The sequence below is a fragment of the Erythrolamprus reginae genome, chromosome 1 (genome assembly GCF_031021105.1).
Source record: "Erythrolamprus reginae isolate rEryReg1 chromosome 1, rEryReg1.hap1, whole genome shotgun sequence".
Lineage (NCBI taxonomy): Eukaryota > Metazoa > Chordata > Lepidosauria > Squamata > Dipsadidae > Erythrolamprus > Erythrolamprus reginae.
This window is the reverse complement of record NC_091950.1, coordinates 250,859,856-251,004,034: the sequence shown is the minus strand read 5'-3', so window position 1 is coordinate 251,004,034 and position 144,179 is coordinate 250,859,856. Positions and strand designations below refer to the sequence as shown.

General features: G+C 40.7%; 2 protein-coding genes across 4 annotated transcripts; one reads left to right on the top strand and one right to left on the bottom strand.

Moving 5' to 3' along the window:
• The first annotated feature begins 15,598 nt into the window (after positions 1-15,598).
• Positions 15,599-17,049, top strand: GDF7 (growth differentiation factor 7). The gene has a single exon (XM_070732803.1). It carries the CDS (start codon positions 15,889-15,891, stop codon positions 16,966-16,968), a length of 1,080 nt encoding a protein of 359 aa, XP_070588904.1. The 5' UTR covers positions 15,599-15,888; the 3' UTR covers positions 16,969-17,049.
• A 13,325-nt stretch (positions 17,050-30,374) lies between these two features.
• Positions 30,375-142,054, bottom strand: LDAH (lipid droplet associated hydrolase). 3 transcript variants are annotated; one of them, XR_011557375.1, is made up of 8 exons: positions 141,893-142,054; positions 139,134-139,289; positions 134,250-134,384; positions 106,951-107,120; positions 70,523-70,763; positions 46,009-46,091; positions 34,803-35,267; positions 30,375-30,544 (listed from the first exon to the last, which is right to left on the bottom strand). XR_011557375.1 is itself a non-coding variant. In XM_070732805.1 (7 exons), the coding sequence occupies exons 1-7, from the start codon at positions 141,927-141,929 to the stop codon at positions 30,515-30,517; spliced, it is 852 nt and encodes a 283-aa protein (XP_070588906.1). In that variant the 5' UTR covers positions 141,930-142,054; the 3' UTR covers positions 30,375-30,514. The 3 variants fall into 3 exon arrangements, 2 of the variants coding, with proteins under 2 accessions (XP_070588906.1, XP_070588905.1); XM_070732805.1 differs by lacking the exon at positions 34,803-35,267; XM_070732804.1 differs by lacking the exon at positions 30,375-30,544 and having other exon boundaries at positions 34,615-35,267.
• Positions 142,055-144,179: the final 2,125 nt, after the last annotated feature.

Sequence of the window (144,179 nt, the reverse complement as noted above, 5' to 3'; positions counted from 1 at the left end):
CCTGGCAGGATGGACAAAGGAAACGGAAGAGGGATTTGACAAAGCTGCAATGTAGAACAGATGGAAGAGACTCTGTGTTTGGAGGTTTTGTGGTAGACACCATGGGATAAAAGTGGCCAAAAGTTCAATTATAATGTGCATCCTTTCAAACTAAAAGGCTGAAGATTGAAGGGCCTGGCTGTCAACATAATATTCTAATGGAACCCATGGGATATGATTTTTTTTAAAGTCATATACGGTGTAGAAACAAAATACTTCCCCAGAACAGTAATTAGCTGGTGGACATTCATGGCTCAAGCCTTAGATAGCAATGCTTTCTATGCAGAAAGCACAAAGTCAATTCTTTATCCCCTCCACTGAAAAAGATGCTCAGCGAGAGCAGAATAAAATTTCTGCCAGATTGCTGCTACTGATGAATGCAGACAATCCTAGGAATAGCAAAACAATGACCTAACACAGAATATCATTTCATAGAGTTATCTAACAGAAATATAATGCACTCTTTGGGCTTGATTTCAAAGGTGCAGCTGATGCTAAACACATCAGCCAGGTTTCTCAATAGTGACTAGAAGCCATGCGCATTACACATTTGACATTACACAGTGATTAGTAGCCATGCACATTTATTGATTGATTGATTGGGTTTGTATGCCACCCCTCTCCGAGGACTTGGGGTGGCTCACAAACATGTCAAAAACAATATACCATATACATATCTAAAAATACAATTGATATAACTAAAAAACTATTAAAAACTCATAAGATTTAAAATCATTCACTACCATTCACACAAGAAAACATACTACACTCATCGGCCAGGGGGCTAAGGTCTAATGGCCCCAGCCTGGCAGCATAAGTAGGTCTTTAAGATTTTACGGAAAGCAAGGAGGGTGGGGTCAGTGGGAATCTCCGGGGGGAGCTGATTCCAGAGGGCTGGGGCCCCCACAGAGAAGGCTCTTCCCCTAGGTCCCACCAAATGATATTTTCTAGTTGACGGGGACTGGAGAAGGCTGACTCTGTGGGACCTAACTGGTCGTTAGGACTCATGCTGCAGAAGGAGGTAATCTGGTCCAATGCCATGTAGGGCTTTATAGGTCATAACCAACACTTTGAATTGTGCCCGGAAACTAATTGGCATTACACATTACACTGCCAATTAACTATTTAATAAAGTTCAAAGTTTTGGTTATCACAGAAGACTTTGCCAACTTGTAAAGAAGATACCCACTGACTTTCAAAGTTATAGATTTGGTTGATCTTCAGGAAAGATCCCACTATATATAACAAGAAATATTGAAGGCTCATCCATTGTTTGTTGTAGGCTTTGTTCTACTAGCTCTTTCTCCTGAAATTTGGAAGGGGAGGCGGTGTTTTCTATAACACCTGCAAAATGCCTGTTGCAAACTGATCTCTTCATCCAAGCCTTCTCAACATAAATCTTTCTTGGAGGAGCGAAATCATTCCCAACATTTTAATATATGCTTTATATGTGCATAATAAATAAATAAATAAATAAATAAATAAATAAGTAAGTAAGTAAGTAAATAAATGAGTAAATAATAAATAATAGGTAGGTAGATAGGTAGATAGGTAGGTAGATAGATAGGTAGATAGATAGATAGATAGATAGATAGATAGATAGATAGATAGATAGATAGATAGATAGATAGATAGAACCTCAATGCAATGTATTCACATAGCATGCTTAGCACGAACTTGGTTTATAATCCACAGCAGGGAAGGACTGATTGATGCAATGCATTTAAGGTACAACCCATTTGGGCTCAATGACTGTTTAATTTGAAGAATTGCCAAACTGGGTATTAAATCTTAGACACTGAAATATCATGGTTTAACTTTTTTTTTCTCTCCCTCCCTCCCTCCTCACATAGCTCAGTAATCTGTAACAAGAGTATTTTTAAAAATCTAATAACTTGTATTATAGACAAATTATTATTTATTTTCATTTGTATGGCTAAAGTCTAATGCTGCAATGCTTCACCTATTTGTGGTGAATGGGGAAATAATCCATCTAAACTTCATGGGAGTTATTTCTGAGTAGATCCACAAAGAGCTGCACTGCAAACTCTTCTTGAATCCTTCCTTGGATGTCAATGTAATTTTGAATGAATTAGAATGCCACACCAGATTAGAGAAGCTCAGCAGGTAAACCTGCACTTGACTTTTTGATGAAAAATCTGGAAGTTCTAGAAACTCTGGGAGTTATCTCTGACTCTTTCTCCACTACTGATTTAAAAGCACGATTCACCTGTTCTTGTCTTGGCCAAAGCAATCCCATCATAACCTTGACTAAAATAAAATCATCTCTCTTGTCCCTCTCTTGGTTCTCCATTGCTGGATTTGATGGGATTCCCCATTGATGGGAATAATGCCTCATTGAAGAGCCAGGGTGGCGCAGTGGTTAGAGTGCAGCACTGCAGGCTACTTCAGCTAACTGCTAGCTGTAGCTCAACAGTTCAAATCTCACCACCGGCTCAAGGTTGACTCAGCCTTCCATCCTTCCGAGGTGGGTAAAATGAGGACCCAGATTGCTGGGAGCAATAGGCTGATTCGGTAAAGTGCTTAGAGAGGGCTGTAAAAGCACCGTGAAGCGGTACATAAATCTAAGTGTTATTGCTATTGCTAATTTAGCTGAGCAATTCCGAAAGTTGGGAGGTGTATTAAGGGAACACACACACACATAAAAGTGAATACAGACCTCGAATCACCTAAGACTCCCTACTCCCAACAGAGAAACAAAATTCACCTTTACCATAAAATAAATGGTAAACGATCAGAATGGAACTCACTTCAAACACCTCCCAAATTACTCCACCTCTTCCGTAACTTCTCTGCCGATCTTCGCTCTGGAATACACCCTATTCAAAGGCTTGTCCAGACCGCCAGGCAATAAACCTTCGCCAATCTAGAATGCTTGCTTTGTAATTCGATTCTTTCTGCAGAAAAGACGGCTGCCCTATTCGGCATTGCAAGAACCGAATTAACTAGCCTTGAAGTGTGAGTTTGTTATTTAAATCGGGATATAGAGAAACGTCTGAATGAAGAACCAAGAAACTTCTCAAGAAAAGGGAAAGGGTTAATAAAGTACTGGTAACCAGAAAGAAGTTTCAGGGAGGAATGGGGCGGAAAAGAAACTGGGGTTGTGTCCTTTTAATGCTTCTGAGCAACCGATTTTCCTTGTTAAAATGTCAAAGACATCATTCAGCAAAGTCCATTAAAATGAATGCATTTTACAGTTCTCCGATTAACCTCCAGGCCGTCGAAGATTGCATGCCTCCATTCTATTGTGAGAGAAACTCCTAATTATACGTAGCACTCGACAGCGCCTTAAAATGCGAATCCTGCGGTCTTCACGTTAGAGGTCATCACTTAACGGAGTCAGCTGACTAGATTTGCTGGGAAATCCATATTCAAGTATAACCAATGCGCATATAGTATTAGGCAGTACATCTGTGCCATATGACTTATACTACTTACCTGATTATTATTACTATCTCATTCCCATTCCTCATTCTATTATATTGCATTGCATTGCATTCTATTCGATTCATTCTCTGTGGTCCGTGATAACCGATCATTAGTAGGAAAAGGTGGACAGTAACTTTAACATCACAAATGGCCGTATAATCCAGCAGTAGAGTAGAGTAGGATAGGGTACGATAGAATAGAATAGAATAGAAGTACTTTATTGGCCATTTGTGATTGGACACAAGGATTTGATCTTTGGTGCATATGCTCTCAGTGTACATAAAAGATGCATTTGTCAAGAATCATGGGGTACAACACCTAATGATTACCATAGGGTTCAAATAAGCAGCAACAGTGGAAGTAACAGAGGTGCCATTTTGAAGACGAGTTCGGTGTTGTAACCCGGTTCCCGGTTTGGTCGCTCAAAATGAAACTCCACTTAGGTAATTTAAATTGGACTCGCTGAACTTAGACTACGTGCCGAAAGCTGGTCGAAATGGCGGAGTAAATCTACTAAACTCAGTCACTTCGATCACCAACATCGCTACCGCTCCATCTGTTGCAGGGCTACTACTGGAGTAGTATACTGTATATAATCCAGATGTTTATTTTTATTTTCTCTTCGCTTCTTAAACTCTCGCTTTTGTAGAGGGAGCGACGGGAGCTGACATCCGAAAGAGCAGGAAAAGATAGATAGATGGATGGATGGATGGATGGATGGATGGATGGATGGATGGATAGATAGATAGATAGATAGATAGATAGATAGATAGATAGATAGATGATAGGTAGGTAGATGATAGATAAATAGATGATAGATTGATAGATTATAGGTAATGATAGATAGATAGATGATAGATAGATAATGATAGATAATAGATAGACAAACAGATAATAGATAATGATAAATAACGTTAGATGATAGATAGATAGATAGATAGATAGATAGATAGATAGATAGATAGATAGATAGATAGATAGATAGATGATGATAAATAATAGATGGACAGATAACAGATAACGATACTGATAGATGATTGATTGATGATAGATTGATAGATGATAGATTGTAGATAGATGATAGATAGATATATGATAGATACATAGATACATACCGTAGATCGAGCAAGCAAGCAAGTGCAACTTCTATCCCTTATTTCGAAGAGGTTTGATCAAATTCCCGCCAAACGAATCCAATCGCTTTCCCTCTCTTGCGCTCTCCACGAGGCCAGCCTCGCCTCTTCCTACTCCCAACCCCGGAGGGGGGGGCTGTTCCTTACAGCGTCCAGCCGAAAAGAGACGCAGGGATGCTGGCATCCAACAACTCCTCCTCTGTCCCTTTGGCCAAGGGGCCCGCGCGGCGGGAAGCCCCGGCCAACTCCACTCCGGCTGGTGTTATTTCTGACGGCTTCGGTTCAAACACACGCACACACACACACACACACACACACACCGGGAGAGGAAAGAAACAGGAAAAGGGGAAGAGACGGCGGGGTGGAAGGAAGGCAAGAAGAAGAGTTTGTCAAAACAAATACGTGACTCAGCGAGGCTGTTTATATTGGGGAGGGGCTGTATTCCTTCCCCCCTCACGCTTCTTCTTTTTTTCATTCTTGCGTGACTCCGCTTCGCCCGCCTTCCCGCCTTTTCCAAAGCGAGCGCCCTTCTCGCCTCAGGCAGGCGACTCGGCCCGCAGGGGGCGCTGCGCGAAGGTTCCCAAGCCGGCCGCCGCCGCCGCTTGTAAGTTGTCCTGGTTGGTTCGGCGTGGAGTGAAACACAATGTTCAAAAGCGGCCGGGCAATCCGAGGAGCCCTCAAAGCCCCCGCGCCAGCCGCTCAGAGCCCGCCGAACCGGGGCTGCCACGGAGATTCGCGAGAGCAATGCGGCTGAGGGCGGCCGCGGCGCTTTGCCTCTGCTGCCTCTGGAGCGCCTGCCGCCTCCGCTACGGCCGGCTGGACGCCGCAGTTGTTCGGCCTCCGGTGGCGGCGGCGGCGGCAGGAGAAAGCGAGGCCGCCCTCGGCTTCTGGAAGTCCAAGCCCGGCGAGCGACCCAACGGGGATGGAGGAGGAGGAGGAGGAAGCGTCTCGGGTAACGGCACGATGGCACCGCCGCACGACTACATGGTCGCGCTGTACCTCCGCCTGGCCGGCGGTCGGGATCCACCCCGGCCAGAGGGGGGAGAGATCGAGGACGCCCCGGGCGGCCGGCCCAACACCGTCACGGGCTTCGCGGACCAGGCGCTGCTGGCGCGGCCGGGAGGTGAGCGAGAGAGCGAACCTGTGTGTGAGGAGATGCGCTGCATCCAGGCGCCTTGCGAAGCTCTTTGCTCTTCCTCTTCTTTTTTTTTAATTCTCCTTCTCCGGGATGGCGAGTTGGATTGGCCTCGGTCGGAAGACCTTAACGGAGAAGAGAAGGGTCCCCTCCTCTTTCCCCCAATTTTAAAAAAAAGCTCTTTCTGTCTACACTGGGTGGTAGATATTGATACAATTGAACGGGTCCAAAGACGGGCTACAAGAAAGAGGAGTAGATGCTTGGAACAAACTTCCAGCAGACGTGGTTGGTAAATCCACAGGAACTGAATTTAAACATGCCTGGGATAAACATATATCCGTCCTAAGATAAAATACAGGAAATGGTACAAGGGCAGACTAGATGGACCATGAGGTCTTTTTCTCCCGTCAATCTTCTATGTTTCTAGGTTTGGTGTTGGCGGGTGGGGTAAGGTCCGTAGGATCGCGCGCCATTTGGGTTTAGAGCTCGGCTTCGGGGGTTTTGTTGTAAATTTGATCAATGCCCCCCCCCTCCCATCCCCGAGCAGGCCTGGGGCCGTTGATTAAATGATGCACTGTCTAGATCCGACCGCAAAAGATACACGTGGTTTTAATGATGGGTTTTCAATTGTCTTTTTTTTAAAAAATTGCTCCTTTTAGATGTAGTTCTCTTTGCTGTGAGTCGTCCAAAGTCCTTAGGGAGTTGGGCGGCATATAAATTAAACTGATAGATGGATGGATGGATGGATGGATGGATGGATGGATGGATGGATGGATAAGATTAGACAGACAGACAGAATGATAGATAGATAGATAGATAGATAGATAGATAGATAGATAGATAGATAGATAGATAGATAGATAGATAGATAGATGTGGGCGATGGATTTGGGGAGTTGGGGGAGAAAGGAAAACCACGTCGTCCTGTTGGGAAATTATTAGCCTTATCCGTTCCCCCATCGCCGTCTTCTCACCCATTCTTTGCGGGGTGTGGAAGTGTTTGGTTTTGCCTTAAAAGAAAAAAGAATGAAGCATACCAATTTACAAGGAATCGACCCCGCGATACTTCAACCCCGGACAGAAGCTATCTGAAAAGTAACTTTCTCTATTCGTCAAATTACTGCCCAATTAATCGGGTCTAATCCAGAAAATGGATAGGATCCTTCCTAATATAAGCCAAATTAACCTGTTCTACCCCTTTAGACTAAAGATTTAACGATTATTTTGCAGGATGGCGATTTTTGTGCCGTAGACATCACCAGAAAATGATTTCGCAGTTTTCCGTTTCCGTATCATAAACGATATTGTCTGTCTGTCTGTCTGTCTGTCTGTCTGTCTGTCTGTCTGTCTGTCTGTCTGTCTGTCTGTCTGTCTGTCTGTCTGTCTGTCTGTCTGTCTAGCTGACTGGCTAGCTATCTGGCTATCTGTCTAGCTATCTAGCTATCTATCTAGCTATCTATCATAGTAGCATTTATATGCCGCCAATTTCAAATGGACTCTGAACGGCTAACACTCTTGAAGCAAAGTTCATTTAAACATGAATAACTCAAGGAGAAAAATTACTGCAGACGGACCGAGCCTGGGCCCAAACGGCTGCATTTGTTGTAATTCGAAGAAAGGGGATATGAAAGGCGGTAGCGGCCGCGAATGATAAATAAAACAAAATCATTGATGTCGTTACCTAGTTTGGTAATGAAAGGTCTGCAAGAAACGCGAGCTTCCAAGAGCAGCGGAAGACTCGACCTTTACTATTGTTTGTTCTCAGCTTCTAAATCGCCAAACAACGTAAATTGTTTCCCTACAAGGAGTTTCGGTGCCGGACCAAAGTCGATTCTCAGCTGCAGATCCCTTTTGAGGAATCTGAGGTGTGTGTGGGGGGTTTGTGTGTGTGTGTGGGATCAGTGAGGTGCCCGAATGAGGTAATAGCATCTCCTCGGAAACAAAGGTGCCCGAATTCCTGTTTTCACGACTGGGAAATGGTTTCCTCTTTAGGGAGGAAAATTGTCCGGAGAAGATCAGGAAGACCTGGGGAAAAGGAAAAACAAAGCTGAAGGGGCTCAAAAAGATATTGGGATTTAATTACAGTGAAAATGCTGTTTCCATTGTAACCTTTCTGGGGGCTGGGGGCATTTGTGGGGCAAATGAGAAGGACTCCCATTCCCAGCCTCCCTTCCCTTCTTGCCCGATGGGCGGGCGGCTGCACTGAAACAACCTGATTCCTGGAGTAGAAATGGCGAGAGGTTGACCTGCTGGAGCGACGGATGGGGCCCCAAGTGGGTATGAACAGATGGAAAAGGCCACGGCGGGCGGGAAGACGTGAAAGCCTGAGCGGCCAGGTTTAGGAAACTCCTTTCAAATCCAACGACCAGCCCACGCCTGTGGCTTATTCGATCGCCGCTCGGGCAGGACTTGCGAAGCCTGCTGCTCCGTCCCCGCCTCTAACGGTCCAGCAGGCTTTTCCCCGCCAGGGGTACCCCCAGACAGCCTCTACGCGGCTTTTCCTTCCTCCCGGGTCTGGCTTGGCTTGCCTCGACAGCAAAGGGGACACTCCCCCTGGCCAAGTCAAGACCACGGAGCCCTTCCTCAAACTTGCTTCCCAGGCCCTGCTGAGGCCCTTTCGCGAGTCGCTGTGTGTTTGAGGAGGGGGGGGAGAAAGAGAGGGAGAGGGAGGAAGAGAGATAGGTGAAAGGGAGCTGGAGGGAGGGAAGGAGAAGGGAAGGAGAGAGGAAGGGAGAGAGGTGGTGATGAAGGGAGGGAGAGGGAGAGAGGAAAATGGAGGGAGAGGGAGAGGGGGAAGGAGGGAGAGAGGGAGAGAGGGAAGAGAAGAGGGAGATGGAGAGAGAGAGAGGAAGAGAGGGAGGGAGGGAGGGGAGGGAGAGATGGAGAGGGAGACAGAGAGAGGGAGAGAGATTTTGCGAGGCGTTTGCAACTGAGTTCCTTTGGATCGCTTAAACTCCATCGAAGCCCTTCGTGGGAAGAGGGAGGCGGGCAAGGGACGGTTAAAGAAAGGGCGGCGCGGCTACCTCGCTGTTTGATCTGCCTCCTTTGCCCGCGGTGGCGGGACCCTCACTCAGCCACCGCCGCCAACCGGAGGTGGGGGCAGGCGGGGGGCTTGTCACCTTGACTGGAAACGGCGAGCCAATAGCAAGAGCGCCTCGGAGGGGCCAATCCGTGATTGGCCCGTCTCTATAATTAGCCGGAATTGCAGAACCCAACCGCAGAACAGCTTTGGACCCCCCAAATGAAGGGAGCTCAGAGGGAGGGGGACTAGTTAAAGGTTGCCCGCTCTGAATTTTCCTCTCCTAAAGGGCTGCGCAGTGCGCACTTTTCCTTTTCTTCTTCTTCTTCTTCTTCTTCTTCTTCTTCTTCTTCTTCTTCTTCTTCTTCTTCTTCTTCTTCTTCTTCCTCCTCCTCCTCCTCCTCCTCCTCCTCCTCTCCTTTTAATTCTGGACGCCTTTACGAACTTGGGTGATTTATTGCTTCGCCGCTTCGTGGGGAGGTTTCTTTAATAATACATTTATAATATAAATGTAATGTATAATATAAATTATATAAATGTATAATATAATGGATTATATAAAGTATAATGGATTTCCCCCCCAGGGTTGGACTTGGTGACTGAAAATCGCTCTGTATCAAAATGCAGAGGAGGAGAAGAAAATGAAAAAGAGAATGAGGGAACGAGAGATTAAAACTACAGGAGTAGATAGAACTCTCCAACCAGTCTGAATACTTTCCCCAAGCGTCTGCCTTTCTTTTCTTTGGCCTGAAAAGACACCCAGGCCGTAAAAATCCCGCTTCCCTCGCCCGAAAGTCTTCTCGTTCCATCTTCCCTGTTCTTCTAATTTCAGCATTCGGTAGGAATGTCTTCCAAGTGACCTGTGTTGGATGAAACGCCGTGTGAAAACAATAGGAAAGGAAAAGGAAGGGAGGGACGGCCAACCCATTTAGGATACCGATGAAACTTAGTCGCCCGCAATTGTAAACAAGCAAAGTCAAAGGAGTAACGGGGTCGAGAGCACACTGCCTTGTAAAAATGTACCGCTGGGAGGGAGTAAGGCGCTTGTAAAGCTACAAGCGAGCCCAAAGAAAGGTTTAGAGTAGACGGAGCGACTTGTCTCTTAGCTTCTTTCGGCTTGTGTTAGGGGAGCTCCCACATTAGAGGTGAAATGAAAAACCTCAAGTAAGGAGAGCGGAATTGTAAGAACTCCTTGGGGACGCACGGGGGACACGGAGCGGGCTTCTTCAAATGCCAGCCTTCCAACAAGGCCAGATTGCTGGGGGCAACAGGCTTACTCTCTGGAAAGCACCACGAAGCGGTACATGTGACTAAATGCTAATGCCCTCTGCATCAGGCGGGATCTGCGCCCACAAATTTCCTAATATTTTCCCCCCTTCCCTTCAAATCACGCTCGATTCTCCAAAAAAACCTGCCTGGGATATGTCCTTTGCAGTTTTCTTGGCAAGGGTTTTTCCCAGAAGCGGGTTGGCATTGCCCCCTTCCTGGGACTGAGAGAGAGAGAGGTGACTCGAGGTTACTCGGCTGGCTTCGTGCCTAAAATGGGACTGGAAGACCTCCTAATTTTCCTGTTCTAGATCAGCGCCTTAACTAATGGCGGTACATCAAGCAGGCTGTTTCCTAATGAATAGGGTTGGAAGACTGAGGTGGTGCAACCTTTGCTCCTCGCAATTGGATCAGGTCCCCGATCTGTATCTTCCAAATCCTTGTAAAGACGCAGATCGGGGATCTGCATTAAGTGTATCACCCTCGAGAAATATATCGTGTGTACACACACCAAAAGAATTAGATTAGAATAGATTAGATTAGATTAGAATGGAATGGAATTCTTTATTGGCCAAGTGTGATTGGACACACAAGGAATTTGTCTTCGGTGCATATGCTCTCAGTGTACATAAAAGAAAAGATACATTTGTCAAGAATTATGAGGTTAATGATTGGCCTTGGAGGCCAAATAAGCTATCAGGAAACAATCAATATTAATAAAAGTCTTAAGGACACAAGCAACAAGTTACAGTCATACAGTCATAAGGGGGAGGAGATGGGTGATAGGAATGATGAGAAAAAACTAGTAGTGATAGTAGTGCAGACTTAGTAAATAGTTTGACAGTGTTGAGTGGAATTATTTGTTTAGCAGAGTGATGGCAACTGTTCTTGTGTCTTGTTGTTTTGGTGTGCGGTGTTCTATAGCAACCTTTTGAGGGTAGAAGTTGAAACAGTTTATATCCAGGATGAGAGCGGTCAGTAAATTTCAGCTTTGTTTATACTGTATTTGTATTCACAAAACGCGGGTCCTATGAATGACCCACGGGTATCTACTGATGAAGTTCACGTTTCCGTATGTCAGCGAGGCAAGACTCAAAAGTCGCCGAGGATAAATTGATGGATTTAGGAGGACATGTGACTTATAGAAAGTCTTAGGGAGATTTGTGGAGTTTGAACTGGTTGAATTACTCTTTCGACCTGCTATGATCTTTTGATAATTTTTAATCTGTCAATTGCACAGAATCATTAAAGAATTGAGTGGTCACACCCCCTCGAAATTACGACATCATTGTTGTTTCAATTAGAGGAGGCTCCCTAAATCAAGGAAATTAAACTGAGTTGCGCTATCCTTCTAACAGAAACGGCGGCTGCAGTGCGAGGGATAATAATAATAATAATAATAATAATAATAATAATAATAATAATAATAATAATAATAATATATTAGATTTGTATGCCGCCCCACTCCGAAGAATATTAGCCAATTTATGCTTTGTCTGTCCTATTATTTTTTTTTTCAAAAAAAAATTCTAACCACGCGAATATTTTTCTGTTCGCTGATTTTGGGAGAAGTCTCGTGACTCGGACTTTACTCCTTTTATCCCTCCGAGAAAACAATAGAAACGGGAATGTTATGTTTAGACTTCGCGGGCTGGTGTACCCTGCTGGCAGGCCTCTTCTGAAGGGGAAAAAAAATCCAAAACCAAAAAAGCAACACTTTCTAAAATATCAGAATGCGCCTTTAAGGTTAAGGACAGCACCTGCAACTACCTGCAGATACCAAAACTCCTGCATCTAGTCGATCTTTTAAACGGAGAACATATTACGATAATCCAAAAGTCTCCTGAAGCTGTTTGTTTAGTTAGCTGCTTAAATATTATTCGGGAGCAGTTGGAGGACGCAAACTCCCTTTGAACTCCACCAGAATGGACAATGAGATTTTTGTGCTCCTGCAATACCTGGCCACACACTTCTGTACGCTAAGTAAGTAATTTATTTACTCTCCAAGCATTAAAGTGCCGCAGACGACTGTGAGTTTGGATGAACTGTGAGACAACCCAAAAGGAAAGCTGGGATGTTTTAGAAAGTGGATCGAGCTGCAAGGGAAGAATTCCAGGGCAGGTTTGATTGTACATTGAGAGCATATGCACCAAAGACAAATTCTTTGTGTGTCCAATCACGCTTGGCCAATAAAAATTCTGTTCCTTCTGTTCCATTCCATCCCACTCTATTCTTTTCTTCTCTTTTCTCTATTGCTATTCTATTCTACTCTACTGTTTTACTCCATTCTATTCTACTCTTTCCTTCTATTTTCTTCTCTTTTCTCTATTTCTATTCTACTCCATTCTATTCTACTCTTTTCTTCTTTTCTCTTTTCTCTATTCCTATTCTATTCTACTGTTTTACTCCATTCTATTCTACTCTTTCCTTCTATTTTCTTCTCTTTTCTCTATTTCTATTCTACTCTTTTCTTTTTTCTTATCTTTATTCCTATTCTATTCTACTCTACTCTATTTTACTCCATTCTATTCTACTCTTTCCTTCTCTCTTCTCTATTTCTATTCTACTCCATTCTATTCTACTCTTTTCTTCTTTTTTCTTATCTTTTCTCTATTCCTACTCTACTCTACTCTTTTCTATTCTTCTCTTTTCTTTTCTTGATTCTACCCTACCCTACCCTATCCTATCCTAGTTTTGGTCCCGATGCTGCAGATGCAGGAGTCGAGGTTTCTGGAGTTCCTGGTGGCTTTGAGATGCCTCCGAGTCCTCCTAAGGCCGTGGTTATGGAAGGCACGGCCTAGAATCCTTGCTTAGCGGAGAGCTTAGGATCTGAACCAAAGGTGCTTTCTCAAGAGGCAACGGGGCTTTCAAGAAAATCCCGTTGCCTCCTGGGGTGTGTGTGTGTGTGGCGCGGTAAAAGCACCGTTAGGACAACCACGTCGTGGTTGAGAATCTCCATAGACGTTCAGCATCTGAACCGCCGCGTGATGCCGCTTTTGAACAGGAACGAAGGAGGCTTTACACCGCCTGGGCGACCGAAGTTGAGATAGCCGTCTGCTGGCTTCTCCGGTTTTGCGCGCCGAGCTCGGGCCGCAGGTGCAGAAAAAGGCAGGGGACGCTACTCTTGGGAGCGCTGGGCGAGCGGAATAATAGCCTGCAAAGCTCCGAAAGGCCTTCGTTCCTTGCTGCCCCTACCGCCGCCCTCTCCCTTTTCTCTCTGTACGGCCGCTGCTTTGCAATGAGAAGAGACTCTCCAAAAAGCCAAACGGGAAAGCCCCTTTCGCAATGCGTGGAGTTCAACGGAAGACGCGAGGACAAAAAACGCGGGGTAACCCTGTTTCAAATCGGTTCAAGAGCCGCTGTCCCCAAGTTGGCTATCCCATGAACCATGGGAACCACCGTTCCCAGAATTCCCAGCCGGCAGGCCCAAGTCATCCGTCCCCAATACTCCGGAAGGCTCATAGATTGAGGAAGGAAGATTACGGATTCCGATCCTGCGCTCAGAGGTGCAAGGCTTTCTATGGCTATTTGCTCCAGCGGTTTCTATGCTGGGCTCCCTATTCAGGGTGGCAGAAACGGATTTGATTGGGAAGGGAAGAAATGATAAGGGGCTCCCCAGAAGCACCCAATTGGCCATCATGGTCATTTTAATCAATCTATTAAGGATTACAGATTATTAGAGTTGGAAGGGATCTTGTAGGTCATCTAGTCCAACCCCCCTCCCAATCAGTAGTAGGCCATTTTGGACAAGTGGCAATCCAGTCACCCATGAAATTCTCAAATGTTGGAGCTCTCGCAGTTTCTCCTTATTTCCAGGTTGAAATTGGCCACCTTCCATCCATTATTCCTTGTCTGGCCTTCTGGTGCCTTTGAAAACAGCCTGATCTCTTCCTCTCTGTGGCAGCCCCTCAAATATTGGAAGACTGCTATAATGTCAGCTCTGGTCATTCTCTTTGCCAGACTGACCATGCCCAGTTTCTGCAAACACTCTTCATGTGATACAGTCCCCTAATAATCCTGGTTGTTCTCCTCTGCACTTTCTCTAGAGTCTCAATCTCTTTTTTGTGGTATGGTGACCAAAATTGGATGCAATACTTAAGGTGGGGTCTAACTAAGGCTTTGTACAGTGGCATTAGTATCTCCCTAGTCCTGGATTGTATTAATTAATGCAATTTAATGCACTGGCTTTTTAAGCTGCCACTGCACATTGCTGGCTCATATTTACTTGGTTGTCCACCAAGACTCCAAGATCCCTCTCGCAGTCACTGCTATTGAGTGTGGTTTCACCCAATTTATATGCATAACTGGTTTTTCTTACCTACCTGTAGGATTTTAGTTTCCTCTGCATTGAATTTTATTTTGCTAGATTGGGCCCAGTCTGTCAAGATCCATCTGGATCCTGAGCCTGTCCCCTGAGGTATTAGCTACTCTCTTGCCAGCTTGGTATATCATCTGCAAATTTAGTTAGTTCCCCTTCCATTTCTTCAGGAGCCCAACAATTAATGGGCACTGTGGAGCCCATCCTCCAGCTGTGAAAGATCCAGTCTCTTTGAAATCCAGCGGCTTCATGGGCCTATGTAACTATGGCTATGTTGAAGGAATTTGCCATTACCTCCTCTCAGAGTCAGCCCTCTCTCCCCCTCCCCAATTTCCTGATGGTCTCTCCCACAAATACTAACTAAATCTGACCCTAAGGTAAGCTGAGGTCAAGTTATATCTCCAGGTACTGCTGAACTACAATTCCCAGCAGCTCTAATTAGGATATTTCAAGTGAGCCCTCTGAGAACTACAGATCTGCAACATTTGGAAGGCCAGACATTCCTTGCTTCACTGTTCACCTTACTTAGTCTTGGGTGATTCATTTTATCCAGCATTAGGGGAGGAGGATGAGGGAAACACATCCTACAGTACTGTTGAGAAAGCCCTTATGACAATCTCTTTTTTTCATTCATTTATTTTGCCTCTTTCTTCCATTTATTTATTTTAATGTTAGGGCGTATATTTATTGTCACATCTGGTTACTTTAATTAATCCCAGGAAAAAGTTCATGTCTGGTTTCCTAACATAAACGAGCTGAGATAGGAAGGGGATTCAGATGGGTCACCCCATAAGGGATTAACTCACTCAACACTATTCTCTTCCTCCACCTTCTCTGCTGGAGGATTTAAATAAAGAAAATGTGCAAGTAGGCACACATTTGAACAAATAAAACAATCCTTGACCGACCAAGGAAATGTTTAACTTGGCTCATAGCAATGAAGAGAGTGGGTAGTGTGGGAAGAAAAACATGGGGCCATTTTTCTCTCTCCCCCACCCCAGCCCATTCCCGGCTTGGGCTGGGAAATAAATGCAGATGCTTGCTATACAGTTCCTTTAAATATCTCTTGATCTGTCAAGGGTGGAAGGTTTTAGGTGGGTCGATTTTATGGACAGATCCTCTTCAACCGAAGTTTTAAAAATTAAGAGAGATTTCAGCTCCCAAATTTTCCTCCTTTTTCAAAGGCCATTTTTGAACTCCTTTTCCTCATGTTGTATTGAGACATTAGGTACATGCCGAAAAGCACAATTTTAATGCAATTTCATGATGCTACATGGAAGAACAGTGGGTTCAACTTATTTTACAACAGGCATTGGGTGTGTGGTTTGAATATCTTTGTAGATAAGCAACAGGTCCAGCTTTTGCGGTGTTGGGGGCATTCTTATGAGGGTGAACCAGAATTTGGGCCCCAAAAAGGTTATACAAATAGCAACTATGTTCAATTGGTCCGGAAGGACTGGTGGGGATAAAGCAGGGAGCAAGGAAAGTGGATAGCCCAACTGGCACTGCAAACCTTGGTAGACCGGGCAATGCAAGCAGGGAATCCCTTTTGGGCCAGGGCCAGGGTGGGACAGATCCTCCCTGCTCTTCGGGCTCAACATGGCAGCTTCCACCCATCCATTTCTCTTTCTCTTCCAGACGACTCTTCTTGGCAGGCCGGGCAGCATTACCTCTTCGACATTTCCACCCTGGCCGAGGCGGACGAAATCGTCGGGGCCGAACTGAGGATCTTGCGGAAAGCTGCCGCCAACAGGAGCCTCGCCTCTTCCCCGGAAGGGATGCTCCACCGCCTGCTGATCTCTCTTTGCCCCGATCCAACCGAAGAAGAGCGGGAGCCGGGCCTTTTGGATTCCCGAGCGGGCGATCTCCTGGGCTCCGGCGACGCTGAGCCCCAGTGGGAAGTCTTCGACGTCTGGGAGGCCTTGAGGCCCTGGGCCGAACCAGGCGCCCGTCCCCGGCGCCCGCCCGCGCTCTGCTTTTGGTTAAGGATCGTCTCGGCCCAGACTGGGAAGCTCTTGTCCCCCCGGCAGCTGGGGTTCGGCCGGGAGCACCCGTCGCAGCCCCACGAGAGGGCCCTGCTGGTGGTATTTTCTCGCACCAAGCGGAAAGACAATCTCTTCAAGGAGATCCGCCAGAAGATCCGCACCCTGGGCGCCGGTGCCTCCGACCTCCCGTTGGCCTCGCACGAATTCAACCGAGGCGTTCTGGCCAAACAGAAGCAGCGGAGGCGGAGGACGGCGCTGTCGGGCCGAGCGGCCGGCGGTGGCGGCCGAAATCCGAACAGAAAAATCCGGAGCCGCTGCAGCCGCAAAGCGCTTCACGTCAACTTCAAGGAGCTGGGCTGGGACGACTGGATCATCGCGCCCCTGGATTACGAAGCCTACCACTGCGACGGCGTGTGCGACTTCCCGCTCCGCTCCCACTTGGAGCCCACCAACCACGCCATCATCCAGACGCTCATGAACTCCATGGCGCCCGAGGCCACCCCGCCCAGCTGCTGCGTGCCTTCCAAGCTCAGCCCCATCAGCATCCTCTACACCGACTCCGGCAACAACGTGGTTTACAAGCAGTACGAGGACATGGTGGTGGAGAGCTGCGGCTGCAGGTAACGGCGGCGGCGGCGGCCTACGTGGGAGCCTCGCCTTTCCTCTCTCGCGCGCTTGCGTCTCTGCTCCGGCCTCGCTTACTCTGGCGGGCGCAGTTTCCCGTCGAGCGGAGTAGGCCGCACCAACGCCCTCGCAACTTTCGGAAACCCAGCGGCCTCCGGGGATTTTGGGCCCTGCAGGGCCCCGCGCCCTCTTATCAGATTTCCTTGCACGGAGAGGCGAGGGTTGGCTCGACGGAGGCGCCACCGCCTCAGAGCTGAGCGGGGTTTTGCTACCTCTCGCACTCCCGACGGCTTCCGAGGTTTGGGATTTAAAAAGGCCACCGAACCGGCACTTTATAAAGAAACGGGGAGAGGTTCTCTTTGGAATTGCGTCTCTGGGAAGGCTCGTCTTTTTCGCCTGCCTGGACGTTAGCTGACTTTGGCAAGACTCTTTCTTGGTCTTCTTCCATCTTTTTCTGATTTTTGGCGAAGCAGTCAACGACATATATGTGTCTGGGTGATACATGTACACAGTATTTACACATACCCACATATCCTATGTTTTCTTTGTGGCTCTGAAGTATATTCCAAAGGCCCGCCATCCCCAGAGGCCAGGCCAGTGAAGGGCTACCAAAATTTTTGCTACCACACTGGCCGTGGCTTATGCATTTTCTTTCAACATTTTCCAGTGCAAATTGGGTGCTCTGGGGTGCAGCTCCATTTTCGCTATCCCACTGCATAACCCACCCACCCCCGCCTGTCCTGCAGTAGCCCACCCCTGGGTCAGGTTGATGAGATTTGTGTTCACTGATCTTGGGCAAAGCAGTTGCAACATGTGTTTGTATGATGTGCACACAAACACAGTTTCTATAGACATCCATACACACACATATCCTATGTTTTCTTTCTGGTTCTGAAGTACACTGCTCACAAAAAATAAAGGGAACACTCAACGCATCCTAGATCTGAATGATTGAAATACTGTATTCTCATTGAATACTGTACAAAGTTCAGTGTGCACAACAGCATGTGAAATGGATTGTCAATCAGTGTTGCTTCCTAAGTGGACAGTTTGATTTCACAGAAGTTTGATATACTTGGAGTTATATTGTGTTGTTGAAGTGTTCCCTTTATTTTTTTTGAGCAGTATATATTCAGAAGGCCCACTATCCGCAGAGGTCAAGCTGATGAGATTTGGGTTCACTGATCTTTGCCAAAGCAGTTGCAACATGTGTTTGTTTGATGCACACACATAAACACAGTTTCTATACACATCCATAGGTATCCTATGTTTTCTTTGTGGTTCTGAAGTATATTCAACCATTCGCAGAGGTCAGGCTGAGGAGATTTAGGTTCCCTGAGGACATTGTCAGCTACTGGGGACCCTCCCCAAAATTCACAAGCAGCTGCCTTTTGATGACTGGGTAATTCGGGACCAGCTGGGTTCCCACAGGAATACAGTTCAGGGGATTAGATCCCACAGAAATAGTTTTGCAAACCACTTTCTGACCCTTTCATTTCCAAAGGCTTCCATTGTTTCCTCTTAATGGTTCCACTTTGTTTTAAATCTGATATATTTCTTTCAGAGGATCAATTTTTAGAACCACCCAGCAATTTCCTTTCCTTTCCAAGAAGGTGCGCGGGAAGCATGAAAGGAGAGCCTCCCTGCAGCTCTTGAAAGCATTGGTAGTCATTTCCTTGAATGGGGTTGCCCCCCTCCCCCCCCATACATCTTTTAGGAATTGAACCAGAACTGCTTACAATCCCACAAAGTCTTCCTTTAGTACATGGCTCTCCAAATTTGGTAATTTTGTGGACTTCCAACTGCCAGAATTCCCCAGACACTTTATTCTTTTATGGCATGGCTGGTTGGAAAATTCTGGGAGTTAAAGTCCAGAAGTCTTAAAAGTTGCCAACTTTGGAGACCCATGCTTCAGTGCAGGGTTGTCAAACTCCAGGCCTGCAGGCCTGTAACGTCACGCGCTGGCTACGCCCACACCCAATTCAGCAAAGGGCGAAAAAGCCCGATGTCACGTGACGCTGCTGTGACGACATCAGTTTGACACCCCTGCTTTAGTGTCATGTTAAAAAGTACAATTCAATTGCCCCACAAAAAATCCTCAACATTTTTTTTATTAAGGAAGCAAAACTGGCCCTATTCTCTGAAGTAGGTTGGAGTGGGACATTTTGTGAAAAAATCCACAATAGGTTAATTAACTTAGCAAATACTTTTTCCTGTGCCTGGAATTAATATTTTATTTCAAGTCTTAAACTCTACGGAGAATAATCTATTTCAAATTGGAAATCAATTTGACTATCAAATTGGCTATCAGTTCTATAGAACCCACCTCTGAAGCACACACATGTGCATACCATATCTTGGTGAAAGGTCCACAAGTTGTCATTCCTGGTTTTGCTGCATACACCCATTTCCCCTGCAGATGAATAATGAATAAGCATTGGTCAGGTGTTTAATCATTATCACTGTGGACTGGAGGTCAAAAGACATTTTCCCCTCTCCTGCAAAATTGTGCTGACAAAATGAGATTGTGATTGATAAAAAATATTACATGGAAGTGGAGCAAAAAACCCAAGAACACCCCACCTTGTTGCTAGAACAATTTAGATTGAGGGCTCTGGTCTTCAGATATATTGAATATTTACTTCCATTGATTCCAGACAGAATGTCCAATGGTGAGGATTGTTGAAGTTTCCATCCAAAACTTCTGCAGAATATCAAATTGTCTAAAGTAGTCCCAATGTTCTGCCTCCAATTTTCCCCTTTTGCCCACGATGTCCTTTCAGCGTTGTTTTTAATCTTCTTTAATTACGGGCGGTTGGGACACACCGGCAGAACAGAGGCTCTCCAGGGTTAGAGGGTAAATAGGTCACCATGAATTCATTTCAGAGAAAGTTAGTGAATGCACTCTGAGAAATATTGTATTAAGAGACAGATGATGCTCAAAGTTTGCTAGAGATCTCAAGGATTGGTATCAAGCTTGTCCTCAGTTTGTCCAGCTTAAATCTAGTGCTTTGTTTCTTGGCCTTGGAGGATACAATGGAATGTATTAGCCGATAGCCTTGCAATATAGATTTATTCATAAATCTGAAGTGCCAAGATGGCTAAATGCAACATGAGATGGTAACAAAATAGCACTGCTATAACATCTCACCCATTATTGATGGTGAGTGCTTCTGAGTCAATCACCTGTTCTGTGCAAAGAGTTGAGGGGAGATGAGCTTTGTATTGGGGTGGCCTACTTGGATCATCCATGTGATCAGAAAGCCCAAGGAGATTAACAAAGTGAAATCAGTCAGTTCCCACCTTGCAATAAGAATTTCCCCAATTCCTAATTTGAGCTCCTTTGCGTTGTTAGCAATAATGGAAAACTCAGTTAATACCAAGAAAGAAATGCTTCCGATTGGAGTAAAGAGATGGCAAATAAGCTTGCAGAACTTTTTAAATAGAGCTCTGAAGATCCAGGTACAAAAAGCAGCTCAGAATATAAATATGAAGAATTAGGAATTGAGATAATCTCCTAAATTGAGTCCCATAAATTGAGATACCACACCTCTTAGATTTTGTTTAAGGCAAGGGAACATTTTTGATCGTTATTGTTACTGGAAGGGGGAAAAAAAGCCCTCTCTACCACAAATTACCCATGAGCTAGCAGTAAATGCATATTCTAAGTGCAAAAATCTCACTTGAATAAGCTAAGTATAATTATGGGGTGGCATTCCTGTTTGGGGGAGTATATCCTTGTACTGAGATGGATTTCACAGTCCGCCTTTGACCATATTGGCAATATAGTTCATGGGAGCTGACACAATGAGCTTTAAATTGGGAAATATTGCCATATAAGTGAACACGTGCTTTAAAAAAAAAAAAAATTAAGACGATAGGAAAACTCTTGCCTAAATACCTTATGGGAGAAAACAAACAAAGCCATTTGTTGATAGAAATTTGAATAAAAGACAGAAAGTTGTCTCAGAGCTATGGCTTTTGCTTCATTTAGCTCAATGTTTTCAAACTTGGCAACTTTAAGATATGTGGACTTCAGTTCCCAGAATTCCCCAGCCAGCATACTATTTACATCTTAAAGCTGCCAAGTTTGAAAAACATTGATTTAGCTATTTTTCATGAATTGCTAGGACCCTCCTGAGATTTTTCCCAGCTCTTCCTGCTACTCATTTACTTCCTTGATTGATGAATCTTTCTGTCTCTGATATTGGAAATGATCTATAGCTACCATTATGGCTACTGCTGGCTGAATTGTCCATGAACCTGACCACTTTCCAAATTAGTGGCCATCATTAATCTTTTTCTTTTAGCAAAAGATTGTAGTTTCAAAATGTAGGGTCTGAGGAAGTATGCAATTATATTCCTGAATCTTTCATGTTTAGTTAGGACCACCAGTTTTAAGACTGTGAGAGATGGACATATCTACATTTCCCACACCATAGATAATTGTAGATATCCTTATGATATTCTCACTCGATTTCAGTCAGACTAAAAATTTCTAAATGTAGATTTTCCCCATAAAAGTACATGTTACAATTCCCTGATTGATTGCTTTAGTTATTTTTAAAAGGTTATCTTTTGATGAAATGGCTGTTGAAATTTCATGTTTCTAAAAATTCAGTATTTTAATCCAACTTTTTTTAAAAAATCAAAATATCCTAGAGTTTGCAAAATACACCTGCAATAATTACAGAATATCCTTGATTCAATCCTAGGAAATTTCAGCAATGTAAGACACTATCTAAAGTATTGGGGGGGGGGGGGGGGGAGGGGATGCCACTGGTCAATGTTGAACAGGAGAGGGATTGAAGCTTGTTTTACCTGGATTGTTGTGAATTACTACTTCCAGCATGGCCAGGGGCTACTGGGAGCTATAAATCTCCTCCAGCATCTGTTCCCCATTGCTGGTGTAGGCAAAACTGAATTAGAAAGTCATGTCCAATATTGTATAGTTGTCACGTACTTTCCCATCGCGGTTAGTGCTTAACAAGCATCTCCTATAGCACAAAAAGTCATGGCATTGTTTTTTCCTTTCACAATGCAGCATGATTGGTATGCTTAGACGCCAATCTTAAGTAAAACAGCTGTTATTATTATTCACCATTTATTAAAGAGGCAGAAAACAAACACTGAACTTGTTAGATTGGAATTCGCAGGCTTTTAGCAGGAAAGTCCACTTAGACGGGAGAAGCCTAAGAGGTGCCATCTCAATTGAAGCCTCTCTTTCCATTGGCAGGAGTCTTCGGAAGCACAGAGGGAGGTCAGATTGCTTGTTTGCTCAACTTCTGCTTCCGATTATGATCTTTTCCTGCCAATTCCATGTCTTGGTGATTGAAGGCTAGTTAATAACACTGCCAGAGAAGGTTAAAAGAGGAGACAAATGTGTTGCAAGTCCTACATCCTAGATTGTTCCTCTCTTTGGCGTTTCAGGATTGAAGCAAAAAAAAACCCATATCCTAATTGTATCTGAAGATCATAGTATTCCATAGATTGAAAAGTTTATCTCATTTGGAATATGAGTCTGCGGAGAGGGGCGGCATACAAATCCAATAAATAAATGAATGAATGAATGAATGAATGAATGAATAAATAAATAAAATATAAAAGATGCGTATGTTTCACGTTCATGCTGAATCTATGGAATTCAGCATGAATGTGAAACATACGCATCATTTATATTTTCGTTTAATATTCCGAATGAGATAAACTTTTCATTCTCTCCATCTTTGCATCTCTTTTTTCATCTGGAAAGGAATATCCCCTTATGGCTCAGCATGTGTATTTTAGAGACAACAGACAACATCTTTCAAAGTTACATGGTCAGAATTGAACAGAAATGCAGCTTAAATGGAAACTAGACTGAGAAAGTATTTAACTAGACCTTGGCAGGTCCAGGTGATGCTTGTAGGTAGATATATAAGTGTACACAGTCCTTGGAGCTGCCTTCATGAACAGTTGGAGTTGACTGTGAATATGCTGTACCTGAATTGTAGCCAAGTAAGGCTGAATCTGGGCTGACATCAGCGATAGGTTGCTCCTGGTTTGGCCCAATTCTGTGAACTGGTAGCGGTGGTAGCTGGAGGCTCCGCCCACTCCCAAAATACTTCTGTGCATGCATAGGAACACGCACGCGAACTGGTAGCAACAGGATTTAGAACCCACTACTAGCTGACATGTAGATATTTGTCCCATTCCAGCTCTGTGTATCAGGATGGTCTAAACTGTTATGGTTAAACATATTGCACCAAGTTAAATGCTGCTCCTATATTGCATTTTAAAGGCTTTTAAATTCCTATTATTGATAGGAATGCATTGTAAGTAAGAAACCTGAAAAGAGAGTGAGTAGATGGTCTTTGGACTTTTGATAGTGTGTTAGTTTTTTCCATTAAATTTTAGAGTAAAATACAGAATGCTTCCTTTTTACTTCCTGTTAAATCCTTTACATGGTTATTTGCTCTGATTTAATCTTTCCTAGCCTCTAACTGAACTATAATTTGGGACACATTTCATAATAAACATACTTCTAATTTGGACGTGTTAGGAATTTGAGATTGGATGCTTTATATTATTACCTTTCCTCTCTTTCCATTGTTTATCGTCTCATATGGAATAGCATATGAAATGCCTCAGTATTAAGCTCCTATTGTAGCAAAACACAATATTATAAATTATGTAAAATTATAAAATCATTAGAAATATATGGAAGGGATCTGATACCAATCTGAAAATAAATCTCACCAGGCTTCATGATTCAGTACTTGTCTGAAATAATTCAGTTTGATTGGGTAGTGTGTACTTTTTTCAAAAAGGGTGCATTGTACCCATCCCCACCCCTAAGACTTTTTATTTTCTAAGTATAAAATGGAACCCTTAATTGGCACACATATTAAACCAATACCATTGGAACAAAACTCCTCTAAGATATAAAGCTACCTGTGGTGTACATACTGTATAAAAACATGTCAGGAGAGGGCCTGGAATCAATATTGGCGAGACGGTACAGGGGAGAATAAGATATATCTAGCTGAGATAAAATACTTCCTCAAGATCAGATTGGAGGCTTTGGAGAACCGCAATGGAACAGCAACAGTTCTGATCTTGCCATAAACAATAAAGCTTTTGCAGCATGCTTTTGACAAGTAGTGGAACCTGCAATGACCTCTTAAAAAGAATTTGTTGAATTTGCATCAGTGTATTTCACCCATAAAACTTTACTCCCTCTTCAGAAAATGTCTACACAAGCTGCTTGATATGTACATGTATAATATAACTTGCATATTTATGATTTCATTCACTTACAGGTATGTAATTTTATGCTACAGTCTTTATGTGGTTTGAAAGCAGGCTCAACTATGCCTAACTTCTGTAAATTGCAACAAATTACATGGCGGAGATGGAAAGTGTGTGTGCTTTGGGCTTCTTAAATGCAGTTCAGAAGGATATCTATTCAGCTAATATTTGATTCCATTCTCCCTTCACAAGCATGACCCACTAATCAGGCATTATAAGCTCTACAGGCTAATAACATCTTCATGTCAAGGAATTCCTTGCTCCAATTGCAGGGTGACAATGCCTTATGAATTCTTCAGCCAATCAGTTCAGGTTACCATCCTGAACCATAAACTAACTCTACCACATTTTGATCTGGCACATTATGCAGATTCAGCCCTGTAGTTAGTTTATGATTCCGCACAGCAATTTGAGCTTTCAACATTTGGTTACTCCCATAAACTATGGTTAACCATAGTTGGTTAGTCCAATTATCTGTGGAGGGCATAAATTATAAATCACAACAGAAAGTTATCTCTTTGGGATCTGCAAGAACCCAAAAAGTGACAGGACTGTAGCATGCCTGTGATATAACTTTGATTCTGCTCTGCTAAATGCAACCATTTCAAAAAATCTGAGAAATTAGAGACTCATGGATGTACAAAGTCTGATATTTGTACCTTCCCCTTCTCTCCTCTCTCCCAAAATCCACATTGGTTGGAATCATAATTTTATTGACCTTGGTGGAGATACGCCTGATTTACTGTGGGTTTGGACTTGGGTCCCATGAATGTAACTTATCTCAAAATATGGCCAGAGGGAAGAGAGTGAAAATGCCTAGATTAAAAAAAAATAGTGTTGCACATTTTGACATTTTTTACATTGTTGGGCTGCAAATAGTTGAATTAACTTTGGCCAGACCTCAAGAATGCTCCCACAATTCACGGTTCTTGGTCGTCACCTACTTTTCTCATCAGTATTTTCTCTCATATCAGCTTGAATGTTGATGAGTCCTTCCGCAATTTGTGCAGCTTCACTTTCCTTTAATAACTTCAGAAAGAGCTAAATGTGACAATGAAGCCATTGGTAATTAGTCTTTAAAATACAGTGTTAAGAAGACCCAAGGTGTTACAGTCCCGATCTAAAAAACTCCGGATGTACCTAAAGTGTTTTCCATATGTAATCCCTTTCTTCATTGACAAGAATCTGGATTCCTTTTTTAAACACACACACACACACACACACACACACACACACACACACACACCGGAAACTAGTTGCATTTTCTTTACTTCATATTTTGAATGATTCAGAGAAAAAGATTGTTGGAGCATACTTAATTTCTCTGGCTAAGTAAGTGCAATTCTTTCTGTGTATACTAAAAACAATATTTGTAATCTCACCCCAAAACCAAGGCTTCTAATTTTGCATCCTAATTTATACATTTAGTTCTCTTGTGTTAAAATTCCCACATCATTTTCTTTTTCTTGGTCTTTTTTTCCTTTGTAGAACTTTTATTTACGGTGTTTCATATATCAGTGTATATAAAAATAGATGCCTATTTTGGGGAGGGTTTTTAAAATGTTATGTGTATGAAATGTTCTATGGAAGATAGCTCTGTAAGGAAGGGTGTAAATGCATTGTACGTATTCTAAAATTTAAATAGATTGTACATAATGGATTGTAAATCAGTTGTAAACAAGCAATATATATTTTCTTGAATATATTATATAGTGGTTTATATTTGTTAAATAAGCAATTATGTATACTCGTAACTAACCAGTTAAATATTTTGTACAGATAAGTTTATTAAATATTTTATTGATAAGTTGCTTCTCTGTATTTTTCTTCAGAAAACTTTTTTTAGTATTGAAAGTTGGGATTTTAAACTAGAAACGATATTTCTACTGTTAATTGGGGTTTTTGCAAGAAACTGTATATCCATTTATTCAGTGTTTTTACCTACAAGTGCTTTATTGTCATTGCTGCATTTTTTTCTCCTTCAAACCAAATGTATTGGATACTGCTTTTCTCACTTGGCATCTAAGGGACAGAAACAACAAAAGTGTCATCCAGGTGAAATAGTGATTAATAGTTTTGTTTCATTCTTTCAGAATTGAAAGGCTGGGAATTCAACCTTTAAATTAACCAGTTATGCAGGAAAGATCGATGTACAGGGATTGTCAGAAAATTTATATATCCCACCCACCCTTCTTCATTTTGGATACTAAAGCTGACAGGACTGACTATTCAGCCTTATTTCTGTATCAGAATTGCACAACATAATGTTAGCAGCACCAGCAATCATGGTAGGTTAGTGAGGTTGGAACACTTGATAAATGCTGGATTGAGCACCTGAGGGGGGGACTGCTTTTCTGCCTGTACCACTATGGCAGTAGTTCTCAACCTGTGGTCCATGGCCTATCAGGAGTCACAAGGTGTCCACGAAGGGATGTTATGATTTAAATCTTAAATCTTGGGAATATGTGGCCATGGCCTGTGACCACAAAAGGTTATTTAAAGGGGGTCCATGGTGAAGAAAAGGTTGAGAACTTTTTATATGTTTTTTTCTATCCTGGCACTTATCTGTGTCAAAATGAGCCAATGCTTGAATTAACCATTTCTTAAGATGATGTCCATTCAATATTTGGTAAGTTAGGTCTATAGCATCTGGGCCCCCCTCTGGTTAAATGGGAATATGGATTTCTGCCTCCAGGTTCTGCCTAGTTTCCAATGTGTAAGGACCACCTTTCACCACAGCACCTCTATGTTAACGGAAGAGACTAAATTTAGATGTGTGTAGGTGGGTGGGGTAGTTTCCACCATCTAACAAGATCACCTGTAGAAAGTAAGGAAGAGGTCTTTGTTGGAGATGTACAAACACCACTCTCAGGAGGACAAGGGGTAAGACATATTTTAAGGTCACAATCGAGGGATAACATTTGAAAGAGAGAGATGATAGATACACTACTTCCTTAATTCACTTACCAGTAAGTATAAAAGGGGGAGGAGAGACAGCACAATCAAACTTGCAAGATTCTGTTATAGCCAATCTCAATAACAACAGTTTAGCCTTCCTGTAGAGTTCATTTCTTGGTCAGGTCCGCTTAGTGGGGCTGCTGTCACCATGCTCTGTCCAATTATAAGACCCATCTAGAAGCCCCTGCTTCTGCACCAGGCAATTTAAACCAAACCATGTGCCCCTATTCATTCAAATTGCCTATGTCCCACATTAGCAATAGCACTTAGACTTATATACCGCTTCATAGTGCTTTACAGCTCCCTCTAAGCAATTTAGTCAGTATATTGGACCCAACCATCTAGGTCAGTGATGGTGAACCTATGGCATGGGTGCCACAAGTGGAACGCAGAGCCATATCTGCTGGCATGCGAGCCGTTGCCCTAGCTCAACTCCAACATGCACGTGTGTGCCAGCCAGGTGATTTTTGGCTCACACAGAGACTTTGGGAGGGCATTTTTGGCTTCCAGAGAGCCTATGGGGGGGGATGGGGAGGGTGTCCTTACCCTCTCCCAGCTCCAGGGAAGCTTTGGAGCCTGGGGAGGGTGAAACACGAGTCTACTGGGCCCACCAGAAGTTGGGAAACAGGCTGTTTCCGTCCTCTAGAAGGCTTCCAGGGGTGGGTGGAGGAAAACTGTTTTTGCCCTCTCCAGGCATTGAATAATGAGTCTGGACACTCACATGTGTGATAACGCACACCCACACTCTTTCGGCACCTGAAGAAAAAAAGGGTTGCCATCACTGATCGAGGTCTTCATTTTACTGACCTCGGAAGGATGGAAGCCTGAGTCAAACTTGAGCCGGTCAGAATCAAACTGCTGACAGGTGGCAAAATTAGCCTGAAATTCTAAATTTTAACCAGTGCACCATCACAGCTCTTTAATTAGATTTCCATTTCAAACTTCTGTAAGTTTGAAATTCCTGTTATGGCAGTTGTTTCTATTCTCTTTCCTGTTAATTGTCTTGCTTGAAACCAGACTCTGGTTCATTCATAAAAATGAAATCAAGGAAGATAACTAAATGAAAAAAGGACACCACCATGGATCTTCTATCAGTATGTGGGCAGCATTTTAATTTTTATTTAAGCTTCAGTGGGCTACGAATTAGCAGCTCCAGAATCCTACCAGTGTTCTTTATAACATGGGAAGATCCTCCATGTCCCTCTCCTTCATGGTCAGAATAAAATATCTCTAGCTGAAGAAGAAAATGCAAATGGGTGGTAAAATGATAGTAAAAACAGAATATACAAGCAACAAGTGTACAAAAATGTTTACCAGAATCATCCTGTTTATCATGTGATGTTAAGGAGTTCATGTCAATGACTAACACTTCTTGGCTATGTCTTTTACACAAGGACAATGGTGTTCTCCCTCTGTAGTTTCATTTTATACACAAGTTGTCCTGCTCCATAAATTCTGCATGATCACTGCTTAAAGCAGCAGCCACTTTTGGCAGTCACTCTATATTCCCACTCTATAGCTTTCTCTTTCAATGTTATGTACTGCTTTAATTACTCTTGGTCACTAGGAGACTCTCAGTGGGTTCTTATATTGCCTAAATTTCAATAAAGAGGCTTTGGGGGCACACAATAATCCCAAGTCTTAACTTGACCCTGTGACCTGAAAATAAAATGACAGCCTCCAGGGTACAAGTGGGTTTTTATCATTCCACACAGTGTTAAAGTAGCTTTACTAACAGCCACATTCTTCTGCTATTCAAACAAAGGGTTTTGCAGTGGACCAATTAGAATAAGAATAAGATCAGAATGGAATAGTAAATGGAAAGAGTGTGCTAATTTATCTAATGGTCATAATATTTATAAGGTATATGTTTATGTAGATAGATATAAACATTTAGAAATCTTAGCCACTCATTGGGTATAGACATGTGGAGAATGTTGTTTCTCCAATATAGCCTTTCTACAAATGCAACAATTATATTCAATTTTTAGTTCTGAAAGAATTAGCCTTTCTACAAATGCAACAATTATATTCAATTTTTAAAAGCAAGATCCTCACTCAAGCTATTATAATGAGAAATTGTGTAAAGGAAAGTTTATTAATTTGATTTACATTCTGCTTTTTCTTCACAAGCTCAAGGCAGATTATCCAACACTTCCTTCTTTTATTTTCTCTCACATGAACAACAACCCTGTCAGGTGGAATGGGCAGAGAGAGAGATGATTGGCTTAAAGGCACATTGTGACTAATGATACTTGGGTCTCCTTGCTCTTATACCACCATGTTTTCTCCGAAGTCACAAACAGGTTAGGAAGTCAATTCTCCAACCCCATTATTTTCCCCCAGCAGTTCATGATTGATTCTTTGAGTATTGGAATTCAGAAATGTCAAACATTTCATGAATATTCAATTTTATAATTATCTGTACAGGACTGTGCAAATCCCTAGAACATACAGAAAGGGTAAAATAGTACTAGTTTTGATTCATCAAAGCCACTGTATCTTTTGCAAGATTTACTCATGCCTCCCATGCACATATGTACACATGCAACACATTCGTTTTGTAAGCAGGTGGGAGTAGCTTCTGGAATAGTTTTTCAATTCATGAAAAAGACCTGACCATTTAAGTGATTCAAAAAACAAGAGATGCCCAGCCCTCATTTGTATTAGAGGTTTTAATTGACCAGTTGCTCTGTTTCATTCCAACCACATTTAAAGAGTCTCAGGTTTTGGCTTCTTCAATGACATTTCTTATTCTACCTGCAAAATATGGAGCATGAGAGCAATTCTTTCAGAACTAGAAATTTGCAAATGAATCACAAGGGAAACCATCTAGGGGAAACATAGGTGTGTTAAAGATGACCCCCCTCCCCCACTTACCATTTTCATAATTTTAGCCATGAAAGCCAACTGGGTAATCTTGGGCGCTAGTCCCTCTCTCTCAGCTGAACCTACCTTACAGAGCTGTTTTTGTGGGAAAAATAGGGGGAGGAAAATGTGTTGGATATGTTCACAACAAATAATAAAGGTGGGGTATAAACCAAACAAACAAGGTGTTTTTTTTGCTGGCCACTCCCAATGCAAATCCTTTTTATTTTCTGCAAATCAAATCCTTTCCTCCATACAAATATAGTTTGAAACTTACAAAGCAACGAATAGCAATTAATAGTGTTTACTTCTGAACAAACAAAAGTAGGAACTGATTGTACAAATAACACTAGTACTTGCTCTGGCTCAGTTTAATCCATTTAATTCAAAATTAAAACGAGAAAGAATGTTTATTCATCACTTATCAATTTCAGTTTTCTGCCATTGGGATAACAGCATTCTGAAACAAAGATCAAAGGAATCTTTCAAACACAGAAAGCAAGGAGGAGGTAGCTGTATTATTAATGAACAACAATTCTTAAAATAAACTAGTATTTTGACTTAAGCAATTATAGTTTGCAAAATTAGTTTAAATTATCACAATCCTATATGCCCATGTGTAAATGACTAGTGAGCATGACCATTTTAAGTTTCAAGTAAAAGCAGGCAATGGATCCCTATGATTAAAATTGTCTTGAGAAATTCCAAGTTAGGATTATTGAGATGACCAGATAATGAAAAGAGTAGCAAAACTGTTGTGAGCTGCCCCGAGTCTACGGAGAGGGGCAGCATACAAATCTAATAAATAATAATAATTAAAAAACTATTAAGCATTATATTCTGAAACTAGACTGTCACTATTACAGATGGATCAAACTTCACTGCATGAAAGTGCCCTATGGTCAGTGCTAGGTGTTTTCAATTAAACATTGAATGTTTAAAAAACTGAGTTTTCCTTTTGGCAGGCAACACTGTTACTATCAGATTATAAATATTCCTCTGTGTGACCACATCTTACACACACAAATATTGTAGGAATATGTTTCTTTAAGATCTACAAAACACCAGGATTTAATGAGACCACGGAATAAAAGAGTGTACAAACAACCGAGTTATGTAAATACAATACCCATACAGAATAGTTTTTTACACTTCCAAAACCTTCCTTAAATGTTAGATAAGATGCTAGCCACGCTTATGCCATTTGGATTCCCAGTAATATTAAGATCTGGGGGTGGGGATAATATATATATATATGCATACATAGGCCGGAACATTTAATATACCTATTGAAGTTTTATAACAGTTCAACACAATATCCTGTCGAAGTCCTGGGGCAAATACCTTGTGGCTCTATTTATACACATGGACTAGATGGGGTAGGGGGAGATTTACACTGATATGCTAACCTTAGGCAATAGTGGGGCTAGATAAGGTTAGTTGTCCTATGAATTGTCCTTAGGGTTGGTTTGGATTAAACTAACTTCCACCATTAGAAAAACCTGTAAGGAATAATCCTGAAATTTTCTTATTCTTTCTTCTGCTGGCCCTGAGGCTAAATTAAGATGTTTTAGATAGGCCATTCTCCCCCCCAAAAAGAAATCCTTTTTCTTTTGACTCTCTGCAGCTCCTTGAGGGTGGGGATGGAGCCTTCTGAGAAAGGGATGGAGCAGGTTAAACCTTGTGCCCATCTTGCCTGCAATGGCTTCAATCAACAGAGGAATCCTTTGCCCTATGATTAAAACCACCACACCAGCTCACTACTATCACATAGCAGACGGGGAGAGCCTTCCAGGTACCTCAGCAATGCCTGGGCTTCCTGCCAAGATGGCCGCTCTCTTTGTTGTCTGCTACCAGCTTGGAGTTTTCTTGGGGCGGGAATCGCATAGCACAGAACCAGCCAAGCCGATCATCCAAACACAACGCCAAAGTTTGCAAAAATGTGAACCAAGTGACAAACAGCTTCTCCACCCCTCCCTTCATTCCTTTCCCATCTTAGTCAGTAGCAGATAGTGGTGCTGTTTGGAAATGGGGCTTTTTCCAAGAACGAAGTCCAGTAGTGCCCTAGGCTTTTTTCCAGGGTGGGCCAGAAGGCAAAAAAAAATAATAATAAAAGTCAGATGCACGGCCTGTCTATGTGAACAGTTTTTCATTAGTCTCCCCTCACAATCACAGGGCTACCCTTGCTTAGGTAGTGGTCAAGATTAGGGAGACAATGACATGCATACAACATGGTATTTAACACAGGATTAATATAGTTGTCAAAAATCACAAAAAAATAAAAAAAGGGGCGGTGGTGGTGAAATTATTTCATAATTCAGTTGTGACTATTTCTTGAGAAAAAAAATTAATAAAAGGAGTATGTCATCCAAGTTCTGTCTGTTCTAAAAGTAGATCTAAAATAACATATACAGCAGTCCTTGACTTGTGACCTGCCCAACACTGTTTTATGTATTTTGTGTGGCAGTTTATTTATTGGATTTATATCCTGCCCTTCTCCGAGGACTTGTTGTTAATCAAATATGGTAGTTGCAAAAATACAGTGATTGTTAATCAAACCCGTTGTTTTCTATAGCGGAGAACACACACTTCCTTAACCTCCAGGTTAAGTCATAAATTGTGGTCACATGACATAAATGTGCCCATGCTGCAAGTGCCTGAGGTGCAATCACATGACCACAAGAGGGGCAACCATTGGAACCACAGAAGTAGGTTGTAACTCTGTATTTTCAGGTAGGCAGTAATTTTGAATCATAGATAAGCACCAAGGAAGTGGCTGTAAGTCAAGGGCTACCTGTAACTCAGCAATTACTCTGTCTGAGGCAAAAGGTAGTTCACATAGAAAAAAGACAATTCCACACGCCCAGTGTTATGGTTGGCTCTGGGCCAGCTCCTGCCCCAGAGAATGTGGAGGTGGATGCAGGGGAAACTTCAACATGTCATAGACCTGTTTTATTGCCGACAGAGTCAGGTAATTCAGTTTCCTCGGACGAAGAAGAATGTGGGAGTGACTTGGAAGAGGGGGGCTTGGCACACAGCCCAGGAAGTCTATCTCCATTATCTTCGGTCGATTCGGATGCGGAAGTCTTGGACCCACGCAGACGCAGAGTTATGGGTAGAAGAGACCAATTGAGGACATATTACAGGAGATAAGAGAGGCCACCAGTGTTTGGGTGGGGCTCCAGTAATTAGTGCTGCTGATATAAATAGCGTGTGGATTTGGCCGTTGTGGAAGATTATCTGATCGTTGTTCTTCAGGACTGCCTTGCTGTTTCCGGACTTTGTTTGTTGATTTTTCATGACTTTGAAACCAAAGCAGAGCAAAGTGTGTGTGTGTGTTTCACTTCGTGGAAGAAAAAGGGCTGTGAGGTTTCTTCACAGCTGCAAGCTAAGTACTTAAGGACTGATTAAGGGAACTGTACAGACTACCACGTTGTTTTGGGACGAGTGCTCTTTGCAATACAAAAAGAGTGCTTAGTTTATTTTGAATTTTGTGATAAAGAACATTGTTTTGAATTTTGAAACGTGTGTGTGTCTGAAATTTGTACCCTTGAATTTTCGGGAGGCTCATACCAGAGAGCCTGGCAGAACAACCGGTATTGAGGTATCAAAGGCCCCTAATGAAGTAGAGTATACAAAATGCAACTCCAGCTTTAACACTTGCATACCTCTAACCAATGTACTTAGAACTTTCTCAATACAGATAGTATTATACAGATACCAACATTTCATTTAACAATAGCTGAAAGTTATGCAAGCCGTGGAAAAAAGGATTTATGACCTGTCCTCACACAACCATCATACTACTTCCATATCATGTGATTGCAATTTGGGAAGGTGGCAACTGTCTCATGTGCTGGTGCATTGCCGCCAGTCAATATAGATCAATTTGTGATCTTCCCAGCAGTTTTCTGAAAAGCAACTTCAATTGGAGAAGCAGGATTTGCTTCACAACCATGTTAAATGGCCATGTTGCAAGTGCCTGAAATGCTTAACAACTGGTAAAACTGGTCATAAAATCATGTGATGACTGGCATAACAATCACTCTGCTTAACAAGTGAAATTCTGGTCTCAATTATCATAGGTCGAGGGTTGCTTATAGGAAGTACTATATCTTACTAATTGGTTCTGCTTGTGAGCTACATAATTCTTTTTCTGCACACCAAATATATATATTTTCCTTCCCAATGGATGTTGAAATTAATTTAAGCAATAACAATAATTAATTTTGTAGCGATCTGCTATTCTGATATCATCACCCTAAAATAGATGCTATTTCCCCCCAACGATGAATGACAGTCGATTCTCACCTTAACCACTTCAACAATTGTGTGGGACCCAATTATGGGTGCAATGTTACTACAATGTTGTAGCAGAATGAATGGTGTTGATGAATTATATGTCAGAAGATCTAAGCCAGTGTTTCCCAACCTTGGCAACTTGAAGATATTTGGACTTCAACTCCCAGAATTCCCCAGCCAGCAAATGCTGGCTGGGGAATTCTGGGAGTTGAAGTCCAGATATCTTCAAGTTGCCATGGTTGGGAAACACTGATCTAAGCAATACTGTAATTCATTCAATCCTTCTAGAGGAGCTGTGCTAGCTGGACACACAATTAATGGGCCGTTAATTCATAAATTTGGAAAATCAAGATGGCACATGGAGGGAAGAGGATCTCTCTCTCTCTCTCTTTCGTTACAACAATCCTGTGAGTTACCTGAACAGATAGTCACTGTTTGTAGAGGGAGGCTGAACTGGCCTGAAGGAATCCAGGGCTCTTGTCTGATAGTCATCTCCATGTGTTTACAACCTTACTTTGGGTATTTGTTAGAAACCTGTCAACAGGAATGTAATATGAGCCATCAGGATAACACCAGAGTTTCCAGAAAAAAACAAACCATAATGCACAGACAGATCAAGGCATAACCTATCATGGAAGATTACACAGACGCAATATAGCTAATTCCTCCTGCTATCTACTCTGTCTTCATCATAGCTTGGTGAGATCATCCTGTATCCAGTCTGATATCATTTCAGCCATTTCTTTGCTGGACTCAAAGACAAAAGAATGGCGGATTCCTTTCTCACAGACTCGAATATCTCCATCTGGGAACTCCATCTTCATCTCTTCGTAGTACTGCAGAGGACACCACCCATCAGTTGCTCCGTAGTAAAAAGTCAGCTAAAATAAAAGGAGAGAACTGTCTTAAATTAAAGATGGTGGCAGGAAAAGAAAGAGACCAGAGCTAAATCCAATTGCCAGGTAAAAAACGAACACATGAATAATATCCATGCTCCAAAGAGAAATTCAAGAGTTCATGGCATACCATGAACTCTTAGGACATACCATGAACATTTAGGTAATAAATGTCAATGGTTAGAATTTCTTCAATGGAGATTACTGAAGTTGTAAGACACTTTTCAACTAATCAAGAGAGACCTACTGAGAATATTGTGACAGTAAGGATAATAGCCCTTGATTGGAAGGATATTTATCCACAACTAACAGGGGGAGACTAGTGATTTTTTTTTTTACATCTGCTTATCTAGCCAATCTACAGGCAGAAACTGTTTTCTTCCACCAGGAAAATCCAGGAAGTTTAATCCTCCTGCTTCTTCAAGTTGGACGCAAAACAAAAATCTTAGATGTAGAAATTGGAACCTGAGGATCAATAGGATTTGTTTCCAAGCAAGCAACTTAGTATGGGCTGTTTATTTATTTACTTATTCCATTTGTATAGCCTCCTATCTCAAACCATTAACTCTGGGTGGCAAACGATGGTCAAAACAAACAAACTTAGTACGGCTGGCAGTTGTGCTTTCCAGTTGCTTTTTGTTTTTACTTTCAGGGCCAAATCAGACATCCTACTAAATGCGTCATTTTGTTAGTTTTTTTCTTTAAAAAAACCCTTTTAAATAAATAGCAGCTGTAGATAGGGAAGGATTTTTCACTGGGACCTCAGCATGCAGGGAAGGAAGGTGAACCCTTTCCTCCAAAACATGAACTGGGTGTCGCAGCCCAGAAGAAAAGTGAACAAAGAAAATAAGAGTACTGTAGATCTAGACTGCCACAAGGAAAACATCCTGACATCTTGTGCTTTGCTTGCAGGTTATCTCTGTCTGTGAAATTAAAAACCTGTGGATTCCATGACCTTGAAAACATTTCATCACCAACAGGAGCTATTCTGTACAAGTTTCTTCTTCTTCTTTCTGGGTTGCAGAGATGCTGTAATGAACACAATCTCTGCATTTCCCCTTGCTTATGCTTCAGTTCTTCCCCACCCATTGTAACACTAGCCCATGAGGTACAGTTATAAAGCTCTGGGACAATTCTTTTGAGATGATCAGCCATAGTTCCCTCTAAGCTGAGCAGTGAGCAATCGCTCACTTAAAAATCATCATCAACTCAGAGTTTTCCAAACCTGCCCAGAAGCCGAGAGGGAAAGAGTGAGAGGGAAGGAGAGAGAGAGGAAGAGAGAGAAACAGATAGAAAAAAGAGAGGAAGAAAAAGAGAAAGAAAAAGAATGGGAGTAAGGAAGAGAGAAAATCAAAATCTAGTTTGAAACTAGCTCAACTATTTAAGTGGCATTTTGATATTGATAGAGTTGCCCTATTATGAGCTCACTGTTATAGACACACAGTACAGTATTTTATTTTGAAATTCTCTGAGGCCAAACAGGGTGGGTTTTTTATTTGTTTGTTTGTTTGTTTGTTTATTTATTATTTCTGTGCCGCTCAGTCCCGAAGGGACTGCCGCTCAGACACTATACTTTTCCGCCCACCCCCCCAAAAAAAATTAGAGGGAACACTGCGATCAGCTTCTATGTTGTGTTGTTGGTTGGTTCTCCTGTGCTGACACATCAAATCCATGCTTCAGGTTTAGGTGAGTGCTTCCTTTGGCACTGTCTGACCTCTTTCCTCCACCACCATAGTTCTAACAACAACTGCTTTCCCACTTGATTTATATCCTGCTCGTTGTACAGGTGCTCAAGGTGGCATACAATGAATCCATCCTCTTATTCTTTCCCATAATGCACCTGCGAGGGGACGAGCGGCTGAGAATGATTGGGCCAGAGTCATTTACTGAACTTTCAAAGGTAGAAAAAAAATATGAGAATCACCATATTTTTTGGAGTATAAGATGCACCTTTCCCCCTCCTTCCTAAAAGAGGGTGGAAATGTTGGTGCATCTTATATACCAAATGCAGCCATTTTTGGTCTCCTGAAGCCTTGCATCAGCACCCCATTTTTCCAAAAAATGGGCCTGTTTTGGAGGTTCACAGAGGGTTCAGGAGGCCTGCAGAGTGTTTCTAGAGGCTGGGGGTGGGGGGGCAAAAATGCCCCAGCCTCCAGTATTTTGCGAAAAATAATGTTTTGCCTTCCCCAGCCCTCAGGAACATTCTGTAGGTCTTCCAAACCCTCTGGGCCCCCCAGTTTTTGCAAAAATGGATGAAAAACAGGCCCATTTATGGAAAAAAAAAACTGGGATAAAACCAGGCCTTTTTTGTGTGTGCAAAAAGGAGTGTTTTTGCCTCCCCCCAGCCCCCAGAAGCACTCTGCAGGCCTCCCAAACCCTCTGTGTACCCGTTTTGCACAAAAATGGGTTTACAAACAGGTACACGGAGTGTTTGGAAGGCTTGCAGTGTGCTCCCAGGACCAGGGAGGACAAAAACTTTTTTTCTTTCTTATCTCTTCAAAATCTTGGAGCGTCTTATAAACCGATGTGTCTTATAGTCTGAAAAATACGGTAAGGTTCTAGTTTACCACCTTGATCATCATGTTACACTGGCTATTTGGCTCAAATTTGGACCAAAACGATTTTTATACTTTAATGTTTATTTTCTCTGAGCACCAACGAAACATCCTATTCTTTCCATGCTTCTGCTTTCTCCTCCTCCTCCTCCATGATTTGTTTGGGCACTAATGATAGAGATAGATAGTCATTGACTTCCAAACATTCATTTATTGACTGTTCTAAATTACAATGGCACTGATAAAAAGGACATGATTATTTTTCACCTACAACTGTTGGAGCATCCCTACAATCAGATGGTCAAAATTTAAATGCTTGGCCACTGGCATAGGATTTATGATGGTTGCAATATCCTGAGGTTATGTGATCACCTTTTATGATCTTCTGACAAGGAAAGTCAATGGGGAAACTATTAACAGTCTGTTTGTTAACTTTAACAACTGCAGCGATTCACTTAAGTAGTGTAGCAACAAAGGTCATAAAATGGGGCAAAATTAACGGGCTCAATTGTGATCATAAGTCGAGTATATCAGTAGTATGGTTAGGATTTAATTTTTGTGTTTGTACTTTGCTTAGATATGAAGTTTATGTTTTGTTTTGTTTTTTCATAATAAGGTAATATAAAATTACTTCTTTTCACTTAAAGCAATAGGTTGACTTAACATATTAATAATGTATTCTTTTTTCTGTAATGCAATTTGACTTCTTGAACAAGCGGGGTATCTGCAACCCCAATTTTATGTTAAATGTGTGTTTGTATGTTTGTCAAATTTTAAGAAAATCAATAAAGTTTATTAATTTTTTTTTTAAAAAAGTCGAGTATTATCTGTAATGGCTGCAACTGATGGTAGTTCAAATCTAGCATCATTTTGAAGGGGTCTAAATTCCCTATCTTTGTTCTTAAGAGCACAAAATAATTAGGACTGGAATATGATTGAAGTGGGAATTTTACGCTTATAATCTGCTGAAAACCCTGTCGCAAACTCCTCTCTAATGCAGACTGTTTTCATAATAATAAAAACACAGTCCAACATGATCTACTACGAATATTAATTAGCATTATCACCAGCATCCCCACTATCTAGTTTTAGCCCTAGTAAACTTTCTTGATATTATATCATTAGTATGTTTTAAAAATGAAACAGCAAACTCTGTATTATCTCACAGACTTTTGTAAAGTGAACATGTATTTAATTTTTCACAAATATGCCCAATATGATGGCAGTTAGTTGAGATTGTTAGCAACAGGATGTTTCAACATTTCTAGGAAAGCACCTATTTCCTACAGTGATCCTATGCCATTAAAAAGGCCTCTCAAAGAATGTGTCAGTCCTAACAAAAATGCGTTAATGATATCCCTAAAAAAATATTTCTGCCTATTGTGTGGTTGCCAAAGGTCCAATAAAGAATTAAAAACCTCTAAATTAAAAATCTGCAGCAGTAGAATCATGCTCAATGCATCAGACTTTGTGACCAAATATATTTTCAAAACAGTCAATGTTCAAATAAGCCTATGTGAGATTCAGACAAAAGTAAGGCTCAGCCTATGGCAACGTTTTTCATTTAAAAAGCCTGGGAGAGCCAAATATTGCCCCATTGCCTTATCATTCAATTTTTAAAAAATGAACCAGTCCAAGTTTTCCATCCGTAGGCTTATTTATTAAATCAAAGATTGGTGTGATGTCTAATGAGAGTGTCAATCATCCCTACCATAGTTGTTCCAAAGGTGCTTTTTCAAGAGGTAATTGGATTTTCTTGGTTTTTCTTTGAAGATAGTTCATCCAAGAAGCTTCTTCAGCTCTGACTGGATGTTGGGGAATGGAAGGATTTAGCTGGTCATTTGCATCCTATTAGAATGTCTTTGAGACCACTAGGAAGTTTATCTGGGTTTATGGTGGAAGGTCTTAAGCATAAAACATATCAGGAAAGACTTAATGAACTTAAGTCTTTAAGTTTATGAACTCAATCTATATAGTCTGGAGGACAGAAGGAAAAGGGGGGACATGATCGAAACATTTAAATATGTTAAAGGGTTAAATAAGGTTCAGGAGGGAAGTGTTTTTAATAGGAAAGTGAACATAAGAACAAGGGGACACAATCTGAAGTTAGTTGGGGGAAAGATCAAAAGCAACATGAGAAAATATTATTTTACTGAAAGAGTAGTAGATCCTTGGAACAAACTTCCAGCAGACGTGGTTCACAGTAACTGAATTTAAACATGCCTGCGATAAACATATATCCATTGTAAGATAAAATACAGGAAATAATATAAGGGCAGACTAGATGGACCATGAGGTCTTTTTCTGCCGTCAGTCTTCTATGTTTCTATGTCTTCAAGGTCACCTGAGTAGTACAAATGTGTATGGAGCCTTCCTGGAACTACTGAAAGGACCGTGTTGTAGACTGGAGATAGATGATACCATATCCCTCTCCCTTTGTTGAGAGAGGGCTGTTCAGTTTTGACATAGAGGGCCTCTTCAACCCTCTTTCAAACCAGTGGTCCTCTCTGTCCAAAATGTAGACTTTGCTGTCTTCAAAAGAGTGACCTTTGTCTTTTAAATGCAGATGGACTGCTGAATCTTATCCTGATGGGTCTGTTCTCCTATGTTAGTTACTTCTTGAAAAAGCGCCTTTGGGACATTTGTGGTGATGTTTGCAGTCGGTGAGTATGTTCATTTGCTATCTCTTCTCATTCAGTTTCTCACAAACCCCTGCCTCTCTTTCTCTCCTTTCGTTCTGTATCTTCATCATTAATCCAAAGATAGTATTGCTAGTCTAACACTTCATAAAACAGGCAAAATGGGTGAAATCTGATGTTTGAGTCATTAACTTATACATTTCTTTCATTTCATTGTAGGTTTCTTTTCCTTCACTTTTTGACTCCCTTCCTCTCCCCACTCCAAAAAAAGTAATGGTTATAAACAGATCTAATGCTCCTATTTTGTGTTTTGAATTTAATGCATGATCACTGGATGCAAGCTTAAGTGTTGCTATTCCTCTCCAAATGCTTCACATTCGAATGCCCTCCTGCTATTAATTTAGGTAGGATAGGACTTGCAGTCCAATGTACAGTATTTCGTGCTACATCAGGATGGCAGAGGCTAATGTAAAATATCCATGTAACTTCTGCTTCTTTTCATTGACTTGGCTTGGTTTTCATATGTTTCAGAGTGTCTATTATAGTCTTATATTGATCTTGGATATTTTAAAGGTATTCCTGTAAAAAAGTAAATTCTATGGGATTGCAACGGCAGTGATGGAAGGTAGGGACAGATAAAATGATGGGAGAAAAGGAGTCTTCATTGATCACTGTCCCTCACCACCACCAAATGGAGAGATGTATAGTAATGTCATCTTATTATACCACAGATTTAGAGCACAACTAAATTACTATTACAAATTTCATACCTTGGCCTCAAATGCTGAAATATCTCGAATGGTAATTTAATAAGGAAATTTCCTTTGAAAGAAACGCTTTTTTGTTCATCAAAGCTCTATTATGAGCTGAGTCAATTTTACTTTGCGCTTAATAATATATGCCGCAACATGACTAGAATATTCATTATTTAACAGTAATGTACACTATGCATATTTAATTGAGTGCAAGTTGATACAGAAACCTTTCCTAACCTGGTGGCCTATGAGACACTATGTCCAAATTGCTATGAATTACGGAAACTGAAGTCCAACATCTCTGGAGGCCACTGGGTTAGGGAAGGCTGATCTACAGGACTTTGCAAACTTGGAATATGAATGCGAGACCTTCTGCGGAAGTGAGTTATTAAAACATGACTAAGTGGTCAAATGTAGCCTAAGAAACCACACTTATTGTAACACTGTTTTACTTTCTGCTCTTCAGGAGCTCAATGTCTCCCTCTTTTTCAATTCTATTATTGAGGTTTGGTCACAAAAGGGTTAAATTGGCGCTGCTATTGTGGGCTAAAGCATGTTTAAGTGCTACATATAGCAAAATCCTCCTGGGCTGCTTTTCTAACTTTGGACCTCAGCAATACACCATTCAAAAAACATCTGAAATCTGCCCAAACGAAAGGTCTTCCTGGCTGCAGAAGATGTTTTACACTTATTCATGCAGTGCATTTGAAGGATTTTCCAAACTGGAGGGAAATAATTTACTCTGGCTGGGGAAAGAAAGTCTGCTCTTGTAGGGTCTTCCATACTGCTCCTTTCCATATTATGAATCTTTCAAGGGGAATAACTATTAGACAGCTCTGGACAGCTCTGGACATTGGATTAAAAAAAAACCCCCAAATCCTGGGTAATAGTAGACAAGCTGTTTCAATAAAAGCAACTCAAAATTCGTTTTGGCTGCTTCACTGGGCAATTTCTCTTTATGCTCATATAATGAAATAAGCCTGTGATGGGGGAAAAAAAGAACAAGGTTAAATTAGAGGGAAGAGGAGGAGGATGAAGCAGAGGAGGAGGAGTTTCTTCCAAACATTTTGACTTAAAATGTTGCATAGCAAAACATTTCATCTTTATGAATGACCTTGGACCAAGGCCCAATAAATTTCCTCCCACACGATTAGCTGTTGCACATGCAGGACTTTGGCATTTGCAGATAGTCTCACATCTTTTCTTTTATTGGCCGCTTATTATAGGAACATGGGAAGTTATATCACACTGAGTCAAATCATTCATTCATGAAGCTCAGTACAGGGGTCAACAGCATGGCTTAGGGCCCAATGATTTGAGGGGCTGCCTTTCTCCTGGGTGTCTGGCTGACCGATTTCAGCTGATAGAATTGGGATGCTCTGGGTTCTTTGGATTAAATAACGTCCTTTATCTTTATCTAGGAAATGCACCTTCTCTGCTGCAGCACCTGCCATCAAGAATGAGGCTCCCTGAGATGTCTGTGGCTCCCAATCTGAAGGATTACCAGGGGTCAGCAACCCATGGCTCTGGAGCCGCATGCGGCTCTTTCATCCCTCTGCTGTGGCTCCCTGTCGCCAGTCGGCTCCACAATTGAGACAACTTTTGGTTGGGTAGAGGAAAAGTTATGCTGCGCTAGGAGGAGACTCTGTGGTGGGGGAACCGGATATCTGGTCGGCTCCAGAATTGAAGGGAGGGGGGCTTCTAGTTAGGATCTTTGTGGTTCTTTGAATGTCTAAAGTTGCCGACCCCTGCCAGAATAGCTGGTGCCCCAGCGTTTGCTGGGTTGGTGGGGCCTATGGGAATCTGCTGAGGTTACCAGCTTATTCTTTTTTCTTTTGTTCCAGTTGATATTGTCATTTCTTGTTTCCATTATATTGTTTTTAGAGTCAGGTTGCATCAAAACAAATAAACAATTTTTTTTCAGGCACCGAGTATCATTTTGTGATTTTGCACAAAAAGATGGCACAGAATACTAAGTAATCAATTATACAAATGCCAATGTTTCATGGGATGTTTGTATTTATATCTGAGATTTGTTATTCAGGTGACATTTGTTGTTGTTTTTTAAAAAAGCAACAAGAATTCTGCCTTGTTTTCCCTTCTAGCCCAAAGGATTAGTCATTAGAAGAACTGCTGTCTTCCTTCCTCCACTTCTCAGAAAGCATGCCCACAGAAGGAGAATGTCATTGGTTCTTGCTCTCCTGGCTTAGGTAGAGGGGGTAGAGGATTGAATTCACTAATTGGGGCCATAACAATTGTGATTTAGGAGAACATCTGAGCTTAGCTGTGGCCAGCTAAGAAAGAAAGCAGTTCTTAATTTCATTTGATTTACTCATGAAGATAAGGGACTAAAAATTATATTTTAAAAAGTCTCCAGGACATTACCAATTTACTGCAGGGTTCCTTAAAAAAAAAAAAACTATATCCAACTTGATTTGCAGCTTCTAGGTCCAATTCAAAAGGCTGGCTTGCATTAAATATTTATTCTTGGCTTTACAAAACTTTCTCAACTTGATGGGTGGAAAGCATGTAACAGTGCAAAAGTTCTTCAACAAGAACAATCAGCATTTTCTACCATTGGCCTTATTGGGTGGGACTACAGGGAGATACATTTAGCAACATTTATGTCAAGAGTCCCTTATTCCTGATGTATGGACACTTCTCTTTATGAATCCTGGAAAAATAACACCAGCGCTCCCTTTTTTGAGATAGTAAGAATAGAATAGCGACTGAAGTGGTCTAAAAACTTTGGCTCCCTGTTAATATCCATTAAAGTTTATATCTTGCTGACACTTGGAAGATTGGTATAAATACAAATTGAATAAATAAATACAATATAATATAATTACAACTTGAATGAATGAAGCCTTCTAGAGAAAGCTGGATCATCTTTCTTCAGCCTAATTAATAGATAATATGCAATAGTATAGCAGATGATACTTGTGAGCTAAGCATGGAGTAAACAAATGGTTAGCAAATTAGGACTGCAGAGCAAAATAATTCACAAGCAGCAAAAAACCAGTCAGATGTCATACTAGGGTCCATACAAAGAGGTCAAATAAAGTTGAGGCATCAAACAGAGTCTATTATCCAAAAGACAAGAACCAAAGCCTGAGTGGAGGTCAAGTGTCAGGGGTTGAAAGAATTAAGTAAGTCAGAAACAAGGTATAGTAACATTATTTCCAGCTTTGTTTATTACAAACCAAAAGCTTATAAAGCTAGAACTCATAAAACTCCATCCAGGCTGCCATTATTAGCCATTAGGCTATTCAAAAGGAGTAAGTCAAACTCTACGACTGAGGAAGCTTAATTGACAAGTACAGTAGACCAATTCATTCATTGGTCACATTTGCACCTCTGAGTCTAAATTCTCAATCTCCTCTTTTCCCTAGAATCTGGTCTTTTCTGCAAATTTAGGTGAGGACATTTGGTTGAAGTCACTATGACTTCATGATATATGCCATGGTGCCTTCACATAAATAATGCGAATTATGTAATTGGCATCAATAGCATTATGATATAAATGACATCCACCGTGGCACATGATGTCACTGCTTGTCAGATGTCTACAATAAAAGGTCTATCATGAGATTCTAAGATGGGACTCATGCCGCCCCTTGTCCTGGTCTTTGGTTCAAAGAATGCACATGGTATGGCTAGAAGTGCAAATTCACCTTCAGAGAATTCACAAATTCTCCTGAGCAGATATGCCTCCAAATAAAACACAGAATTTCCTTTCTTGTTTGTTTTGACTTGATGATCCTTAAACTATTTTGATTGTTTCAGGTATGTGATTTATGTTTTATATTATATTTTTGATTATAGAGAGTCCATGGGACTTTTAAAAATTAATAAGCAGTGTTCTGGTTTCTGGTAGAAGTTTAGTAATTACAAATAACTCTCATTAATTGCATCATTTCATGAATAAAGCAACTCCGTTTATTTCTCTGCTCTCTTGTACTTCAACACATTCCAGACATCACTCGGTCCGTTATCTCTCTCTTAGCCGCATTTCTCACATTCCTTTTCCTGCTTCACTTAGACAAGATTTATTTCCTAACTACATAGCTTTAAAAAAGACAGCAGCACTGACTAAATACAATACAAAATACTTTGGCTTACTTTAGCGTGGCGAAAACACATCCATATTTCTTTTCAGCAACGTTGAAACTCCACCCTTCTTCTCCACTAGCCCCCTGATGTGCTAAATACCTCACTACAATATTTAACCCATTCCTCTCCTTAATATCTTCTTCCAGACCTTTGCTCTCTACGTTTCTGAATCCTTCTGAATTTAGGATTAACCCAGTGAGCGTCTGATTCTCCCTCACTAGATCCTGAACTCATAGCCCCATCCTGTGGCTGGCCTCCCACCTGTTCTATTACCTGTAACCCCCCCCCCCCACTACTTCATAAATGCTATCTGAATCCGAGTCCTCAATATCTTCATCATCCTCCAACTGATCAGGAGTATGTACAACAAGCAGTATACAAATGGCATACATTTTAATACATAAAGTAAAGTAATAACATATAATGTTTTAATATCTGTCCTGTATTAAATAAGACATCTCCTGATAATAAGATGGGCTTTCGAGTGCATGGCAATAAAGCCAAGCACTTACTGTATTTTAGGGTTCAAAAAATATAAGATAGTGTCTTATTTTGGGGAAAATACGGTACTGGATGGTTTAAAAACTGGTAAGGTTTTGGAGTGGAATCTGAAGTGTTGAACAGTCTTAGTTTCCAATGGAAAGTGTAAAGAATAAAAGTCTACCTTTTTTAAATGCTGCTTTATTGTAGAATTGTCTCTCTCTAGAACACTTCTCATTTCTTGGCTTCCCAGGTACATAACGTTTGCTGTAGAAATAAAACGCGCAGGCATGCACATCAGAAAACAGAACTTATATAGGAAGCTATCCTCAGCTACAGTCTTCAAATTTTGAGTTTTGGGGATTATTCTCCATATTTCACAAAAACATGTCCTAGTTGGGGGTCAGTCCATTGCCATCTGCCTGCCTGCCTGTCTCTCTATAAAAATACAGCATATATCTATATCTATATCAATCGTGGTGCAGTCATTAGAATGCAATATTTGCAAGCTAGTTCTATCGACTATTAGGAGTTTGAGCCTCACCAACTCAAGGTTGACTCAGCCATCCATTTTTGCAAGGTCAGTAAAATGAAGACCCAGATTGTTGGGAACAAATATGCTGATTCTGTAAATTGCTTAGAGAAGGCTATAAAACACTGTGAAGGGTATATAAGTCTAAGTGCTATTGCTGTCTAAGTGCTATCTATCTATCTATCTATCTATCTATCTATCTATCTATCTATCTATCTATCTATCTATCTATCATCCAATTTATACCCGTCTATCAGAAGGAACTTTGGATGGTAAACAAAATAAGAACACAGGGCAATAAAATGACCATTTAAAACTACAAACAGAAGGTATGAGACATGAAAGGATCCAATAATTAGGCTGACTAGTTTCAATTTTACTCCTAAGTTTGCATTTAAAAGATTTTAACGTTTTAAAAACATTTTAATGTTGTCTTTTTATTTTTTTAAAAATGAACAGTTTTGAAAGACAACAAACATGTAATTCTTAGTTAAAACATTTATGAGAAGAGTTAATTACACAAAAGCACATGAATTTACATAAAAGAGTTCTAATGGACCCTTTTCCTTGAGCAGCTTTTTTCTTGAAAGAAATAATGAGTGGAAGATTGTAAAAGAGGCATGGATTTTTCTTCAGAGTCAGAGAAAAAGGAAATAACAATTGGACTGCTCCTTACCAGTGACTTCAAAACATTAAATAGGGTAAATTCCTGTAGAACTTTAAGGAAGCAGAAGCAAATGACATTGAGGTAGAACAGAGGGCAGAGTTGGATTTCAAAATACTTGATAACTTTCCATCAGACTTCAATTGCCAGCTCAATTGAACATTCTAGATTCAAGGTTTAAAGCCAAATTGTTGACAATTCACCATACCAACCAATGTATTTGGAATAATCCAAGCCATTCTCCAAAGCACCTGCGGGCAGGAAAAGAAGCAATGGTGGAAACTAATCAAGGAGAGAAGCAACCAAGATCTAAGGAGAAATTTCCTGACAGTTATAACAATTAATCATTAGAACAGCTTGCCTCCAGAAGTTGTAAATGCTCCAATACTGGAAATTTTAAAGAAGAGATTAGACAATCATTTTTAAAAGTTTTAAAGTTTTAAACTTTAAAAGTTTAGAACTAAGACGCCTTAAACAAGATCTAAGTATTGCCCACAAGATCATATGCTGCAACGTCCTGCCTGTTGGCAACTACTTCACCTTCAACCACAACAACACAAGAGCACACAACAGATTTAAACTTAATATTAACCGCTCCAAACTTGACTGTAAAAAATATGACTTCAGTAACCGAGTTGTCGAAGCGTGGAACTCATTACCAGACTCCATATTATCATCCCCAAACCCCCAACACTTTACCCTTAGATTATCTACGGTTGACCTATCCAGATTCCTAAGAGGTCAGTAAGGGGCGAGTACAAGTGCACTAGAGTGCCTTCCGTCCCCTGTCCTATTGCTCTCCTATATCTCCTATACCTTTCTTCTATTCCTATATCTCTTCTTCTATTCTTTCATTGATATGTTCTATTACTATATCTTCTTTTCTATTATTTCTTAGATATATTTTACTATGAGTATCTCCTCTATAACCTTCATCATGTATTTTACTATGTATATATAGATATACACCCACTAAAACCCTCATTGTGTATTGGACAAAATAAATAAATAAATAAATAAATAAATAAACAGGTCAGCTCTAATGCACTTAGGTGTAGAAAAAGGTGTAGTTCTATAATCCTATGAATGAACCCTCTTTTTGATGTGGAGGGTGAGATGGTGCTTCCCTCCCCTTTCTCCTTTTCCGCATCAGGGATGATTAAGCATTGGTGTCCTTTTAGTCATGTCCCTTTGCTAAACAGAGGCTGCTAACTGTGCCCAAAACACTGCTTGACATATTTATGATGGTGCGGCCTTGAAGGAACTCAGAATCAAGGACCAAGAAAAGAAAAGAGGGCTTTATATCATGGGTAGCTCTTTAACCTAACTTGTCAGGACCAGTGCTTAACATTTTCACCAGCTGAATTAATAGCACCCCCTTTACAGAGCTTAATGATCAAAATCAATCAAGCTTCTTTCAGCCTTTAGAACTGTTTGACATTGATTCAATCAGCCACCAATTGCCAGACAGAAATACCTGCGCATAGCAGCGCTGAAGTTCAAAACCATTGTTATAGTCATCTTATGGTGAGGAAACAAAACGAGGCAGGACTAAACAAAGGATGAACTATGCTTTGAAACAATAATCTGCAACAGTCTTTAGTGCCATTGGATTTTGCTTAATTAACTCCTTCCATCTCAAGCAACATTTGGCAAAGATCAAGGAGCAGTAAAATGCTTCGTATAATAAGGGATGGAATCTCTGACTATTAAGATGTCACTGAACTACAGATTACTTCATTGCTCACTATTGGAAGTCCTGGTGGGAGTTGTAGTTTAACAAGATACAGTATGTCGGACATATGTTCCCCAGCCCCACTTAGAAGCAAATGCATTAATGGAATGGTTTTTCTGTCTTTCTTCAACTCACATTATTGTTCAAAAGGCAAACAAAACATCTATTATATGTCAATTCATTTCCTCAAGGATTGCAACCTACGAATGAAAAGTTAACGTTTGCCAACAGATATTTTTCTGTATGCATACATTGGTGCAAACATTTCCTTTCCTCTGGGAAAATGGTAAACCTCATTCCATCTGCAGCAAGATTCATCCATCAATTTAATCTATAATCCGAACCAGCTTGCACAGCCCACTGTTATCTTGGATACAGTAAGTGCAAGTTATCCCTGGAAGCTCTTAAGTTTTTGTTTTATTACTGCAAACTCCAAATGCCAACTGGTTGATGGCTTGAAGAGAAAAATTCTAGCATATAAATTTCACTTAAAAACTTGCATTAGAAGTTGAACAGTCACAATGTGCTTGCAGCCATGTACAACGAAAGTTAGACATCTCTATAGTTAACTGAAAAACAACAAATGTTGTCAAATTAATTTAGGAATATAGAAAAGCACAGAGAAACAGCCATAACCAGTTTAATATAAAGATATTAGGGAATTAAAAATATGTTTAATACCACTTTCCATATTAACTTTTGCTCCACACAAAGCACCATAAGGTTGAAAGCAGAACTATAAATGAAGAAAAACAACAATTCATAACCAGACAACCCATAACCAGATGTTAAATAAGCAACTGGAACCTCTTGTGACAATGATCTATTTTTTTAGATCATTTAATATGATCTCATAGCAACGTGAAGAACATAAATGATTAAAAACCAAACAATAATAGAGCAATCAGATAATAATAATCCATACAACCAAGGTCCAGGATCAAGAAAAACAACCCAGTTTGCCAAAATTCTAACAATAAAGGAGAGATTATAACAGAGATACAATCTGAAGCCATAGGAATAGAATAATTAGTAACCTAGAGTATGTATGCATGCATGTATTTGTATGTATGTATGCATGCACACACATACATATAGAATATGATGTTGTATGTTAATTTCTGTAAAAAAAATTACATACAACTTGTTGTGGTTGGCTCTGGCCCAGCTCCTGCCCCAAGGAATGTGGAGGTGGGGGAAACATCCATATGCCACAGGCCTGTTTTGCTCCTGATAGAATCTCCCGACGAAGTCTCCTCTGACGAAGGAAGCGTGAGTGGCAGGGAAGAGGGGAGTTTGGCAGACAGCCCAGGAGATCAATCATCCTTATCATCCCTGGATTCTAAACAAGAACCTATGACAGACCCACGCATGCATAGAGTGATGCATAGGAGAGAACAACTGAAGGATTATTACAGGAGATAAGTGAGGCCACCTGTGGTTGGGTGAGGCTGCTGTAATTAGTGCTACAGATAAAAAGAGCAGCGTGCTGATTTAGCCTCGTGGAAGTTTATCTGATTCATAGTTTCGTCAAGATCGTGGTTTTGCTGTTTTCCTGTTCAAGATTGTGTGTGGACTTTCTGGACTTTGGAATTGGACTCAATTTCCCAGTTACTGGGTGAGAAATTGGATTGCATTTAACCTGTGCCTTGTGTGTACAAGAAAATCCCTTTGACATTTAAAAAGGGAGTTTTTTCTGCTTTTCTGTTGATAAAGACTTTGGTTTTCCTTCTATCGTGTAATGTGTGTCTTTTTGGACTAATTACCCTGTAATTACAGGCGGTTGGGACACGCCGGCAGAACACAACTAAGCATCTTTTCCAAGAGGATTGCAAAGGTAGCATCATCTACGGTAGTTTATTTCCTAATTTAGCTCAGAGACTTACAGTTTGTATGTTCTGAAAAACCCTGGGATTCTATACAAGAACTTTCTGAAAGACAATGTTTGATCCACGAGGTCAAAGCAGATGAATAGGGAAAAATATATTTGGGAAATAGCCGTTGTATCATTGTTCTGTCCAGATGATTTTTGTTAAGTTATTGTAAACCACTTGTTATGATGTGGAAGAACAGATAAAAGGGGTGGATTCAATAAAAGCAAATTAAATTATGGTGGTAATATAACTGAGTTTCCCAGGAGAAAAATGTCCCGGCTACCCTGAGGAAAGTATTATATATACTGCAACGGGGAAAAAAAAGCAGACTTCTCAAAACTGAAGGGAAAAGGGAAAAATGCCCTTCTCTTCCCTTTTCTGCAGAAGATATAAAAACTAGAAGCAGGAAGAAGATTCACCCTTTAACAAATGTTCAGGTGAATTAGCTTCAGATAAATTAATATGAGGAACTGAAGTGTAGCTCACATCTCTAGGAACTGGAACAGCAGGTAGCTTCAATAAGGTTACATAACGCAGGTGACATAGCATGAGATGGCTTGAACAGAAATTAGTCGGTCATAATTACCTCATGACACAACTATACTTTCAATGTATGGTTTGGCTGAATTTGAACCAACTGGATTATTTGCTTTCCAGGCAACTTTCTTTTTCTTGTGGCAAGCTGTTTCTCGAGTGGTATCATTGGGTCTGTACAGAGTAATACATAAACAGCTCTGTCTTTGAAGGTACAGATGGAAGAAATTGACTGTGGAAACGCTTTGTAACACTGACCAGAGGGAGAAACGGTATATACTTAAATCTTTCTGCATTCAGAAAACTAGCGGGAAGTTACTAGGTTTCTGGCTAGTAACTAGTCTAGGGAAGGCTAGAATCCTTTCTGTCAATCTTGTTTTCCCCAAATAGGGCTTTCTCACACCTATGCCTTTAAAAGATGCCATGGGAAACAATGAATATTTGCTGATTATCTCACCGGCCATGTTGCTAGCTTTTCAAAGCAGTAATAATGCTACAGTCTCAATAGATAGGTCAGATTATGTAGTGGTTGGTGGGAATGACTTTGGGAGAGAGGAGAAGAGCTGCAGTCTAGACAACCATCACACAAAGGTGTCTCAGTCCACAGGATTATGAGAAGCATCTCAGAAGGTACCATCCAAGTCCTTTGTCCTTTTAAGAGTTTATTGCTTTTGAAAGACAGTCAGTGCCTTATTGTAGCTAGATGACTTGAGACAAGATGGATATTCCTTTCTGGGGTGGGGGGGGTATGGTATGGATGAGTGTATCGATAGTAGTGTGAATGATATGTCTGGCCCACCTGACGCCCGGGAGACAGGAGAGGGAGGGGCACCGATCTCTGGGGTGGCAGGGGGTCGGAATATCCCTGTGTTGCTGGGGAGAGGCAGATATGGCGGGGGCCACAGAGTTAGCCGTTCCAGGGGAACGAGGGACCGTTGCTTAATAACGGTCCCCTGTTCTGGCTCTGTGAGCCCAATCTTGGGTATTGGTGATGAGTGTAACTCTGGCCCTGGGCTCAGGTTGCTGCTGTTGAATGCCAGGTCGGTGGTTAATAAAGCTCTCCTCATCCGGGATTTGATCCTGGATGAGGAGGCCGACCTGGCATGTATTACTGAAACCTGGCTGGGCCCGGAGGGAGGTGTTCCTCTCTCTGAAATTTGCCCAGCCGGGTTTCAGATATGGCATCAACCGCGACCCCAGGGGAGGGGGGGAGGAGTGGCTATTGTAGCCAGGGAGAGCCTTTGCCTGCGTAGACTCATTGCTCCGGAAATAGCGGGTTGCGAGTCTCTCTTGATGAAGTTGGACTTAGGAGTTCAGGTGGGCTTGTTTCTCACGTACCTGCCTCCCAGCTGCGTGTCAAAAGCCCTGCCTGTGCTACTCGAGGAGGTAGCCGGGTTGGCGGTAGAGTTCCCCAGACTTATTGTCTTGGGGGACTTCAATCTGCCGTCACTCGGCGAAACCTCTGGGTTGGCACAGGAGTTCATGGCCACCATGACAGCCGTGGACCTGACTCAAGTAGTTCAGGGTCCGACTCACGAGGGAGGGCACGCACCTGACATGGTATTCCTTTCCGAGCAATTGAGTAATGGTCTGAGACTAAGGGGCTTAGAAGTGTTGCCTTTGTCATGGTCAGACCATTTTCTACTACGGCTTGACTTCCTGGCTCCAATCCTCCCCCGCAGGGAGGCGGAACCAATGAAGATGTTCCGCCCCAGGCGCCTGATGGACCCAGAGGGCTTTCAGACGGCGCTTGGGGTTATTCCAGAGGCACTCGTCCACAGTTCGGCGGAGTCTCTCGCGGAGGCCTGGAACACGGCTGCAGCGGGGGCTCTTGACCGGATTGCGCCTTTGCGACCTCTCCGAGGCGTTAGACCCCGTAGAGCCCCATGGTTCAACGAGGAGCTCCGGGAGTTGAAACGCCAAAAGAGACGTCTAGAGAAGCGATGGAGGAAGAGTAGGTCTGAATCCGATCGAACACTTGTAAGAGCTTTTATTAAGACTTACAAAGTGGCGCTCAAGGCGGCAAGATGCGCGTACCATGCCGCCTTGATTGCATCAGCGGAATCCCGCCCGGCCGCTCTGTTTAGGGTGACCCGCTCCCTTCTCAACCAGGGGGGAGTTGGGGAGCCCTTGCAGAGTAGTGCCGAGGATTTTAACACGTTTTTCGCTGATAAAGTCGCTCGGATCCGGGCCGATCTCGACTCCAATTGTAAAACAGAGTCGACTGACAATGAGTCAGTCGAGGTGACTGGGGCACGTACTTGTCCACCTGTCTGGGAAGAGTTTGATCTGGTGACACCTGATGAAGTGGACAAGGCCATCGGAGCTGTGAGTTCCGCCACCTGTTTACTGGATCCGTGTCCCTCCTGGTTGGTTTCGGCCAGCAGGGAGGTGACACGGAGCTGGGCCCAGGAGATTACCAACGCTTCCTTGGGGAGGGGAGTTTTTCCATCACTCTATAAAGAAGCGCTTGTGCGCCCCCTCCTCAAGAAGCCCTCCCTGGACCCAGCCGTACTTAACAACTATCGTCCAGTCTCCAACCTTCCCTTTATGGGGAAGGTTGTCGAGAAGGTGGTGGCACTCCAGCTCCAGCGGTCCTTGGAAGAAGCCGATTATCTAGGTCCCCGGCAGTCGGGTTTCAGGGCCGGTTACAGCACGGAAACCGCTTTGGTCGCGTTGATGGATGATCTCTGGCGGGCCCGGGACAGGGGTTTATCCTCTGTCCTGGTGCTCCTTGACCTCTCAGCGGCTTTCGATACCATCGACCATGGTATCCTTCTGCACCGGCTGGAGGGGTTGGGAGTGGGAGGCACTGTCCTTCAGTGGTTCTCCTCCTACCTCTCTGGCCGGTCGCAGTCGGTGTTAGTGGGGGGCCAGAGGTCGACTCCTAGGTCTCTCCCTTGTGGAGTACCTCAGGGGTCGGTCCTCTCCCCCCTGCTATTCAACATCTACATGAAACCGCTGGGCGAGATCATCCAAGGACATGGGGTGAGGTATCATCAATATGCGGATGATACCCAGCTTTACATCTCCACCCCATGCCCAGTCAACGAAGCGGTGGAAGTGATGTGCCGGTGCCTGGAGGCTGTTGGGGCCTGGATGGGTGTCAACAGACTCAAGCTCAACCCGGATAAGACGGAGTGGCTGTGGGTTCTGCCTCCCAAGGACAATCCCATCTGTCCGTCCATCACCCTGGGGGGGGAATTATTGACCCCCTCAGAGAGGGTCCGCAACTTGGGCGTCCTCCTCGATCCACAGCTCACATTAGAACAACATCTCTCAGCTGTGGCGAGGGGGGCGTTTGCCCAGGTTCGCCTGGTGCACCAGTTGCGGCCCTATCTGGACCGGGACTCATTGCTCACAGTCACTCATGCCCTCATCACCTCGAGGTTCGACTACTGTAATGCTCTCTACATGGGGCTACCTTTGAAAAGTGTTCGGAAACTTCAGATCGTGCAAAATGCAGCTGCGAGAGCAGTCATGGGCCTACCTAGGTATGCCCATGTTTCACCATCACTCCGCAGTCTGCATTGGCTGCCGATCAATTTCCGGTCACAATTCAAAGTGTTGGTTATGACCTTTAAAGCCCTTCATGGCATCGGACCAGAATATCTCCGAGACCGTCTCCTGCCGCACGAATCCCAGCGACCGATTAGGTCCCACAGAGTGGGCCTTCTCCGGGTCCCGTCAACTAAACAATGTCGGTTGGCGGGCCCCAGGGGAAGAGCCTTCTCTGTGGCGGCACCGACTCTCTGGAACCAACTCCCCCCGGAGATTAGAACTGCCCCTACTCTTCCTGCCTTCCGTAAACTCCTTAAAACCCACCTTTGCCGTCAGGCATGGGGGAACTGAAACATCTCCCCTGGGCACGTTTAATTTATGCATGGTATGTCTGTGTGTGTGACTGTTAGCATATGGGGTTTTTTAAATATTTAAATATTTTAAATTGTCTGATTGCTTATGATTTGTTTTTTACATGTTGTGAGCCGCCCCGAGTCTTCGGAGAGGGGCGGCATACAAATCTAAGTAATAAATAAATAAATAAATAAATTGATTTCTTACTAAATAGTAGGACAATTTAATCTGCTGTTGTTATAGCAAAAACAGCAATGAGGGTATATTGGGTTTTATTAAAACATTTCTTATTCTGATGCTTTAAGCATTCTGTATAAGTTCCTTATTCTACTTTAACACTAACTTGTAGGGTGACTCTTAAAGCTAATTTCTAACATCCTTCCTGAAGTGGTCATTAGGAGGAGAACTCACTCTTGCAGTGATTGAACCAATGTATGGGTCAAGATGTAGGTATCCTGTAGGTCTTTAAAATGCAGAAAAGGAAGGACAAATGAATGCATGCTTCTTTCAGGATTAATATTTTGTTAATGAGTCATTCTATCATCCTTAGATTTACTACTGAGGAGCTCAGGAGCAGAACTTTGAAAACAGAAGCCTACTAATTCAGGCTTAATTTCCTGATTAAAGGTAAAGATTCCCCTCGCACTTATGTGCTAGTCATAGTCATGTAGCCGGCATGACTAAACGCCAAAGACACACGGAAGGCTATTACCTTCCCACCAAAGGTGGCCCCTATTTTTCTACTTGCATCTTATACGTGCTTTTGAACTGCTAAGTTGGCAGTAGCTGGGGCAAGTAACGGGAGCTCATCCCATTACGTGGCACTAGGGATTCAAACCGCTGAACTGCCGACCTTTCGAATGACCAACTCAGGGTCTTAGCCACTAAGCCACCACCTCCCTTCAATTTGTTGATTACAGAGGTGTTATACTATCAAAAGTATCACTTTTGCAATATTGTGGCAATATTTGTATCTGATGACACATCAGTAGTCCAATGTTCTTCCCCGATCAACAATTTCATTGCTACATGTGGGCAGTTTAATCCTACCTACTGCAACTTGTTTGGCAGTATGTTTTTTTTTAAGTCAATTTATTTTCAGTATCTTCTTTTCTCACCTCTCTTTCCTTTCCATCTCTTAATGTGCACTAGGTGAGTCACTCCAAGTGAGCTCTCCTACAAATGACTGCCTCAGGAAGGATGTTAAGCAACTCCCAAACTAGACTTCGTGTTTTTTGGAAGTTATGAGCAGTTTCACTATCAAAGCATTCAGGTTTCATGAGTAATATTTATGGTGGAAATAAAACTGACAGCTTTTAATTTGTTTTTTGTTTTAAAAAAACACATAATTATGGAAGCCAAACTTGCTTTCCTTTTCTCAGTCAGGACATCTGTAGAGAAATCAAAGTTCTTATGAGCAATAAAACAACTTGTTAAATTCCTACCCACCCACCTTTTCTTTCCCTCATTCGGAAAGAAGGTAAGTTATAAATGAGGGTCAGTCTGACAAATGACTAGGTCTGTCAACACAATAAATCCTTTAAAAGCCATTTGTTTCTTTTCACCAAATTAGCGTTAGCATCCCATCCTTAAATAGGGGAAACTTCAGCTCATTTTCAAAGAGAGGAACAAAGCAGATAGAGAGTACAAACCACAATTAAGGACCATCTTGGGGAGGTAAGTCCTCAGACAACATTAAGCAAACATTTTAGTCAGGCATCACACAGGAAAACAAACAGTAGCAGAGGAAATGTGAAAGTTATTATTCCTTGGTCTACCTTCCTGAAAGGCAGGTGATAAAATATGTTTCCAGGGCTAAGAAAACATTCTTTGAAAATATGTATTATGGAATATAATTTCTTACCTCAATCACAAATGGGCATTTAACAACTTTGCTTGAGCCTAAACATGGGGACTCTACCAAGAGAGAGAAACTTTGTTTTCATTTAGGCAACCTAATGTATAGACCCTGGATAAAAGCCTTGGAAAAGATGATTATGTACGCTCATATATTTTCTAAGATTAGGTGTGTCGTGGAAGACAGATAGACTACTGCAGTATTCTAAAACTGCACACATTAACAACAGGAAAAGAGACAGTATGACAAAATAATATAGACACATGCATCTCCTTCTATTGATGTGGTGAAGGTGAGAAGATTATGATGGTGATGATGAAGAGGAAACAATAAACATCTCCTCAGTGTGTTTTTCTTTCCAGTACAAATATGTATTTGTGCAACTATTTGCATGCACAAATAGAAGGGAAAAAAAACTTGTACCTTACTTTTTTTTTTGTAGGAATAGATGTAATGGCATCATGAGGGATGCCAGAGTCAACTACAGGACACTGTCACTTAACAACCCTAGATATAGAGACGATATGGGCAGTCGGGGCAATTGAAGTGAACCCTATGGTTATAAATGCAGAAGTTATAATTTTGATCATATAACTGTGGGTGCATTGCAGTGGCTGTAACTTCAATGTTCAGTTGTAACTAGCAATTGTTCGGTGCCACCATAACTTGGAATGGTCATTGAACAAGGGCTACCAGTAATCCATTGTATTATTTTGCTTGCAATGAGATGCAGACTGTAATTGGATTTAAAACTACGAATCTGGAATGAATCTTATAAAGCACTGGTAATTCAGGAAGGGATAAGGAAATGAAAATGTCACTAATCTTTTATTCTTAATATAGAATCTGATAGATTCTGATAGAAGTCAGCATTTCAAATTAGAAGAATTGAGTTATAGATCAAGTTACAGTGGTACCTCTATTTACGAACTTAATTCGTTCCGTGACCAGGTTCTTAAGTAGAAAAGTTTGTAAGAAGAATCAATTTTTCCCATAGGAATCAATGTAAAAGCAAATAATGTGTGCGATTGGGAAAATCACAGGGAGGGTGGAGGCCCTGTTTCCTCCCAGGAGATTCCTAGAGAGGCCCCATGGAGGCTTCTCCCTGCCTTTTCCAGTTACAGTTTCGGAGGCTCGGGTTTGTAAGTGGAAAATGGTTCTTGAGAAGAGGCAAAAAAATCTTGAACACACGGTTCTTATCTAGAAAAGTTTGTAAATAGAGGCATTTGTATTTGCATTTCATAATATGGAACGTTTAAGTAACTCTAGCTCCATGGTTCAGTTTCTCTCTCTATGATGTTCTAATGTCTCCAAAATTATTTATAATGTTTTCATAAAATAAAAATAAGCTTTATGATATGCAGAAAGTTAGCAGAAAGTTAAGATGATGCATGACAGATCCATACATAAATCCCACAGAGGGATATATTGGATTATGAGTAATACTAACAGAAAAATGACTGGACAATTTTACAAGAAGAGTTGAATTAATATGTGTATGAAAGAACACAGACAGAGAGATTTCAAATTGCACCACACCACTTTACTGTCAATTTAACTAATGGTAACAATAATAATGCCATTATGCTTTTTAACTTTAAAAATATGATCAGAAATAGTATGTCAACTGAAAAATAGTAAGTTAATTGATTAATTAAGTCTTGCTTGGGTGCTGACTCTGGCGAAAACTAGAACTAGATGTATTTTATACCTAGGATTGTTTGATTTTAGCCAGCCTCTGAGGTAAAATAATTCCAATTCATATCATTTAAACAGCACCTAAATATGGGCTTATGTATCTACATAAGATTGATGAATCACTCATTCAACTGCCTTACCACATCTTCATTGCATATTTGCCCATCATGCTAGGCCAAATTATATTTGGATTGATCTGGTTCAGGGCAGACCATTACTGATTAATTGGGCTTAATAGTGTTGAACCTGTACATCAAGCTTTCTAACTTATTTCTTGAGTTTGCTTGGCAGATGCTATTAAACTCAGTGCTTCTATAGGTCAAACTAAAAGACAGGAATAGCTTTAATTTATGTACTGCAAATGAAGTAATAATTTATGTACATATAAACAAAGAGTGTCCCCCCATTCCTCCAACTTTTTAATGATTGCGATGACTTCTCCATATTTCTTCTTTCTATTTCAGATATAATTTTCAATTTCTATGGTCATTTTTTTATATATATTCAACGTTTTCTACAACTAGTTAACTCACTTGTGCTCAGCCATGGAAAGCTTTTGTGAAAAACACAGTTGTTGTGGCATTTGTCATTCAATCTTTTCAGAAATATTTTCATCTGTAGGACTTAAAATACCGTATGTATAGCTAATCTTTTCTTAGCAATCTCAGTTGGAGCCAGCAATTTCATCACTAAGTGATGTGGTCACTAGGTGAAACACCACATGACCGCAACAGGCGTATCTTTTTCTTTTGTGTACACTGAGAACATATGCACCAAGACAAATTCCTTGTGTGTCCAATCATACCTGGCCAATAAAGAATTCTATTCTATTCTATTCTGACATAACTTCTACTAGTCATTAAGTAAATCAACATGGGTTTGTTAAATGAGACATCAGGTGGCAGTGACTTGCAATTTTACTACCAACTTCTCCACTGATTCTGCTTGTCAGAGGTCAGTTGAGAAATGTTCAAATGATAATCATGTGACTGTGGAATGCAACCATGCTTGTGAGAACTGGCTGTACAGTTACTGTCTCACTGCTGCCATAACTTTGAAGGGTAGTTGAACAGGGCAGGTGGTCTACCTGTAATCTGTTTTGTTACACAATTCAACATTCTTCTAATATTAAGCATACTTTAGCTCAAAATTATGTAATGACATCAGTACATAAAATCTATCCAGATGGTCACCAAGAATCAACAATGTCACGAGGACGCATTATCCATCCAAAAATATAATTATAAGTCCTGACTCCTGCCTAAATAAAGGATATTTATTTATTTAATTTTGATAGCCGCCCATCTGAAGTGGTTCTAGGAAGCTAACAAGCGTAAAATCAAATTAAAAACAATTAGAATATAGTACAGAAATAAATATATAAGGCAGCTGGGAAAAAACTCATCACAGATGTCAATATAGGCAGGAAATGGGGCACATCACATAATTAGGGTCCCACGTCCAGGCACAAAGCTTACCCTGGTGCAATTTGCCTACTCCAGTGATGGCGAACCTATGGCGGAGGTGCCACAAGCGGCCTTCTGCCGCACGAATCCCAGCGACCGATTAGGTCCCACAGAGTTGGCCTTCTCCGGGTCCCGTCGACTAAACAATGTCGTTTGGCAGGTCCGAGGGGAAGAGCCTTCTCTGTGGCGGCCCCAACTCTCTGGAACCAGCTCTCCCCAGAGATTAGAACTGCCCCCACCCTCCTTGCCTTCCGTAAACACCTTAAAACCCACCTTTGCCGCCAGGCATGGGGGAATTGAGATATCTCCCCCGGGCCTATACAATTTATGTATGGTATGTTTGTATATATGTCTGATTAATAATGAGGTTTTCAAAAATGTTTTTAAATTATTAGCTTTGTTATGAATTGTTCTATTGCTGTTGTGAGCCGCCCCGAGTCTACGGAGAGGGGCGGCATATATATATGTATAATATTGTAATATTTTGAGTGTCTATGTGACGTTTTGGTGAAATCACATTCACCATCATCAGGCTGAAGTTTTAAGCTTCGTGCTGCTGTAAATATGGAATGTTTGCAACTGCCATTTGTTCCTTATATATAGTGTTGGGGGTGGAGATTTGGTTTGAATGTAGCAAATAGATTGGGTGACTATGTTTTAGTGATTTGATTACTATTAATAATTAATAATTGCTATTACTATTAATATTACACGGGGCAAAACCCGAACTCAGAACAATCTACATACATATACCCGTGAAAATCTACGAAAACATATATATATAAATAAATATCTGCTGGCACATGAGCTGTTGCCGTGGTTCAGCTCCAGAAAACATGTGTACACTGGCCATCTGATTTTTAGCTCACATGGAGGCTCTGGGAGGTTGTTTTCGGCCTCTGAAGTGCCTCTGTGGGGGCGGGAGAGGGCATTTTTGGCCTCCCCAGGCTCTAGGGAAGACTCTGGAGTGCAGGGAGAGTGAAAAATGGACCTACTGAGCCCAGCTGAAGTTGGGAAATGGGGGTGGGGGCAGGGGGGATCGTTTGGACATGCATGGGGGCGGGGCAGCATTGAATTATGAGTGTGTGCAATAGCGTGTGTGCAATAGCGTGTGTGCAATAGCGCTTTCTGCACCTGAGGGGGAAAAGGTTCGCCTTTACTGGCCTACCCCATCCACACATTCCACATAACGAATCAAAGGAAATTGATCAATTTTTGTATCACTCCTTTAAAAGCACGACAAACATGTTGGTTGCATTCCAGCTTTCTAACCTCCCTAGTTCACTGATACATTGATTCTCAGGCTCACTCACGGAACTGATAAGGGCAAGAGGGGAGGGGATGAGAGGAGAGTGAAAGGAGAAAGAAAAGAAAAATATAAGCTCTTCGCTTCTCCTTCCTGCTCATTATCCACTGTTCAGCCCTCAGGTTGCCAATTATTAAATAGGATTTGTATCCAGTTATGCTCATTTATGCTCCGAGTCTACGGAGAGGGGCAGCATATAAATCCAATAAATCTAATCTCATTTTGGTATAAAATGGGAAGTAAATATTTTTCATTTCATTTTTAATCATTTCAAATGCTGTTTTCCCAAGATAAGGAATCCCCCCCCCCCCAAAAAAAAATATCTTCCATCACTGCCAAATATTGTAAAATAAACCATCTTTAGTACTCTTTTGGTCAGTAAACAGAAATTTAAAAAAAAACAACAACCAAGGAAATTCCTCCAGAGAAGTCACAGATTTAAGATTGAAAGGAAGGACTGCATGTAAGGTGGGGGCCTGGGGCCTTACTGTGCTTATCTGTATCTTTGCTGTCATCCAGACGTTAACCTTTGACCCAGAAGCCTGCCTCTCTCAAAAAGGCTTGCAGTGTTTGCCCATTATGTAATGTCTGTACTTTTGTGGAAATTTTACAGAAACAAATGGAGGAAGTTTGCCAGTCAAGCTAGTGGATAATAAATCCTGTGTGCTATTAGATACAGACCCGTCTGCCCTCACCTTAAATCAGCTACTTACAAGCTCAATGGAAAATATTTTTCAGTAAGTTGTTAAAAAGTCAGAAAAACAAAGCAACCTGCACCAAACCCCACATTGTGTTCATAATATGAATGATAAAGAAAGTATATTTCACTCCCTCACTTTTTGGGTGCTTTTTCATATGCTACTTAATATTTGGAGGAAGATATTTTGTTTGGAAGGTGGTTAAGCATCTTTATTTTTCCAAAGGGGGAAACCTTTTGAGGAATAATAAAATGTAACAAAGTGGATGAAAGTGTTAAAGTATTCTGAGGTAGCTACCTATTTTGTCTTCTTGTGTTTCCTTTTCCTTTGTCTAACTGGCACCTTTGTGAGGACGTTAAAACCCATCTATGTCACCAGGCATGGGGAAATTAATATACCCTTAGCTGTTTTGCTTTATGTATGGTTTGCTCAGGTTGTATGATTGTTTTTTTTAAAAAATAAGGGTTTTTAAATTGTTTTAATATTGGATTTGTACATGATGTTCTGGTTGTTGTGACCTGCTCTGAGTCCTCGGAGAGGGGCGGCATACAAATCTAATAAATTAATAATAATAATAATAATAATAATAATAATAATAATAATAATAATTGTGCTGTTACTGTTAAGAACAGCATATTGCAGGGCTGTCAAACACAATTTCATTGAGTGCTGCATCAGAGTTGTGTTTGACTTTGGGGGCTGGGGTGGGTGTGACCACCTCAATGTCACTCATGTCAGGGGTGCCTCTGGTGGCCTGAGCGCTTTGCCAGGGAAAAGGGGCTCCCAAGCTCAGTTTTCAGCTGCGACAGCCTCCTGCAACCCCCGGCCAGCAAAAACGGAGCTCCATTTTGGCTGGCCGAGGCATGATGAGCCAGACCTTTGTTGTTTACAGGGTGGCCCTGTGGCCCAGATATAAATACCCCGTAGGCCAGATCCGGCCCCTGGGCCTTGAGTTGGACACTTCAGTGTATGCCGTTGTAGGTTCCTGATATCTGCTGAAATAATTTTCCCTTTCAATTGGATAGAATTTTGGCAGTTTCTTAGCAATAGGGGAATCATATCCCTGGGAAGAAGTGGGGGCCAAAATAGGCAGGAGGGATACCCATTAGGTCAGTGATGGCAAACCTATGGCATGGGTGCCACAGGTGGCACACAGAGCCATATCTGCTGGAACGTGAGCCTTTACCCTAGTTCAGCTCTAATGTGCATATGCATGCTGGCCAGCTGATTTTCAGCTCCCCCAGAGGCTCTGGGAGGGCATTTTTAGCTTCCAGAGAGTCTCTGGGGGATGGGGGAGGGAATTTTTGCCTCTGGAGCCTGGGGAGGGCGAAAAATGAGCCTACCTGGCCCACCAAAGTTTGGGAAGTGGGCTGTTTCAGGCCTGCAAAGGGCCTTGGGGGGGGGGAGGCCATTTTCACAATCCCCAGGCATTGAATTATGGGTGTGGCACTCATGCATGCGCGATGGCACACGCACACATGCTTTCAGCACCCAAGGGAAAAAAGGTTCGCCATCATTATTAGGACAGTTTAATTTAGTGGTTAAAACTCCTAGAAGTCAGGAGACTGAGTGTTCCCCACTTTAGGCATGAAAGTAATCTGGTGTCTTTGGACCACTCCCCCCCCTTCAGCCCCACCTCACAAGGGTGGTTGTAATGGGGAAAATAAAAGAAGAAGCGGAGAATGAGGCATGTTCCCCATATTGAGTTATTTCTAAAAATAATAAAGGTGGGATAAAAATCAAATCAAATCAAAATAAATAAGATATGTCTGTAACAGGCTTAGGTTATTTTCTATTTTTATCCTGGGATCAGTGATGGGCTACCAAAAGTTTTACTACCACACTATGGGCGTGGCTTATGCATTTGTTTCAAATGATGTCAGCAATTTGAAGTACAGTACTTGAAAGAAGGAAAACTAAACAACAAAAAGTTGAAAAATAGTTTGCACAAAAAATACAACCTGAAGGAACAAACAATAACAGAAATCATGGGAAAAAACCAACATGTAATAGTAATAGCAAAGAAAATGAACAGATACGAAGGATGAATAAAACAATATTGTGAAAATCTCCAATTCAGAAGGAACCAATACCTCTTCTACCTATTCCTTGTTGAAAACCGAGTCCAAACTAATGTTCACAAATGTAAAGAAAAAGCTTTGAACTTTTGGAAAGAACTCTGGGAAAACCCAGTGGAATGCAACAAAACTGCTTTCTGGATCAAAGATATTCAACAACAAACAACACGAAAAAAAATGGAAAATATAATAACAACTGACATGGCTGCAAAACAAACAAAGAAGGTCAAGAACTGAAGTGCACCTGGCCTGGACAAATTGCATGGATACTGGCTAAAAACCTCTGACCAGCATCCATCATTGCATGGCCACTCAATTTGATAAAATGCTTCAAAATGCAACAAGGGAAGACTGATTAACAGCTGGCTAAACATCCAGAAAAGGGCACAGAACCATGCAACTATCACCCAATTACTTGTCTAGCAACAATGTTCAAACTTTTTACAAGAATACTGACAAATTCAGTATTCAATCATCTGATGGAAAACAGTTTGTATCCAGTTGGTAGAACAAAAAGGAAATTATAACCAAAAGGAACAAAAGATCAACTGCTCATTGACAAAATGGTACTAAAAATGCAAAAGGAAGAAAAATAAATAGAAGAAATAGAACTGAGAAATGGAAGCATAGTGAAAGCATTAAAAATGGATGAGTGCTACAAATACCTACACGAATGGAAAAGTCAAAGAGGCAACACAAAAAGAATACATTGGGAGGGTCCACAAAATATTAAAATCAAAGGTGAATGCTGGAAACATAGTTAAAAGCCATTAATACATGGACAGTTCCAGTGATACGCTACTCAGCTGGAATCATCAACTGGACTTTGGCTGAACTGGAAAACGTGGACTGTAAAACATGTAGACTTTTGAATATGGAGGAACCCTACTTAGCAGTAGTGACTGTGAAAGGGATCTTGAACTCTTGGTGGATAATCAACTAAATATGAGCCAGCAATGTGCAGCAACGGCTAAAAAGGCCAACACAATCCTAAACTGTATCAACAGGGGGATATACTCCAAGACCAGAGAGGTATTAATCCCACTCTATAACGCCCTGGTCAGACCACATTTGGAGTACTGCATTCAGTTCTGGTCACCACACTTCAAAAGAGACATAGAAACTCTGGAGAAGGTGCAGAAAAGAGCAACCAAAATGATTAGGGGACTAGTAACTAAAATTTATGAAGAGAGATTGCTGGAACTGGGCATAGATAGCCTAGAGAAAAGAAGCGCCAGGGGGGACATGATAGCAATCTACAGGGACTTGAGGGGTTGCCACAGAGAGGAGGCGGTCACACTGTTTTCCAGGACACCAGAGGGCCAGACGAGGAACAATGGTTGGAAGCTGACCAAGGAGAGATTCAACCTAGAAATAAGGAAGAACTTCCTGACCATCAGAGCGATCAACTAGTGGAACAGCCTGCCAGCGGAGATGGTGAACTCCCTAATTTTGGACATTTTCAAGAGGAGACTGGACTGTCATTTGGCTGGGGTGCTGTAGGATTTCCTGCTTAAGAAGGGGGTTGGACTTGATGACCTGCAAGGTTCCTTTCAACTCTAATAAATACATAAATAAATATGTACCACACTTTACATCCACAAAGTGATATTGATAGGTTGTACCTGCCAAGAAAAATAGGACTCAGAGGGCTTTATTTCAAATACATTAAAGCTGTAGAAGAAAAATTAAGTTTGAATGATTATATGACCCAAAGTACAAAACAGAAAACTTAAAAACAAAGGCAGAATATAAGGAAAAACAGATAAAATAGATGAAAAACCAAAGCTCTGAATGGACAATACTTGAGAAATATTGAAGGAAAATGTGATGACAACCTTACATGAGCATGGGTTAAGATGGGAACCATCAGAGTCCTTTAGAAATTGGGCGGCATATAAATTAAATTAATAAATCAAGAAAGAAAGGGAAGGTTTGATACACGCTGCTCAAAAACAAGCACTACAAACTATTGCCATGAAAGCAAAGATACAAAAATCCACTGACAATCCAAACTGCCGACTTTGCAACAAAGTCGAAACTATTTCACACTTTATATGTGAGTGCAGCAAAATCGCACAAACTGATTACAAAGCTAGACATGACCAAGTTGCTTATTTAGTTCATTGGTCATTATGTAAAAAATACGACATACCTGTATCCGTAAAATCATGGGAACAGAAAGTGGGAAAAGTTAACGAAAATGAGATGGTGAAGATATTGTGGGGCTTTCGAATATAGACAGATTGTCATTTGGAACACAACACGGTTGTGTTCACGGTTGTCGAGGGCTGAAGAGTACTTTATTGATATCACTGTACCAAGAGATGCCAGGGTAAAAGAAAAAGTACTGGAAAAAAATTATGAAATAACGCTACCTGGCCATCAAAACTACATGGCTATGAATGAAACATGTAACCGTGATATCCATTGTCATTTTAAGATCTTTTAGCTAAATATTGAATGGTATATTGTTGACCACCATGCTTTCTTTCCTGATTGCTGAAACTTCCTATGTACCTTGAAGCTTATGTTTTATTCTGCTGAAATTCTCCCATTAACAACAACATAACCAAGACTTTGCTTGAGGCCACACTCCTTCTAAATGGTGTTTTACTTTTTGAGTTTGATGGAAGGCGGGCTGGGCACTTAGTCTTGTTATAATTAGGTTTTCTAAATCTCATTTCCTTTTTAGAGGAGAGAAAACATATTGTTGTGAGTAAGGTCCGGACGTGGTAATGAGTCCCTGGCAGGTTAGTTTGTGCTAGGAAACACATCATTTTAAAGGAAACATTTACCTTCTCTTCTCATCATGGATTTTATTGCAATTATAGCAATGAGACAGAAACAAATGCCAAAGGTAACACATACACACTCACACACACACTTTTAGTGAGTTGCTTAACACAAACCTCCTGGAGAGAGGGAATAAATTCATTTGCTGAACATTTCTGAACCATACCTAATGGGTTATTGAAGGGCAAATGGATATAATGTTTGTTCCAAATTTATTTCACTGCACACTCACAGATTGGTAAATCCAAGTAAGAATAGTTACGATTGCTGACCAAGATATTGTCAGTTACTGCTAATATGAAGCAGATGGTACAGGACATGCCACTTCCTAGATTACTTACCTATACAGGAAGCCTAGGAGTTTGTTACTATATAAAACCCCTTTACTCTCACAGTCTTAATGTTTGCGGGCATTTCCTTTCAACTCAGCCAACCACAATGATTCATTTCCAAGGAAGGGGACTCATCGAAATCGACGAATATTTAATTTTATTTAAAGGCTGCTAGTAAAGTCCGGCCAAACAAAACCAGTCATTCCAAAAGGGTTTAATTACATGAAGAACATGGGGAGTTGTCAGAGGATCAAATCCCCAAGAGCTCATTCTCTGATCATTGCATGATCAATGTTTTCTGTGCTTCCTTCCAGACAGGAGTCTGGCAATGGCCTATTTAGCTGTGAAAGAACAAATACGGTATTTATTTATTTATTTATTTTATTTATTTATCAGATTTGTATGCCGCCCCTCTCCATAGACTCGGGGTGGCTAACAACAATAATAATGCAATGTAAACAAATCTAATATTTAAGTTAATTTAAAAACCCCAATTTAAGAAACCAATCATACATACAGACATACCATGCATAAATTTTATAAGCCTAGGGGGAAGGGAAAGTCTCAATTCCCCCATGCCTGACGACAGAGGTGGGTTTTAAGGAGCTTATGAAAGGCAAGGAGGGTGGGGGCAACTCTGATAACTGGGGGGAGTTGGTTCCAAAGGGTCGGGGCCGCCACAGAGAAGGCTCTTCTCCTGGGTCCCGCCAGACAACATTGTTTAGTTGACGGGACCCGGAGAAGGCCAACTCTGTGAAACCTAACTGGTCGCTGGGATTCATGCGGCAGAAGGCGGCCCCAGAGATATTCTGATATGATAGTCTTACCCTGCTAAATTTCAAAATTATAACCCTTAGAAAAATGATACCATATTGTCCAAAGGAATGAGGTATGGAGTGCAAGATGGAAAGCCTCCCACTTTTTCACCTATCAAATTGACATGGAACAAACCTGTTTTGCCTCCATTATGTTCCCAATATTTCTCGTCCGTCACAGGTTTTATCCATGCACAGTCTGCCCAGGATCTCTATTCTGTAGTGGGCTAAACTGATATATACAATTAGCTATATTGTTCACTGAAATGTTGGGGATTTCTATGGGTATAAAGAACTTATTTGTAATGAATTATTTGAAGGCACTGAGGTGCCTTCAAAAGGCACTGAGATGAATAGCAGAATTAACAGAGTTGGAAGTGACCTTGGAGATCTACTAGTTCAGAGGTCCTCAAACGTGGCAACTTTAAGACTTGTGGATTTCAACTTCCAGAATTCTCCAGCCAGCATAGCATAGCTTAAAGTTGCCAAGTTTGAAGATCTGTGTTCTAGTCCAACTCCCTGCTCAAGCAGGAGACACTTTATCATTTTGGACAAGTGGCTGTCCAAATGACTGTAGAGCAACTACAATATTTGGAGGGAAAGAGTTCCAATAATTACGGTAATTGTTTTCACTGTTCTAGGTTAGATGGCTCCTTGTTAAATTTCCATTTTTTTTGTCAAAGATGCAATTTAGTCATAGCTGCATTACACAATGGGTTGGAATGGGATATCCCTAATTTTTTTTCCTGGGCTTTTCTTTTGAAGGAGATGGTTGCAGTTAAGTATTATTTTAAGGCTTACCACTCAATTATCATATCTTTCCACTTCAAAATAGTGGGAACAGCACAATAAATTTTCAGGAAGTGTACCTCTGAAATATAGCAGAGAAGGGATTGTTTCTAAAGTTATTAAAAAAGGGAGCAAAAAGGTTTAACATTTTAAAACAGAAAGAGAAAACAAGCACTATTAAGGAAACATGGAATACATTTTTTTAAAAAACCCTGTGTCTGGAGATGTTTGCTTGCTTTTGCAAATGTTCTGAGTTGCAGTTCTGATTAATTTCCTGTCAATGATGGAAGGCTCCGATTCAGAAGAGGTTTTTAACCACAAGAATTGAAAAAAAGGTGCTTTTTGGCACTGCCATTCTACTGTTTTTTTAAACCTAGTCATTGCTCCCTCTTGTCCAATAAGGATAGGGAGTTTTGGCAGCAATATAGCAATAAGTACTACCGTAAGCACAGACAACTGTTGGAGAGTAACCTTCCAATTTAGCCCACAGCAATACATATACATACACACATACACACATACACACATACACACATACATACATACATACATACATACATACATACAATTTATTTCTTTGTTTGTCAAGTACATATTGGTAATATACATAGATATAACATTGTTTATGCACATATTTATTTATTTATTTATTTATTGGATTTGTATGCCGCCCCTCTCCGGAGACTTGGGGCGGCTAACAGCAATAATAAGACAGCGTACAATAATAATCCAATAATAAAAATGATTAAAAACCCATTAATATTAAAAACAAACATACATACAGACATACCATGCATAAAATTGTAAAGGCCTAGGGGGAAAGAGTATCTCAATTCCCCCATGCCTGGCGACAGAGGTGGGTTTTAAGTAGCTTACGAAAGGCAAGGAGGGTGGGGGCAATTCTAATCTCTGGGGGGAATTGGTTCCAGAGGGCTGGGGCCGCCACAGAGAAGGCTCTTCCCCTGGGTCCTGCCAAGCGGCATTGTTTAGTTGATGGGACCTGGAGAAGACCCACTCTGTGGGACCTAACTGGTCGCTGGGATTCGTGCAGCAGAAGGCGGTCTCGTAGATACCCTGGTCCGGTGCCATGAAGGGCTTTATAGGTCATAACCAACACTCTGAATTGTGACCGGAAACTGATCGGCAATCAATGCAGACTGCGGAGTGTTGGTGTAACATGGGCATATTGGGAAAGCCCATGATTGCTCTCGCAGATGCATTCTGGCCGATCTGAAGTTTCAGAACACTTTTCAAAGGTAGCCCCATGTAGAGAGCGTTACAGTAGTCGAGCCTCGAGGTGATGAGGGCATGAGTGACTGTGAGCAGTGACTCCCGGTCACATAAGATGGGTACTGATAAGAGGGAACATTAGGACAGGGTGGACACTTGATGGTATAAACAAGTTGAATAAATAAATATTTTTTTTTGCACCTATCCATTTTTGTTGGGAGGGGGAAGGCATTTTTATTTTGACTTAAGCCATATTGCTGGAAACCCAACGGCCAAACTTACTGTTACCACTCAAACGTTTAAATATATTTTCCCCAAACTGTTACTGAATATTTTTTTTTTAATGATAGCTGCCTTTTATGAGGACTAATCAATTTAAAAAATGCATGTTAGATAATTTAGAAGAAAGGGCAAGTCTCATGTGCTGGTCCTACTCACCAATACAATCCATGTTAAGCATGTCCACTGATGTTGCTACCACAGTCTCGTCATTCAGTTTTTGCTGATCCAGTGCAAAGTGGACCAAGAAGCTTTTGACACTTTCTGGCAAAAGGGTGAACAAATATATAGGCATGTACAGAATGTAACGGAGCCAGCAGAGCAGGGGAGTCATGAACTTGCCTTGTGGGGATTGTGCCATGCGTTCTATTGTAGGGAAGAGCAGGATGCTGCGGAGAATCTAAAAAGGCAAGGAAAAAAAGAGACTTGAACAAGATATGGGAGAGAAAACTTTACATGAAATACACAATATGGAGAACTGGAGTAGCTCTCCCTTTTCTACCCAGCATAATTCCTCTAAAATTAGCTAATGTGTACTTTATCAATCCTATGAATTCTATCCTTAGAACTATGTGCTGCCAGGCTCTCTGATAGGAGCCTCCCGAAAATTCAAGGGTACAAATTTCAGACACACACACGTTTGAAAATTCAGAACAATGTTCTTTATCACAAAAGTCAAAATAAACAAAGCACTCTTTTTGTATTGCAAAGAACACTCTTCCCAAAACAACCAGGTAGTCTGTACAATTTCCCTTAAGCAATCATTAAGTACTTAGCCAGCAGCTGTGGAGAAACTTCACACCCCTTCTTCTTCCAACAAAGTCACACACACACACACACACACACACACACGCACGTTGCTCTGCTTTGCTTTCAAAGGTGTGAAAAAGCAACAAAGTCCAGCACTCAAGATTCCTGACAACTGCGAACAGATATTCTTCCACAATGGCCAAACCCACATGCTGCTATTTATAGCAGCAGCCCTAATTACTGTAGCCCCACCCAAACACAGGTGGCCTCCCTTATTTTCTGTAATATGTTCTTACTTGGTTTCTTCTACGCATAATTCTGCGCTTGTGTGGGTCCAAAATGTCATCATCTGAAGCAATAGAAGATAAGGACGATTGACTGCCTTGGCTGTGTGCCAAGCCCTCCTCTGCCGAGTCACTCCCACCTTCTTCTTCGTCTGAGGAAACTAAACTCTGAACTGATTCTGTCTGCAATAACACAAGCCTGTGACATGTTGAAGTTTCCCCTGCATCCACCTCCCCATTCCCTGGGGCAGGAGCTGGGCCAGAGCCAACCACAACAGAACTATATCTTTAATTGGGAGAAAATGTCACTGAATCCAGTAGGATTTCTATCTTCATAGAAGTAGACAAAGATAATCAACCTCTGCCTCTTCACCGGCCAGTAACAAAGGATCTAATTTTAAGTATTGTTGTACCCCAGCTATGGACTACAAAGAACACAGCACACCTAAAGTCTGTACAAATCTTAGTTTACTAATTAAGGACTACAAATGAACTTTCTTAGTAGCTGTCAAACACACAATTTAAAGCAGTCTTTTCTGAACACCGGCTGTTAATACAACTTCATTAAGAGCCAACACGAGTCCATGAAATAATAACTCAATTCTGAGGAAACTGTCTTGTAGATAACAGCAATCTTATAGTGGTTGGCAAAATGCCTAGAAGCAATTTGCAGGGAAAATGCCAAGAGAGAAAACAAGAGCCAATCAGATGTTTCTGGACTCAAGACCTGAAGGAATATGAATGAAGTTGTTTCCTGCAAATTAGACCCTTCGTCATCATCCCTTAAATAAGCTTGGGGAGTGGTCAATTAGCCCCAAGGAGACATCATCCAGAGGAACCATTCCTGCCTTATGGGCAGCTCTGCATGTCTGTGCTTTGAGAATAGGCTTCTCTTCTACTTCACTACTGATGGGAGCTTCTAGAGGTTCTGAAGGCCTTGGCTGAATCTCCGCCTCTGGCACCGTCCTCTCCAACCTCCTCACTATCCAGCTGCACAGGCCGCTGAAGTATCACATCACACTCTTCACTGTTGGAATCAGCTACCAGCTGCGCGGGCTGCTGGCGGGCCACAACAAGTATGCTCCATTCGAAATTCATTGGATCACTGCAAACATTTTGTTCAAGTCAAACCGTTCTCTAAAAGGGAATTTGTTAACCTATTCTTCAGAAAAAATGAAATGTGTACAAATCATTTCTGCTCTCTTATAAAATGCAGTATAGCCCTATACATACCTATTCCAATGTAATATCTAGTATTTTCTTTAAAGAAAGCTTTACTGCAAGTCTATTTATGCTTTGCCTTCTTTTGAATCTGTAGATTATAGTGAACTCATTCTGACATGAACAAAGGCACATGTATATATGCAGAAATAAGTACATGTCTATTCTATGAACACTTTCTTTCCTGTCTCTGACCTAATAACTCAGGTCTCAAATTTTTGTTCTTTAATTGCTCATTTACAGAATAAGCCTAAAAAATGTTGTTGTTTTTTCCAAGAAGCAAAATGGCTATTTGCAATATCTGCCTGCATGCCTACCATAATTTTATATATCGGGATTTTTTTTTACTCACCAGTGTATAAGACACACCAAGATTTCAAAGGAAAAAAGGTTTTTGTCCTCCCCAGACTCCAGAAGTACTCTGCAAGCCTCCCAAACCCTCTGTGTGATCTATTTTTTGCAAAAACAGGGGCGTTTTTGCCTTCCCCAGCCCCCAGGAGCACTCTGCATCCCTTCTAAACCCTCCGTGAACCTTGTTTTTTTACAAAAACGGACCCATTTTCACCCATTTTTGTGAAAACCAGGACATGCAGAGGGTCTGGGAAGTCTACAGGGTTATCTTGGGGGCTGGGGGAGGACAAAAAAGCCTGTTTTGGGGAAAAAACTGACAGTTTTTATTCCTTTTTTTTTTTTTTTTTTGCAAAACTGGGTGGTACAGAAGGTCTGGGTAATCTGCAGAGTGCTCCTGGGGGCTGGAGGGAGACAAAAACACCCTGTTTTGCACCTGGGTTGGTTTTTTTTTTTTTTTTTTTGCAAAAATGGATGTATTTTTGCCTTCCCCCAGCCCCCAGGAACACTCTGCAGGCCGCCTAAACCCTCTATACACCAATTTTTTGCAAAAATTGGATGCAGTGTGGGGCTTTGGGAGGCCAAAAATGACTGTATTCTGTGTATAACATTTCTACCCTCTTTTAGGGGTGCACCTTATACTCTCAAACTACTGCTCTGACATTTTGCTCGGTTCTACTGCATATTTTTATCAGTTACACTGTCTCTTAGAAAATGGATAGAGCCTTCATATAATAATATTCCCATGTCAGAAGCACCCAAGAGTTTCCATAGGGGAAGGATTTGCTGGTGTTATCATTGTTGCCCGGATAACACCCAGATGGAGGCTCCTTTTGTCTCCCCATGAAGTTGTACACCAATGTTGTATCCTTTTGGCTACTCATGGTCACCCACTTTCAAATAGCTAGGTCGGCAGCAAATGAAGCTCACTCTGCCATGCGGTAGCAATAACTCTTGAATGCAAACCTGGCGATCGTCAGCCCAGTGTTCTAACCTTGTGCTCCAGAACCCATAATCACAGTTATCAGTTTAAAGATACATGTCCTGAAACACAGAACTGGCAAAAACCACTCCTTACATTGTGATAAACTGCATACAGCTCAAGACAACTTAGTTTGCTTGCTCACACAATGGCAGTAACAGACTTGCCAGTGGTTGAGGGTCATTTCCATGCCTGAGGAAGAAATTTTCTTGGACCTTGTTTGCTTTTTGAAGAATAACTTGCTTTGAATTATTTGGGGATGTATGCAAAACAGTTAATGTAATCACTCTCAACTAAAAAGAATGCATGACTTGGATTCCATGCTCATTATGCAACTTGAAGTTTCCAATAAACTTCAGGCCCTGATCAGATCGGCCAGCAAAAACAGGAAGCAATCCTTTATTTTGATAACGGATCCCCTGTGATGACCCCTAGAAAGAAAAGCTTCCTCCAACTCCAATTCTTATAGTTGCAAAGCACTGATCCATATATTTAAAAAAATGTGCATGTAAAATTAAGGTAATTTAGAGTCAGATAGCTTCAAGGAAGCAAAACAAGGGAGTTTTATAGGCAATCATAATGGTTCACTATGGACTGCCAACTTTTGAAGAAGAAATCTATGGGAGTCAAAACTGTGACAAACGCAACAGCTATTGTTCACATGTTGCACTCAATTTTTATGCACCACAAGCTCGGAAAGGAAAACTTTTCATCAGGCAAGTGAAACCCACTGTTGTTTTAAAGGAATATAATGCATTTAATCAGAATGTACAATTTGCATTAATATGTCGTGTGAATTGTGTTTAAAGCCGGAGTGGGAAAACGTATATGAGTTCAGAGCCAAAAGGGAAGGGCTTTTTACTGCTGGCAGAAGATGGAAAGTATTCACTGTCATGAAATTTCTCTTCACTTCTAAGCTGGATCCTTCTTTAATGATCTTCCACCTGTTATTTATTGTTCTGTTCTCAGGTGCTTCAGAGAGTAGGTCTACTCTTCTGTGACAGCCCCTCAAATACCGGAAAACTGCTATTACAGTATATCCTCCTTAGTCCTAGAGCATATTATCCCTAGTGCTTCAATAGGGGGTTGGACTATAAAGACTTCCTATCTTCTATCTTCCATATATAACTGCAGACTTTAAACCATATATTATTATTATTATTTGATTTGTATGCCGCCCCTCTCCATAGACTCGGGGCGGCTTACAGCAATGATAAAAACAATATATAATGACAAATCTAATAGTTAGAATGTAAAATAACAATAATACATTTAAAAAGTCTAAAAACAAGAAACCCCAATATATAAAAACATACATACAGTCATATCATACACAAAAAACTACATAGGCAGGGGGAGATGTTTCAGTTCCCCCACGCTTGACGGCAGAGGTGGGTTTTAAGGATTTTACGAAAGGCAAGGAGGGTGGGGGCAGTTCTAATCTCTGGAGGGAGTTGGTTCCAGAGGGTCGGAGCGGCCAAAGAGAAAGCTCTTCGCCTGCGTCCCGCCAAAGGACATTGTTTAGTTGACGGGACCCGGAGGAGACCAACTCTATGGGACCTAACTGGTCGCTGGGATTCGTGCGGCAGAAGGCGGTCTCGTAAATACCCTGGTCCGGTGCCATGAAGGGCTTTATAGGTAATGACCAACACTTTGAATTGTGACCGGAAACTGATCAGCAACCAATGCAGACTGCGGAGTGTTGGAGTAACATGGGCATATTTAGGAAAGCCCATGATTGCTCTCGCAGCCGCATTCTGCATGATCTGAAGTTTCCGAACACTCTTCAAAGGTAGCCCCATGTAGAGAGCGTTACAGTAGTCGAGCCTCAAGGTGATGAGGGCATGAGTGACTGTGAGCAGTGAGTCCCGGTCCAAATAGGGCCGCAACTGGTGCACCAGGCGAACCTGGGCAAATGCCCCCCTCGCCACAGCTGAAAGATGGTTCTCTAATGTGAGCTGTGGGTCGAGGAGGACGGCCAAGTTGCATTTTATTTCTTATGACAGCAGTAAGATAAACAACAAAAAAGGCCATGTATCAGTCAGGAAATTCAATTGATTGGAGCGGCCCACGGTTCGACATAAAATGGGTGGCTCTACTATAAACAAACAAACAAACAAAATTTAGAAATGGGTCTACTCAGATCCAAGCCGACCTACAAACAATCCTATTTGATGTATTGGGATTCTAGCGCAAAACTGTCACAGGCAAAACTTTGTTCTGTTTTAGACTTGCACAGAAGCAAAATGGCCAACGCATTTTCCAGAAGAACACAATGAAATTTACCGGAATACTAGATTAGAGCTTTACGAGGAGACTTTTCTTGAAGGGAGAAAGTCCTCTAAAATCCACATAAATTGTTCAGCTTTAGCATGTTATCATCTGATCTTAAAACAGTGCCTGCAGCTTTGTTTATCTAATGTGATGACATCTGTAGTAATAAATTCCAGCATATCTATGTCAAATTCTAGGGAGATATGAAAGGAAATGCTGTTCAAAGGGAAACCGTATTTACTGTGTAATAATAATGATGCCTTTTCCTGAATATGGTAAAACAGAATTTCACAGGGCAATATTAAAGTACATATCCCCCCACCACCGAGTCCTCAGAGAGCGGTGGCTAAACAAACAAATAAACAAATTATTGATCACAAACTGTTACGCGAGGTTAGCTAGTGCAACTTAGAAACCATTGTGAGCCACCCAGAATGAGGCACTAGTGACATTAAGACATAGACTTTTGCAAAATTGGTAAATAATCACTCCACATCAATTGCCCAAATCTTTTCAGCCCTCAAGATCCTGGAAATGGATGTCCTAATTGCTAGTATCAGTCTAATTTGAAAACAGACCTGTCAGTCATGGAAACCAAATATCCTCCCTTCCCCCCAAATGTAATTTAAGCAATGGCAGTTTTTTGTTAGAAAAAGCAAAAAAAAAAAAATCAAAATGTCTGCATCAATTTTTATAATGGAAACAAAACATATACTAAGCTGACTCGAACTGATGCATTATTGCATTTTCTTAATTGGTTTTTAGCATATTTATTCAAATTTCTACCTATATTCTCGTATTTTTTATTCTTGGATTTTTATTTTTATTATTGCTTTTAAGTAACCTGGGCGTTGTGGTTAAGGATGGATGACTGGAATTGGATGGAAGATATGTATGGTATGAATGAATGTATTTTTATGAATGGAGAGGTCAGCCTACCTGGCAGTATAGAGGCAGGAGGGTTGGGAGACCCTATATCTGGAGTGGCAGAGGGCCAGTATATTCCTGTGCTGCTGGGGAGACGCAGATATGGCGGGAACCATGCGGCAGTTCATTTGCGGGGAACCAGGGAACGCTGCTTGAAAGCGATCCCTTGTTCCGGCCTCATGGACTCAGCCCGGGGCTCTGGTGATGAGTGTAATCCGGACCCTGGACTCAGGCTGCTGCTGCTCAATGCCAGAACAAGGCTCTCCTCATGGCAGTGGAGTTCCCCTGACTTATTGTCCTGGGGGACTTGAATCTGCCGTCGCTCGGTGAATCCTCTGGGTTAGCGCAGGAGTTCATGGCCACCATGACAGTCATGGACCTGACCCAAGTAGTTCAGGGTCCAACTCACAAGGGGTCTGAGACTAAGGGGCTTAGATATTTTGCCTTTGTCATGGTCAGACCATTTGCCGCGGCTTAACTTCAAGGCTCCAATCCTCCCCTGCAGGAAGGTGGAACTGACTAGGTGATTCTGCCCCAGACACCTGATGGACCCAGAGGGCTTTCAGAGAGCGCTTGGGGTTTTACCAGATTCACTCATACACAGTTCGGCAGAGTCCCTCGCTGCGACGGGGGCTCTTGACTGGATTGCGCCGTTGCGACCTCTCTGTGGCACTAGACCCGGGAGAGCTCCTTGGTTTACCGAGGAACTCCGGGTGTTGAAACGCCAGAAAAGACGTCTAGAGAAGCGGTGGAGGAAAAGTAAATCTGAGTCTAATGTGTGGTTAAGGCAGTGGTGTAAAGCTGAAGGTTTTGGCTATGTAAGTCATGATGTCAGTAGGTGGTCTAATAGGGAGTTGTTTAAGAGGGATGGTTTGCATCCATCATCCATCATACAGAGGTACCCAGATGCTTGGTGAGGAATTCAGAACTTTTTTGGACAGGCATTTAAACTAGATAAAGGGGACAGAGATGTAACTGATGTGGGTGATTTCTGTCCCCGACCAATGAGGATAAAGCAGTTTTTGGAAGCTTATGAAAAGGGAGCTGCAAATAATATAGATGTAGTTGTTGATGATAAGGGGCAAACTAATAACGAAAATAATGTTCTTCGGGTAATGTGCACAAATGCTCAAAGCTTGAGCAACAAGCTCTGTGAATTAATGGCCATAATATCTAGAGATAATTTGGACCTGGTTGCCATAACTGAGACATGGTTTAAGGATTCTAATGAATGGGAAATATCCATACCAGGATATACACTGTATAGGAAGGATAGAATAGAGAGAAGGGGAGGTGGAGTAGCCATTTATATTAAAGAAAGTCTAAAAACAACACTAATTCAAAATACGTGTCAAGATCTAGAGACTCTCTGGATTTGCATGCAAAATAAAGAAGGTTCTGTCATTAGAATTGGGGTGATCTATAGGCCTCCAGGGCAATCCGAGGAATATGACAACAAGATGGTGGATGAAATTACCCAAATGGCAGTAAAGGGAGATATTGTGGTTATGGGTGATTTCAACATGCCTGATGTTGACTGGAATATCCCCAGTGCCCTTACATGCAAAAGTAAGAATATAGTAGAGGCCTTTACAGGAGCAGCTCTGGCACAGCTGGTTAAGACACCAACTAGAGGGGAGAATATTCTAGATTTAGTTTTTACGAATGGGAATTGGGTTTCAGATGTCAAGGTGGGAGAAAATTTAGGTTGCAGTGACCATCTATGTTTGTGGTTTGATGTAAAAACTCATTGTGAGCAATCCTATAATGCAACCAAAGTATTGGATTTCAGAAAAACAAATTTTAATGCAATGGGAGAATATTTAGATAATGAATTAAAGGGGAGGGATAAAATGGCAGGAGCGAGCATCCAGTGGACTGTATTAAAAAAGGCCATCTTAAAAGCCACTGGACTGTATGTAAGACAAATAACTAAAGGTAAAAGGAAGAAGAAACCGCTATGGTTTAGCAATGATGTAAGGGCTATAGTCAATGAAAAAAAGGCTGCCTATAAGAGGTATAAAGAGTCTGGAAGTATAGCTGATAGGGAGGTATATAAAATGAGACAGAAGGAGGCGAAACAGATAATATATGCTGCTAAAGCCTCAAAAGAGGAAGAAATTGCCAAATCTGTAAAGAAGGGGGATAAAACCTTCTTCAGATATATTAATGATAAGAAGAAGAAAAACTGCGGCATCACGAAGCTTAGTACCGGGAATAATACATGCATTAATGGGAATAAGGAGATCGCTGACCATTTCAATAGCTACTTCTGTTCAGTTTTCTCAAAAGACACCTTACAAAATAATACTATAGAGGGATATAGCATTGCTTCCAGCTGTACGGATTCAGCTCCAGTGATCTTAGAAGCCGATGTCTTAGAAGAACTTGAACGATTAAAGATAAATAAGGCAATGGGTCCAGATGGCATCCACCCCAGAGTTCTTAAAGAACTCAGATCTGTCATTGCTACCCCCCTGACTGATTTGTTTAACCAATCCTTGTTAACAGGAGAAGTTCCTGAGGATTGGAGAATGGCCAGTGTTGTGCCTATTTACAAGAAGGGCAGTAGAGAAGAAGCTGGTAACTACAGGCCAGTTAGCTTGACATCAGTTGTAGTTAAAATGATGGAGACTCTACTCAAAAAGAGGATAAATCAGCACTTAAAAAACAATAACTTATTAGACCCAAATCAGCATGGCTTTACTGAAGGCAAATCATGTCAGACTAATCTCATTGATTTCTTTGACTATGTCACAAAGGTGTTGGATGAAGGTGGTGCCGTGGATATTGCCTACCTGGACTTCAGCAAAGCCTTTGATACGGTTCCACATAAAGAGCTGATAGATAAATTAGTGAAGATTGGACTTAATCCCTGGATAGTTCAATGGATTTGCAGCTGGCTGAAGCGTAGACATCAGAGAGTTATTGTTAATGGCGAGTATTCTGAGCAGAGTCAGGTTACAAGCGGTGTGCCACAAGGATCTGTTCTGGGTCCTATTCTTTTTAATATATTTGTGAGTGACATAGGGGAAGGTTTGGTAGGGAAGGTTTGCCTATTTGCCGATGACTCTAAAGTGTGCAATAGGGTTGATATTCCTGGAGGCGTCTGTAATATGGTAAATGATTTAGCTTTACTAGATAAATGGTCTAAGCAATGGAAACTGCAGTTTAATGTTTCCAAATGTAAAATAATGCACTTGGGGAAAAGGAATCCTCAATCTGAGTATTGTATTGGCAGTTCAGTGTTGGCAAATACTTCAAAAGAAAAGGATTTAGGGGTAGTGATTTCTGACAGTCTCAAAATGGGTGAACAGTGCAGTCAGGCAGTAGGGAAAGCAAGTAGGATGCTTGGCTGCATAGCTAGAGGTATAACAAGCAGGAAGAGGGAGATTATGATCCCACTATATAGAATGATGGTGAGACCACATTTGGAATACTGTGTTCAGTTCTGGAGACCTCACCTACAAAAAGATATTGACAAAATTGAACGGGTCCAAAGACGGGCTACAAGAATGGTGGAAGGTCTTAAGCATAAAACGTATCAGGAAAGACTTAATGAACTCAATCTGTATAGTCTGGAGGACAGAAGGAAAAGGGGGGACATGATCGAAACATTTAAATATATTAAAGGGTTAAATAAGGTCCAGGAGGGAAGTGTTTTTAATAGGAAAGTGAACACAAGAACAAGGGGACACAATCTGAAGTTAGTTGGGGGAAAGATCAAAAGCAACATGAGAAAATATTATTTTACTGAAAGAGTAGTAGATCCTTGGAACAAACTTCCAGCAGATGTGGTAGATAAATCCACAGTAACTGAATTTAAACATGCCTGGGATAAACATATATCCATCCTAAGATAAAATACAGAAAATAGTATAAGGGCAGACTAGATGGACCATGAGGTCTTTTTCTGCCGTCAGACTTCTATGTTTCTATGTTTCTATGAGTCTGATCGAACACTTGTAAGAGCTCATATTAAGATTTACAAAGTGGCGCTCAAGGCTGCAAGATGCACATATCATGCCGCCTTGATTGCATCAGCGGAATCTCACCCGGCCACCCTGTTTAGAATAACCCGCTCCATTAATCTAATCAGAGGGGAGTTGGGGAGCCCTTGCAGGGTAGTGCCGAGGATTTTAATCATTTTAATAAGTTTTTCACTGATAAAATTGCTCAAGATTTGGATGGACCTTGACTCCAATTAGACAGCTGTGTCGATTGACAACAAATCAGTCGAGGTGACTGGGGCTCATCTTTGTCCACCTGCCTGGGAGGAGTTTGACCTGGTGACACCTGATGAAATGGACAAGGCCACTGGAGCTGTGAGTTCCGCCACCTGTTTACTGGACTCGTGTCCCTCCTGGCTGGTTTTGGCCAGCAGGGAGGTGACATGGAACTGGGTCCAGGAGATTGTCAATGCTTCTTTGAGGGGGGGTTCTTCCCAGCTCCTACAAGGAGGCATTCGTGCGCCCCCTCCTCAAGAAGCCTTCCCTGGACCCAGCCGTATTTAACAACTACTGTCCAGTCTCCAACCTTCCCTTTATGGGGAACGTTGTTGAGAAGATGGTGTCGTTCCAGCTCCAGCGGTCCTTGGAAGAAGCCGATTATCTAGGCCCTCAGTAATCAGGATTCAGGCCCGGCTACAGCATGGAAACTGCTTTGGTTGTGCAGATGGATGATCTCTGGCAGGCCCGAGACAGGGGCTTGTCCTCTGTCCTGATGCTTCTTGACCTCTCAGCGGCTTTCGATGCCATTAACCATGGTATCCTTCTGCGACGACGAGACAGGTTGGGAGTGGGGGGCACTGTTCTGCAGTGGTTCTCCTCCTACCTCTCTAGCCAATCGCAGTCGGTGTTAGTGGGGAGTCAGAGGTCGACCTCGAGGTTCCTCCCTCTCTCCCCCCTACTATTTAACATCTACATGAAACCGCTGGGTGAGATCATCCAAGGGCATCAGGTGAGGAGTCCTCGAAGAGGGGCAGCATACAAATCTAACAAATTATTATTATTATTAATAATAATAATATTTCAAAGTATCTGTTCTTAGTGTTCTAAGACTGAAACATTTTTTTTAATTCCAAGTTTTGTTTTGGCTTGAACTGATACCCAACTTGTATTCAAAACAAAATTCAGCTACTTTGAATGCACTTTTGGGAATGTTGTGATAGTACTAATTGGGCATTTATGTTGTAGCTTTTAATTGGGCTAGTTTATAACAACTTTCCTAATACAGCAGTAGATGGGATCATGATGTCCCTACTTCTATTAGCCTGGAGACGGTAAAAAGTGGGACACTGAGGCAAAATATAAATTAGTTAAACTCATGGTTTAGAACTGAAGATAGCCATTGCTCTGCTATTAGAGACAGGCCTAGATTGCTACAATTAGCCCCCAATTCTTCTGAGTTGCAAATATAAAGACCACTATTAGTTCTATGTTAGGACCATTTGGATTCCTCTGCTGAGTTTTAATGTCCATGTGAACTTTTTTCTTTAACAATCTTGATGTTGAGTATCCCAATGCAATTGTAAAGCTGCCCCTAGTCCTCAGAGAGGGGCGGGATAAAAATCCAATAAACAAATAAAATAAATAAATAAAATTGTTCTGCTGTACAAAATTGGAATATCAGTATACTTTTGTTACTATTATAATCATGCGAATGATATTATTTCTGTAATTTAGAGCTCTAGAGAAGTCCAGCAAAGAACTTCTGCAGATGAGATGGTAGTATATACTAACGGCTACCTGCAACCCAAGCAATTAAAAAAACCAGGTAAAGGGGTTACATTTATTATTATTTTACTTACAAAACCATAATCCCCACAGAGGATAACTTACTCTTATGGCCTGGAGCGAAGGGGGAAAAAAAGGAAAAGTCTTGTCCCGTGTTCCCCTTATTTTCCAAACCTGGAACATTGAAAATTTGTTGAGTTTGTTCAGATGGAACAAACTTGAGCAATTTCAAATTGTATTCCCTTGAAATAGAGCCAATACAGTATTTTCCAGCAGAATTTTTCAGTAAAATTATTCTATTTCAAGCTTGAAGTAAAACATGTTTCCTGCTTTGCTCACGCTGCTAATCTTTTGCATAGGGTTCTTGAAATTAGGGTGAGGTCCTTTAGAATTACCATAATAACCACTTGCTGTACATCCTGCCTTCAAATATTCTTTGATCTAAATCCAGATCTGTATCAGGCCAAATTTACCACAGGCCAAAATAAGATTAAAATCACACTCACTAGCTACTCGTGTCTATACCTATGCTAATTACAATCCAATTATCTAATCCAACCAGCCACCAATTTCACAAAGAACCAAACTCAAACTCAAATGCCCCACAGTCATCACCACATAGCTCATACTCCCCAGATTCAAAAAACCCCCAATAGGAATACAACTGATAAAGATTACAGTATTCACGTACAAGCAGGTATGGGGAATGACAATTGACTTGGGGGTTTGTTTCATTTACTACTAATCTATTAAGATGAGAGCAATAGATAAACTATCCATTGACATAACTCTAAGGATACCTTATTTATACATACTTTGCACCACTGATTATTATCTCCATGAAAAAGAGACAATATTTTATGTATTTCTCTGTGGATTTGAAGATATAATGCAAATTAGATTTTGACCAAATGCATTCCTAAAGAACCAGTAGTTTTTATACAGAGAGTATTTGTATTAGACTGAATATACAGTAGGTTTAGTTTTTTTTTAAAATTGTTCTGAGGCCAAGTGTATTCTTCCCTCTGAAGTACTTGTCTCGAGCAACAGAATAATGTAAGAATTAAAATTTTCAATACAAAATGAAATGTCTTAAAATATATCTCTACTTACATTCTTAATTTTTTTGAAATTAATAATGCTAGGGAAGCAATACAATTGATATTCAGATTATTCAGATCTTTGTTATCTCCTTCCACATCCAGGATTTAATAATTTAAAATAGCAGCATACAAATTGTGTGGGGATTTTTTTAACACAGAGCTCAGTAATAATTTATATTTTAAACATGCATGGAGCCATATCTAAGTTAACATATTATATACAGTACTGCACTTGCCCAAGCATGTATCAAGACATTTACTTATATACATACATTACTAAGGTCATGAACAAATCTGCTATATTTTTTCTTATTCAATTGGACAGGAAGCATGCACATTTTCTTACTGGGGCTCCATATATTATAATTCCTTTTACTAGGTAGCTTCGTTTTGATGTGTGATGGGAGAAAAATAACAGAATGATCTCATATACCTTAACTACACTCTTTCATTTGTATTCAAAAGTTGTATTTTCATCTGGGTTCATGCACTAGACGAAGCCTTTAAGACATGTTTACAAACAGCAAGTCATCCAAACATTACTTTGCCAACGAGTGATCCAAAAGTTAATAGCTTCAAAACATATTCATCCAGTTGAAGAAATGTTGTTTGTTTCTCAAAAGCAATCGTGAAGTTTTCCATTAAAATGCAAAACACTTACTACTGTGAAGACAATCCAGGCCACTTTTAAAAAACGCCATTCTTAGGAGGAAGAATTGGGTACATGATTGAGAATGGCTAAGAATTGCGGGGGTTTTTTAAAGTGTGTACCGGTATTTAACAGTTTGTATTTCTAGAAGGTACAGCATTTAACTGTTCTTGAATTCTAAACCCTGCATAAAATACAACCTTAGATTAGCTCTCCTGGGATACCTTTAGGACACTGTAGAGCTTTGATCATTCCTTTGCTAATTTGTGCAAGTATACTTGAAAGAAAAATATTTAGCAGAAAAGGAATTCTCTAATACAGTGTTTCCCAAAGTGTTGTACGCATACCCCCAGGGGTACGAGAAGAGTTTGGTGGGGGTACACGTTCAGAAAAAGTTCTGAAATACATCTTGCTTTTTCCAACTTCATATTTATGTGAAGTTGCTTTTTCAGCATCTGTAGACATTAAGTCGAAAAAAAAGGAACAGACTATTGGATGTGGAACCGCATCTCAGATTACAATTAACAACCAGGGAACCAAATTATGATGATCTGTCATCTCAACACAAACAATTTCATCCTTCTAATTGATCCAAATAAATGTTATTGATAATATAATTTTTATTTATATTTTATTATGAATAATTTTATTTTTTGTTTATTATTATTTTGTGTATGTACCAAAAAATTAAATAAAAATATTTTGATTGTTATTAAAATGCATCCATTTTTTTTACAAGGGGTACTAAGCGTTATGAAAATTATAGAAGGGGTACACGTATGTCAAAAGTTTGGAAAACAATGTTCTAATACAGCAGAAATCTTTCAAATTCAGTATTAGTTCAAAAATTACTCTGATTTATTTTATCCAAAAAGTAACCCATTTGTTTGGACTTCCAGGGAAGAAATAAGCAAGAAAAGATCATATGTTACATTTTAAGATAACATGTTACTACAAATCATAGTTATTTTATAAGGTGTAGTTACAAATTGTACTATATAAAGTGAGAAATCATTTTCATATATTTCTTTTTTCTTTATTGTTTCTTTCTTTTCAATTTTTTTCAGCCTTTCTATTTTTATATTATTATTATTATTATTATTTTTAGTTTGCATTAGACTTTTACTATTGTACATATTGATTTTAATAAAAGTACAGTGGTACCTCTACTTAAGAACTTAATTCGTTCCGTGACCAGGTTCTTAAGTAGAAACATTCTTAAGTAGAAACAATTTTTCCCATAAGAATCAATATAAAAACAAATTATGCATGCAAACCCATTAGGGAAGAAATAAAAGCTCAGAATTTGGGTGGGAGGAGGAGGAGGAAGAAGAGGAGGAGGAAAGTCGCTGCCAAAGGAAGAAGGTGAGGACAGGGGAATCAAAACAATCCAAAACTTTAAGGCTTAAAAAAATAAAGAGGGACTCTGAGGCAGCAAGGACCTCCAATACGCGCAAGGCTGCTTCCCATACACTGGCTGCTGCTGCTGCTACCTGCTGCCTCTTCCTTCCCATGCTGAAGGGCTCCCCTCTCCTCTCGCTCGCTCACTTTGTAGCCAGCGCCTTTCCTTCGCTGTGGTGACTCCTCGGCTGCCCAGAGCGAAGGGAGCGTTTCTTTTCTCTGGGCGCTGGCAGAGGTTTATTCCCTGTCCAAGTGCCCAGAGAAAGGAAAATGCTTCGTTCGCTCTGAACTGCCAAAGCCTCCTTAAGCGCTACCTAAAGGCTCCTCTGGCAGCCCAGATGGCCGGTATTAAAGGGGGAATGACCGGACCTTTGTGCCGCTCTCAAATTTCCTGGGAAATTTTTCCAGGCTTGGGTTCTTAAGTAGAAAATGGTTCTTAAGTAGAGGCAAAAAAACCTTGAACACCTGGTTCTTATCTAGAAAAGTTCTTAAGTAGAGGCATTCTTAAGTAGAGGTACCACTGTACTATAAAAATAACAAGCCACTTTTTTGAAATGTATCCTGAATCACTAATACATTTTCTACCTAACCTAAAGATATGCTTTGTTTTCAATTTTGACATTTTATTCGTTATCTTCCTTTATTAGTAAATTCTGATATACAACATGCACATTAGTGGAACAGAAGTAGGTAGTAAGGTAGCAGTAAGTACTGCCCGAGTAAGACAAGCAGGATACTTTTTTCCAAATATCTCCATTTATTCTTCTTATACTCATTTTGTTTCTCCTTCTGTTCTCTAGGCAGCCACCTTATACAGGTACAAGACTGACTTACTCCACATACCCCACCTCTTTTAAAAGAGAGATAGAATATGGTGTAACTAGGAAAGAGACAGAAAACAGACATCTTGCCCAGAAGGCTAAAAATACTGCTGCATCAGTGTATAAACATTATGCCATCAACCTGCACTCAAAGGTATCTTTTTTCCATTGACAAAGAATAATCTGTCAAGGGAAGGAAATCCTTCTCTACTCTTGAAACATCCTCAAATCTCTTCTGGAGGATTGGAGATTCTCTTAAAAAAACCTGGGAACACGCATGGAATGATGCTGGTGGAATAGAGGGGGAAATCCCATTGCTTAAGTAAAAGCAGTCATTGGAGATTAAGTACCTCCAATTGTAGCATATATTCAAAGACCTGATGGACTGCTGCATTATTAAATTATCTTGTACTGCTTTACGGGCAGACGTGCTAGTGGAATCTCTTAAAATGGGAATATCAACTGCTTATGCCCTTTGAACGCTATCTGAAGGCTTTAATGTTAAAAGTCATTCTACTAAATACTTTCAAGAGCACAGATCAGTTCATGCATAACTGAGATATATTCCAGGCAGGCAAAGCAACTGTGTTTATTTAAAGCATTTCTGAGTAGCCTTTGGAACTAGAAAAGGCCCACGGGTAAATTACATCTTTAAAACTTAAAAGCATACTTAGCAAAATTAAGATCAGGAAAAACCCAGTCCTTTAAAAACCAGAGCTCAGAAGAAATATATTTAAAAATTACTTAAAAGCCTTGTGAAACAAATAAGTTTTTACAGTCTGCCTTAAAGTAAACAAAGAAAGCCACTGTCATCAGACGAAGATCCAGGGCATCGCAGAATCAAGAAACATTCTCAAGTTAAGACCATCATCTTTCAGAAGCAATATTCCCTTTTTGTAAATAAGTAGAAACCTGTCTTCAAGCTGAATTTACTGATGGTCAGCAGAATGTTGCTAAGTCTGTCTTTTCTCCTGCCCACTCAATAAAACGAACTTATTATCAAACTCTTGTCGACTACTTTTGTGGAATTGAATATAAACTGCAGCACTGTTCAGTGGCATCAGCATGTTGAAGACAAGTCATTCAGCGCTCCAAATGGTTCCTCTCCAGTGCTTCAGGACAGTAACAAAAGTACAAAAGAAAGATAAATGGAACCTTATGGGGCACTACAGACAAAACAATGACACCGAACAACAGTCTCCCAGCACCACCTTCTGGAGACAACATGCCATAAATGACAAGAGACATTGCAACCTAGTGTATTCAGGTCCCGAATGATCCCTGGTTGGAGAATCAAGTGTTCCACAAGGCTTAACAGACCGATGTTACCCTGTCTCAGAACATCTGGATGAGTCTGGCCTTTTAGTCCCATATTCTACCCAGAAGCATCCCAAGGATGCTCTTCCAAAAGCATGTAAGAAAGTATGCCGGTCAGGTGATAGGGAAAGCAAGTAGGATGCTTGGCTGCATAGCTAGAGGTATAACAAGAAGGAAGAGGGAGATTGTGATCCCGCTGTATAGAGCGCTGGTGAGACCACATTTGGAATGCTGTGTTCAGTTCTGGAGACCTCACCTACAAAAAGATATTGACAAAATTGAACGGGTCCAAAGACAGGCTACAAAAACGGTGGAAGGTCTTAAGCATAAAACTTATCAGGAAAGACTTAATGAACTCAATCTGCATAGTCTGGAGGACAGAAGGGAAAGGGGGGAACATGATTGAAACATTTAAATATGTTAAAGAGTTAAATAAGGTTCAGGAGGAAAGTGTCTTTAATACAGTGTTTCCCAACCTTTTTTGAGCCGCGGCACATTATTCATATTTTCAAAATCCTGGGGAACACTGAAAGGGGGGGGCGGGGGGGCGGGCTAAAGAAAAGTTTGGACAAAAAAACCTCTCTCTTCCTCCCTTTCGCTCTATTTCTCCTCTTTCTCTCTTTTCCTTCCTTCCCTTCTTTCTCTCTCTCCATCCCTCTTTCTTTCTTTCTTCCTCTCTTTTTTGCTCTCTTTCTCTCTCCCTCCTTCCCTTCCTCTATGTCTTTCTCTCTCCCTTGCTCTCTCTCTCTCTCTCTCTCTGTCTCTCTTGCTATCTCTTTCTTGCTTTTTTCTCTCTCTCTTGCTCTCTCTCTCTCTCTTTCACTGTCTTGCTATACGTCTCTTTCTTTCTCTTTGCCTCTCTTGCTATCTCTCTTTCTTTCTTTCTCTTTCTCTCTCTCTGTCTCTCTTGCTATGTCTCTCTTTCTTTCTTTCTCTTTCTCTCTCTCTGTGCCTCTCTTGCTAAGTCTCTCTTTTTCTCTTGCTATGTCTCTCTTTCTTTTTCTCTCTTTCTGCCTCTCTTGCTATGTCTCTCTTTCTCTTTCTCTCTCTTTCTCTGCCTCTCTTTCTTGCTCTGTCTCTCTTTCTCTGCCTCTCTTTCTTTCTCTCTCTCTCTCAGCTGACTGCAAGCGGGAGCCCTGACGGCGGCAGCTGGACGTGCTGCTGGACACCGTATATGCCAGGCCCGCAGCGCCAGCATGTACGACGTCCAGCAGCACGTCCAACCACTACCGTCAGGGCTCCCGCTTACAGTCAGCTGAGAGAGAGAGAGAGAGCTCCCTCTCGCCGCTGCCTGGAGCTCCCTCTCGCCGCCGCCATCTCCGTGCGACTGCCTGCGGCCGCTGCGGCCCCCCCCCGCTCCCATCGCCAGTGCCCTCCCGCCGGGCCACAAAGGACACTTTGCGTCGACGCCAGAGAAGCTCCAGCTGGGCGGGGCGCTGCCGGTACTTCCGTCCTGGGGCTCCCGCTCGCAGCTGTCAACCGGCTCCTGCTCGATGCCGTGGTTTTCGGCGCTCTCCTGCTGGGCCCCAAAGAAGGAAGGCGGGAAAAAGGCATGAAGAATTGAGCTCTCCTTCTTCCTGCCTTCCTTCTTTGGGGCCCAGCAGGAGAGCGCCGAAAACCGCGGCATCGAGCAGGAGCCGGGGGACAGCTGCGAGCGGAAGCCCCAGGACGGAAGTACCGGCAGCGCCCCACCCAGCTGGAGCTTGGCGGCACACACGGTTGGGAAACGCTGCTTTAATAGGAAAGTGAACACAAGAACAAGGGGGCACAATCTGAGGTTAGTTAGGGGAAAGATCAGAAACAATGTGAGAAAATATTATTTGACTGAAAGAGGAGTAGATGCTTGGAACAAACTTCCAGCAGACGTGGTTGGTAAATCCACAATAACAAAATTTAAACATGCCTGGGATAAACATATATCCATCCTAAGATATAATACAGGAAAATAGTATAAGGGCAGACTAGATGGACCATGAGGTCTTTTTCTGCCATCAATCTTCTATGTTTTTATATGAAGATTATTGGATGAGAAACAAAATATTTTCAAAGGGAAAAAAATCTAAGAAAGCCAGAACATTGAACATTTTCGTATCATTAAAATATGCTGAATGTATAACTGAACATTGAAAATCTTGGATGAAATATTGGTCTGACGTAGTATAGGGCTGTGATGGCGAATCTATGGCAAGTGTGTTGCAGGTGGCACGTGGAGCCATATTGGAGGGCACATGAGGGATTGCCCTAGATGTCAGCTCCAGCATGCATGTTTGCGCTGGCCAACTGATTTTCAACCTGCTTTTCAGCAGTTTTTGTTCCTCCAAGGCTTCAAGGAAGCCTCCTGAACCAGGGAACGTAGAAAAATGGCCAAACTCAAAGTTTGTTTACGAACTTCCGCTTGGCCCATTCGGCTGTTTTTCGCCATTCCCCAGTATATTCATCAATATGTTTCTTTTCTCCTCCCAAAGTGCTTTATCATTGCTTTAGTTGATACCCAGAAATACTGTTTTGCATTTGGTCAATGTTTGCAGATATGGTCTACAACCTACAGATTTTCCTAAGGAAATCCTACAGTAGATTCCCTTTTTCCCCTCTGCAATAAAATTTCACCTTTCAATGAATACAGTGCTTCAGTAAATGCCAAAGCAACTTTTGAAGATTCCAACTTAAGCACCTGTAAGAAGTCTTTTAATGCTCTTTGCCATTGCTTAATGGAAAGGCAAACATACTTTCATTAACGTGAAGGTAAATAAAATGATCTTATAGACTTCCACATGTAGGAGAAGGAAATATTGTACGATGTCTAAATACATCCTGACCTGGCTTAGAGGATTTCCATTTAAAATTAAATGTTGGAATTAAAATCCCAGAATGCCCAATCCAGATCAGACTGATAATTCTGGAAGGGATCAGATTATTATTATTAAATTTATTTGATGCCTATCGTGCCATGGTAGATACAGATACTGTATATGGAAGGAAACGGCTGCTTTGAAACTTCAACCGATCTATTCAAAGATTGGGTATCAGTTCAATTAATAAAACTGACTTGATGTAGCCTTTGTAATCTTTAAAAATGTTTAAATGGCACATTATTTGCAAAGAAAATTCTATAGGTAAGTTTGGTTCATGTGATAAAAAATACTGAGAAACTATACTAAAATGGATTAAATCGGCAAAGTAGATAAAATGAACTGCTTTGCTGTTCAAATGTATACTTAAAACATGTGATAATACTGAACAGGTCAATATCCCTATAGTAACAGGATGCAAATACTATTCCATTTACTTAATTTAAGATAGCAAATCTAACTGGTTGCTATTTTTATCCATTATGTACAAATAAATATGGTAATCTTCAAGTGAAAAAACTACAGTCACTGCAGTATGAACAATTCAGCTACACGAAAACAATTTTTGCACTGTTTCTCTGAATAGGCTCATTGCCTTGGGTTCCTGTAAAAATTCTTTTCTTTTCTTTCTTTTTTTGAAGATTTCAGGATTTCTAGGTCAAGTGAACTCTACCATTCCGAACAATAATGCAAACATCTCAGATTTCTCCATCCCTTTATGAACTTGACAGAAGACCACGATGAGCAGGAAGTACACACATAGTAACACATTGCCATGCTTCTTATCACTCCTGACCACTCCTGCACATTTCTGTATGCCCATCAGTTGAGACCAATGTGCTTTTTACAAGCATGAAGTTGATACAATGGCGAACTTCACAAATGTCCACTTGTTTGACATTGCCATTACCCGAGGACAGCAAACCAGAGATTCCTCTATTGGAAGGGAAGGAACGGGAGGGTTAGGCAGTGTCAAAATGCAGACCACTTATATTACTTCTCTGAAGATTAAAAAAGAAGGCAATGTAGAATGTGTGGTCTGTTTTAAAACCACCAACACCCTCCCCAATCATTCCTTACTATTCTGCACAGCATACATAATTGAAATTCCCAGCCAATTTATGAGACAATGGCTGTTTTCAGTTTGTGGGCTGCCTAGTGGCAGAAACAGGCGGGAGCTACCGAGTCAAGCCATTGGTCTGTTTTGCTCAATAATGTAACAGAATTCCTAATCTGGATTCACGTTGTTTTCAGCTAACAAAATCAATAACTGCGCTGATAAAAGAGAATTTTAATGGTGATGCTGTTGTGGATGTATTTTATTAGAAGAAAGAGTTCCATCTCATTTGGAAGCTTAAAAGCATTCATACTGTAAATGTGTATGTCAGATATACATTTAGTTTAACACTGAGGCATAAAGTTCTATGGAGATTCGCAGGCATCCAGGTTATGGTTGTCTCAAAGGTGCTTTTTCAAAAGGCAGCTGGACTATGTTTTTTCCTTGAGAAAGACGCTTCTTCAGTTCTGACTCTATCCTCCACCATCCAATCAGAATTTAAGAAGCTTCTTAGATGAAAAGCAAAGCATCTTCTTCAATGAAAAAACATAGTCCAGTTGCCTTTTGAAAAAGCTCTTTTTCAGACTGAGGCATATCGTGTTCTGAAAGCTTTGCTCTGAATTCATGTCGATTTGTTCCATACACCAGCAGCACTGTTCTGAGTATTACATGTTCCACAATTAGACTTGCATTTATGTATTAGATTTGGTTCCCATCTTTTCTTTCAGGAATTTAAGGTGCCATAGATAGTTGCTTTCCTTCTGTTGTTGCCGCAGCAAATTGGTGAGAGGAAATGAGCGGAGGTTGAACATTATAATGCTGTTTAAATATGCACAAGGGGAGAAAAAGGCTCAGTTTTTAATTTTATAGTCGAAGCAGTGGAAGTGTTGTGCCGGTGCCTGGAGGCTGTTAGGATCTGGATGAGTGTCAACAAGCTCAAACTCAACCCTAACAAGACAGAGTGGCTGTGGGTTTTGCCTCCCAAGGATAATTCCATCTGTCCGTCCATTACCCTGGAGGAGGAATTATTGACCCCCTCAGAGAGGGTCCGCAACTTGGGCATCCTCCTCGATCCACAGATAACATTGGAACACCATCTTTCAGCTGTGGCGAGGAGGGCGTTTGCCCAGGTTCGCTTGGTGCACCAGTTGCGGACCTATTTGGACAGGGAGTCATTGCTCACAGTCGCTCATGCCCTCATCACCTCAAGGTTCGACTACTGCAACGCTCTCTACATGGGGCTACCTTTGAAAAGTGTTCGGAAACTTCAGATCATGCAGAATGCGGCCGCAAGAGCTATCGTGGGGTTTCCCAGATTCGCCCACCAACACTCCGTGGCTTGCACTGGCTGCCGATCAGTTTCCGGTCATAATTCAAAGTTTTGGTAATGACCTTTAAAGCCCTACATGGCATCGGACCAGAATACCTCTGGAACCACGTTCTACCTCACGAATCCCAGCAGCCGATAAGGTCCCACAGAGTTGGCCTTCTCCGGGTTCCGTCGACTAAACAATGTTGTTTGGCGGGCCCCAGGAGAAGAGCCTTCTCTGTGGTGGCCCTGGCCCTCTGGAATCAACTCCCCCCACAGATTAGAACTGCCCCCACCCGCCTTGTCTTTCGCAAATTACTTAAGACTCACGTGTGTCGCCAGGCATGGGGGAACTGATCTCCAGCCCGATCTCCCTCCACCCGGGTGGGGAGGTGGATTCGCCGCCCCCGCCAGCCCAATTTCCCTCCAGTGGCTGATCTCCCTCCGTGTGTGGGGGGGGGGGGGCGACGAACCGACGACCAGGGGCTGTCCGTCCGTGTTGGGTGGTGCAGGGCAGGCACAGGCAGCCCCAGGGGAGAACAAGGGAGGGAGAGAAAGGAAAGAGAGAGAAAGGGAGGGAGAGAAAATTGAATGAAGGAGGGAGAGAAAGAAAGAGTAAGAAGTAGAAAGGATAGAGAAAAAGGAAGAGAAAGGGAGGGGGAGAAAGGAAAGAGGGAGGAATGGGGGAGAGAAAGAAGATATGAAGGAGGGAGAAAAAGAAAGAGAGATAGAAAGGAAAGGGAGAGAAAGGGAATGAAAGAGGGAGAAGGGGGGAGAGATAGAAAGGATAGACAGAAAGGGAGAGAAAGGAAAGAGAGAAAGGGAGGGAGAGGAAGGAAAGAGAGATGAGAGAGGAAAGAGGAGACAGAAAGAGAGGAAGGAAGAGAGAAAGAAAGAGGGATGGAGAGAGAAATAGAGCGAAAGGGAGGAAGAGAGATTTTTTTTGTCCAAACCTTTTTTAGCCCCCCCCCTCAATGTTCCCCAGGATTTTGAAAATATGAAAAATGTGCCGCAGCTCCAAAAAGGTTGGGAAACACTGGCCTAGAGGATAATTCTCTGCCTTACAAGGCAAAGGTTGCAGGTTCAAGTCCCAGTGGGTATGGCTAGCTGATGAGGCCAAAATAAGGCTGAAATAGATCTATCCTAGTCTCCCTTAATTTTCAAATTCAGCAAAAAAATGTGACATATATATATACACATATATATTAGACAGAAATATTTATTAACCAAGTATCTTTTAAAATCTAACCATCTTTTTGAGAAGGGAAAGTTAGGAGGAAAGAGAAAGAATCTGGGATGATTTGAGAAAGTCAATTATTAATATCAGATCGTATCAGCAGTAAAAGACAAGAGGTCAAAGTAAAAAGTGAAAAGAATGGTTTTTGATTGGCTTGAAGATTGTGGTACAAAGTTCACATTGAAATATGTCACAGTTACACATCACACATCTTTCATTTATTACCATTATGGCAATCACTGGTTTTTTGGGGTTTTTTAAAATCTATCATCACTTTCGAAGAGACATTTGTTCTGTTTATATTATGAAGTATAGGAACAAATGTTATTCTCCCTCAGCGCACAATTTGGCTCCCTCCTGGAATATTGCCTTGATTTTTCATTCAGAAAATAGATGTGATGGTAAAGAGAAAAGTATATTGTTTTGGCAGTCTTGAAGTTGGACCTACAACTTTTCCATTGCAAAAACAGAAATAATACATGATATATTATCTGCAGCAGAAAACACATACATGTAGTCCTCAACTTACAGCAGTTCATTTACTATCAGTTCAAATTTACAACATCACTGAAAAAAATAATAAATAATAATAATTTATTAGATTTGTATGCTGCCCCTCTCCGAAGACTCGGGGCGGCTCACAACAACGATAAAAACAATATTATAATGGCACAAATCTAATATTAAAAAACTAAAAACCCTATCATAATTAAAAACCAAACAGCACATACATACCAAACATAAATTATAATAAGCCTGGGGGAAAGATGTCTCAAATCCCCCATGCCTGGCGGTATAGGTGGGTCTTAAGTAGTTTACGGAAGACAAGGATGGTGGGAGCAGTTTTAATCTCCGGGGGGAGTTGATTCCAGAGGGCCGGGGCCGCCACAGAGAAGGCTCTTCCCCTGGGGCCCGCCGGACGACATTGTTTAGTCGACGGGACCCAGGGGAAGGCCAACTCTGTGGGACCTTATCGGCCGCTGGGATGGTAGCAGGCGGTTCCGGAGGTACTCTGGTCCAATGCCATGTAGGGCTTTAAAGGTCATGACCAACACTTTGAATTGTGACCGGAAACTGATCGGCAGCCAATGCAGACCATGGAGTGTTGTAGATACGTGGGCGAATCTGGGAAGCCCCACGATGGCTCTCGCGGCCGTGTTCTGCACGATCTGGAGTTTCCGAACACTTTTCAAAGGTAGCCCCATGTAGAGAGCGTTGCAGTAATCGAACCTCGAGATGATAAGGGCATGAGTGACTGTGAGCAATGACTCCCTGTCCAAATAGGGCCGCAACTGGTACACCAGGCGAACGCCCTCCTCGCCACAGCCGAAAGAGGTGACTTATGAGAATTTTCCACTTATGACCTTTGCACTACCCCCATGGTTACATGATCACATTCAGACAGTTAGCAACTGACTCCTATTTATGATGGTTGCAGTGTCCTGGGATTATATGATCACCTTTTATGACCTTCTGACAAGCAAAGTCAATGGCTAAACCAGATTCACTTAACAATCCTATAACTAACTTAATAACTGTCATGATTCACTTAACAACAGTGCCAAGAAAGGTTGCAAAATGGGAAGAAAAAACCCCTCACCGAACAGCTGTCTCGCTTAGCAATGTAAATTTTGAGCTCAATTGTGTAAGTCGAGGACTACCTGTAATCAGAAGGAGTCTGACAGCACCTTTGACTGACTGATATATTTTATCAAGAGATTTAAGCTTTCTGAGTTGCAGCAGCTCACTTCATTCCAGGCATCAGATGACTAAACTAATCTAAGAATTAAACTGGGGTGTGATGGGAAGAGAAGAGGAGCGGAAGAGTGTCATAAAGATGTAAGTTGCCTATGAGACAGATTACAACTGCCCTATCAATTAAAACTGTAATACACTGTACTGTATATCAAAAAGCCATCGTATTTGCTGAAGTCTTCTACACGTAACAGCCAGTTCTCTTTCTCTCCTCATATTCACCTTTATAATTCTTGCAGCGGGGGCAGAACTTGTCCAGTTTGATATACAAATATTTCCATGTTGCTTTGAGAAGGATTAACATTCTTACTCTAACTCTTTGCATTATGTGTATTTCTTAAAATTAATGATCCACTCTATAACACAATATGAAAAAAAAATCCAATGTACTTTACTTATATATTAAGTAACTTTCAAACATACTGGTATGTGCTGATTTCTGCCATTTCCCCCCCTTTTATTGTAATGCTATAAATCATGATATGATTTGTTTGCCATGATAGACAAAAATAATCCAGGATAGACAAAACTCTTATTTTTGTGTCCTTTACCTTTTAATAAAAGTAATTGTAATAGTTGAGCACTTTTAAGTTCTTACTGAAACTCTTACACATCTTGTTCTATTAAACAAGATTGCTTAATTGCATTTTTTTTTCTTTTGAAATATTTTCCTCCAACACCGGAGTGCTAATTCATTTAGCTGCTTTTACCATTAGCAAATTTCCTCTGCTTGTCCTAGTCTCCTAAAATTAAAGAAAACCCAGATGGCATTTTAACAGGCCTTTTGCAGTTTTACAGAGAAGAGGGTAGAAAGTACTTGATAAGTCATTCATTCTTTTACCTATACTCTTGTTAAAGTAAATTTACTAAATGTAAATCGCTCCAAACTAGACTGCAGAAAATACAATTTCAGCAATAGAGTGGTCAACGCCTGGAATTCACTACCTTACTCTGTTGTTTCCTTCCCCCAATCCCAAAATCTTTCACCTATCTTATATATTCTCTTCCTTTCATATATCCTCTCCTCTAAGTTCACTTTCACCCTCTTTTATATTATCACATATCTATTTTTCTTCCTATGCATTTGTGTATTGGACAAATGAATGAATAAATAAATAAATCTTCAACCTTCCATTAGGGACAATTAAGGACCTAACCTAGTACTGTACCTTGAAGAGGTCAACTGATTCTCAACCATAAAGGGGGGGGGGGAGAGATAAGCAAGAAGAAGATTGTAAACTGGTGCTAACTGGGGAAAATAATCTTGTACAGTATTTGGGATGGCTTCTTATTCAAATGTAAGGTTTTATTTCCCTGCTCCAGGCTAAAATGGCTAGTTTGGAAAGTATTTTCTCTGAATGAAAAACAGCTTCCTTATGTGCCTGATTCGACTTAATCCCCACTTATCCTTCTGCTCTTTTGTGCCATGGGTTAAAATGATTTTATTTCTTTGACTACAGCAAAGTATTATTGTATAGTTTGTACAGCATGCCATATTTTCTTTTCTAATCCTTTTAGCATATTTTAAAAGTTTTTTTTTCTTTTTGCCTGATTAATTGTGGTCTTCTTGTTTATTTGCTGGTCCTTGACCAAATAACAATGATTAACTGTTTGATAAACATATTGTTGGAAAATGAATTTAAAAAATTACAACCAATTTAATTGGCCTTTTTTCAGAGTCCTATGCAAGGTATATTTGAAGCCTAAAGAAATTGAGCAAATGAATTAAGTTTCTTTGCCATTATCAGAAATCTTAGAGAAGGAAGTCAGGTAATTATATATTCAATGTCTTTCTGTAACTCAACCCATTGCACATTAACTTTTCCATCCTTGTGCCTCATCAACTTTTTCTGCTCCTCTTCAACTTTACCCTTGTTGTTTCTTTAAACTGAATCCCTGAATCTCACTCTATGCCACTTCCAGTCAGGTAGGTGATGAAATGAAATAAAACTTTTTTTTTACTGTTTACACTCTGTCTTCTTCTCAGAGAAGGTAGCCTGGCTCCAGCTCTTGGGGGTCATTCTTTGTCAAGTGGACCAGGAGAAATTGAAGCCTTATTTGAAAAGAAACCATCACAAAAACAACATATATGATAGAAAAAGCAGAGCTGTCTGTTTTCTCACCTTCAATCATCTCCATTTTTATTTCATTAGAAAGAGCACGCTTCTTTCTATCACATAAGTTGTTTTTGTGATGGTTTCTTTTCAAATAAGGCTGCAAAAATCAATCAAGTGGACACTTGACAAAGAATGACCCATCTCCAAGTGTACCTTTTTCTGGGATTAACCTCTGAGCTGCTTTTTAATCTTACTTAGCAGTGCATAGATTGGATGCATATCTCCAAATCATAAGGGAGAGGCTCTCCCTTAAAAAACATTGCCAATGAACTGAACCTTTTTAATGTGACAAGAGAAAAAAGTACTGAAAACACAAGGAATAATTCTATCAATTGCATTGACATTACACTTTAAATTAAATCATATCAGACTGAGTATTTGTCTAAGACTTCTCACATTTTGGTTTGTGGTTCCCAATAAACCCCTCAAAAGTAGTCATCAACATGCAAAAGTGTGAGCTCTCCCATCTTAGAGGTCTGGGACTTTGTTAGCATTGCTAATAAGAACAGAACCTGATGGACATTTTTATTCTCACTCAAATTTCTCTTTTTCTCCCTCTTACTACTACAAAGTTCAGCACTCTGACATTAAAAACCATATTTCAGTACAGAATCAAAAGAGGAATTAAGAAAAATACTGAGAAACTTTCCAATGTTGTCAATAATGAAGTACAGCTTCATTACAGAATATCACTTTTTAAAAATGTATTCATTCATTCATTCATTCATTCATTCATTCAATTTTTATGCCGCCCTTCTCCTTAGACTCAGGGCGGCTTATAACATGTTAGCAATAGCACTTTTTAACAGAGCCAGCCTATTGCCCCCACAACCCGGGTCCTCATTTTACCCACCTCGGAAGGATGGAAGGCTGAGTCAACCTTGAGCCAGTGATGAGATTTGAACCGCTGACCTTCAGATCTACAAGTCAGCTTCAGTGGCCTGCAGTACAGCACTCTACCTCCTGCGCCAGCCCGGCTCAAAATGCCAATCTCAAAAAATCAATTACCGTATTTTTCAGAGTATAAGATGCACTTTAGTTTTTGGGGAGGAAAATAGAGAGAAAAGGCTGCCTACCAGGTGTTCATCTGCCTAGCATCCTTAGTATGGTCAGCTTCAGCACATCATTTTATCCCCTGGTTAGGGCTGAAAAAACCCTTATTCGGAGGGAGTAGCAATTTTTAAAAAGCCTGCAAAGGGCTGGAAAAAACATTCTTCGGAGGGAGTAGCAATGAAAAAGCCTGCAAGCCGAGAAGATAGCACCTCATTCAGACTGGGGAAAAAAGCTTTAAAAAAACTTACAAGACATACCAAAATTTTCAGCCTCTTTGGGGAGAGGGGAGGTGTGTCTTACACTCTGAAAAATACAATATTTTCATTCAAAAATCTATTCCAGGGGTCCCCAAATCTGGGCAATAGCTGGTGGAGAATTCTGGGAGTTGAAGTCCACAAGTCTTAAAGTTGCCAAGTTTGAAGACCTCTGATCTATTCCATGGCAAGTTCAATGTGGTTCATAATATCACAATGACAAAATACTGCTCAATATAAAGATTCCCTCCTTTGGCTATTTGCATCTTAACATTTTCTAGCTCACTTTTATTTTTGAAAGGCCTTTTCTGGTAATGTGAATTAGATAAGTAAATAGAGCTTCTTATGTGGTAGTTCAATGCTTGCAAATGGCCCCTTCCCAGGGAATGGGAGCATTGCTGATCAAATGTATAGAGATCTGAAGGACTTAGATTTTCTACTCTGATTATATGTAAATGGATCATATACCGTACTTCTTTTTGCTAATGTTGCTGAGATGCTTTGTGTTCTCAATTGAGAACATTTCTCTTTCATAGTATAAAGAATTGCGTAAATTAGTTTTGAAGAGGCTTTTCTGGAAAAGGTAAAATGTTTTATTAAAGATTGCTAAAGAGATTAAAAAGTTTTACCATTTACCATCAATTCCATTTTGTGGCTTGTCCAGTTATACTAGTATTGGTTAGTAAGAAAAATATTTAAATATTCATCTGTAGAAAGCTATGAAAAACAAACATTCCTACCATTGTTTTCTGGTGACATTTCTTCCCGGGAATTTTATTGAGAACCTGAACATTGAGCTGTTGTATTTCTTAGAGCTTTGTTAGCAAATATCTCATATATTTAACAAGATGCATTTCTTTTCATGTGCCTACTTACTAATAATGCAATAAATACTCAGATTTAATTTCTGATAGATGTAACTGCTCCTATTATCTCCTATTATCTTAGGACAGGGATGCCAAACTTGCGTCATCATGGTGGCGCCATGCGGTCTATTGGGACTTTCCCCCCCTTTGCTAAACCAGGCATGGCCAGCACATGATGCATTTGGCCCACGGGCCACGAGTATGACTAAAGAAAAGTAGGCCCTGACTCACAACCACAATTGAGGCCGAAATTTCTATTGCTAAGCAAGGCAGTTTTTAAAGTTTTTGCCCCCATTTTATGACTTTTGCCACAATTTAATGAATCACTGCAGTTGCTATCACTTAAGCGATTAGGCAAATCTGGCTTCCTACATTGACTTTGCTTATCAGAAGTCAGCTGGGAAGTCTGCAAATGGTGATCACATGAACTTCTATATCCATCTCCTCCTTTACCTTCTTACTCCTCTCCCCTTCCTACTTCCCTCCACTCCTTCTTCTCTCCCTTCACCTTACTACTTCCTATTTCTCCCTCTTTACCTCTCCCTGAGTGCTTCTTATCCTAATTCATCTCATATTTAGCAGATCGGTGATATATGCCATACATTTTTAAACTAGTGGTGCCTCTTCTATAATCATTATATTTATATATTTTCTGTATATGTAACTTTTTACTCTACGTATATGTTACTCATCTGACGCTCCCGCTTCCAAACCTAGTTTTGACTCCTGGGTCTACCATCAATTAATTTTAAATTTTATTCCCAAATTAACCATTATAGATTAACACTTGCACTTTAACTTTTGTAAAAGTGAATTTGAGTCTTTTTAGACCTACATCTTGTAAGCCTGGATGTCTTAATAGGACAGACAAAATGTTACCATAAATTGCTTTCTTATTCAACCTGACTGTTGCTGTCATCTCAGTGGGACTGAACCCAAGAGTTAAGACTGGTGCTGAAGTCCATTTAATATTATTTATTCTACCGGTCATTCAGATCTCAATTCTCCATTTCCGATTTTCTTGCACTACAGCATTGGGACTTATTGTACTTGGACTACAGCAGTGGAATAACAGACTTATGCTTTATTTCGGGATGGCTTACTATTTTAATGCTAGGTAAACTGTTTTAATGTGGCTTTTTTAAATAACATAATTCTCACTTTTCATATATTTCAAAGGAAGCTGTACTAAGTTTACTGGTTTAAACCTATTGCAATTTTTCTAGCTTTTCAGCCAGAGTAAAAATAACATGAGCCTATTGCTATGTAAAATGGTAACATATAAGCATCTTTAATGATGCTTACAAATTGACTAAGCAACAAATGTAATGAAAACCAATTTCTTAGCCTCTACCGCTATTTAGATACAACAAGACCAACTTTGATACTCCTTGAAGAAAAAGGAATTAGATAAATATATTCTTTGGGAGTCTCTTAAGAGAGGAAAAATGTAATCAAACTGCAAATTAGAATCTATTCGAGCAATAAATTAGTGTCGGTGTAACTGTTTTCAATGCTTAGAAGCACTGGAAACAGCAAATGTAAGCCCTCTGAAAAGGTAAGAAGGCAAATAGAAAATCAATGCACATGCCTTTGAGTTAGCTTTATCTATTTCTCATGGTGGTGGTACAAAAATAATTAGTAATATTAATTAATAGCAAAGAAAAGAATAAAACAGAAAATGCACACCGTACTTGTTCTGTCAGGCTCTTTGGTACACTCCTCCCAAAAATTCACAGGTACAAATTCAAAACAATGTTCTTTATAATGAAAATTCACTTGAACCAAGCCCTCTTTTGGTATAGCAAAGAGCACTCGTCTCCAAACAAACTGGTAATTTGTACAAGTCCCTTATCAGTTCTGTGATACTTAGCTTGCAGCTGTGAAGCAATTCACAGTCCTTCTTCTTTCACAAAGTGAAACACACTTTGCTCTGGTTTAGTTTCAAAGCGGGGGGAAATCAGCACACAAAAGGTCAAAGTCAGTAAAACTGGCCTGCAGCATGTGGATGTCTCCCCCACATCCACAGTCCTTGGGGCAGGAGCTGGGCCAGAGCTAACCACAACAGTACTCAGGAAAACCTGTCTGGAAACAGGAATCTAAATGTGAGCTACATTTGGGATAAGGCATTTAGCAACCATTTAGGTCACTCTAGCAAAAGAAAAGATGCAGCTTTTACAAGCATGTTTCTTCACCTATGTTCTCATTCTCTCCCAAACTTTTTTTGCGAGGTTTAGACATCCTTCAGGACAGTATGGATAACAAAGGGGATGGGAATTTGGAACCAAGATTAGGGAAGCTAGCTTGGCATTAGGAGCTTACAGAACTGCCCCAAAATAAGAGACGTCATTTATACAGTAAATGAGACCTATGTTTGTTTTCCTCCAAGAATACTACTTTCCAAATGAGCACAAGAGCTGACTGAATTAAGGTTAAACGCCAAGTACTATTTTATCATACCTAATATCCTGCACCCCAACATTTGAAAGCTGCAGAATGAGGCAAAATGAGATCAGGAATTTATAATCCTTCAGAAGTGTCAATCAGCAACATCAAATCACTGCATTTACAATCTAGGTAAAGGTTCCCCTTGCACATACAGTACATGCTAGTTGTTCCCAACTCTAGGGGGGCAGTCCTCATCTCCATTTCTAAGTCAAAGAGCCAGCACTGTCTGATGACAATTTCGTGGTCATGTGACTGGCATGACTAAACACCAAAGGTGCACGGAATGCTGTTACCTTCCAAACAAAGGTGGTCCCTATTTTTTATTTGCACTGTTACATGCTTTCAAACTGCAAGGTTGGTAGAAGCTGGGGTAAGTAATGGGAGCTCACTCCGTTACACAGCGCTAGGGATTCGAACTACCGAACTGCCGACCTTTCTGATCAACAAGTTCAGCTACCATGAGCCACCATGTCATCCTTTGGTATGTTGCATTTACAACATACCAAACCATAATTGTAACTTAGTGAAATTTTTAGACGGTCAATTGTAGTCATCGGTTCTGCATTTGAGTCCAGGTAGCAAGACTCAAAGCTAAACCATTTGTTAGTTCTTACTGTATGGCGCATTATTACAAAATTTGCTACTCTAGTGTTACAAAGATCAATTCATTTTAAACCTGAGGGTCTTTTTGAATCATCAGAAGTTTGGAACTTCAAGAATTATGGAGAGCAGTACAACAAATAACCCTTCATTGCTGGAAAGTAAGGCAAACACAGATTTACAGTGCATTATGACTGATTTTGTGTGCATTTTCTGCTTATAAGTCGGTTCTCTATCAGTGTAATAGAAGATAATAGAATCATAAGATCTGGAAGAGATCTTGGATGCCATCTAGTCAAACCCCCAGCTCAAGGCAGATGTCTTATGTATTATCCCAGTTAAATGGTTGTCCAGTCTATTTTTGAAAACCTTTGTTAATCTGGGAAGTAAGTTATTCCATTATTCTCACTATCAGAAAATTTATCCTTACTTTTAGGTTAGCTCACTCTTTAACATGCTTCTACTCAATCAATACTGGGTTTTTCCAATATTGAAAAAGCAATCAATATTAGTTCAGATGGCCATGGTGTAATGATCAGGTTAAAAACTAGGCTGAATATTTTCTCCTAGGTAACATGTTTTCCCCTTTTTTCCTTTATATTTTTTGATGTTATTTCCCTTCTCTCTCCCTCTTCTTTTGCCTCCCCTCAGGATAAACATATATAATAACATATGCCTTCTGTAGGTAAATATGTACCGGTATATATTACATGTTCAAGCAAATACAACTTTCTTCTTGAACTCAGGAGAGTCTCTAGGTACAAGCTCTCATATGCTTTGGCTCCAATTGTGCATCTCCAACCTGCAAACCTGAAGAAGAAAGTTTATATAACCGAAGCTAGGCATGGTGTTTACTTGGTGTGCCTGCTTGGTTCAAAACAATGTAAACATCAGGTCAGTGAGTGAGTGTGTGTGTCTGTCTGTCTGTCTGTCTGTCTGTCTGTCTGTCTGTCTGTGTGAGAGACAGGGTCAACTGTGTGATCACAACTTCCAGGGCATTTGTTTGAATCTTGGTCCAGATTCCTCCCATCAGATCGTGCAGAATGCAGCTGCGAGAGCTATCATGGGCTTTCCTAAATATGCCCATGTTACACCAACACTCCGCAGTCTGCATTGGTTGCCGATCAGTTTCCGGTCACAATTCAAAGTGTTGGTTATGACCTATAAAGCCCTTCATGGCACCGAACCAGAATATCTCCGGGACCGCCTTCTGCCGCACGAATCCCAGCGACCAGTTAGGTCTCACAGAGTTGGCCTTCTCTGGGTCCTGTCAACTAAACAATGTCATTTGGCGGGACCCAGGGGGAGAGCCTTCTCTGTGGTGGCCCCGACCCTTTGGAACCAACTCCCCCCAGGTTGGTAAATCCACAGTAACTGAATTTAAACATGCCTGGGATAAAACACAGGAAATAGTATAAGGGCAGACTAGATGGACCATGAGGTCTTTTTCTGCCGTCAGTCTTCTATGTTTCTATGTTTCTAGATATCAAAGTTGCCCCCACCCTCCTTGCCTTTCGTAAGCTCCTTAAAACTCACCTCTGTCGTCAGGCATGGGGGAATTGAGACTTTCCCTTCCCCCTAGGCTTATAAAATTTATGCATGGTATGTCAGTATGTATGATTGGTTTCTTAAATTGGGGTTTTTTAAATTAACTTAAATATTAGATTTGTTTACATTGTATTATTGTTGTTGTTAGCCGCCCTGAGTCTACGGAGAGGGGCGGCATACAAATCTGATAAATAAATAAATAAATAAATAAATAAATAAATAAATAAATAAATAAAATCCAGTCGAAAGATGCATTCTGGTTTTCCAGAGTTAAACAACACTCGCACTTTGAATGAAAACATATAATAGAGAACTACAAAAATAACAACCAAGTAGTTCAAAGCAAGAACACATTGCATTGAAAAACCATCTAGGAAGCTGTACATTTTAAACCAAAAACCAGAATCCCATAGCAAACATAGAAAGTAGCCATAAACACACACAGATGCACAGCCAGCTACTAAACTACACTTGTGGACTTGAATCCTCCTGAGAATTAAATATTTCAATAAAAACAAGAGAAGAGATTGAAACACAAGCTTCTTATTATCACACTTTGTATCATAAAATATAGAGGTTAACTTACTTTGGGCAGAAGTTGTGCAACAAACTGGCTTATACAAATATTTTCTATTGTTGAACTATCTTAGTGCAGCTTGTCATAATTTAACTTCAAGCACATTGTGCTCTCAAATCATCCTAAGCATATCTACAACCCACTGACAAATCATTACTGTGCCAGCAACATTTTGGAGGCCATGTGAAGGGGGAAGGCAATTCAACAAGTCAAATATAATTGAAACCAGGTAGCTAACAGTAAAATAAGCTGTTTCTTCCTAGATCCCTTAGTACAGTATTAGAATTACACAAATTACATATACAATGCAATATACATACCTATCTCTCTCTCCTGGAAAATAAAGAAAAAGGAAGAAGTTTGTATCTGAACTTGATGTTAACCATGTTAATTCCTGGGTGTGAAGCATAGGCTATACTGTGTTCTATGGATTTGTAGTTTCAGCTTAAGAAAAAGAAGTTTTCAGTCAAAGGAGAACAATTTACAGGAATATACAGTGCTCAAAAAGAACACTCAAAGAATACATCCTAGATCTGAATGAATGAAATATTCTCATTGAATACTTTGTTCTGTACAAAGTTGAATGTGTTGACAACATTGATTGTCAATCAGTGTTGCTTCCTAAATGGAGAGTTTGATTTCACAGAAGTTTGATTTACTTGGAGTTATATTGTGTTGTTTAAACGTTCCCTTTATTTTTTTGAGCAGTGTATATATATATATACTGTACATAGGATTAAATAGTATATTTTGAATGTTCAGTGGCAGTAAATAGGGAAATTGTATCTCATTGAGGCCTTTGAAACGAGGAGAGGTCAGGCACCCTACCCCTACCCCTTGACATGAGTGATGTCAAGTTGGCCATGCACGTGCTTTCAACACCCAAGGAGAAAAAGGTTTGCCATCACTGGCCTAGGAGGACAGGAGGAAAAGCTGCTACCAAGAGAATGATCAGATAAAAGAAACCTGAATCTGGGATAACTTTAATCTGGAAAAAAAAGGCTTAGACATAATCTTCCTTAGGTCTTACAAAGTGTGTATATGTGTGTATTTGCGTGCGTGCAAAAAGAAAAAAATTGAATAAGTTTATATATCTCTGACATACCTTCAATTCTGGTGAATGCTTCATAACTTTAAGAGCAAAATAACTGCCAATTGAGTGTCCAATAAGTACGAGCTTCACATCTTTTGGCACATACTTTCGGAGGAATTTCAACTTGTGTTCAACTTGTCCTTCAAGCCCAAAAACATCATCGGTGTCATTTGAAGCCATCTCTATAAACAACCAAAAAATAATAATAATAAAACTATATCCTTTGCTTTGAAGATGATTCATCGCATTCACCGTAGCTCTTTATAACTGCTTTCAAAAATAATCCAGAAATTACCAAGAATACTTCATAGACCCTCATTTAGTGGTAATTATTTAATGTTGTTCAATTATTTGTAATAAATAGAACATTACCAATAAAATAGCAACACTAATTAAAACTTAAAAGTAAAATTAACAAAAAATAATGTAAAAACTTTTAAAATTTTCCAGAAAGTTAGTAGAAGGAAACATTCTGAATTCTTGGACAACAAAAGTAGCATGTAGAATTGCCATAAAGAACACCCTGTTGTGATATCCCCAATCTCTATTTTTCTTGTAGGAATAGAAAACAAGTCATGGATGCTGATCTTAAAGACTACAAAAGCCCACAAAATGACAGCATCTTAAGCTGAATCCTGAAACCAAAAGACAGGTGAATTTTTTTTCAGGTAACAATGAGCAGGAATTATGTTGTTGGGCTACCTTCACAGTGACAACTCTCAACCGTTTGCATCTTAAGTCCTATTCTATTAAGTACTTGAAATCCTACAATTTTAAACATGTTATTTTATTCGGAGAATTAGTATGTTTCAGCCCTCTAAAGTTTGGAAAAAGTTGATATTATTTAGGACCTTAAATAGTTCTCAACTTTTTGCACTTTAGGTCACATGCCAATACTTCACTAAATAACTTTCTTTTATATCAAACACGATAGGAACATTTTTTGTGTGGAAAGTCATAAACATGTTTATAATCATTTCCATTATTATGTATATAACTTATAGTAAATTGCAAACACCTAAACCTTTAAGTGACTGACTTAGTCTACTTCTGAATGCCACCTGTATGCATTTAATTGAGAACCATCTGTTTTTAATGAAAGGATGGCCAATTTTCTCATGCTCAGAATCTACTAATCTTTCTTTCTTTCTTTCTTTCTTTCTTTCTTTCTTTCTTTCTTTCTTTCTTTCTTTCTTTCTTTCTTTCTTTCTTTGAAAAAATGTTCAGCCTCCAGGAGATGCGGGGTATGTGCCTAGTGTTGCATAGTGTCACCATCACCAACGGAGCCAAAAGGTGAGATGGGCAGCTATATAAAATCTAATGAATAGCATAAAATAGCCATAGTCCTGGAGACATTCACTGTTTAATATAATTTCAAATGCATTCTTCCACTCTGATTCATTTTGCCCATGAAATAAAAGTTTATTATGAGAAAAAAAAATTGCTTGTGAAAAATCTCATTTGAATATTCTCTTCTATGGCAAACCTTCATTCCACTGTAACAGGTTACATCTGGTATGGTATAAATAGCAGAAAGTCAAACTAAGATCCAGGTTCAAATCCAGTCCACAATGCGAGGGGGAGAGAAAAACAAAAAAAGAGAACCTGTTTCTGTTTAGTATTCCTCTTTCTAGGTTGCTCAGATGAGACAGTCAAGGCGAGATGACATTCACTATTTAAGAGTTTCTCAGAGGCTATGTTGCACAGGGGTTGTCTATGGTAACGTGTTTGGCACCACGCTGAGAACATGAAGAACCACTTATTGAGTGTGCTCTCTCTCATACGGTCCCCGCGTAATTAGTTTTTTAAAAAATGCCACAAAAAAGTAATTGTTGGGTATAAAATGATAATTGCTTCAAGAAAACAGGATCTTCTACTGTTTATTGTTTAGTGTTCAATGTTTAGCCTTTTGTTCAAATCTTAAAACAAATTCAACCAGGGATGGCCACAGAAAGAGCTCTGAGAAAGCCAATTAATACTGTTGGTAAACTGTCCTTAGAAACATCCTGCCATGATTTATGCTATTAAATTAAAGAAATGGAAGAGGCGGAAGGGAGAATGAGAGGCAGAAATAAATGGTATGTCTCTTCTTCTTTTCCCCCCTCAAAATAAAAATAAAAAGATGAAAGCAATCTTTGCCAATAACAGTTTTTTTCTATTTCACTTATTATACAGGTAATGGAAAATAAAAAGTTTTGTAGCAAAGGCCTTAGGCCAAAGCACTGTTTTCAGATGAAGGCCTATTTTTAGGCTAAGTTGCTCTAGTTATTTTTTTCATCCAGCGCATAGCCAAGCATTGTGTTGTAACCTGAACATCTAATTCATTCTATGAAAAGTATTGTCTTGAATTATAGGAACTTCTCAGGTAACACAAACTTAAGATATTTTTGGGTATGGATCATTTCTCAGGCTTTTCTTTTCTCTTCTTCATTCAACAATTAAATGAAATGATTAAAATAAAGGTATAGAAAGTAGTATCTTCATGTACCCAGAGTAGGTATATTGGCTTTTCTGCCCTGGTTCTAAAGTCATTTAGTTAAAATAAAACGAATGTTTCTCAAAACAGAAGCTGACACTAATCTCAGAAAAGGAACAGAAGGTCACATTTCAAATATCCAATGGATAACAGAAGATTAAAAATAATGGAATTTTTTTTGCGCAATAAAGCCTTTGATCGACTACAAGAAATTGTGGATAGTCTTTAAAAATATGGACAAAATAGACCATTCCATCTTCAAATAATGTGTTCAGAATTTTTAAAAAGGACTACATCATGGTTGTATACCGTCATCCTACTTTTAAAATTTATGTGCAGAATAAAATGGAACTCACAAAATGTTATGTTAGAGAACTTCTAAAAATTTGTATGCCGCCCCGAGTCTACGGAAAGGGGCGGCATACAAATTTAATAAATAAATAAATAAATTTAATAAATAAAATAGAGGGAATGTTGTATTGGGGGGGGGGAAAGGCACAAGAATGCATTCTAAAGAAAAGCAGGGATGGGGAGAAGGAAAGGCTAAAAGTATCATCGATGAACTTAACTAATTTAATTACATTTAAATCACAAGTGTAAACAGTATCAGTGTTTCTACATCTAGAGCAATAAAGGAGATCACTTGAGGAGGTGTTGTACTTTGGATCCTATCCAGTTTAATTTTCTGCAAAGATTACTGTAAATGCATGGGAAAAAGTTTTATTTATTTATTTATTTATTTATTACTTAGATTTGTATGCCGCCCCTCTCCGAAGACTCGGGGCGGCTCACAACACGTGGAAACAAATCATAAATAATCTGACAATTTAAAATATTTAAAGATTTAAGAAAGACCCCATATACTAACAGACATACACACAAGCATACCATATATAAATTAAACATGCCCAGGGGGAGATGTTTCAGTTCCCCCATGCCTGACGGCAAAGGTGGGTTTTAAGGAGTTTACGGAAGGCAGGAAGAGTAGGGGCAGTTCTAATCTCCAGGGGGAGTTGGTTCCAGAGGGCCGGTGCCGCCACAGAGAAGGCTCTTCCCCTGGGGCCCGCCAACCGACATTGTTTCGTTGACGGGACCCGGAGAAGGCCCACTCTGTGGGACCTAATCGGTCGCTGGGATTCGTGCGGCAGGAGGCGGTCTCGGAGATATTCTGGTCCAATGCCATGAAGGGCTTTAAAGGTCATAACCAACACTTTGAATTGTGACCGGAAACTGATCGGCAGCCAATGCAGACTGCGGAGTGATGGTGAAACATGGGCATATCTAGGTAAGCCCATGACTGCTCTCGCAGCTGCATTCTGCACGATCTGAAGTTTCCGAACACTTTTCAGAGGTAGCCCCATGTAGAGAGCATTACAGTAGTCGAACCTCGAGGTGATGAGGGCATGAGTGACTGTGAGCAATGAGTCCCGGTCCAGATAGGGCCGCAACTGGTGCACCAGGCGAACCTGGGCAAACGCCCCCTTCGCCACAGCTGAGAGATGGTTTTCTAATGTGAGCTGTGGATCGAGGAGGACGCCCAAGTTGCGGACCCTCTCTGAGGGGGGCAATGATCCCCCCCCCCAGGGTGATGGACGGACAGATGGAATTGTCCTTGGGAGGCAGAACCCACAGCCACTCCGTCTTATCCGGGTTGAGTTTGAGTCTGTTGACACCCATCCAGGCCCCAACAGCCTCCAGGCACCGGCACATCACTTCCACCGCTTCGTTGACTGGGCATGGGGTGGAGATGTAAAGCTGGGTATCATCGGCATATTGATGATACCTCACCCCATGTCCTTGTTTTGTATTCTTTAGCATGTGTGGCAGCCACTAATGTCCAGAATATCAAAAATTAGTTGAAGCCCTCTTTTCTTATTCATTTAGCATCTTGCTGACATCTTACATAACCCTTCAAACCCCACAAATTAACTATGAGTTGGGACATGATTTGTCTTCTAGAGATTTCTCCCTAAACACAGTGCCTTTTCAAATCTCTAGTTGGCTGTTTTGGAGGTAATGCACATGGTTTTTTTCTCAAAGAGGGAGTTGAGAATAAAAATTGAAAACCACAGTATTGCTCATCTCAGTGAACTGTGACATAACCCCCTGAAACTGGGATACCAGAAAATATAAATGTTTCTTTTCCACAAGCTTCAAATTCATAAAGAAATATATTTCAGCCCTCCCCTACTTAGGATATCATCTGCATCCAATTACTGTATGGGTGATGGTATCAGCTAGAGAACAACTTATGTCATGGAGTGAAAGGCTGAAAATATCCATATACAATATGTATGTGCACACACACACACACACACACAGAGGGGGGGGGAGAGAGAGAGGCACACCTAGACTCAAACTAAGAAGAATGTGGACAATGAAAGACCTCAGTAATATAAGATTTGAAAAAAAGAAGCGTGTTCCAATCCGTATTCTTGCTCAAAAAATAAAATTGTGCATTTGTGGGAAACGGAATTTCCAGTTTAACATTTTTATTGAGTGATAAGATAAAATAAGATACAAAATATGAAAGTAAATAGAAAAACAATGGGGAGGAAGGGAAGGGAGAAAAAAGTGAGGAAGGATTAGGAAAAATAAAAAGAAGCATTAACGTCCAACTCTCTCTGTGGCAGTAAAATAAAGCATTAACATCAAATCACAACTTTTTGTTTTTTCATAATAATATAAACTAGCCCAAAGATTAGTGCAAATGCATAGGAAAAATCTATCAATTTAATTGGTAAAAGCCCAGATCAAAATTTCATTTTTTTTCCACTTCAGAAGTGGTCTCCATGTGGAAGAAAAAAGTACTTATATTCCTTTCTTTAATCAAAATAGTCAATTTTGCCACTTTAGCCAACTCCATGAGTTTTTGCGACCATTTGGCCATGGTAGGAATCAAAGTGTCCTTCCATTTTTTGTGCATACAATAATAGTCTTCCTGCTGACAACATGTAATTAGTAACAAAGTTTCAAATTTTTCCTCCAAGTCTTTTGTGTGCAAAATGTTTTGAATTCATAATGTTTAAGTTCAAAATGGGTTATTGCAACCATCCTACTACAAATAGCTTTGCAAGATGTTTTCATTTTGATGCAAAGGCTCTTTTTACGTTTAGAACACTTCTGGAACGGTTGAAATCACCCACTTCAAATTAGAACCGGGAGATGAGTCAATTATAAAACATCCTGAAGTCAAACTATTTTATAAATTTTTGTAAGTTAATGGTATAAATCAGGGTGAAGAACCTTCGTGTGTTATTGAGTTTTTAGTGTGGCAGCCCTAGCCAGAATAACCAGTATCAAGGAATCATAGGAGCTGAAGTTCATTAACTTTTTGTAGGGCCAAAATTTGTCACATAAAGAATAAAAATGCAACAAATAGACATTTGCATGTGTTTGTGTGCATGTGGGAATACGAAAGATTACAAATAAACCCAAAACAAATCAAAAAAGAAAAATAGCAGCTGAAAATTCAAAGCTTTCCCCCGTGATATATTTTAACATCTTCCATATTAACTCTTGGCACAAAATGTTTGCCCATTTCCAATCAATATTAATGAATTATTATGGGTGTTTATGCTTTCAAAAGTCCTTTAAAGTTCCTGAAGAGTCAAACGGAGCAGCAAAGGCTGAACCATTAAGATGAGTACCACTACCAAGCTGAGGCTGTTCCTGAAACTTTAAATGAAAACAACCAGTCTTTTCTCACACACTGATGTGGTAATATTTCACTGTTGATGAATAGCCTGCAAAACTTTGAAAAGTGAATCATCGCATATATTAAACAGTCCTATAAACAGGAAGCTCCTGCTCTATACTGAAACACCAAACATATTCTGCAGTAAAAAAACATTCTTGTATATTTGTGACACTACAAAAGAGTAAATAATTCATTTCTTATTATATAATACAGTACTTGCTGGTTAGCATTACATAGACCTCATGAAAATTCATGAGGATTATGAAATAGAGACATTTTAAGCAAACTGTTTGCTAAAGCATTGTAAAAAATAGCCATGTAATTTCATTAACACACCCAGTGATTCTTTCACCTGCATTTATTTGTTATTGTTACTTTTATCAGAGCCAAATCAGACGCAACAATAATCATGAAGTTGCAACCAAGTCCTGAAAAGCTCGCATTTGAGAGCTCACCAACTCAACAGTGAGTAAAACAAATTGGGAGAGAGAACTGATAAATTGGGGGAGCATTCCAATTATAAATAGGGCAGTATTCTACCTAAGCAGTCCTCCTAACTCCATGATGGCAAACCTATAGAATGCATGCCAGAAGTGGCACACATAGACCTATCTATGGCACGCACATGGCACATGCATGCGTGTCAGCCAACTGGTCTTGGTGCAAAGACCAGCTATCCGGCGCGCACGTGTATGCTGGAACCCAGAAGAGCAGCTGGTCGCCATACACGTACGTATGAACACTGGCCAGCTGTTCTCTTCCAACTTCCAACATACACTCCAGTTTCAGCACTTGGTGCCAAAAAGGTCAGCCGTCACTTTCCTAACCTGTAAGGATGGGTGTGAAAGATTTGGGGAGACAAGGTAAAGAGATGCTGCCTAGGGAACAATAAGATAAGAGACAGAATAGCCAGCAGTTGGATAATGGGAAGGGCAAGATCATCCAGGGGCATGGGATGAGGTATCATCAGTACGCTGATGATACCCAGCTTTACATCTCCACCCCATGTCCAGTCAACGAAGCAGTGGAAGTGATGTGCCTGGAGGCTGTTAGGGTCTGGATGGGTGTCAACAGACTCAAACTCAACCCTGACAAGACGGAGTGGATGTGGGTTCTGCCTCCTAAGGACAATTCCACTTGTCCGTCCATTACCCTGGGGGGGAATTATTGATCCCCTCAGAGAGGGTCCGCAACTCGGGCGTCCTCCTTGATCCACAGCTCACATTAGAGAACCATCTTTCAGCTGTGGCAAGGGGGATGTTTGCCCAGGTTCGCCTGGTGCACCAGTTGCGGCCCTACCTGGACCGGGAGTCATTGCTCACAGTCACTCATGCCCTCATCCCCTCGAGGTTCGACTATTGTAATGCTCTCTACATGGGGCTACCTTTGAAAAGTGTTCGGAAACTTCAGATCGTGCAGAATGCAGCTGCGAGAACAATCATGGGCTTCCCCAGGTATGCCCATGTTACACCAACACTCCGCAGTCTGCACTGATTGCCGATTAGTTTCCGGTTACAATTCAAAGTGTTGGTTATGACCTATAAAGCCTTTCATGGTATCGGACCAGAATATCTCCGGGACCGCCTTCTGCCGCATCAGTCCCAGCGGCCGATTAGGTCCCACAGAGTTGGCCTTCTCTGGGTCCCATCGACGAAACAATGTCATCTGGTGGGGCCCAGGGGAAGAGCCTTCTCTGTGGTGGCCCCGACCCTCTGGAACCAACTCCCACCGGAGATCAGGACTGCCCCCACCCTCCTTGTCTTTCACAAACTTCTTAAAACCCACCTCTGCCATCAGGCATGGGGAAATTGATTCCCCTGGGCCGGTCTGTTTTATGCATGATATGTTTGGGATGTTCGATTGTTTTTACATTAAGTGTTTTAAACTGTTTTAATAATTTGGTTTTGTACTATGCTTTATTGTTGTGAGCCGCCCCGAGTCTTCAGAGAGGGGCGGCATGCAAATCTAATAAATAATAATAAAGAAATAATAAAGAAGCTAAGAAGAGACTCTTCCTACATACTCAGGTCGTAAAGGAGATGGGAGGCTTGTAAGATTCTGTTAATGTAACTTTATAAAAAAATGAAAATCAGCTTATCAGGTTGTGATTCCTATCTGGTTTACCCTTCAAGATTAATACAAATGTATTAGTTGTCTATGAAGATTCTTAGTGATCCAGCTCATGGTTGTCATGATTGAAGACGCTTCTTCGAGGAAAAACAAGTCCATTTGATTTTTGAAAAAGCATCTTTGAGATAAGCTGATTAGTTATATCATCTTGCGAATGGATGGTTGCTTTACATGTCTTGGGTCTTGGATATTACACAGAAGTCCAAAGAAAAAGCGAAAAGAAATGCAAACTTTTCACTGTTCATTCTCATTCAAATGGCTCCCCCCTACCCCAAGAACAGAAAATTTCCATTCAATGGTTATAATCTATGGACACATGCATGATAGCTCAGCTAAATTAAGGCTAAATATGACTTTATCTTATTCCCAATGGGCTACAAAAAGATAAGAAATAAATTCCTTGGGGACTGGCAAAGATTGCACTGTGAGGAGGGATGATAGATTATTAAATATGTATTGATTATGGAATGATGTAATTAGATTCATTTAGGTGTTGTATTAAGATATGTCTGACTTTATGAAATTTTATTAAAATATAGAACTACACAGAAATATTTAGGTTATTAAATTGCAAAAGATTGGTAAAAGTTAACGATAATGAAATGATAGTTTTTTTAATATTAATTGATTATTATATTGAATGAAATAATAGAAAAACAAATGTGGAAAGGTATTGTTTACATATTGAAGTTTTGATTGATTTTTATAATAATATCACATGGCTATAATATGATAAATGTTTAAGAATTGAGGATTTAATAATATCACATGGCTATAATATTATGATAAATGTTTAAGAATTGAGGATTTAAAATAATGGATCGATGTTGTTTTTTGTATGTTCTTTGCTTTGTAGATTTTTTTAGTTTTAATAGAATTAGAGTCTGGCTTTTTTTCCCTTCTTTCTTAATACTATAATTTGTTTTTTTCCCCTTTATAGTAGATAGGTCTTTTTTTGGGAAGGCTTCTGGAGAATGTTTAAGAAAGTGGAGTAGGCATGATGGTATACCTGAATTTGCAAGAGGATAATGATATTAATTTATTAAGGTTAAGAGGAAATCAATGTTCAATTCAATTGGAAGAAAATTAGATATCCAGATGACAAAATCAGAGGTCAAGGTTGGGAGGATTGATGAATATCGGAAGTAATTAATTTGGAACTACCGTAATAACTTTTGGGGGCAATTATATTTGTTTTTCTAATTCGATGCTGTTTTTATTGTAATATGGAGGTATTTTGAAATGTATTGAAAAAGTTTGTATGGAGAAAAAAATAAAAAAAAATTACCCCAAAAAAATATAAACATTTCCACTACTGGTTCTCCAGAATCTGTCAGAACCTGTTTAATTTCACCCCAGGAAACAACCTTCCTTAGCTAAACTAATTATTACTTCTCTTCTACTGCAATTGAAGGGAGGAATTGTTGTCCAAAGCATAATTAGGGGTGATCAATCCCTTTTGGAAAGGTGCCCAGTATAAGAACTTTCCCAAGCCACAGTGATATTTATCTCCGCATTTGACTGGTAACGTTGCTCAAGTTTGCATGAGCCGTAACTCCACTCAAGCAACACTCAGGACAATTATTATCTGGGATTCATTTTGGCTTCATCAATGACTTATGAGTAATTGGATAGGGTAATCTGTAAAACACGGGTCCCCAACCTTTCAGACCTCAGGGACCGCTCAATTCATAATTTTAAATCCTGCAGACCACTAATATGATTTCCCTAATGACTGCCTGGGTGGGTGTGGCTAAGTGATCATGTGATGTCACTCACATTGAGGGGTGTCTCACCAGCCTCTTCTCCTCCCTCCCCTCCAAGCCACTCCTTGCCTGCTTGCCTGGGCTCCTTGGGGCCCCAATAGGAAACAGTTGTAGGAGCTAAGCAGACATCACAAGAAAGAGTTGGCGAAACACCTGGCTCAGTTCAAATTGGAGGCTCAGCAGAAGCATCTCATTGAGGACTATGAGCATAGGCTTTCCAAGCAGAGGAAAGACCTGGGGGAGTACAAGGCCAGATACCATCACCAGTTCCATCATGCAGTTCCACTGGAATAAGGTCTTCTGGCTCTTTGCCACCAGCAGTTCTTCCCTCCAGCCTTGGGCCAAAGCCCTGCAGCAGGAGGCTGAAGCAGACCCCAAGTCAGAATTTCTGCCTCCCTCCGACTCACACAAAAAGATCCTGAAGGGGTAGACTCTCTGCAACACAAACGTTCATTGTATGTATACGGCCCAGGGGCCATAGTTTGAGGACCCCTGATTTATATGCAATATAAAAAATGCAAATATTTTTTCGGGGGACCACCAAAACTTTCTCACAGTGGTCCACCAGTTGGTAACTATTGCTCTAAAACAACCCAGCCACTTTGAGCAACTGGCACAGTTCTCTGCATCCATTAGAAATAGATTGTTAGTACTGTACTTCTTTAAGGAAGGAGATATTTCCAATAGCCTTGAAGGAAGCTGGCATAATTTCTTCTTAAGAGGTCCTGCTTGGACCCAGATAGAAATTAGATGACTATCACCTACCGTGTTTTCCCGAAAATAAGACACTGTCTTATATTAATTTTTGCTCCAAAAGTTGTGCTACGTCTTATTTTCGGGGGGTGCCTTATATTTCTCAAATAAGACAAATTCACAGGCAGAAAAGCTGACACCCCCAAAGAAAGTGTACCGTACGGTACACTGATTACGGTACGGTACCTGTCAGTATAGCACCCACACTCACAAACGACGGCACTTATATGGTACAACAGTATGCTCCTGCTATTGCAGCTTACAGCCACCAGAGGAACTATAGTCTACGCACTGTATTGGAGACAGTAATGGCGGTGAGACAGCAGCAGACTGTGTCTGCTGTACTGGACGGTACAAAGCAATGGAAGGGGCCAGCAGGGGACACCACATTATTACGGCACCACTATGAACAGCTTTGAATGGTACCGTATGTTTTTCCACCGTACCATATGTAAATTTGACTACGCCTTATTTTCGGGGGGTGCCTTATATTAGCAAATTCTGCAAAAACTCTGACATGCCTTACTTTCGGGGTACGTCTTATTTTCGGGGAAACAGGGTAATTGTCTAACCATCATGTTTGGCCGTATGCTCAGAGAAGACTGGGTGAAGCAGTTATCTGGATCCTTGTCAGTTAGGTTCAACATTTTTGAGGTATCCAATACAAAAGCTCTCTGAAAAATTAAATTTATTTCCATGGAATGAATTTGAAATATCCAAAATTGCAGATTATAATTCCTTGTTCCATATTTAAACATACTGTATAATCAATAAATACAATGTTGTATATCAACATTATCCTTGTATTCTGTATCCAGAAAAGAAAGCAAAAACTCTATTTTAGATACTCACATACAATTCAGGTATACACAGAATCCCATTGGTTACATAAATTGTAGAAGATGAACAGGCTCCCCCAACCTAGTAATAATTTGAGTTATAATGAAAAACCTTCGGTAGATGCCAACCTACAGAAGACTGCTTTAGTCTTTTAAATTCATTCATTCCACAGTCTTCAAATCAAAGTCTAGCATTTGATTATTTTCAATGTTCAGACTTTTAAAAAATCAATATCATCATCATCATCATCACATAAATTAATGTTTACTGTAGTTTTATCTTGCCTTTTCATTAGAAAATGTGTTCAAGGTGGCGTATAACAACAATGTTGAGGTTCAGCCAAACATTTAAATGTGAGGCTACGAATGGCAATGGTATGTAAAGTGTTAATGTTAATTTTAAAGATTTTAATGCAATTTCTACATAGTAAGATAAACCCAGTATATTAAGTTTAAGCTAATATATATATAGTGTCTATAACTCAATAAAAGATCAATTATTTAATCTCTAGTTGAACATGATCTTATTGACAGCCGCATAGGATCAGTAGCTTCTGTTTTGAAAGCCAGCGCTCTAAATTTTTTAAAAGCCTCTGAAGGGAAGCACTAACATGCCATTTAAATAAACTTTTCAAATCTATGTTTTCAAGCTTAAGAGCAATAAGTAAATTACTTCACTACTACACCACTCAAACAAAATGCAGCTGAAACTCTCAAACCAAATTAAATAAAAGCTGCTCCAATTTTTTTTTTTAAAGAGATACGTTAAGGGAAACCTTATAATCTTGCAAAAATAAATGCACTGTGGGCAAGCTACAGTTGCTTACTTTAAGAAAGAAACAAGGATCGCTTTGCTTTGATTACAATAAAATCCAAGGAGGCATTTTAATGCTACCCCTCTCTCCTTGTTTTTTTTAAGCTTGCCATTTTGGATCCAAATATGCCTTTAGCACCCTCTAACTCTTTAACTCTATAAAACAGACACAAACAAAAACAATAATATGCAAGTTGTAATGGACAAAACTACGGGATATAAATAAGTAGTCGGTGTTTATGAGGTTATAAAAGGAGCTGTTCATAAGTAGCCTCTGCAGCCAAGCAAACTAACTTGGAAAATGTAATGAGTCAAAGTGTCAATACTGGGCAGTGCAGAGGAAAAAGCAACATTTAATGATTCTGCTAATGTTTATTCAGCATGTATAGATCGTTGGTTCTTAAGCAGAATGAAAAAATGCCATGTTAAACCCTTCAGTATATTACAGCTTTAAAGGTAAATAGCTGGAGAAATATAAAGAGCTCTCAAATTTATAGTTAACCGTTAACTGTGCTAATTGCTAACATTTCATTCATATATATATATGTCACATGTTTTTTTGATGAATTTGAAAATTAAGGGAGACTAGAATAGATCTATTTCGGCCTTATTTTGGCCTCATCAGCTAGCCATACCCACTGGGACTTGAACCTGCAACCTTTGCCTTGTAAGGCAGAGAATTATCCTCTAGGCCATAGTATCCAATCCCTTCAGCTCTGCACCAGGGAAGGGTTACATATTTTTGTGTCGAATCACCCTGGTGTATCGAAGGAACATCACAGCTCCTTATTTGTCTCTTGGCCCAACCCAGGGCCATTTCCAAGGCAGTTAAATTTATTGATAGCCGACAATTCTATCTATATGTGTCACATGTTTTTTTTGCTGAATTTGAAAATTAAGGGAGACTAGGATAGATATATTTCGGCCTTATTTTGGCCTCATCAACTAGCCATACCCACTGGTATGGCTAGTTGATGAGGCAACCTTTGCCTTGTAAGGCAACCTTTGCCTTGTAAGGCAGAGAATTATCCTCTAGGCTACAGTATCCAATCCCTTCAGCTCTGCACCAGGGAAGGGTTACACATTTTTGTGTCGAATCACCCTAGTGTATATATATATGGGCCGAGAGGCAAATAAGGAGCTGTGATGTTCCTTCAATACACCAGGGTGATTCGACACAAAAATATGTAACCCTTCCCTGGTGCAGAGCTGAAGGGATTAGATACTGTAGCCTAGAGGATAATTCTCTGCCTTACGAGGCAAAGGTTGCAGGTTCAAGTCCCAGTGGGTATGGTTAGCTGATGAGGCCAAAATAAGGCCGAAATAGATCTATCCTAGTCTCCCTTAATTCAGCAAAAAAACATGTGACATATATATATATATTACCATTGTGAGCTGCCCTGAGTCCGTGAAAATTAGTATATCAGTATAAAATGACATTATCATTTGGAATCGGAATTGACCAAAAAGTTAGCACTAACAAATTTATCTGTAGCACCCTATCCAAAAGGGCCACTGGCAATTGAACTCTTCTTTCCCTTTTCCAGGTGACCAACTCAGCCCAGCTCAGGCACACCCATACACCTTGCAGGGAGTTACAGGGTTTAATTAAAAATAATGACCGTTAAGATACGAATCAAATTAATAGTAATAGCAATAGAACTTAGACTCATATGCCTCTTCACAGTGCTTTATAGCCCTCTCTAAGCGGTTTACAGAGTCAGCATATTGCCCCCAACAATCTGGGTCCTCATTTTACCCAGCTCAGAAGGATGGAAGGCTGAGTCAACCTTGAGCCGGTAGTGACATATGAACTGGTGAAATACAGCCAGCAGTCAGCAGAGACAGCTTGCAGTACTGCATTTTAACCACTGCGCCACCAAGGCACAGTATTTAGAGTGTTGCTTGACACAGTGTTGTATTTAGCAACACAACAATATAAAACATAAACTCTTATGCCGAGCAATATTGTTCATGTTATCTCCAAGATGCTTTTTCAAGATACTTCCTTTTTTCCTTGAGAAAGCTGACTGAAGTTTAAGTCAGAACTGAAGAAGCTTCTTGGATGAGAAATGAAACATCTTCCCCAAGGCGTACATAAGTGCACTGGTGTGCCATTCGTCCCCTGTCCAATTGTCTTTCCTTTCTCTCACTTATCATATATATTTTCTTTCTTTCATATATCCTCTCCTCTAAGTTCACTTTACCCTTATATATATTACTACATGTCTATTTTTCTTCCTATGTATTTGTGTATTGGACAAATGAATAAATAAATAAACAAACAAACATACAAATAAGAGAGGTAGATATGGCGGGAGCCACGGGGCTAGCCGTTCTGGAGGAAAAAGAGATCGCTGCTTAATAGCAATCCCTTGTTCCGGTCCCATGAGCTCAAACCGGAGCCCTGGTGACGAGTGTAATCCGGGCCCTGGGCTCAAGCTGCTGCTACTCAATGCCAGGTCGGTCGTGAATAAAGCTCTCCTCATCCGGGATTTGATCCTGGATGAGGAGGCCAATCTGGCATGTGTTACTGAAACCTGGTTGGGCCCAGAGGGAGGGGTGCCTCTCTCGGAAATATGTCCAGCCGGGTTTCAGATATGGCACCAGCCTCGACCCCAGGGAAGGGGGGGAGGAGTGGCTATTGTACCCAGGGAGAGCCTCCATCTGCGTAGACTCGTTGCTCCTGAGATCGCGGGTTGTGAGTCACTCCTTGTGAAGTTGGACTTAGGGGTTCAGGTGGGCTTGTTACTCACGTACCTGCCTCCCAGCTGCGTGTCAACAGCCCTGCCTGTGCTGCTCGAAGAGCTGGGCGGGTTGGCGGTGGAGTTCCCCGGACACATTGTCTTGGGGGACTTCAATCTGCCGTCGCTCAGCGGTTCCTCAGGATTAGCACAGGAGTTCATGGCCACCATGACAGCCATGGACCTGACTCAAGTAGTTCAGGGTCCGACTCACGAGGGTGGACACACACCCGACATGGTATTTCTCTCGGAGCAATTGAATAGTGGTCTGAGACTAAGGGGCTTAGAAGCATTGCCTTTGTCATGGTCAGACCATTTTCTACTGCGGCTTAACTTCCTGGCTCCAATCCTCCCCCGCAGGGAGGCGGAACCGATTAGGAGGTTCCGCCCCAGACGCCTGATGGACCCTGAGGGCTTTCAGAAGGCGCTTGGGGTTTTACCAGATTCGCTCGTCCACAGCTTGGCAGAGTCTCTTGCTGAGGCCTGGAACAAGGCTGCAGCGGAGGCTCTTGACCTAATTGCGCCACTGCGACCTCTCTGTGGCACTAGACCCCGTAGAGCTCCATGGTTCAACGAGGAGCTCCGGGAGTTGAAACGCCAGAAGAGACGTCTAGAGAAGCGATGGAGGAAGAGTAAGTCTGAATCCGACCGAACACTTGTAAGAGCTTTTATTAAGACTTACAAAGTGGCGCTCAAGGCGGCAAGATGCGCGTACCATGCCACCTTGATTGCATCAGCGGAATCCCGCCCGGCTGCTCTGTTTAGGGTGACCCGCTCCCTTCTAAATCAGGGGGGAGTTGGGGAACCCTTGCAGGGCAGTGCTGAGGAATTTAACTCATTTTTCGCTTATAAAGTCGCTCGGATCCGAGCAGAACTCGACTCCAATTGCATAGCAGTATCGGCTGACAATGGGTCAGTCGAGATGACTGGGGCTAAAGGTCTTTGTCCATCTGTCTGGGAGGAGTTTGACTTGGTGACACCTGATGAAGTGGACAAGGCCATTGGAGCTGTGAGTTCTGCCACCTGTTTACTGGATCCGTGTCCCTCTTGGTTGGTTTCGGCCAGTCGAGAGGTGACACGGAGCTGGGTCCAGGAGATTGTCACCGCCTCCTTGGGGAGGGGGTCCTTCCCGGCTCCTTATAAGGAGGCACTTGTGCGCCCCCTCCTCAAGAAGCCTTCCCTGGACCCAGCCGTGCTTAATAACTACCGTCCAGTCTCCAACCTTCCCTTTATGGGGAAGGTTGTTGAGAAGGTGGTGGCACTCCAACTCCAGCGGTCCTTGGAAGAAGCCGATTATCTAGGGCCTCAACAGTCGGGCTTCAGGCCCGGTTACAGCACGGAAACTGCTTTGGTCGCGTTGATGGATGATCTCTGGCGGGCCCGGGACAGGGGCTTGTCCTCTGTCCTGGTGCTTCTTGACCTCTCAGCGGCTTTCGATACCATCGACCATGGTATCCTTCTGCGCTGACTGGAGGGGTTGGGAGTGGGAGGCACTGTTCTCCAGTGGTTCTCCTCCTACCTCTCCGGTCGGTCGCAGTCGGTGTTAGTGGGGGGTCAGAGGTCGACCTCTAGGTTTCTCCCTTGTGGGGTGCCTCAGGGGTCGGTCCTCTCCCCCCTGCTATTTAATATCTACATGAAACCACTGGGTGAGATCATCCAAGGGCATGGGGTGAGGTATCATCAATATGCGGATGATACCCAGTTGTACATCTCCACCCCATGTCCAGTCAACGAAGCAGTGGAAGTGATGTGCCGGTGCCTGGAGGCTGTTGGGGACTGGATGGGTGTCAACAAACTCAAACTCAATCCAGACAAGACGGAGTGGCTGTGGGTATTGCCTCCCAAGGACAATTCCATCTGTCCGTCCATTACCCTGGGGGGGGAACTATTGACCCCCTCAGAGAGGGTGCGCAACTTGGGCGTCCTCCTTGATCCACAGCTGACATTGGAACATCATCTTTCGGCTGTGGCGAGGAGGGCGTTTGCCCAGGTTCGCCTGGTGCACTAGTTGCGGCCCTATTTGGACAGGGAGTCATTGCTCACAGTCACTCATGCCCTTATCACCTCGAGGTTCAATTACTGCAACGCTCTCTACATGGGGCTACCTTTGAAAAGTGTTCGGAAACTCCAGATCGTGCAGAACACAGCCGCGAGAGCCATCGTGGGGCTTCCCAGATTCGCCCACGTATCTACAACACTCTGTGGCCTGCATTGGCTGCCAATCAGTTTACGGTCACAATTCAAAGTTTTGGTTATAACCTTTAAAGCCCTACATGGCATTGGACCAGAATACCTCCGGAACCGCCTGCTACCGCACGAATCCCAGCGGCCGATAAGGTCCCACAGAGTTGGCCTTCTCCTGGTCCCGTCGACAAAACAATGTCGTCTGGCGGGCCCCAGGGGAAGAGCCTTCTCTGTGGCGGCCCCGGCCCTCTGGAATCAGCTCCCCCCGGAGATTAGAATTGCTCCCACCCTCCTTGTCTTCCGTAAACTACTTAAGACCCACCTATACCGCCAGGCATGGGGGATTTGAGACACCTTTCCCCCAGGCTTATTATAATTTATGTTTGGTATGTATGTGCTGTTTGGTTTTTAATTATGATAGAGTTTTTAGTTTTTTTTAATATTAGATTTGTGCCTGTATAATACTGTTTTTATCGTGTTGTGAGCCGCCCCGAGTCTTCGGAGAGGGGCGGCATACAAATCTAACAAATTATTATTATTATTATTATTATTATTATTATTATTATTATTATTATTATTAAATAAATAAGAAAGAAAAAGTCTAGTTGGCTTTTGAAAAAGCACCCTTGAGATAATTGTGACCTGGATGATTGAGAATCTCCATAGACAAATGTTGCCTTTAATCCCTTTTGTCCACATGACCCCTCACCAGTCCAGTTGCCTCATAAACTTGTGCTCGGTCCCTAGTCCCAGTGAAATGCCTATGGAACCCACCTCTTTTGAGAACCAGGATATAGTCTCTGTTGAGATATCACTGTGACTGGCAATTTCTCTCTCTTTTCAATGGAGTCCAGCCTCTTTTCCTCACTCTTTGTGCTCCCTCTTGGTCATTTCTTTTGAGCTGCTCAAATCTGTTGTCCTACTTCCCACCACAACGATTTAACTCCCTCTGCAGGAGATAACATTTCCCAGAAATCTCCAGGCATTCTTGCTGTCCCAATTCCAGGAGCAAGGCCCTATCTTTCTATCAATCTACACGCACCCAAACACACATGCTTTAAGACAGGTTTTACAAAAGATAGATCTTATAGCCTAAATTAGATTGATTAGATTGTAGGGCTGGATTTGATGTCAATTTATGTTTGAAGGAGCTGCCCTCTGTTTATAAATGTCTTGCTTTTCTACTATCCTAGTTTGCTTTTCTTTACGTTCTAGTAATCCCCTGCCTAATGGACGAGTTTTTGAAAGTTTCTTTGAAGAAAGCTGTTTTATGATATTTACTTGCTCTTAATAGAAGTTATCAGCCAGAGGTGGGATTCAAGTTTTTTAATAACCAGTTCTGTGGGTATGGCTTATTTGGGGATGTGGCTTAGTGGTCATGTGACTGGGTGGGTGTGGCTCAGGGGTGAGTCCCAATTTACCTCGCTGCTGGTTTGCTTCCTCCTGCGCCATGTGGCAGCACCTCATGGGTGCCCACAAGCTTTGTGCATACAAGTGCAGTACAACCCCCCCCTTTTTTTTAAAAAAACCTGAAAACAATCCTTCCCCTGTGTATCCTACACAGTATAACATTTAATAGTAGGAAATTATATTATCAGGCAGCCGCCCTAACGTGGATTAGAGATTGGATAACTTTAGAAGATAAAAGAACATTAAACTTAGAAGGACATGACCTCATGCTTGGTTGGCATGCCTTTATATGGTATGACAAAGATAAAAACCACTCATATTTTAAAAGACATACTTTAAGAAAATACTTATTAGAAGTTTGGAAAGATATAAGAAAAAACCATTTTTTAACTATTCCTGAATGGGCCGCCCCTCTAGAAGCAATAATACACCCAAAGTCTATAAAAGATACGAAAATAATAAGATATAAGGATTTATTAAATGATCAAATGAAATTAAAATCTAGGATTAAACTACAAGAGGAAGGGACAATAATTGATTGGTGGCATTATGCACAGATTCGATCTAGATATCAGAAAGATACCATGCTCTATATTTTTAACAAGAATAAAAATGTATTAAGTAATTTAATTACTATCAATCAGACGAAAACAATAGGGAAAATTTATAAATATTTGATAGCACATAAAAACATAGAGTTGACCTTAAAAGATAACATAAGTTGGTGCAAAAATATCGGAAAAGAAATAGACACATGGGAGAAAGTCTGGACTTACAACTGGAAAATGACAAAATCAGTATCCCTAAAAGAAAACCAAATCAAAATGTTTTATAGATGGCACCTCCCACCAAACAGGATAGCAAAAATGTTTTCCAAAACCTCCCCGATGTGTTGGAAATGCAAGAAAGAGATAGGGTCTTATTATCACCAATGGTGGACATGTAGCAAAGCCAGAACGTATTGGAAGATGATAGAGAAAATAATGAAAGAAATAGTAAAGCAAGATGTAGAAATTACCCCGGAATTTTATTTATTAGGAATTACAAATCAGAGTTATAAGAAAGAGATTTTATATTTAATTATCCATATTTTAACTGCGGCTAGGATTATATATGTGCAAAATTGGAAAGGGGAGGATATCCCCAAAGAAGAAGAAGTTATTATAAAAATATTGGACTGTGCCGAGATGGATATGATGACAAGACGCTTAAATGATCAAGAAGATACAAAATTTTATGAAACATGGAACAAAGTTTATATATGGATAGATAAGAAAAAATAATAGAAAATTATGATACAAATGTGTAAATTGTTTTGGTAAAGATAAGTTTTTTGTTTTTAGGTTATAATAGTGCTAGATAAATCAAGTTTGGTTTGGAAACATATTAGAATTAGCTTATTTACAAAGAATTATTATGAGAAGAAATTTCTTTATTGGAAAGTTTAACAAATCATTGTGTTTTTTTTAACATTCAATTATATATTCAACTATGTATTCTTTTTTCTGTATTTAAATTTATACTTTTGAGATAAGCGGGGAAAATACATCCCCACCTTTTTATGTTAAATGTATGTACATTTAAGACGTTTGTCCATTTTATGAAAATTAATAAAAAGATTTGGAAAAAAAAGAAGAAGGTATATCCTACACAGTATAACATTTAATAGTATACCCTATGCAACTGGACTTACAATCCTAGGTTTACAAAGTTTAGAACTAAGTCGCCTTAAACACAACCTAAGCGTAGCCCATAAAACCATCTGCTACAAAGTCCTTCCTGTCAACAACTATTTCAGCTTCAACCACAACAACACAAGAGCACACAACTACCATGATACTAGTAAAAAGAAACATTGGGACAGGGGAGGGAAGGCACTCTGGTGTACCTATGCACGCCCCTTACTGACCTCTTAGGAATCGGCAGAATCAAGAGTGGATAGTCTAAGGGTAAAGTTTTGGGGGTTACATGATGATACTACAGAGTCTGGTAGTGAGTTCAATGCATCAGCTACTTGGTTGCTAAAGTCATATTTCCCGAAGTCGAGTTTAGAGTAGTTTACTTTAAGTTTGTATCTGTTGTATGTTCATGTGTTGTGGTTGAAGCTGAAGTAGTTGTTGACAAGAAGGACGTTGTAGCAGATGATTTTATATTGTTATATCTTTGTATACTACCAATACTACTTGACAAAATAAATAAAATAAATAAATAAATCAAGCAATGAAAAAAAAAGTACCAGCAAAGAAAAAAAAAAACCTCTGGAGTTGAGGTATACGGGGCCAAGGGGGAGACCCTTCTCTGTGGGGTCCCCGGCCCTCTGTAATAAGGGTTAAGGGAGAGGCAGTTTCTGTAAGCAGGACAATAAAGATTAGGCTATAGAAACAACACCAGAATGTTTTAATCCCTTACAGCAGTGTTTTCCAACCTTGGCAACTTGAAGATGTCTGGACTTCAACTCCCAGAATTCCCCAGCCAGCATTTGCTGGCTAGAGAATTCTGGGAGTTAAAGTTCAGGTATCTTCAAATTAGTCTGGAGGACAGAAGGAAAAGGGGGGACATGATCGAAACATTTAAATATGTCAAAGGGTTAAATAAGGTTCAGGAGGGAAGTGTTTTTAATAGGAAAGTGAACACAAGAACAAGGGGATACAATCTGAAGTTAGTTGGGGGAAAGATCAAAAGCAACATGAGAAAATATTATTTTACTGAAAGAGTAGTAGATCCTTGGAACAAACTTCCAGCAGATGTGGTTGGTAAATCCACAGTAACTAAATTTAAACATGCCTGGGATAAACATAGATCCATCCTAAGATAAAATACAAAAAACTAGTATAAGGGCAGACTCGATGGATCATGAGGTCTTTTTCTGCCATCAGTCTTCTATGTTTCTATGTTTCTAAATTGCCAAGGTTGGGAAACACTGCCTTAAAGGATTAACCCTGCAAAGTGGAAAAAAACAAAAGGAGATTTTGTCTAACAACCGGTTCTTCGAACTGCTTAGAAAGGTAACAACCAGTTCTAATGGTAGAATCCCACCTCTGGTTATCATCCAGTTATAGATACTGCATCTCCTAGGGGGCCTTACATTGTGCTGCTCGTGATTTTAATTTTGAAAAATCAAACTAAATTAACTAATAATAAATCAATTTGATTGTAAATCATTTTTTAAGAAAACCAAATAATTTATAATTTATAATATTTATTACCAAAGGGTTCCCCCCCCCCCCTCCGGACTCTGTACTGGAGATCAATTTGATAAACAATCAGGCGATACAGGCTGTTTTCTGGCAACTGCACTGAAAGTTCAATGTAAAATCTAAGCTTGGATGATTTCAAGCTATCAATCAACAAGGGACTTGCTAGCAAATGCTAATTCTCAAGTTCTACTATCAATCTGAAAGCTGAGAAATATTTTTCCCTTGCAGTGCCAAATTGTTATTGTTTGCTTTAGAATTTGACATTTGACCACAATGATTAGCAGCAATTTAAACAAAATACCATGCCATCTCAGATTTCACTTTCAGCTTTAGTACAGGAGGTAGGTTGTTGCAAAAATCCAGATGAGAAGTTAGTGATAATAAAATGTTAAATATAATTGATCCTGTTCTATAATTGGAAAGGCTAAATGCTTTGTTATTTGTTACCAATATTATTTAAATATTTATCTATTAAAATTTCTAGATATTATTTATACATACTGAAGAAAAGTATAAAAAGCATTATAAAAAAATCAATGTATGTATAAAAAGTCAAAAAAGCATGTATAAAAAGTCAAAAGTGTCCACTGAAATTAGTCACACCACACCAAAAACAAGATAATTAACTATCAGCATAATATGACTGAACAGTAGCTAAAATTACAAACAGGCACATGTAAATTAAGATACTGTGCAGATGAAATGTTGACCTGGAATGCAAAATATGCAGTGCTACCACTAATTGATTATGATGTAGTAATTCCTAATTGAGAGCTAGTGGTGGTGGTTCAGGTATTAGTGCCAAACAGGCATAAAGTCGGATTGCTTAATTCAAGAGTGTTCAGAAAATTGAGCTAGCATATCCTTTCCCCAGTTATCTTTCTAGTGACTAAAATAGGGACTAACATTCATAGAACAAAATATCAGAGTTGGAAGGGACACTTCTAGTTGAACCCCCTGCTCAAATGGCTGTCTGGTCTCCTCTCAAAAGTCTTGAGTGATGGAGCACCCACAGGTTCTGATGGCAAGTTGAGTGGAATCAACCATTCATTAATATGAGCTGTGATGGCACAGTGGTTAGAGTGCAGTACTGAAGGCTACTTCTGCTGATCACCGACAGCTACCATGTTTCCCCGAAAATAAGACACTGTCTTATATTAATTTTTGCTCCAAAAGTTGTGCTACGTCATATTTTCCGGGGGTGCCTTATATTTCTCAAATAAGACAAATTCACAGGCAGAAAAGCTGACACCCCCAAAGAAAGTGTACCGTACGGTACACTGATTACGGTACGGTACCTGTCAGTATGGCACCCACACACACAAACAACGGCACTTATATGGTACAACAGTATGCTCCCGCTATTGCAGCTTCCGGCCACCAGAGGAACTACAGTCTACGCACTGTAGTGGAGACTGTAATGGCGGTGAGACAGCAGCAGACTGTGTCTGCTGTACTGGACGGTACAAAGCGATGGAAGGGGCCAGCAGGGGACGCCACATTATTACGGTACCGCTATGAACAGCTTTGAATGGTACCGTATGTTTTTCCACCATACCGTATGTAAACTTGACTACGCCTTATTTTCAGGGGATGCCTTATATTAGCAAATTCTGCAAAACCTCTGACATGCCTTACTTTCGGGGTACGTCTTATTTTCAGGGAAACAGGGTAGCAGTGTGGCAAATCGAATCTCACCAGGCTCAAGATTGACTCAGCCTTCCATTCTTCCGAGATTGGTAAAATAAGAAGCCAGATTGTTGGGGGCAATATGCTGACTCTCTAACCTGCTTAGACAGGGCTGTAAAAGCACTATGAAGCAGTATATATGTCTAAGTGCTACTGCTAATATCTAACAAGTATTTTGAAGGAACAGTCATTTAATTCACTCTTTTAATATGGTTTGCCTCCGGTCAACAAGCTTAGGTAGCTTTTGTAGTTAAAATGTACCAAATGACATGGGCAAAAAGGGCAAAGAAAAGTGTCCAGCTGTACGCTGAAATATTCTGTTGACATCCAAAAGTCACATTAAATAAAACTGATCCATAAAACTACATAACACAACGCCCAGGGCATTTTTGCTAGAACTATGCTAATGTGCTTAACTTCAGAGTGAATATAAAACTTAAAGTCTCAGAAGCATCCACCAAAAATATTTCTGTTCACTTCCAAAATTTCTACCATATTCCAATTTACAGCTGATGTTATAACTGGACAGTTCAGGAAAGAGCAGACTTCTCTGTGACAGACATAGCCATAATTATTCACTCTCATGTAGGATTTGAGCCGGGTTTTTTGCTGAAGTCAATGGTGGGAGGTCTTAAGAATAAAACTTATCAAGAAAGACTTAATGAACTCAATCTGTATAGTCTGGAGGACAGAAGGAAAAGGAGGGGACATGATCGAAACATTTAAATATGTTAAAGGGTTAAATAAGGTTCAAGAGGGACGTGTTCTTAATAGGAAAGTGAACACAAGAACAAGGAAGCACAATCTGAGGTTAGCTGGGGGAAAGATCAGAAGCAACGAGAAAAAATATTATTTGACTGAAAGAGTAGTAGATGCTTGGAACAAACGTCCAGCAGACATGCCTGGTAAATCCACAATAACTGAATTTAAACATGCCTGGGATAAACATAAAAATACAGGAAATAGTATAAGGGCAGACTAGATGGAATATGAGGTCTTTTTCTGCCATCAATCTTCTATGTTTCTATGTTTTGTTCATTGATAGAGCCCTATTTAACCAGGAAGCTATTTAAGTTCAAAATTATAGACATAAAACTTTGGGAGAAATTGTAACAATGGAATCTTCAGAGGGCAGAGGAATAGTCCTGAAGAATAGGACAGAGAACCACTACTAAGGCAAATATTAGACAGAAAACAACCAATTGGCTTCTTTCCTAGTTTCCACAGAAATAAAGAGAAGAAAGCACATTCGGACTTTCAAGGTTCTATTACCATATAATGACTACAATAAAAATAGCTCTGACCTATATGGTATTGGTTTTTTAGGTTTGCTTTATAGCAGGGGTTCCCCAACCTTTCTGTCACCAGGGATCAGTTTTGTGAAAGAGAATTCTTCCACAGATGGGTGGTGGTAGTGGTTTCACACGCAACCTAGATGCTGCCCCTGCACCCTTGCCTGGTGCTGGCCCAGCCCAGCCCGTTTCCAGGCAGAGGTTGGGGACCCCTGCTTTAAAGGGTTGATAAAAACCATTAAGGCATTATCACACAAAGAAGTGGCCATTGTTAATCTTGATTTTATAGAAAGTAGCCCTAGACACCAATCTCCTTTCAAGCTATAAAATCAAACTTGGCTGCTCTACTGAATATACCAATTCAGTAACAAATCGAGATAGCCTCATGGCAACCAAATGTAGTCCCAAACAATCCCACTAAACAGGAGTTGTCTTAAATTTAAGATGACTTAGATTTCAACTCCCCGGCTAAATAGTCATATATACTTCAAATATACCACACATATCAATCCGTGAAATATACATAAAAATCAGGTTGCCCTATAGAATTTCTTTGTGAATTTTTTTAAAAAAATCATACAAAGTAAGTCTTTAACAATAAGGCACTCTGCAACTTCAGTAACAAAAATATGTAATTATATTGTGCAGATGTTTTTAAAACTCGACACCAAAATAAAATAAAATAATAATGTCATAAGCATTATAAGCACTAACCTTTTAGCAAAGAGTGTGTTAGTATAATAGGACAAACACACACAGTTACACATACACAGAATACACCAAAAGTCAGCCTCTATAGCCTAATCAGAATATGATTTGTTAATATGTTTTCCAATAGTCTTATTTACCATATACTTTGGAATGTTGAAAGGTCATCTATCAGATGAGTAATGAAATCTTTGGTAGAAAATGACAACTAATTTGAACATTTAATGTGATTTATATAATAAATTGTCTATGGAGCCTGATTTTTGGTACACTCATGTGTGTGTTTGTGTGTATGTGTGACCTCACTGTGTAAAATACAGAGCATGAATTTAAATTTCATCAAGATGAAGGTGTTGTGATACACAGGATAAAAACAATCAATCCCAGAGTGGAATTTTGCTGAATATTCTAAAATGCTGTGTTCCTTCTCAGGCCATGTCACTCTGACTATTCCTGGATAACACTAATTTTCAAGCGATTGAAAGTGGGCAAGGGATTTTCTGGAAATCAATTCTCCAATCTGGAGGTGGTTCAAAAGTGTTCAGGCGTGTGAAGGAAATAAGACTTGATTAGGTCTAAAACTGCTTCTAGTTCAGAAAACTAATTCCTGAGAAACTACTAACCCCTTCTAAAATAATTGGCAAGCAGGCTGAAAATCAGCAGATAAATTTTTTGGGGTGGGGACATTCTGTAATTTTGGGTTATTCTGACGGTTCTTCCATTCAAGTACTGTACATACCAATCAGCTTCCATCTTTGGCAGCTCAACTATAAATAGCTTAGTAGTTGCTTCCACCTGCCTGTGCTAAATAGGTCCCTAATAAATGGCAAGGGAAAAAAACCTGCCTTTTACATGCAGCACCTCTATCTATAATGTGGCATTTAATTATACAGTTTATAATCATGCTGCTTATGGCGATAACCAAAAGAAGCAATACATTTCAAACGTCTTATTGTTCCATGATCTCCTGCTTCAAAATAAATACCCACCTACCTGTAGACATATTCAAGTAGCAAATATTTTATATAAGATGGGCACAACAGCTGCTTTCAGGTCAAGCCTTTGTTTACTTTTTATTTGTACTTAAAAATGCTCCATATTCCAGAGGTTGATCCAAGATAAGCCAATACTACAATGATAATTTGAGTTTTTGGAACACTACTCATCTTTATAAGTGTTTTGGAAAATATTTCGTAATCTTTATGTTTGTTACTATTCCCTGCTCTTTGGAATAATCTATCCTCGATATACCCCTGTTAGAAAGGTGGTTAACACCTGGATCTTCCCACCAAGCTTTGGGACTAGGTACCCCGGGTAAGTTTTTGGCATTTTCAGTGTTCAATAGTTAAGGTTTAGTATGTGTTACATTTTTTTAAATTGGGGTGTCTTTTTTGCACACTGCTTAGTCTCAAAGAGTTTAAATGGAATAGCCCTAAAGCACCTAAATAAATATTAAAAACTAGTCTTATTACATACAAATGAAAACATCAGTAAAATCCATGGCACCATTTTCATACAATTTAGTACAAAAGATGTTGTCATCTAATTTATATAGGCTAAGCATTCATCAATAATAAATAATCTAATAGAAAGGAGATGTTAAAACTACCTTCTTTTCTTTTGATTTCATGAGGAATTTTACAGTGTCCACCATGGCTAACGACCCACACAGGATACTGCTGATTCAGTCTAAAATATAAAGCCTCAACGAATGTCCGGTAAAAGCCAGGCAATCCTGGATTACCTAAAAAAGACAAAAGTATGCTAAAAGAATATGCCAGAAATAAAACACAATTCATTGAAAAGACTGAAACATTAAGATCCATCTTGTGTAAATTACATTTATCAAACATTTTTCACTGTATGAATCATTTATACATCATTCTTGAACATGGAATGAAAATAGACCTTAAACTGTGTAGCATTTCTCATTCTTTGTCTGAAAATAATTTTGCAACTCAGCAGGCAATTTTCACCTTACCAAAGATTTACGCCAGGTGAATGAGTTTTCAGGGGTGGGTGGAAAGGGGAAGTAGAACTTAATTCCTCCATTGCATTGCTTTACTATAGAAACGTATAACCTCTCCAACAATCTAGTATATTATTCACATTTTTCAAGTTCCTGGAATGCTTAGTTCCCATTTCTCCTAAATTAGAGTTTACATACATACATACATACATACATACATACATACATACATACATATTTGGGAGGGGGGTTGTCACCCTAAAACTATTGATTAATCAAAGTGTGTTTAAAAAGATATTATTTTAATTCATATAATATGCATACATTTTCTGTAATATGAAAGATAAGAATTTATTTAAAAGAACTGTGTTAAGTCAATGCTCTTTGAGTAATATGTTTTACATTCTTGTCTTTTTAAAAATGATATTCTTTGGAAGAGCCATCAAAGGTAAAACAAAGATTTTATGCTGTAACTCCTTCACAGATTTTCATTCTTTTCCATTCATTCCACTGGAGGTTATAGAATATTTACCGGTATCTCATTCTTATCAGCAGTACAGTATCATTGTATAGTCAATGGGAAGAAATCAACCATTGTTAAGCTTTGTAGTCAATCTTTCAGTGTAGATTTTAATACCTATAATTAATCTCTTTTCCCCCCTGACAGGTAAGATTTCTATCTTCTGATAAACTGTGTCATTATCTGAATTTTAGAAAGGAAATAAAGAGATCACACACAAAATAAGGCATAGGGAGGAGGAGGAAAAGATCAATTATAAAAGATAATCATATAGATCACCTATTACAACAGTTACTGATACTGAGAAATACTTTGAAATGGTGGAAACAAGAGACACAAATGCAAACACACTTTTTAATGAAGAAAACAAAATTGCTGTCAAAAAGAGCACTCAGTACCTTATATTGCTTATTAATTATCAGTATTTGTTCTTTTATACAAGATAAACACTTGTCCGGTGTTTCTGCCACAAAATGTGAGAAAATTGTCACTGGTCTTTGATAGTATGATGAACAAATGAACCTATCGCAAAGTAAGGTCATTTATTTTACAATAGTTTGTACTGCTAGTGATCTATATTGGGCCTAATGATGGTTAAAAGAGAAATTTAAGGTGTCTGCTTCAACAAGATTAAAATCCAAGGATACATTCAAAGTTCTGTGAACAGTGGGAATTCTCACTATTTCATAATATAGTGATCTATATTGGGCCTAATGATGGTTAAAAGAGAAATTTAAGGTGTCTGCTTCAACAAGATTAAAATCCAAGGATACATTCAAAGTTCTGTGAACAGTGGGAATTCTCACTATTTCATAATCCCATCCAAAAATCTGATAGAGCAGGAGGAAGTATTTGCGGCCCCATGTAAATCTTTTAAAAATAGAACCTTGGGAACCAATTGTTATTTGCAGTTATTGCCCTGTTCAAAATAGACATCATGCAAAATCTCAGCATTCTTTATAACTACCCAGTTAAAAAAGGGAAAGGCAAGAACAACACATCTTCCATTCTTCTCTCTCATATAAACATATTCATTTATTTTTGACGTTTAGGAATAATAAGAGCCCAAGCTAACCTGTGTGACATATAATGTAAGAGAAGAGGTAGAAAGGCTGCCCAAAATGTTCCATACAACGTTCTTGTTCTGCCTACTCCATTGAACTCTGAGAAAATCATTATGTGGGTCCTTTAATTCAGCGTTTCCCAACCGGTGTGCCGCGGCACAGTAGTGTGCCGCGAGACATGGCCAGGTGTGCCGCGAGAAGCTCCAGCTGGGCGGGGCGCTGCCGGCGCCCCTGCCTGAGTGTCGTCCTGTGGATGGTCTTGGGCTTCACAGTCGCTTCCTAGTTCCCTCTCCTCCCACTGCCTGTGTCTCCCGCCGTCGCCTCCCACCAAGCCCGTTGCCGTGGGTTCCTCGAGTGGGAGCTGCCGCTTCCCTCCATCCAGCTCAGCCACGCTGCCGTAGAAAGCACAGAGGTTATTGCCACCGCTTCTGCCTCCACTCAGGGAGCCACCGTGGTCACCGCGCCTTTTCCTCTCGCTCAGCTCAACCACGATGGCTCCCTGAGTGGAGGCAGAGGCGGCGGCAATAACCTCTTGGCGGAGGGGAAGCGCTGACGGGCTCTCCTCCTTCCCCACCCCCGCGCTTCTCTCCCGCCCTGGCTTTTGCTTCGCCCCATGATTTCCCCGCAATTTCATCCAGGCCACCTCTTGCCTCCTTTTGAACTGCGGGGAAATCTGCGGGCAAAGCAAAAGCCAGGGTGGGAGAGAAGCACGGGGGTGGGGAAGGAGGAGAGCCCGTCAGCGCTTCCCCTCCGCCAAGCTGCCTGCTTGTCCTCGCGCCTCATTGCTACCTCCTGCCTTTTTCCAGGGGCCTTTGGAAGGTACCCAGGGAAGGGGGGGGATTGGGGGTGGCTGCAGCGGCTTCTCGTCCTCCTCATCGGGCTGCTAACGCCCGCCCGGCCCCTCTTGCATGCAGCTGAGGCAGGATTTGGAATGTCGGGGGTGTGTGCGTGCGGGCTCCGCATCCCCCTGCCACCCGGAACATTTAAAATAAGAAAAACCTTCGCCGGCCTCCGCAGAGAAGAAAGGAAGAGAGAGAAAGAGAGAGAGAGCAAGAGAGACATAGCAAGAGAGGCAGAGAGAGAGAGAGAGAGACAGAGAAAGAGAGAGAAAGAAAGAGAGCTAGCAAGAGAGAGAAAGAGAGACAGAGAAAAAGAAAGAGAGACAGAGAGAGAGAAAGAGATAGCAAGAGAGAGAGAAAGAGAGAGAAAAAGAGAGAGAATGAAAGAGAGATAGCAAGAGAGGCAGAGAGAGCAAGGGAGAGAGAAAGACATATAGGGAGGGAAGGAGGGAGAGAGAAAGAGAGCAAAAGAGAGAGGAAGAAAGAAAGAGGGATGGAGAAAGAGAAAGAAGGGAAGGAAGGGAGAGAAAGAGTGAGGGAGAAATAGAGCGAAATGGAGGAAGATTTTTTTTTGTCAAAACTTTTCTTTAGCCACCCCACCCCCCCCACCCCCCGTTCAGTGTTCCCCAGGATTTTGAAAATGTGAATAATGTGCCGCGGCTCAAAAAAGGTTGGGAAACACTGCTTTAATTAGTTTGGTGCCAATGTCCTAGCAGTTTGACTTAATGTAGAATAGGTAGAGACTTCTGAACTTTTCTCATTATTGTTTTGGCGTTGTGTATTGTTCGAGGTAATGAAATAATTTCACATCCAGATGCAATGGTTTGAAGAGTAGACAGCTAAATCAATTTTGGAAGAAGCAGACTTCAGTCTTTTGTCACTGGGATTATTTGTTGGGAAAAATGTAATCATGGGAAACAACCAACGACCCAGAAACTAGCTTCAGACACAGTAAATGTTATTTGACTGTGAAGGAGTATATCATATACCTGGCAACTTAAATATCTGGAAGAATGCAGTGAGACCAGCTATTTGAAACCTCCAACATTATTGGAAAATCAAGTTCTCCATTAAAAAAAAAATCTGTAAAAAATCTGTACTTTAAAACAGCACCATCTTCTGGCACGTTTGTTTCTATAGAAAACACAATTGTCTTAGGCATTATTAAATTTTACAGTAGAACCCCGACTTACGAGACTAATTGGTTCCGGAAGGAGGCTCGTAAGTCAGAACGCTCGTATGACGAAACATTGTTTCCCATAGGAAACAATGTAAAGTCAATTAATCCGTGCAACAAAAAAACCCGCTGCCGCCGAACGCGGAAGTTAGCGTTCAGAGACAGCTGCGAAGCGGCGCGCGTGTTTTAAAACGTCAGAGCCGGCCTGGGGGGCTCGGGGGGAAGCCCCCGAGCCCCCCAGGCTGGCTGCCATGTTTTAAAACACGCGCGCCGCTTTGCAGCTGTCTTCTGAAGCCGGAATGCTAACTTCCGCGTTCCGGCTTCAGAAGACAGCTGCAAAGCGGCGCGCGTGTTTTAAAACGTCAGAGCCGGCCTGGGGGGCTCGGGGGCTTCCCCCCGAGCCCCCCAGGCCGGCTCTGACGTTTTAAAACACGCGCGCCACTTCGCAGCTGTCTTCTGAAGCCGGAACGCTAACTTCCGCGTTCGGTTTCAGAAGACAGCTGCAAAGCGGTGCGCGTGTTTTAAAACGTCAGAGCCGGCCTGGGGGGCTTGGGGGGAAGCCCCCAAGCCCCCCAGGCCGGCTCTGACGTTTTAAAACACGCGCGCCGCTTTGCAGCTGTCTTCTGAACCCGGAACGCTAACTTCCGCGTTCGGTTTCAGAAGACAGCTGCAAAGCGGTGCGCGTGTTTTAAAACGTGGCAGCCGGCCTGGGGATAAAATAATGTGCTGAAGCTGAACAGACTAAGGACGCTAGCCAGATGAATACCTGGTAGGCAGATCCCCCCTCCCTATTTTCTTCTTCAAAAACTAAGGTGCATCTTATACTCTAAAAATATGGTATGCTAAATCTTTCCCCTTTTCATTTTCTAGAACTGATTTGATCAATAGAACATACATATCAAACCATCACCATGTAAAACTTACCAGGGATAACTAGAAATAGAAGCTTGGGTGCACTTTTATCATTCCAGAGATCTTCCCAAGGGCCACACTTGAGAATCTGTGTCAGGGCTCCAGAAATGTAAGTGAACTCTTCATGTATCAAATCGTGCTCTTCAGAATCTGAGTTCATGCTTGTTGCTGAAGAGAAAATAAAGAGAGTTTAAAGGTAGCTAGTTAGCTATGAATAATCATTCCATGCTTGCTTGGCTTTATAAAGAAATTAACCTGCCAGCAATTTTGTGGCCAAACAAGATACAGGAGCTTTGCCAACTCCTACATGTTTTCAGAAATTCTTACATAGGAAGCAAGCAAGGTTAACAGCAGCTTCCTATGTTATTAAATGCTTGCAAAAGAGGCATTGATTCTTATCAGAATTGCAACTTGTAATTTGCAATTATGACAAGCAGGGAATGTTTACACAATGTAAAATAAAGCCCAGCCACATTGTCAAATCAGCAGGATAACAATTCAAGCCTTTCATTCCTAATACATTAATGTCTTGAAAAGCTGCTTAAGCAAATTACTTAATTTGAAAAAAAAACACCTTATTTTATAAACTTTGTCAAGAAAAATAAATTCTAATTTAATTTGCCAAATTCAAACTCTTTAGTGCCAACTTTTTTTTAATTAAAAAGAAATACTTCAATCAATGGGATTAAATCAGGTTCCCTGCTACTTTCTGAGACTAATAATGTACAGTATAGCTTTGGAGGCCTGCTCCCCCTGCTCCTTGCAAATTGCAGATTACTTAATCTTAATTACTTAAAATTACCAAGAAAGAAGAAGGGTTAACATTTCTTTTAGAACTCCAACACTCTCCTTGCAAATTACAGATTACCTAATCTTAAGTATGTAAGATTACCAAGAAAGAAGGTTAACATTTCTTTTAGAACTCTGACACTGTTATCAGTCTTCATGAATTAATGCTTTTTAGTAATAAAACCAGAAAATGTCATGGCACTATTTGCCCCTGGGTATATAGTTTGCTGCATTTGCAATAGTAAGCCTCATCCCTGCCACAGCAGAAATCAAACAGGAAATTATTTCCAGCTCCATCCTAAGGGAACAAGGTACAAAGTTTCTCTTCAGAGTAATCGGGATGATGCAACCACATGTCGAACCAAAGTCTGTTAAAGTTTATTCTTACAGAAGATTTAATAATCATCACATTCTTTTACTGTACCCCGGGGCCAGATGATAATCCAAAAAAATCAACATCACAAGCCACTTTTGCCTCTCTGCAAATTGTTTATTCTTAACAGAATAACTAAAATTTAACTAGACACAAGAACAGTTTTTTCCCCAAATGCCATCACTCTGCTAAACAAATACTGTAATTCCCTCACCACTGTCAAACTATTCACTAAGGCTGCATTATTACTACTGATCTTTTTCATCATTCCTATCACCCATCTCCTCCCACTTATGACTGTAGGACTGTAACTTGTTGCTTGTATCCTTACGATTTATATTAATTTTGTTTCCTGACTGCTTGCTAATGTTTATATTTAAAGCAATACCTATCTTGTACATGTTTGACAAACAAACAAAACAAATAAATAAAATAAATAAATAAATATAAAACCAAATGAGGCAACCAGGTGCCTCCGCCTGCCCAGGGACTATGCCCACTTTGTGGCCAATACCATAGACAAAGTTAGATTAATGGTCACGAGAACAGTAGCCAAAACAAAACAGCAGGTTGTCCAAAAGTGCAGGCCCATGGGGTATGCTTGTCGTGTGAGAAAAAGATTTTATTTGTTTATTTTATTTATTTGTCAAATATGTATAAGATAGTAGTACAGTGTTCCCTCGATTTTCGTGGGAAATGCGTTCCAAGACCGCCCACAAAATTTGAATTTCCACGAAGTAGAGATGCGGAAGTAAATACACTATTTTTGGCTATGAACAGTATCACAAGCCTTCCCGTAACACTTTAAACCCCTAAATTGCAATTTCCCATTCCCTTAGCAACCATTTAGATTATTACTCACCATGTTTATTTATTAAAGTTTATTAAAAAAATATTTATTAAAGGCAGACGAAAGTTTGGCAATGACATATGACGTCATAAGGCGGGGAAAACCATGGTATAGGGAAAAAACCCACTAAGTATTTTTTAATTAATATTTTTGAAAAACCGTGGTATAGACTTTTTGCGAAGTTCGAACCCGGGAAAATCAAGGGAACGCTGTAGTTATAAACATAAGTAAAAAGTACCGATAAAAGAGGACAATATGACAGGGACAGTAGGCACAATGGTGCCCTTATGCATGCCCCTTACAGGCCTCTTAGGAATGGGGTGCGGTCGACAGTAGACAATCAAAGGTTAAAGTTTTGTGGGTTTGGGGAAGAAACCAGTCAGGTAGTGCATTCCAGGCATTGATCAGTCAGTTGCTGAAGTGGTATTTTGCACTTGGTGCGACATTGCACTTAAGTGCGAAGACAATCCTGTCTTTTGTTTAACCGGATTGACTCGCTTTCAGTTTGCTCCATCAGCCTCCTTATTTCAACTCGAGTTTCATTATCAGCCGCCCTCATTGTTAGCGACATTAACGACCGCTCCGGGGCTTGTTGTTGGGCGCAACTCCAAAAAACAAGCCGGGTTTGATGGCTTCTCTGCCACTGGCATCATCCTTGGAGAAAGGAAGTGGGGAAAGCGGGAGCTGCAAAAGAGGAGCACCGCAGAAGGGCGAAGGGGGGGGGAATCAAACGAGGCAATCCCTTGGCCGAGCACGTACCTTCCCCATTCAGCGGCTCTCGACCGGCTCCCAGCATCTTTCAGGCAGGGAGAAGTAGCATACCGGCTTCTGTTCCTCCCACGCACTGCCGGGCGGAAGTAAAAGCAGCAGCGAGAGCTCCCGCGACCCTTCCGCCCGGCTGAGAAGGAACGGAGCGTAGAGAGTCGAATCGTTCCAAAGGCTCCGCCTCCCCGCTGAATAGTGGGAGGCCATTGGAAGGAAGGAAACCTGCAGGTCGATTAATTCGGGTATTCAGAGCGTAAGGTTTGCGCTTGGGCGCGCCTTCGCTTCTGATGCGCGCATGCGTAATCCTCACTCTCTGCCTTGGTCGCGGCTTTCTTCGCTTTCTTGTAGTTAAAAGATTTGGATGTTCTGTGTGTCTGTCATCTCATCTCATCCGTTCATTCGTGACATTTATGTAACCACCTATCTTGTACCAATTGAGTGGCTTATAACAACCAACAAATAAAGATATTTATAATTAAAATATATAAAACAAAAATATTTACTTATTTACTTACTTAGTCGCTCACTGAATTACCAATTCATTTCTATGCTGTCTAACTCCCCTAGGGACTCAAGGCAGATCACAAACAAAAAATAAAACATACAGTGTAATATTAAAACCTGTAAAAAAAATTAAAAACAATTTAAAACCAACAGTTAAAAACCATGCATGCCAAAGATATTTCACAAGAAGAGCCCTTCATTCCTCCACTGGAAACAGAATTCCCTACGAAACTAGACTTACAATCCTGGGTCTTGAAAGCTTAGAACTATGACGCCTTAAACATGATCTAAGTATTGCCCACAAGATCATATACTACAATGTCCTGCCTGTCAAAGACTACTTCAGCTTCAACCACAACAACACAAGAGCACACAACAGATTCAAGCTTAATATTAACCGCCCCAAACTTGACTGTAAAAAATATGACTTTAGTAATGGGGTTGTCGAAGCGTGGAACCTCTATAGTATCATCCCCTAACCCCCAACATTTTACCCTTAGACTATTCACGGTTGACCTCTCCAGATTCCTAAGAGGTCAGTAAGGGGCGAGTACAAGAGCACTAGAGTGCCTTCCGTCCCCTGTCCTATAGTCTCTCCTATATCTTGTATTTCTTCTCTACTATATCCTCTATAACCTTCATTGTGTATTATTGTGTATTGGACAAAATAAATAAGAAATAATAAGAAATAAATTTACGGCTGGATCTCGGTGGTAGATCATCAGATTAACGGCCTCAGGCCTGCTGGAAAAGCCAGGTCTTCACAGCTTTCCAGAAGGCCAGTAGACATTAAGAGCAATAGACATCATGGTAAAACTTTTCCTGTGCAGCCTGAAACAAGTTTGCTTTTCCTGTGCAGCCTGAAACAAGTTTGTTTGGACAATCCAGTGACGGCTGCTGCCCCCATGGGGTGGAGACGCATGGGGTGGTGGTAGTAAATTTATGTACTGTTTATTGAATACTTTTTATTTATTGAATACTTTTTAAAATACATAGTTTTTTTTATTGTCCTTCCTTCTCTAGTACCTTAGCATGCTCCTAAATTACTTTTAAAATAGGAAATAATTCAATAGTATGTTTTTACCCATAAACGCTTTAATCATTTTAATCATCATCTAGAACTGAACTTTTGTAGCAATGAAAGAAAATTGAGCTACTTGCCTAATCTGTTATCATACTGAACCTTGTGGGTTCAGTACAAAACCTTAAAATGTTGCTGTGCTCCTCAACAAATAATGCTGTCTATCATTTGTCCCTTTTGTGGCTATTCAAATAATGTGACTTAATCAACTGAAAAAGAGTCCAAGCACCTATCTGAAAACATATCTTGGTCTGTAAGCCACTCCCACCCAGTAACATGATCTTTAAGCCACCCCGATCACATGATTGTCAAGCCACCCCCACCTGGTCACATGACCAACAAGCCACACCCACACAACAAGCCACACCCACATTGTGAGAGTAAAAAATTTTGCAGCCCTTCACTGGGCCAATCTTACCTTTTCCCAGCCCTTGGAGGCAAAAGCCAAGTCTTGAGTGCTTTTTTGGGGGGAAAGTTAAAAGTAAACTCCAACTCTAACCCATTTGCATTGTAAATCAGCACTTCAATGCCCTGGGAGCACCAGGGTTCCCCTGAGTCTCAGGATGATGATGCCTCTCACTTCTAACCCTGAACTGAAATTGTTCCCTATTTTGGTATTCTTCCAAAATTCCTGGATAGGCATATGGCAGTTTCCAGCTACTTAGATTTTGTTTCTATATATGATCACCTCTAATA

Bases quoted from the DNA above. Each gene is read 5' to 3' on its own strand.
- GDF7 (XM_070732803.1), top strand. From the start codon at position 15,889: ATGCAAGCAGGGAATCCCTTTTGGGCCAGGGCCAGGGTGGGACAGATC.
- LDAH (XM_070732804.1), bottom strand. From the start codon at position 141,929: ATGCTGGGAGCCGGTCGAGAGCCGCTGAATGGGGAAG. The intron at 134,385-139,133 runs GTAAGTTTTACA...TGTCTTTTTTAG, and splicing joins TCTATTTCTAGTTATCCCTG to GTAATCCAGGATTGCCTGGC. The intron at 46,092-70,522 runs GTGAGTAGGACC...TTATTTCTACAG, and splicing joins GCTTAACATGGATTGTATTG to CAAACGTTATGTACCTGGGA.